The following is a 144179-nucleotide window of genomic DNA, read 5'->3' on the forward strand; positions in this document are numbered from 1 at the left end:
TGTGAGTGGCTCGAAGACTTCTTAAGTAATAAAACCCAGTACGTTGTCCTCGATGGTGAGTGTTCATCGGAGGTGAGGGTATCATCTGGAGTGCCCCAGGGAAGTGTGGTAGGTCCGCTGGTTGTTTTCTATCTACATAAATGATCTTTTGGATACGGTGCATAGCAATGCTGTGGTGTACGGGAAGGTGTCGTCGTTGAGTGACTGTAGGAGGATACAAGATGACTTGGACAGGATTTGTGATTGGTGTAAAGAATGGCAGCGAACTCTAAATATAGATACATGTAAATTAATGAAGATGAATTGGAAAAAGAATTCTGTAATGTTTGAATACTCCATTCGTAGTGTAGTGCTTGACACAGTCACATTGATTAAATATTTGGGCGTAACGTTGCAGAGCGATATGAAGTGGGACAAGCATGTAATGGCAGTTGTGGGGAAGGCGTATAGTCATCTTCGGTTCATTGGTAGAATTTTTGAAGATATGGTTCATCTGTAATGGAGACCGCTTATAAAACACTAATACGACCTATTCTTGAGTACTGCTTGAGCGTTTTGGATCCCTATCAGGTCAGATTGAGGGAGGACATAGAAGCAATTCAGAGGCGGGCTGCTAGATTTGTTACTGGTAGGTTTGATCATCACACGAGTGTTACGAAAATGCTTCAGGAACTCGGGTGGGAGTCTCTGGAGGAAAGGAGGCATTCTTTTCGTGAATCGCTACTGAGGAAATTTAGAGAACCAGCATTTGAGGCTGACTGCAGTACAATTTTACTGCCACCAACTTACATTTCGCGGAAAGACCACAAAGTTAAGATAAGAGAGATTAGGGCTCGTACAGAGGCATATCGACAGTCATTTTTCCCTCGTTTTGTTTGGGACTGGAACAGTGAGAGAAGATGATAGTTGTGGTGCGAGGTACCCTCCACCACGCACCATATGGTGCATTGCAGAGTATGTATGTAGATGTAGATGTGGAAAAGTTTCATTAAACACCCCAAGAAAACTGCTTAAATATTTGTCAAAGTTACTACTACTTGAAATACAGTTGTCATAAAGCCATTCAACCTCTCTTAACTTATTTCTAAATACAATTAATTTTTTTCATTGGAGTTACTTTTCATAGAGCTTCTGTTGCATGGAATTTCTTTGTTAATTTTTGGTAATTCAATGAATAATGCAGAGTGGTCAGAGTTCCTTAGATCTAAGCAAAATTTATGGACATCTTCAAATACGCAGTTGGTTAGGATATTATCAATACAAATGGCTGACTGTGCATTTACCCTAGTGGCTTGCTTAAAGTTTACTTTGAAGCCAAAAGTTTTTACTGTCAGTGAATTTGGACACATCATTGCTTTCACCTAGGATATTATTGTTGAAGTCAGCAGCTGTTACAACCTTTTTTCTTTTTATTTTTTTAGATTTTCAAGGAGGCACTGAAACTTGGACAGAAAAGTTTCAATTGCAACTTTCTCTGATACTCTGTAAATAGAAACTACTATGATATTTAGGTTCCTTAACTCGATACAGCAGCTCTCAAATATACTGTCTTCATTCAAATGATTAAAATTATTTCTTATTGCATATTTTATTTCAGAATGTGTAAGTATGCAAGAGCTTCCACATGATTTCTCACATCTACAAAAGCTGTTTGCTACTTCCAAATTTTCGATTTTGTTAAGAATTTTGATATTGTCACATGTAAGCCAATGTTCATTGAGGCAAATAACTTTGATATTTTTATACTGCAAAAGAATAATTTGTAATTCGTCCATTTAATGACTTTTGTTTTGAAAGTCAGCACTTAGACCATTTATATTCAAGTGCATTATGTAGGAACATTCTTTCTTATTTATGGTTTCAAGCAGTATTTTCTTTCTTGGGTATCATTTCGGTTTTGTCATTTTTGTTACCAAACACTGTTTCTCATCCCCATCATTCCTTATAAGTTTCCCCCTTTATTCAGAATTTTACAAGTATCAGTGAACAATTTACTGTGAATTTTTGATCCTAATCTGTTAAAATGAAGACCATCTTTTCCCAAGCATTTATTGCTTAAGAACTTATTAGGATTTTGTGGTGTCACCGCCAGACACCACACTTGCTAGGTGGTAGATTAAATCGGTCGCGGTCCATTTAGTACATGTCGGACCCGCGTGTCGCCACTGTGTGATCGCAGACCTAGCGCCACCACAAGGCAGGTCTCGTGAGACGAACAAGCACTCGCCCCAGTTGGACGGACGACCTAGCTAGCGACTAGATGTACGAAGCCTTTCACTCTCATTAGCCGAGAGACAGAATAGCCTTCAGCTAAGTTAATGGCTACGAACTAGCAAGGCGCCATTAGCCTTACAGTGATTGTAATTAAAGTCTCCTGTGTATAGTCAAGAGCGATGTACCACAATGATTGATTAAAGATAAGTATTAATCCAGCTACGTACTTTTCTTCATAGCATTAATTACGTAGCCTGTTCCAGTACTTGACGCCCGTCGGCGTGTGTGTGTACGCGTGCCTTTCTTTCGGCTACCCGTCACTGTGGACTGGCTGCCTTGTCAGTCCACTTCATTGGTGACGAGTTAAAGTATTCTTTCTGATTGCTTACATTTACTTGTGTCATGGCTTCGCCAGATGTACTGTCCGAATTTTATCGCTTTCAGAATCACCAGACGCAGGCGTTATTGGATGCCCTTGGACAGCTCGTCCAGGGTCAACGTGCACTGCAACACGATGCGGCCACCGCCGCTTCACCGCTACCGCAGCCACAACCTGCCGTTACACCGCCTTTTAGGCACTACGACCCGAACCAAGAGACCTGGCAAGAGTGGTCCCGCCAGTTTGCCTTCTACCTCGCCGCCTACAGAATTCAAGGTAATGAGCGGCAGCCGTTTTTGCTTTCTTGTGTCGGTGTGTCCACCTACCGTGTGATAGTGAAATTGTTTCCCCGACGTGACATAGCAACTCTGTCCTACGAGGAAATTTTGTCTGCTTTAGATGCCTATTTAAAAGAAACAGTTAATGTGGTTGCAAAACGGTATATGTTTTTTCGTACAAAACGTACGGCCGGTCAAACTAATAGGGAGTGGGTAGCAACATTGCAAGGACTTACTAGGGACTGTGCCTTTGACTGTGACTGTGGTCTTTCTTATTCAGATACAATGGTACGTGATGCTATTGCACAGAACGTTTCTGATGTTCGCATACGGGAGCAAATATTGAAACTAGTTAATCCCTCCCTTCAACAAGTGATCGACATATTAGATAGACAAGACACACTTGACTGTGCTCAGGAATCTTTTGAAACTTCGCCAGCAGTGTGTAACATTAACCGGCCCGCCGGGCGAGCTGCGCGGCCCGGTCAACTGCCCTCGCGCAAACAAACGCAGCTGCCGCCGCGTTATAAACCAGGTGTGCCGCGCCAGCCCACAAATGCAGTGCAATCATGCCCGCGGTGTGCTACTAGACTTTCGCGTGAACATTGCCCGTCACGCCAAGCTATTTGCTTTTTCTGCAATAGGAAAGGACATGTTCAAAGTGTTTGCCAGAAAAAGCTCCGATCAGACAATCACAATCATTCCAGGCCCTTTGCTTCGCGCCGGAATCGAACCAAGGACACTCAGGATCGTGGACCTTCGCCCATGGACATTCATGTAGTTCATTCCGATTCGTCCAGTGCCACTTTTTCTAACAGTGACTGTGTTCGTCCCACAAAAACTGTGCGTCGACGTCGCCGGAAATCACGTCAATTAGCAAGTGATTCTGCACCAGTGTCTGTTCAAATTGCACAAAACAGTCGCTCTTGTCATCAGCAGAACAATAAACTTTTTGTGGACTTAGACTTCGAAGGCAAAGTGATACCATTCCAGCTCGATACCGGAGCTGCAGTTTCATTGCTCAATCACGAGACGTACAAACAACTGGGCGCACCTCCGTTGCGTGCCGCAAATGTTAAGTTACATAGTTATTCAGGACAGACAATACCTGTGTTAGGACAGTGCACTCTTTTTGCAACATATAAAGGACAAACAAAACTTGTGTCATTTTACGTTCTTCGTTCTTCTACTGCAGTGAACTTGTTTGGCTTAGATTTATTTCAGTTGTTTAACATGTCTATTGTAAATCAGATCCTATCAGTCAATCAGACTGTGCCTTCAGACAGTGTTTCTCGCTTGTGTGACGAATTTGCAGACATTTTTGCACCGGGCTTAGGTTGCGCTAAAAACTATGAAGCACATTTGGAACTGAAGGTCAACGTGCAACCGCAATTTTTCAGAGCGCGCAATGTTCCTCACGCATTGCGTCAGGAGGTCGACCCTTCGGCCCCTCCTGTCTCATTACGGGCGCATACACCGCATGTTGACGTGCACCCTGGACTAGCTTTTCAGGCGTTTCCTAGCTCCCCTCGGACCGAATGGCCGGGTGCGGGTGGCACAGCCTCGCCTGTTGTTAGGCTCCCCACCTCATCGCATACGTCAACATGGGGTCCTCCCCACGGCGGGCGGAAGCCTTATCTCACGACCGTTCGCCGATTTGCGGGGGAGGAATGTGGTGTCACCGCCAGACACCACACTTGCTAGGTGGTAGATTAAATCGGCCGCGGTCCATTTAGTACATGTCGGACCCGCGTGTCGCCACTGTGTGATCGCAGACCTAGCGCCACCACAAGGCAGGTCTCGTGAGACGAACAAGCACTCGCCCCAGTTGGACGGACGACCTAGCTAGCGACTAGATGTACGAAGCCTTTCACTCTCATTAGCCGAGAGACAGAATAGCCTTCAGCTAAGTTAATGGCTACGAACTAGCAAGGCGCCATTAGCCTTACAGTGATTGTAATTAAAGTCTCCTGTGTATAGTCAAGAGCGATGTACCACAATGATTGATTAAAGATAAGTATTAATCCAGCTACGTACTTTTCTTCATAGCATTAATTACGTAGCCTGTTCCAGTACTTGACGCCCGTCGGCGTGTGTGTGTGTACGCGTGCCTTTCTTTCGGCTACCCGTCACTGTGGACTGGCTGCCTTGTCAGTCCACTTCAGATTTACATACACGGCTCCCATATCATTACAGCTTTCATTTATATCACTATTTATTCTCGCTATTTAACTATCACTCACAGATCTTCTGTAGACAATACCACTCACTACCATTCTAAACGTCTTGTAGACGTATCTGTCAGATCAAATTAAATTTTTTGTTTTGTTTACAATTTCCTCTTCAGTGTTGCTTGTAAGGGAATTTGTACCTACGTGGATGAATATCCCCTTGTAATTCTTCCGAGATGCCTCTGCTGAACCATCCTTCGAGTTATATATGTTGTTAAAACGTTTCTTCAGTTGATGGGTCTTGAAACCTGGGCGAATGTCTATTGTGGAATTTGGCACTGCCACATTTTTGAGCAGAGAATTGCCCATAACAAGGAAATCACTGTTTTCGTTCTGTTTTACATTACTGAGGTGCTTTGAGTTCTTTTTTCTGCATGTTACACTTGCCCATTTACATTAAATTGGAGTTTTTGTGATTTCTGTGCTAGTTTCTTCTGTAGGTGTTGCAGGTGCATTGTTTTGAACAGATGTAATAGTCCGCGTGTTTTTGATGTTATTTTCGTCAATTGCCACAGCTATTTCACAAAAACATTTTCTTCCCCTTTCAGGTCCCAATTTTTTTTGCTTCTGCACTGATAGTTCTGCTTTTAAAGTGTGAATGTTGCTCCGTAGGATTTTGATAATTTCTTCCTGTGAGCTCATGGGTTATTGGTAGAATAGTGGGGGAAGTGCAATCAGTCTAAAAAGGAGATCGCTTACAAGTCACTTGTGTGACTGATTCTAGAATATTCCTCAAGGGTGTGGGACCCATACCAAATAGGACTAACAGAGGATATTGAATGAATAGAGAGAAGAACAGCATGACTGGTCACAGGTTTGTTTGGTCAGTGGCAGAGTGTCACAGAGATACTGAAAAAACTTAACGGACTCTCTAAGACAGGCGTAAATTATCCCGAGAAAGTCTACTAACAAAGTTCAAGAACTGGCTTTAAATGATTACTCTAGCAAGAGACTACAACCCCTTATGTATCACTCATATAGGGATGGTGAAGATAAAATTAGACTAATTACTGCATGCACAGAGGCCCTCAAACAATCATTCTTCCCGCATTCCATATGTGAATGGAACAGGAAGAAACCCTAATAACTGGTACACTGGAATTTACCCTCTGCCATGAACCTCATGGTGTTTTGTGGAGTGTAGATGTAGGGGTAGAAGTCTCTTCACATTTATATAAACACAAAAACCTACATACGAGGGTAATCCCAAAAGTAAGGTCTCCTATTTTTTTTATAAGTACATAGACCTGTTTATTTCTACAATGGTTTACATCAGTTTACAGCTTGAACATTTAGCTATTTTTCAACATAATCACCATTTCTGACGATGCATTTTTGTAGATGCTGTGGCAGTTTTTGTATGCCCACATCATACCAGCTCACTGCCACGCTTTTCAGAAAATTATGAACCTCTTCTTACACCTCACCATTGGAGCTGAATCACTTTTCTGCCAAATGTTCTTTTAACCTAGGGAACAGTTGATAGTCACTGGCCGCCAAGTCAGGACCACAGGGTGGGTGGGTGATTATGTTCCACTGAAACTGTTGCAGGAGAGCAAAGGTTTGCCGAGCAACGTGTGGGCGAGCATTGTCACGGAGAATGTGTACGCCCTTGCTTGACATTGCTCTTCTCTGGTTCTGAATTGCCCATTCAAGTTTTTTCAGAGTCTAACAGTACCTGTCAGTGCTAACTGTGGTCCCAGCTCTGACCACGAGGTGAAAGGAGAGGTTCATAACTTTCTGAACAGCACGGTGGCGAGCTGGTATGATGTGGGCATACAAAAACTGCCACAGCGTCTACAAAAATGCATTGATAGAAATGGTGTTTATGTCGAAAAATAGCTAAATGTTCAAGCTGTAAACTGATGTAAACGATTGTAGAAATAAACAGGTCTATGTACTTACAAAAAAAAATAGGAGACCTTACTTTTGGGATTACCCTTGTACATTTGAATTTGCTCATTGTATTCAAGTTTGGTCTTCTGTATGACTTTTACCCATTCACCACACTTTCCTCCATTCCTTGATGCCTCAGAATGTCTTAACAACCTGTCCCTTCTTTTTGTCAGTTTGTCCCAATTAAATACAGTTAACTACTCTGACAAGGCTTTGACTTCCCTAAATTGTGCCCTGAAATGGGGTTCATTCTGTCTGACATTTTGCCTGCCACCCTCGCAATCTCTGCAATATACTTTCAGACCTCATTCTCCTTCTGCACCTCTCTCCCTATGCTATTTCTCCTACCCCTGTGGTTGTCTTCACTGTAAGACTTGCACCCTCCTACCACCACCTGTACTAGCCCTGTAACTGGCAGAACATGTACAGTCAAAGAGAGAGCCACCTGTGAAATGACACACATCATGCACCAGCTGTTATTTAAACACTGTTTGGCCTTTTACATTGGCACAACTACCACCAAGTTATCAGTTAAGGTGAATACGCATAGGCAGAGGGTGCACACCGGCAACACGCACTATCCTGTTCCAGAGAGTGCTCTACAGCGTCGAAGTGGTGACCTCGGTGTGATTATCAGAGTGTATTTTTTTGTTATATTTTCAAAAACTGATTATTTTTGTTTATTAGTTTAAGTGTATTATCTGATGTACCCATTCCATTTTCATCATTCACCTGTAGAACCAGATTTCAAAAACTATTATCTTTGCCTCATCTATACTATTTATTATCCATGGAAGACTACTCTCCAAATGAATGCATAACAAAATGCTAGCTAACACATATACTTAGATTAGATGATAACATACTCACTTTTTCAGAGACACATTTCCTTCTTTTGGCAGTACTAATTTTATACCCTCTTTATTTCTGATGACTTAAATTACTTTCCAGTCCAGATAGTAAATGTATCTACAACATATAGAAACTAATTTTTTTAATCCAATTCCCTCCAGCATCACCTGACTTGATCAGATTGCACTTCATTACCTTTGTTTTATGTTGTAAGGATCAGTCCATATGAAAAGATGTAATGAGAGTTGCTTGACCATTTTTAAATATTTTTTTAAATATTTTGTTGTTTTTTTTCATGTGATTAACCTTAATTTAAAAGTTCAAAACAGTTTTTTAAAAAGATTTACCTTGCACCCTTACTGAATGGCACCCATTTTTATTTGTGAGTGCACAACGGTTTTTCAATTTGGAGACACTAGCATTAATTTTAATATCTCTGCACTAGACTAAGTTACAACATTGCAACTGACATGACTGTTTTTAGAAAAATGTCCTCTGCAACATCGTTTATTACCCAAAACACCCTAAATTAAAAAATAACCAGTCAAAATTACTTCCAAAGTTTGGTATTGAAAACTTAGAAAATCCACTTTTTAGACCCAAAAATAACAACCAAGGAGTGATTATCAGAGTGTATTTTTTTTCTCTAGTTAGATATCATAAACTCCTAGCCTTAAATAGAGCAAGAACACTGACAAAGGTTTCCTTAAATTTTTATAAATTTTTGAAATTTGAATATCATTATTTTTTTGTAAGGTTTGGAACTATTTATCTCTGGTGAGACTGAATATAAAAATTTGTTTTGTTCACTTATTGTACACTTATATGATAGCAAAGTACTGTAAAAATTTCAACATTGATATTTGACTATGAACAAAGATATGAATTTTTGAATACGATGAAATAGTTGATATTGTGCCCGTTTAAATGGTTTATTGTTCCATTGTAATAAAATTTAGTTGCCACAGTGGTAACACCGGTTCCCATCAGATCACCGAAGTTAAGTGCTGTCGGACCGAGCTAGCACTCGGACGAGTGACCTTTCGGTCTGCCGACAGCATTCGGCAGACCGAAAGGTCACTCGTCCGAGTGCTGTCGGCAAGTGGGGTGCACTCGGCCCTCGCGAAGCAAACTGAGGAGCTACTCGATTGAGAAGTAGTAGCTCCGGTCTCGGAAACTGACATTCAGCCAGGAGAGCGGTGTGCCGACCGCGTGCCCCTCCGTATCCGCATCTGATGAGGTTGCCTGTGAGCTGAGGATGACACGGCTCACGGTCAGTACCCTCGGGCCTCCGTGGCCTGTTCGGGGTGGAGTTTAGTTTAATGTATTAAGTTAACACCGTCATCCTATATTTAGTTATTATTATTTATTTTAATAACAAAATATTCAACAATAGGAGCTTTTGCTTTGGTTCTATGTTAAAAAAAATTGCCCATTTACACCTAGGTTTATTCTAAAAAAAAGTAGCACATTATTACAAGTTCAAAATGATAAAAGTAAAATAATAAACATGAAAAATTTCCCTATTGTTGGTAAGTCTACAAATTTGTGCATGACAAGTGTGTACAGGGGCTTGGTAGCCAGAGTTACAAGTCTGTACTGCAGCCCAGTAGTCGGTGACATAAACTGTGTTCCCCCACTACATTTGCTGGGTATGGTATTGTTTTAGCCGGTCTGTCCAGAAACCTCTGTTAGTATGGATCTACATACTTCATTGAGAGCATAGAATATTTTATGTACTTTTGTTTTTAGTGTAATTTGAAATCAACTAAAATAATTTTAAAATTTAATAATAAATAAATTTGATAGCCTAATTGGAATGCAATAAAATGGATGAACAGTGCTCTAAGTTAAGTGTGTCACAAAACAGTGTATGGTTCAGTTTCAAAAAATGTAAAATATGTTAGTGACTTTGACGAAGATAGACAAACTTTGTCTAAAATAACAAGTAGGGTCTTCTGTATCACCAGTTTCTGAGTATCTTAATGGAAAATATGTTCTGACATACAATCACATTTCTGGAAAAAAAAAAATGCTCTGATCCATTCAAAGTTTATAAAAAGCCAGTTACTAAAGGTTCGAGGGAAATAAAATTTGAACATTTGTCCTTGCTAAGTGAGAGTAAAACAGCTACCCAAATGAAACTTAATGTAAATCCTGGAAATTCCCCATGCCCAAATTGTTATTCAAAAATATTTGTGATGAATCCAGGACCAAAACTGTGTAATCTTGTAAATGACATCTTGGTTCCTAATGAAAAAGCTATTAGCAAATTGGATTTTGTTTTTCCTGATGTAGAAATATCTTGTGCCTCAAAAATAAGAAAACTGAGTTGCAGAAAAATAAAAGCAGCTATTGAAAGCAAGGTACAATGAATTTCAGACAATATTAGAAAAGACTTAGAGCCATGTTTATGTCATCAAAACGTCAGACTGGTGACTATGGGTGCAAAACCCAATGATGTTATCTACAAAAAGTTACTAGATTTAACAGGCTGTGACACTAACAATGATGACTGCATGATGATTTTGTATGATAAATGCTACAATAATGAAACTGCTCTTGAATTGTTTAGCGAATCTGAGGAGGAAATGCCCGACAGTGCTACCTTGAGACAGTGGGTCACAACTGCAGTGCTGAAATGCTTAAGTGATTAAATCTCAGGAAGAGTACTTTGAATATTTAATTGATAACTTAGAGAATCACAAAGTCACCACTATGTTTCTAAATACCAAACTAAGTTTTTACTTTACGTTTGTGGTTCATGATGCAATACAAGGGTACCACTGGGTCAATGACCAGGTGACAGTGCATCCATTTGTTCTGTGCTTTAAAAATGAGGACGAAATTTGCAGTTCATCAATTTGCATTCTAAGTAACTGCTTGGAGCACAGCACTTTGGTTTTCCATGTGTATGTAACAAATTACATAAAAGAAAAGTTGTCCAAGGCTGAGAAGCTCATACACTTTTGAGATAGAAGTGGTAGTCAATACAAGAACAAAAACAATTTTCAAATCTTTGCAACCGCAAAGTAGATTTTGGGTTGGAGACCGAACATTGAAGTAGGAGGTACAACAAAATGTGAAGTGAGTAAATCCAGCATACAAAGAAAGACCACAGACAAATTTCTTACAGAAGAGGATATGTATGCCTTTTGCAAGCATAATATTAAAGATATCACCTATTTTCCCATCAAGAAAGAAGAGATAGTGCTTCATATAGAAACAACACTTCAAATCAGATCTGAAAACTGTATAGCAATTAAAGGAACAATGCAATTCCACTTTCACTAATGAAATATTAAATGGCTGGGTAACTGGAAGTCACCCGTTGGGATTTTTTGTGACCTATCAAAGGCTTTTGATTGTGTAAATCATGGAATACTTCTAGATAAGCTCAAGTACTGTGGTATGAATGGGACAGTGCTCAAATGGTTTAAATCATACCTAACTGGAAGAGTGCAGAAAGTTGAAATACACAGTTCACATAATATGCAAAAAACTGGCGATTTCTCAAACTGGGGAACAATCAAGAATGCGGTGCCGCAAGGTTCGGTCTTGGGTCCTCTGCTGTTCCTAATATATATTAATGACTTGCCATTCTATATTCACGAAGATGCAAAGCTGGTACGTTTTGCCGGTGATACAAGTATAGCTATCACACCCAACAGACAAGAATTAACTGGTGAAATTGTAAATGATGTTTTTTAGAAAATCATTAAGTGGTTCTCTGCAAATGGGCTCTCATTAAACTTTGACAAAACACAGTATATACAGTTCCACACAGTAAATGGACTGACACCATTAATAAATATAGACTTCAATCAAAAATCGGTAGCTAAGGTGGAATATTCAAAATTTCTAGGTATATGCATTGATGAGGGGTTGAACTGGAAAAAACACACTGAGGATCTGCTGAAACGTTTGAGTTCAGCTACTTATGCTATTAGGGTCATTGCAAATTTTGGTGATATACATCTCAGTAAATTAGCTTAACGCGCCTGTTTTCATTCTCTGCTTTTGTATGACATCATATTCTGGGGTAACTCATCATTGAGTAAAAGAGCGTTCATTGCACAAAAGCGTGTAATCAGAATAATTGCTGGAGCTGATCCAAGATCATCCTGCAGACACTTATTTAAAGAGCTAGGGATCTTCACTATAGCCTCACAATACATATATTCACTTATGAAATTTGTTATTAATAATCCGAATGAATTCAAAAGTAATAGCAGTGTACATGGCTACAACACTAGGAGGAAGGATGATCTTCACTACTCAAGGTTAAATCTAACTTTGGCTCAGAAGGGGGCAAATTATGCTGCCACAAAAGTCTTTGGTCGCTTACCTAATAGCATCAAAAGTCTGACAGATAGCCATATAGCATTTGAAAGGAAATTAAAAGAATTTCTTAATGGCAACTCCTTCTACTCATTAGATGAATTTTTGGATATAGTAAGTGGGTCATTCTCCCCCCGCCCCCTCCCCCCCCCCCCCCTTAAAAAAAATTAAAAATATTGAGTGTCATGTAATATTTTATGTAATGTCATATCTATGACACATTCCACATTATTACGAAGTGTCGTATTCACAATCTATGGAACAAGTACTAATCTAATCTAGGTTCCTTGGAATTGCAGAATACTAAGTTCGATGTTACATAACATCAGATACCAAAATTTACCAGGATCATTGTGTCAGTAAAAGTACTTCTCTGTCTTTAACACTGAATGACACAGGAGCATGTGTGTGTGATAGACAATGGTGACATGCAGAGGTTGAAAGTCATAAGTTTGGAAAATAATTATGTTTCTGTGCATTTTTACCACCCTGCTGGCCCAATAACACCATTCAAGAAATCGAATAGTGACAAAGTTTTTAAGGACTTCAGGAAGGCAGGAAGGCTGTGAGGGACACACGTGTATTCAGGGGATTCCTTGACAACACTGATCATTATTTAATCTGCGGTGAAATTGGGATTGCGAGGCCGAAAGTGCGGGAGTTCAGGTCCATATGTAGGAGGATAAGAGTGGAGAAACTTCAGGATAAGGAAATCAGGCACAAGTACATAACAGCGATCTCAGAAAGGTACCAGTTAGTTGAATGTAGTCAATTACAGTCATTGGAAAAGGAATGGACAAGGTACAGGGACACAGTACTAGAAGCGGCTAAAGAATGTCTTGGAACAGTAGTGTGTAAAGGTAGGATGAAGCAAACAGCTTGGTGGAACGACACAGTCAAGGCAGCCTGTAAAAGGAAAAAGAAGGCGTATCAAAAATGGCTACATACTAGAACTCAGGTAGACAGAGAAAGTTATGTTGAAGAAAGAAACAAAGGCAAACAGATAATTGCAGCATCCATGAAGAAATCTTGGGAAGACTTTGGAAACAGGTTGGAGACTTTGGGTCAAGCTGCTGGAAAACCATTCTGGAGTGTAATTAGCAGTCTTCGAAAGGGAGGTAAGAAGGAAATGACAAGTATTTTGGACAGGTCAGGAAAACTGCTTGTGAATCCTGTGGATTCCTTGGGCAGATGGAGGAAATATTTTGGAGAGTTGCTCAATGTAGGTGAAAATACAATCAGTAATGTTTCAGATTTTGATGTACAATGGGATAGGAATGATGATGGAAATAGGATCACATTTCAGGAAGTGGTGAAAATGGTCAATAGATTGCAGTGCAATAAAGCAGCTGGGGTGGATGAAATTAAGTCGGAACTCGTCAAATTCAGTGGAATGTCAGGTCTTAAATGGCTACACAGGATAATTGAAATGGCCTGGGAGTCGGGACAGGTTCCATTAGACTGGACAAAAGCAGTAATCACACCAATCTTTAAACATGGAAACAGAAAAGATTGTAACAACTACAGAGGTATCTCTTTAATCAGCATTGTGGGTAAAATCTTCTCAGGTATTGTTGAAAGGAAAGTGCGACTATTAGTTGAGGACCAATTGGATGGAAATCAGTGTGGGTTTAGGCCTCTTAGAGGTTGTCAGGACCAGATCTTTAGCTTACGGCAAATAATGGAAAAGTGTTATGAGTGGAACAGGGAATTGTATCTATGCTTTATAGATCTAGAAAAGGCATATGACCGGGTTCCTAGGAGGAAGTTATTGTCTGTTCTACGAGATTATGGAATAGGAGGCAAACTTTTGCAAGCAATTAAAGGTCTTTACATGGATAGTCAGGCAGCAGTTAGAGTTGACAGTAAATTGAGTTCACGGTTCAGAGTAGTTTCAGGGGTAAGACAAGGCTGCAACCTGTCTCCACTGTTGTTCGTATTATATATGGATCATATGTTGAAAACAATAGACTGGCTGGGTGAGATTAAGATGTGTGAACACAAAATAAGCAGTCTTGCATATGCGGATGACTTAGTTGTGATGGCAGATTCGATTGAAAGTTTGCAAAGTAATATTTCAGAGCTAGATCAGAAATGTAAGGACTATGGTATGAAGATTAGCATCTCCGAAACGAAAGTAATGTCAGTGGGAAAGAGATATAAACGGATTGAGTGCCAAATAGGAGGAACAAAGTTAGAACAGGTGGACAGTTTCAAGTACTTGGGATGCATATTCTCACAGGATGGCAACACAGTGAAAGAACTGGAAGTGAGGTGTAGCAAAGCTAATGCAGTGAGCGCTCAGCTTCGATCTACTCTCTTCTGCAAGAAGGAAGTCAGTAACGAGACTAAGTTATCTGTGCACCGTTCAATCTTTCGACCGACTTTGTTGTATGGGAGCGAAAGCTGGGTGGATTCAGGTTACCTTATCACAAGGTTGAGGTTACGAACAGGCTTAGATGGTGGGGTCATGTTACACGCATGGGAGAAGCAAGGTTACCCAAGAGACTCATGGGTTCAGCAGTAGAGGGTAGGAGGAGTCGGGGCAGACCGAGGAGAAGGTACCTGGATTCGGTTACGAATGATTTTGAAGTAATAGGCTTAACATCAGAAGAGGCACCAATGTTAGCACGGAATAGGGGATCATGGAGGAATTTTATAAAGGGGGCTATGCTCCAGACTGAACGCTGAAAGGCATAATCAGTCTTAAATGATGATGATGATGATCATGATGATTTCAGTTCTTGAACTTGCCACAACAACTGGGAGGTCTTATTCTATATCCCTCAAGCTGTCTGAAGAAATAAGTGGTCTTAACAGAAACTACTAGGATTCAGAAGCACCACATCTTGAAAAATTACTGAACTCAACATTTGTATTATGTTGAAAAATTTTAAATAAATATTTTCAGTTAACGTACTTTAGAGTTTATGCATATAATTCAGTACCTTAACTTCAATTTGATTACGTCCAGCCAATATCACACATGAATTAGGCAACAGCCATAAGATCAATTGTAATGTGATGGGAATTATTTCCTCATTTTCAAAAATTCGTATCTATGTTCACAGTCAAATGTCAATGTTGAGTTTTTTACAGTACTTTGCTACCATATAGGTGCACAAAATGTGCAAAACTCAATCAGTCCCACCAAGGATAACTAGTCCCACACTTTACAAAAAATTAAGATTTTCAAATTTCAAATATTTATAAAAATTAAGGAAACATTTGTCAGTGTTCTTGTTCTGTATAAGGCTCTATATAAGGCTAGTAGTTTATGATGTCTAACTAGAAAAAAAATTGTTTCTTGGTTGTCATTTATGGGCCTAAAAAGTGGCTTTTCTAAATTTTCAATACCAAACTTTGGAGGTTATTTTGACTGGTTATTTTTGAATTTAGGATATTTTGGGTAATAAACAATGTTGTAGAGGAGACTTTTCTAAAAACAATCATGTCAGTTGCAGTGTTGTAACTTAACACAGTGCAGTGATATTAAAATTAACCTAATGTCTCCAAATTGAAAAACCACCATGTGCTTACAAACAAAAATGGCTGCCATTCGGTAACGGTGCAAGTTAAAATTTGTTTTAAAAACTATTTTGAACTTTTCAATTACAGGGTAAGCACCCATAAAAAATCAAAATATTTAAAAATGGTCAAGCAACTGACTTAATTTTTATTGGATCACTTCATTAGGACTGGCCCTAAAGTAAGCTGCCAATTTGTGCAACAATTTGAAATCGTATATAGGTATCTGACTGGATTGTTTTTGGATAGCACTCAATTCGATGACTGCGTAATCTGCAAAAAGTCTGAGATTCTTGATGTAGCTGTTACTTCCTGGTCTCCAAATTGAAAAACCATCATGTGATTACAAATAAAAATGGCCACCATTCAGTATCAGTGCAAGGTAAAATTTTTTTAAAAACTATTATGAACTTCTCAATTACACCTGCATAGCATTAGTTCGTCCTTGTACTTCCCATGTTAATCTCCCAGACTTTGTCAGTGATATTGTAATAATTACTTTAATTGTAAAATGTGATGTAGAACAGAAAACATTTTTTAAATTTTAAACTTTTCACACAATTTGCAACTGAAGATGCGATATATATTCCTATACTTTATGTACATTGATAACTTGTACTATTCAAATGTTTTTATCGTTGCTCATAAAAGATTAATATCAAATTCAGAAATGCATCTCCCTTCCAGTTCACGATTTTTATTGTCGATGTAACAGTTCTTGAGAACATTGCACATCTCCAGGGCAGGATGGCGACCCACGAAATGCTTACTGCCATGTCCGAGCAGCTGTTTCCTCTCACTAAGTTGCTGCAACTGCAGTCCCATGCCGAAGATGCATGTCATCTCTCAGTATCCACTACACAATTTGCACCACACAAGGAAACAGCTACTAAGGTAGCAGAGTAATTCTGGAGTGCACATGGGATTTTTTTGGCTAGGCAGTAGTTTGAGGTGCTCTGACGGACACTCACCATTCAATAAGCATCGAGGGGAGTCAAACGGCGTTCAGAATAAAGACATTTTGCCTGTCAATTTTATGAGTAAACTGTCGAAGTCTTCGTAATAACGTACCTGAATGTACTGCCCTCCAGGAAAGTTCTCACTCTCAAATTATTCTTGGGCTGAGAGGTAGCTGAAACGTGAAGAGTAAAGTTAAGAGATATTTAGCTAGCTGTGGAGTGTATATTGGAAAGACAGATTAGAGGCCATAGGAGGGGAAGTATTCGTTGCAGTTGACAAAAATGTTGTCTCTGAGGTCGAAGTGGGTGTGACAAAGAAGTCACATATAACAGGTGTAGGTGAAACCAAGTTAATTGTTGGATGTTTTTACTGTCCACCCAATTCTGCTGTGACACTTCTAAGAGTCATTAGAAGAAAATGTACCTTCATGCATAAATACTCAGATCGTGTAGTACTAACTGAAGGTGATTTTAACCTACCGAGAATAGACTGGGATGTCTGTCGATTCATTGTGGGAATATACAGACATCCAGTCATGCGAAACACTTGTGAACATGTTTTCTGAAAATTGTCTCGAGCAGCTAGCTCGGCAGCCCGCATGCAGTGGAAATATCTTAGACCTTGTAGCAATAAACAGTCTTGACCTTATTGACAGAGACAGTACAGAAACAAGGATTAGCGATCGTGATGTCATTGTAGCAATTATGAGTACGAAAGTTATTAATTCAGTCAAGAAGACTAGGAGAGAGTTTCTGCTCGATAGAGCATATGGGCAGTTATTAACATCTCACTTAGACTGTTTATTGGCATCATTTACTTCCAGTACCATGGATGTTGAGGAATTATGGCCAAAGTATAAGCCTATTGTAAATCGTGGTCTGGAGAGTTACATGCCTCGTAAGCAGAAAACAATGGGAAAGACCCACCACGGTTTAATAACAAAATTCGTCGGATGCTGTGGAAGTAGAGGCTGTTGCACTCTCGGTTCAAAAGCGAGTGCATAATTGACGACAAGTGAAGGTCAGTAGAGATTCGTGTGTCTGTGAGATCTACACGCGAAGCATACAACAACTACCGACGTGATACTTTAGCGAGAGATCTGGCAGAGTACAGAGTAGAAAGATCGAACCCGTGGTGTTCGGATACAGTATTACTAGTGTCCTGGTCGACACAGTCGAGTCATTTAAATATCTGAGCGTGACATCGCATACCGGTACGAGCTGGAACGAGCGTGTGAGAACTGTGGTAAGGAACGTGAACGGCTAACTTTGATTCATTGGGAGAATTTTAGGAAAGAGTGGTTCGAACGTAAAGGAGACTGCATATAGGACACCGGTGCGACCTCATCTCGAGTGCTGCTCTAGTGGTCGAGATCCGTACTGGGTCGGACCGAAGGAAGACGTCGGAGCAATTCAGAGGTGGGCCGCTAGATTTGTTGCCAGTAGGTTCAGACAATGTGCGAGTGTTATGGAGATGCTTTGGGAACTCAAATGGGAATTCCTGGAGGAAAGCCAATGTCATTTTTGAGAAACACTATTGAGGAAATTTAGAGAACCTGCATTTGAAGCTGACTGCCAAACGATTGTACTGCCGCCAACATACATTGTGCGTAAGGGCCACGAAGATAAGATAGAAGAAATTAGAGCTCACAAGGAGGGGTATCGACAGTCGTTTTTCCCTCGCCCTATTTGTGAGTGGAGCAGGAAAGGAAATAACAAGTAGTGGTACACAGTGCCCTCCACCACATACTGTACAGTGGCTTGTGGAATATCTGTGTAGACGTAGATGTAGATATGGCCCACCAAATGTGCAATAAAAATAAAACCAGCACACAATATGTGCCTGTTTATATTAGACTTACACTGAGGTGACAAAACTCACGGAATAGCAATGTGCACGTATACAGGTGGGGTATAAAAGGGCAGTGCATTGGTGAGCTGTCATTAATACTCAGCCGATTCCTGCCAAAAGGTTTCCGACGTGATTATGGCCGTACGACAGAAGTTAACAGACTTTTAATGTGGAACAGTAGTCAGAGCTAGACGCGTCGGACATTCCGTTTCAGAAATCGTTAGGGAATTCAAAATTCTGAGATCGGTAGTGTCTGGAGTGTGGCGAGAATACCGGATTTAGGGCATTAACTCTCACCGTGGACAACACAGTGTCCAATAGCCTTCACTTAATGACTGAGAGCAGTGGCATTTGCTTAGAGTTGTCATTGCTTACTCACGAGCGACACTTCGTGAAATAACTGGAGAAACGAACTGGGGACGTACGACAGACGTGTCCGTTAGGGAAATTTGGCGTTAAGGGGCCACGGCAGCAGACGACCGATGCGGGTGCCTTTGCTAACAGTACGAGACTGTCTGCAGTGCCTCTCCTGGGCTCGTGAGCGTATCGGTCGAATGTTAGATTATTTGAAAACTGTGGCCCGGCCAGACGAGTCCCGATTTAAGTCGGTAAGAGCTGACGGTAGGGTCTGAGTGTGGCACGTAGCCCATGTAGTTGCGGACCCGAGTTGTCAACAGTGTGTTGTGCGAGCTGGTGGTGGCTCCACAATGGTGTGGGCTGTCTTCACACGGAACCAAACTGGTCCATTGGAGCAGTTCTGTTTGGCTACTAGGAGACAATTTACAGCCATTCATTGACTTCTTTTTTGCAAACAGTGATGGAATTTTTATGGATGGCAATGTACCATATCACTGGACCGCATTCCGGACAACTCGAGTGAACAATTCGGCCACCCGGAATGCCTGTAATGCAAATCTCGTTGAACATTTGTGGGACGTAATCGAGAGGTCGGGCTGTGCACAGTACTGTGCTGTGGCAACGCTTTTGCAACTACTGTGTAAACAGCTACAGAGGCAGCGCGGCTCAGTACTTCCGCAGAGGAAATGTACGTAAATGACCTTGTGGGTGACATCGGAAGTCCACTGAGGCTTTTTGCGGATGATGCTGTGGTGTATCGAGAGGTTGTAACAACGGAAAATTGTACTGAAATGCAGGAGGATCTGCAGCGAATTGACGCACGGTGCAGGGAATTGCAATTGAATCTCAATGTAGACAAGTGTAATGTGCTGCGAATACATAGAAAGATAGATCCCTTATCATTTAGCTACAAAATAGCAGGTCAGCAACTGGAAGCAGTTAATTCCATAAATTATCTGGGAGTACGCATTAGGAGTGATTTAAAATGGAATGATCATATAAAGTTGATCGTCGGTAAAGCAGATGCCAGACTGAGATTCATTGGAAGAATCCTAAGGAAATGCAATCCGAAAGCAAAGGAAGTAGGTTATAGTATGCTTGTTCGCCCATTGCTCGAATACTGCTCAGCAGTGTGGGATCCGTATCAGTTAGGGTTGATAGAAGAGATAGAGAAGATCCAACAGAGAGCAGCGCGCTTCGTTACAGGATCATTTAGTAATCGCGAAAGCATTACGGAGATGATAAATAAACTCGAGTGGAAGACTCTGCAGGTGAGACGCTCAGTAGCTCGGTAGGGGCTGTTGTTGAAGTTTCGAGTACATACCTTAACTGAGGAGTCAAGCAGTATATTGCTCCCTCCTACGTTTATCATGCAAAGAGCCCCTGAGAATAAAATTAGAGCCCACACAAAGGCATACTGACACTCCTTCTTTCCACGAACAATACGAGACTGGAATAGAAGGGAGAACCAATAGAGGTACTCAGGGTACCCTCCACCACACACCGTCAGGTGGCTTGCGGAGTATGGATGTAGATGTAGATGTAGATGTAGATGTAGATGTAGAGGACTCCAGTGACTTGTCGAGTGCATGTCAACTTGCTGCACTGTGCCGGGTAAAAGGAGGTCCGTCAGCAATTTAAAGGGTATCCTATGACTTTCGTGGCCTCAGTGTATTATTGTATGTTCTGTTATTATAAATTACTTTTATTTAGAGTATCATTTGTTGGTAAGAAGACGTAGGGATATGTCTCACTTCTGTGTAGTGTTAAGCCCATTACAGGCTACTGTTACTATTGTGTGCCAGTTCATTAACGCACTTCCCTCAGTCACACTTGAAGTTACTTCTACACCTGCCGACGGCACTCCATCTGAGATAAAATGCTTCATTCTCCTCACTGAGAAGTCCTCAGTGTGGTCACAAATTGTAGTTGCTCAGAAATCGAGCCTGCACTAAAGTTTGGGCCACAATTCTGATAGTATACAGTTATGAACTTCTGAATGTACAGCTTTTATACTTTGCATGCTTTGGTTGTTTCTCTCTCACACCGCCTAATGCCCGAGTGCAAAATACTGTGTAGCGAAGTAAGTAAGAAGTTCCTCTTCGTCATGCTTCTGAACCGACAAGTGATAGTCGTGTCGAGATGTACAGTTTTTAATCGGCAGCTGGTGCCAGAGCTCTCTTTGTTTTGCTGTGCTTTGCTGTGACAAGTTTTATGTTGTGATTCACAATTGCTGTGTAAATTAATGAAATGAGTGTGTCATTAAGTAGACAGCATAGTACTACTTTATTATCAACATAACTTATTTGCATTATTTTCTTTTAATTGGAAAGCTTGCTGTTAAAGTGAAACAGTTGAATTATTCTTCAACATGGTTGGCACAATTAAATTGTAAACTGAAATTCGTTTACTCCATTTCATAAGAATTCACTTGCTTAGGTTTTTCATTTTGATTTTGAATTGAACATACACTGTGATCAAAAGTATACAGACACCCCTAGAAACGTATGTCTTTCATATTAGGTGCAGTAGGTGCCACAGTATGATTTCATTTGTCTGAGATGCCAGATGTGAGTGCAAGTTGCATTTGTGTGTGTGTGTGTGTGTGTGTGTGTGTGTGTGTGTGTGTGTGTGTGTGTGTGTGTATGCGTATGCGTATGCGTACACATGTCTATTGCTGACAAAGGCCTTAATGGCCGAAAGCTATAATTGTGTGAATCTTTTTGTTGTGCCTATCACAACTCAGCATCTCTGCTATATAGTGAGTAGCAACTTTCCTTCCCTAATATTGTTAACTCTGAAAGCATACTCTGGTTGGGATTTGTGGGGAAGATGCAGATGACAAGATGCCCAAATGAATAATGAAAGACAGGTTGTGTTCCACCAGATGGAAGGGCTGACCGAGAGCTAGATGGCGGGATACTGTATCCACTGACCTTACTGAGATAGAGATCTGATGGAGGAGAAAAACAGAGAACAGATACGTATGGAGGAAGAGTATTGAGGAGCTCGAGGTCCACCGAGACCTGTAGTGCCAAAACGAAGAGGAAATATGTTTCATTTTATCAGCCTCAGTCCTTCTTCTCACTGCACACAATACACTCTCTTGCACAAGAGCCCAATTTGACTGTGTTTACATCCCAGTATCAGTATCTGTCCACCTTGCCTCTCAACTCCAGCATATTTGACAGATATTTTTATGAAAAATTTCAACACCAGTATTTATGAGTGGTATAACGCCATACTCGTCTTTTTGAGATATTTTGATTGCCATTTAAAAAAAAGAGGTTTTGATTGCCATTAAAATGAATGCTGTTCCATTAAAACAAATTATGATTGGGAAAAGGGTTAACTGTGTTCACTCCATAACAAATTTAGATGCCCCTGTGCTTACTACCAATTGCTGAAAACCTCGTGTCAGTATCTTGAAGCTGAAGGGGGTGTGCCTTGCATGAATCAAGCTGTTTATAATATTCTAGCAAAGTTTTGATAGAATTTAAACTCATTTTAGATTAAAGGAGACTAGTCACTGAAAGTGTATGTCTGTGTGTGTGTGTGTGTGTGTGTGTGTGTGTGTGTGTGTGTGTGTGTGTGTGTGTGTGTGTGTGTGTGTGTGTCAGAATCACAATTTTATTGTCTCATGACATACATAATTGATTTAAAGTAGAGGATGCTTGTAATTGTAAATAATGTACCAGAGGTACATACAATGTAGAAAGAAACCTAATCTATAAAAATCATTACAAATTTGTTTCATTATTCTACAAAAGGAATCTTCCCCGTCATTCAGAAATTCCATGCATGAACAATAACATTTTTGCACTAGGATGGTGCATAATTTTATCTTCAGTGAACCTAGTTCCATACTGAGAAAGTTTTTCATTTTTAATTTATCATAAATTTTTATAGCTGTTTATTGAGGAGCCTGGGAGTAGAGATTTAGCCTATGATATAGCAACAGAAAATTATCTTCGTTTCTTGTGCCATATATAAATTGAAAATGGTTTCCCATAAATAATTCTGGATTGATATGGGCAAAGACAAACAGTTCATAAATGTAAATACATGAAGTAGTTAAAATTTTTAGACCTTTGAATAAAGGTCGGCATGACGCTGTAGAATCAATAGTTCATATATTTATACTAATACTTTTCAAACTAATAATATTCTATTTACACTACTTCTTCCCCCCCCCCCCCCCTCCCAAAAGATTATACTATATCTTATAATAGATTCAAAAGAGTTGTGGTAAACAACATTCCTAGTGAAACTTCCTAGCAGATTAAAACTGTGTGCCAGACCGAGACTCAAACTTCACAGAAGCTTTTCTGTGAAGTTTAGAAGAGAGGAAATGAGGTACTGGCAGAATTGAAGCTGTGGGGATGGGACGTGAGTCGTGCTTGGGTAGCTCAGTTGGTAGAGCACTTGCCCGCAAAAGGCAAAGGTCCCAAGTTCGAGTCTCGGTTCAGCACACAGTTTTAATCTTCCAGGAAGTTTCATGTCAGCGCACACTCCGCTGCATAGTGAAAATGTCATTCGGAGAACTTTCCTAGTGTCCGTGTCACTTGCATAGAACAGTATTGTCATTGAAATAGGCTCTTATGAGAAGACCGGGATAATTTTTTTTTCTAAAAATACCCCAAGGAATTTGACAGATTCTGCTTCTCCAAGTTCCTCGTTTTTATGGATAATTTGGAAGTCCGTTGATTTTCGTTTTTTAAACTGTAGTATTTAGTTCTTTTCCTGTTCAGTTGTAATCCACTTGCACCAAACCAGTGTTATAAACTATTTAGGGTGACATTCACACAGTATCTAATAATAGAATTAAGTAATTTCAGTACACATCTTATTTTTGAGGTAAGAAAAAACCTTCAATGTTGTACCGACCGAAAGCAAGTAAAAAGTATGCAATATTCTAGCATTATCCTATATCCACATCTGCATCTACAGAGTGTCCCAGGATTTGGGAACGTGACAAACGATCATTGTAAACAAAAAATGTCACATAAGCATGGGCTCTAAAGTACATACCATAAGAGCTATGAATACACCCTGTATATTGTGTAACAAGTCCCTTGTACTGCAAGCTCTCTGCTTTCCGCATTTTGAGAGGTGGTGGTATGGATCAAAACAAAGAAAAAATTTCCAGTAAGCAGGGGCTCTTAAGTGCATAGCTTAAGAGCTACAAACATTTATTCAGTAGAAGAGATGTTTTTCAAAATAGCAAAGATGAACCAGTGGTCATAGCTTTTAAGGTATGACCACAGGCATATTTTACAGCCCATTCCTACAAAATTTTTTGCTTCAATCAATCATTCCTGTCGTACCTCCGAATATTGACTGTTCCTGTTGGGATATGCTGTACGAAGGAAGGATCGATATACTGGTGGACTTCCGGGAGGTTGACTTCTGGGAACGTACGCACTCGTAATTTTAAAAGTAAGCTATTCTGTGGTACACGACACTCCTCTCGCAGTGTTTACCATTTGAGTTGACAGGACATCTCCTCGATGCTTTCGCACTTACTAAATGAACCTTTACGAAGAAGAACCTACAAGATGTGAAACGTAGAGAAAATGTACATTGTTGCAACACAAGAAGCATCAAACACATATACACGCCTTACCACAGACTATCAAAATCAATAAATAGCTATGAAGTCACAGGGCACAAACTATTTAATAAGCTCCCACATGCTATACAGGATCTTCCTGAACATACATTCAAAGAAAGACTGCATGAATGGTTTATTGCCCACCCGTTCTATGATATCAATGAATTCTTCAACTGTAAAATGCAGTAATCCAACAGATGACCCACTGTACATTTATTGTAATATAAGCTAAAATATTTCAGTAGTCAATACCTTATCACACTGTATTATAAATTGTAACTTCATTTGACGTTGTCAATTGCTGTAATGGCCTAAAGACAATAAAATCTTTATTATTATATGACAAAATGTTCTGCTCTACTTTTGGGTATTGTCTGTTTCTTCTATCAGTCCTATTTGTTACAGATCCCAGACTCACGAGCAGTATTCAAATACAGTGAAACCTCGCACAGTGAGCACAATTCGTTCCGGAATCTTACTCTTAGTGCAAAACACTCTTTAAGGGAAATAATTTATCCTGTATAAAGTGATGTAAAATATGATAATGCGTTCCGTGCAGAAAAAGTACTAAAAGTTTTATCTTCCTTGTGCCATTTGTTCAAAGAAAATTATGCATACAGTATTACGTACGTGATAGGGTCAGGGAATGTGAAGTAGGTGGTGACCTGGTAAAGATAGCTACCCAAACATAACACTATGTGCATTTCGTGCAGCGTTTCAGCATCACAATTGGCCTCATCTTAATGCGGCTGTTAGGCACGTTAACATGGTGCTGGAGAAGGCACTGGTGGCAGAGGGGATGGGTCACATTGCAATTGTGCCAGTACAGTCTTATCAGTAGATCAGGTTTCACTAGGCATGGCCTGCACCTCAAAAGATATAGGGAGGGGAGGCTGGCAAAGCTTATAGGTGACAGTGTAGTGGGAGGGGGTGGTGGGATCACTCGTGGAAAAATTCCTGTAGTAGTTGGTGTTAGAGCTGCACCTTTTTTAGATTGAAGTCAGCTGATAGGTATACCTGCTTAAAGGAAGCCCCTCTAACTAAGGAATCACCATCAGAGGACGTCATGTTCCCGAGTAGAGAAGGAATTAGCGTATTTCATCAAAATGTAAGAGGTATTAGAGATAAAGTTAGTGAACTGCTTATAGATGTTGACTCTGAAATTATTGGTATATGAGAGCACCACATAAATAATTTGACAATTCAGAGGCTTCTTTTACCAGGATACAGATTAGCTGGCTGTTTTTCAAGCAGTTCCTTGCAGGATGGGGGAGTGGCTATGTATGTAAAAAATAGTATTCCATTCGAGTCCATAGACGTATCACGGCACTGCACTGAACAGATATTTGAATGTTGTGCAGGGGCAGTTGAATTTAATGAAACTAAACTTGTATTTTTTCTTGCTTATAGGTCCCCCAACTCCGACTTCAGAGCATTTCTGCTCAAGCTAGTGAGGTTTCACGATTCACTTTATAATAAGTACCAGAAATTAGTTATACATGGTGACTTCAGTGTTAATTTTGTATATGATTGTGCAAGAAAAATGGTGTTGGTAGATCTCCTAAATTCGTGTGATCTGATACAGACTGTGTTTTTTCCTACTAGGGTGCAGGGGAACAGTAGCACAGCCATAGACAATATTTTTATTCATTCTTCATTACCAGATGGGCATTCTGTTAGTAAAAGGGTGAATGTGCTTTCAGACCATGATGCACAAATTTTAGCTCTAAAAGGCTTGTGTACTCAAACGAATGTCACATATAATTACAAACTGTGTAGAAAAGTTAATACAAGGGCAATCGAGAGTTTTTTAAAACTCGTCAAGGAACGAGAGTGTCAGGATGTTTATAGTGCCGATAACATAGATGATGAATATAACGCTTTCCTTAACACATTGCTCCTGCTCTTTCAGAGCTGCTTTCCATTAGAACGTTCTACATGGAGTACTAGCAGTAAAAGGCAGCCTGGGTGGCTGACTACTGGGGTAAGGATATCATGTAGAACAAAGTGGGAATTATATCAAAATGTTAGAAGTAGTCACAAACAAGCTACAGTTGCCCATTGCAAGCTGTATTGTATGGTGCTTAAAAATATTACTAGGAAGGCAAGAGTATGTGGTGCGCAAATAGAATAGCTAATTCACAGGATAAAATTAAGACCATATGGTCAGTTGTGAAGGAAGTGTCTGAAGGTTGACAATATAAAGTCAGTTCGTAGTAAAAATATTTCTGTTACTATTAAATCAGATATATGTACAGTATTTAACAATCATTGTCTGAGCATTGCTGGTGAATTAAATAAAAATTTAATTTCTACAGGGAATCATATAATTCTCTTAGAAAATGCCTTTCCAATGCTGATGTCTGAAATACTCCTCTGTGATACTGACAAGGGGGAGATGTAGTCAATAATTAAATCACTGAAGACTAAGGATTCTCATGGATATGATGGAGTTCCTTGCAGAGTATTAAAGTACAGTGATGCACATGTAAGCCCTGTACTTAGCCATATTTGTAATTTTTCCTTTAGGTATGGTCAGTTTCCTGAACAATTAAAATACTCACAAGGGAACCTCCACATCGCACTCCCCTGAGATTTAGTTATAAGTTGGCGCAGTGGATAGGCCTTGAAAAACTGAACACAAAACAATTGAGAAAACAGGAAGAAGTTGTGTGGAACTATCAAAAAAATAAGCAAAATATACAAACTGGGTAGTCCATGTGGAAGATATGCAACATCAAGGCTAGTGTGAGCTCAGGAGCGCCGTGGTCCCATGGTTAGCGTGAGCAGCTGTGGAACGAGAGGTCCTTGGTTCAGTTCTTCCCTCGAGTGAAAAGTTTTTTTTCTTTATTTTCGCAAAGTTATGATCTGTCCATTCGTTCATTGACGTCTCTGTTCACTGTAATAAGTTTAGTGTCTGTGTTTTGCGACCGCACTGTAGACGAAAGGATGTGTCTCTCCAATGGGAACCGAAAACATTTGATCGCAAGGTCATAGGTCAACCAATTCCTCCACAGGAAAACACGTCCGATATATTCTATATGACACTGGTGACGCCATGTGCATCACATGGCAAGAGTATGTTGTCGATCCACCTAACTTGTGCACTTGGCGAATGGGTAAAAAGATTCTACCTTGCCCGATTTAGGTTTTCTTGTGGATGTGATAATCACTCCCAAAAAAGTGATGAAAACATAAGAGTTTGTCTCATAAACTGCAACAAATGAATGCAACGGTTTCACAGTCACACTGTTTTCCTGTGCTCTGTCAAAACATATGTTTTTAACATTTTCAAATTTTTCCGTGTGCAGACTGTCAAATCCTGCATATGTCCAAGCAAATCTGAACATGTTCTGGAATTTTGGAGAGCGAAGTTGGTTATGTGTAAGTGCCTGAACTTTGATAATTGTCTGAAAATAAAAAATTAAACTTTACACTGGAGGGAAGACTTGCACCAAGGACCTCTCGTTCTGCAGCTGCTCACGCTAACCACGGGACCACGGCGCTCCTGAGGTCACACTATCCTTGATGTTGCCTATCTTGCACGTGGACTACTCAGTTTGTATATTTTGCTTATTTTTTTCATAGTTTCACACAACTTCTTCCTCTTTTCTCGATTGATCTGTGTTCAGCTTTTCAAGGCCTATCCACTGTGCCAACTTTTAACTAAATCTGAGGGGGGTGCAATGGGGAGGTTCCCTTGTCAGAAGTAAAGCTGCTTTATAGAAAGGGATAATGTAGACAGTTTTAGACCTATTTCTATGCCATCAGTGTTTGCTAAAGTTATTGAAAAGGCTGCTTAAGTAAGGATAATTGATCATTTTATGTCACACGATTTGCTATCAAATGTACAGTTCGGCTTTAGAAATCATTTAACAGCTGAAAATGCTATATTCTCTTTTCTCTGTGAGGTACTGGATGGGTTAAACAAAAGGGTTTGAATGCTAGGCATATTTTTTGATTTAACTAAGATGTTTGATTGTTTTGATCACCGACTATAGCTCCATAAGTTGGTCCATTACAGAATAGGGAGAGTAGCTCAATTGGTTCATCTCTTACTTTAGAAACAGATAGCAAAAGGTCATTACTCACAATGTTGAGAATGTCTGTGATGTGAGATCTGAGTGGGGTACTGTCAAATGGGGGGTTGCCCCAGGGATCAGTGTTGGGGCCGCTCCTGTTCCTTATTTATGTAAATGATATGCCCTCTAGTATTATGGGTAATTCTAAAATATTTCTGTTTGCTGACGACACTAGCTTGGTAATAAGGGATGTTGTGTGCAACAATGGCTTGGTTTCAAATAGTGCAGTTCATGACCCAAGTTCATGGCTTCTGGGAAATAAACTAACACTAAATCACAGTAAGACTCATTTTTAGAGTTTCTACACGTAATTCAACAAAACCTGACATTTTAATTTCACAGAATGGGCTTATGATTAGTGAAACTGAACAGTTCAAATTTCTGGGTGTTCAGATAGATAGTAAACTGATGTGGAAAAGCCCACGTTCAGGATCTCGTTCAAAGACTTAATGCTGCCATTTGTACTATTCGAATGGTATCTGAAGTAACTGATGGTTCGACATGAAAATTAGTCTACTTTGCTGATTTCAATTCACTTATGTCATACGGTATTATATTTTGGGGTAACTCTTCTCATTCTAAAAGGATATTTTTGGCTCAGAAATGGGTGGTTTGGGCAATAAGTGGTGTAAGTTTGCGAACCTCTTGTCTGCCCCTGTTCACTAGTCTGGGTATTTTGACATTGGCTTCTCAATATATATATTCTTTACTGCTGTTTGTTGTTAGCAATGTCAGATTATTCGCAATATCAGCTTATTCGCAAGAATAAGCAGCTTTCACTCAGTTAATCCTCAGCATAAATCCAACCTGCCTTTGTATCGTACTTCCTTGACTCGTAGGCAAAAAGGTGTGCAGTATACTGCTGCATCCATTTTCAATAAGCTACCACAAGAATTCAAAAATCTTAGCAGTAATCCACGCACTTTCAAATCGAAACTGAAGAGTTTCCTCACGGGTCACTTCTTGTATTCTGTTGTGGAGTTCCTTGAAAAATTAAGCTGATTCTTATGTTGTATTGTTGACTGCGTTTACTTAAACTTATGGACTGACTTTTTTTGGGGTGACGATTTTCAGTGGACGATGCAACCAATTCCCACACTTTCAGCATTTCTCGTATTGGACCAGAAGATTGCTGCTTTGCTGTTACTGCCGCCTCCTCTTTCTCCTCTTCCTCTTCCTCCTCCTTTGAAGAACTCCTCTCCACAACTCCCTGCCGTGAAACACACTGCAACTCTATAAGCTCTTCGGTGCTCATTTCTTGGCTGTAATCTTCCACAAGCTGATTGATATCACTGTTGTCCACTTTTAGTCCCGTGCTCTTAACAAAGACACAATCTCATTGACTACAGGCTCCACAGGTACTGACTCTATTGCCTCCGAGTCACATTCGACAGTGCACTCTGGCCAAAGTTTCTTCTGAGTAGAAGTGAGAGTTCTCTCGGTAATCCCATCCCACACCTTTTTGGTGATCTTGACACAGGTAATCGTGTGTAAGTGATATTTCCAAAACTCTCCGAGAGTGAGATTGGTAACTTCGGTCGACTCAAAGAAATGCCTGAAGAGTGCCTTAGTGTAGGGCTTCTTAAAATTAGAAATAATTTACTGGTCCATAGGCTGGAGTAACGGATTTTGATGAATTGAAATTCTTCAAGGAAGTGGTCTTGTAGGCCTGGAGGATTGGAGAATAGGCAGGAGCCTTGTCCATAATGAGCAAGATACAGAGTGGTAGATTAATCTCGAGAGAATATTTTTTCATCGAAGGACCGAACACTTCGTCGATCTGATCACAAAAATGATCGTGTGTCACCCGAGCCTTGTTGTCGGATCTCCACATCACATTTAACCTGCTCTTGTGCCCTTTACACTTTTTGAAGGCTTGAAGAGTTTCTGAATGGTAAACAGGGAGAGGTTTAATTTTCAAATAATCTCTCGCATTGGCACAGAATAGCAGTGTGAGATCGCCTTTGGTTGTCTCACACCTGGGTAATGCATTCTCCCCTGCTCTTACAAAGGTATGCTTCAGTATATTTTTCCAGAACAGACCTGTCTCATCACAATTAAAAACCTGCTGTGGCAGATAACGCTCAGAATCTACGAGCATTTTGAAGTTTCTGATGAAAGCTCTCTGCTGCCTCTGTGTCCGCCATGCAGTGGACGCTAGTTCTTCTCTTAAACTTCTCGGACCACCCACCGCTTCCCTTAAACACTTCAGTGAATCATTCTCACCTTTTCACATATTACGTTCTCATTAATAGTGTTTTGCAATTGCTTTTCATTTATCCATTTTATCCGTATAAGGAACAACCTGTCAGTATCGTCCAGAATACGAAACCATTGTTTGGATGTTCATGTCACTCGCTTTGCAGCCTCTATCTCCTTAATCTTGTCCCGGTTCTTGAGGATAGTGCAAATAGGTGATGCTAAATCAGCAATGCTCACATCACGTCTGCATTTTTCAATTATTTTACGTTTCATTTCTAAGGTCATTTTCTTACTCTTACGGTCATATTCTTGCAGCTTTAGCTTCTGGGACATTTTTAAGAAGCTTATTAAAATTTGTACATAAAAAACACTGTGGGAACACTATTTTAGAAAAAATGTGTGATTGCAAGCTGCAGTAAGGTGGGTAGCAGAAAGAGCGCTAAGCCCGGACTGTGGTATGTACTAAAGACATTATTGATATGCTGCTGCTGACAATGAAAGTTGCTCATATTGGCAACCGTTTCCCCCACCGCGTGCATACGGCTGGTGATGTTGCACTAAATCGTCATGACTCGTGCTTGTTATGCGTGTCTGTTTTTAATAATTTGTTTAGCTCATTATGTGAATTGCACATTGTGGGAGCTGCTTATTAAGTGAGGTTCCACTGTATTGGCTGAACGAGGACTTTTGGACTAGCTCCTTTGTGGGTGGTCAGCTAATCTCAGTGTGGCATCAACGTTTTCCTACACTTAGTTTTACAAGGATATTCTATTTTAAAATGCTCTGTGCACATATTCCAACATAATAAATATGGCTGCTTCCAGGGATTGTTTGGCAATTGTGTAATTGTCCAGTAATGGGTCTTTCTGTTTATTTATGCACAATATGTTAATTTGTTTACTTTGGGGGTCAACTAACAGTCACTGCACCAAGTGTCAGTCCTCTGCAGTCATCATCTGCAAACTGACTGACGGGCCTCTTGATGTTCTCCACAAGGTCATTTATACACTCTGTGGATAGTTACGGTCCTACAGCACTCCTTTGGGGTATCAACTTCCTTTGTTATAATGCTATTGCAATTTTGGCTTACATGCCTTTGTCACACTTAAGATTCAGTGCCGTATTGTTGTTATTGTTCTGATTTTCATTCCAAAGATTCGTGTGATGCACTTCCCCCTGCCACTCTTTCCTGTGCAAGCCCCTACGTCTCCAAATAGCTGCTGCAACCAATGTGATCAATGTGATGTGCATTCCAGCCCAAGATGCTGGATTGGTGGTCATGTGTGCATGGTGTGTGTGTGTGTGTGTGTGTGTGTGTGTGTGTGTGTGTGTGTGTGTGTGTGTGTGTCTTTACTGACACAGGCTGTGGCCAAAAGCTATATGTGTGAGCGCCTTTTAATCTCATCTGACCGCAACCTGATGTGTCTTCTTTATGGTAACTAGCAGTCCGTCTCTTCCTACATTGTTGGTGTTCGTACCTCGAGTTTCGATTGTTTGATATATGAAAAGTAACAAGTCTTCGCTTCAGCTTACGACCTTAGTGCACATCGACAGCAGGAATTAGTACCCTGTCACAACTAAATTTTTCTGTACCTTAACTATGTGTCTGAACAATTTCTTTTATTTCATCATCTGTGGAGCTAGTTGGTATATAAACCTGTACTACTGTGGTGAATGTTGGCTTCATATCTGTTTTTGGCCTGCATGGACTCCTATTTTGTATGCATTATTAAACCTACTCTTGCACTACCCTATTTGATTTGTATTTATGGTCCTGTACTCACCTGACTGAAACTCCTTTTCCACTTGCCACAGAACTTCACTAATTCCCACAATATCCAACTTCAAATCATCCAGTTCCCTTTTTAAATTTTCTAACCTACCTGCCCAATTAAGGGATCTAGCAGTCTATGACCTCACCTGTAGATTGTATGTTTGGTTTTTCACGATGACGACATCCTCCTTATCGGACCCACGTGGAGGCCCGAATGGGGAACTATTTTACCTCCAGAATATTTTACCCAAGAGAATGCCATCATCGTTTAACTACACAGTAGAGGCAGCACGCCCCCAGGAAAACTAACAGCTGTATTTTCCTGCCGCATTTAACTGTTTGCAGTACTGGCACAGTGAAGTCGTGTCGGTTCTTGTTACAAGACAGTGGCTTATAATCCAAAATTGCAATAGCACAATAAAAACAGTTACAGCTAAAAGTGAAAATGACATCTTTTAAGAACTCCCTTGGGATATTTCAGAGGTTACTAATATGTCTGAAGGTTTGTCTTTACTAAGAATGGCATACTATGTTCCATTTGTTAGGAGCTCTTCTGTTCAGTCACAAAACTGGTCCAATATTCCGTACGCTCATCTTTTGTTTATTAGGCTACAGTGTGGAACCCTGTCAGACATCTTCCAAAAGTCGAGGAACGTCAACCTGGGCACCAGTATTTGCTGCTTTCAAGATCTTGTGGATTAATTCACTATAAATGGACTACACAGTTAACGAGAGTAGTTTTACACACGAAACTTACGTCAAAGTATAAGAATTCGATCATTATGTGTTTCTCATTGTGCGCCTCTCACACTGCAGGGCACAGAATGGGAGGAGCTGCTGCGGTGTCACCTGCTCCGAGTGCGCCCACTGCAGGTGTGAGAAGACGGACAGAGAGGTCTTACGGACAGCCGGTATGATGCCACAACTCCGGACACTTACGATGATGCGCGGTACCAGAGCTCGCATCTTACGTAAGATCTGCAGGAACTTTGCAGCTTCACGGCTGTCAGAAGATGAACTACTCGGTAAGTTGAACCTTCAGCTATAGTGTGAGATATAAATGAGGGCCCACTTGTGCGAGTACTGTTTTTAACCAGATGGACAATTCCTGTTTTCTGTACTTTATAGTGAGGGATTGGACGGGTTAAAAGATACGTGTGCTTCTGAGAAACAGAAAGTGCACGTGATTCAAAATGTAGCAATGTGGGACCTCTCATCTTGCTTTGAGATCACTCTTAGAGTTTATACATGGTATGTTTCTTTTTTTTCATTTTTTAATTTAGTTTTGGACTACAGTTACCTGTTAAAATTATATTGTAGGTTACATTTCTCGTATTATCGTTAACTAGCCTTTTCCCTGTGGCTTCGGTCACATACACTTTTGACACATATTTTACACACACGTCCTCCTCTCGCTCGCTGTGTCCACTTCTTCCTCTCCCTGTCTCCCTCATCCTCCCACCTCTTCCCTACTCCCACCTCTTCCCTACTCTCTCTCTATGCCCATCTCTTCCTCCCCTTTTCTCTCTCAGCTTCCTCCTCCTCCCTTTCTCACCGTCAGTCTCTCCTGTGCCCCCACCCCACCTTGCTCAGCTGTGCCACTGCAAGTCGTGCAGATACTACTCACATGACATGCCAGTCATGCAGGGCAGCCTACATGTCAGTGGTAGGAAACCCTTTTGTGCCCATATAACCACTCCTGTGGAAGCTAGGAAGTTCTAACTGCCATAGTGCTGAATGTGATACAGCAAGCAGCATGTCTTCCAAATTTGGGTGAAATTGATTAAGATGCAATTGACAATTTGCTTATTTCTGTAGTGTGAGAATTTTTGATGCAATGACCAAACTCGGCAATCACGGTTAATAGAATAATAAAAAGCAGCAACCGGGATCACAAATTTGTTTTATATCTGGTGTCAGTAATTGGTTTCAGTCATTAAACTGACTTCAGACTGAGACCCCAGATGATGGAGGAGCCTGTGCCAAGCTCTGTTGTGTGATGCCTGTTGCTGTCTGGGACAGATACTACTTGATACTGGCTTCTCTCCTCATCTGGAGTCTCACTCTGAAGACAGATGTCATGTTCTCAGCTGTAATTTTTTATCATTACGGTAGAGTGTAATTAGTCTTGTCGAGGAAGCAGCTTCTCGTACAGCTTAGCTGCAGCGTGCTACCTCGGATGACAGTGAGGGAAACCAGACACGGATCAGCTCTGTGCAGCAGATTAATGACCAGGTCTTCTGTTTTTGTTTCAGGGTGCAGGGTCGTACGCACCCGTGTCAGAAATGTAGAATGTCGGTGCCAATGACGAAGGCACCCCTGACATCACGGTCAGTTCGAGAGCTGTCAGTATATGCAAAGGTACTATTGTGAATTTCCGTGTGAAGGTCGTGAAACTGAAGGCGATAGAGCAAGGCTGGAGGTAGTGACTTTAGGAAGCGAATGGAGGCTGAGGCGAACACGGGCCGCTGCGTGAAGTCGAGCTGGTGAAGGGTTCACACGCGTCAGGAAAGTGGCAGGTATTGTGAAGTTAAGCTGTCGGAGGAAGAGCCGAAAGTGAACTCCGGGAGGTAACAGAGAAAAGGGACGTGCCCCATGCTGGCGATCAAAGGAGTCATTGAAGAAGGAGGCATAGGGTGGGTGGCCTGCACGGCAGACAAACGGTGTGCTTACCTGCTGAGGAGAAAGTAGGATAGCGGTAGTTTGGCAGCTTCAGCATACAGACTCTCAGCTGGTCCAGTGAATAGGTGCCAGTGACCAAACAGATACTACAGTGGTGAATAGTATTGAAATAGGATAAGAGGGACAGATGTGCAGATGCAAAAACGAAACACCCCTAGTCTAGTTTTGAATGGAAAAGGGACCGGTACAAACAGTGGAGGGTGGTTCGATCTGCTCCCCAGGAAGTACCACTGAGGACACGTACAACATTGAGGGACTGCATACAGTGGGCTGTTAGGTAAGACACGTGAGAGGACCGAGAAAGTTTCCTATCGAGCGTGAGACCCAAGAATTTCATAGTTTCAACAAACTGAAGAGGTACAGGTCTGAGGTGCAAAGATGGCGGAAGAAACCGGTTGCGCCACAAGAAATATGTACAAACAGTTTTGTCAACAGAAGAACAAAAGCCACTGTCCGTGCTCTACAAGTAGAGACGATCGAGACATCGCTGAAGATGCTGCTCGATGAGCCGAGTCAGTGGAGAACTGGAATAGATGCAAAATCGTCGAAAAAAAGGGAGCCAAAGATGTCCAGTGGGAGTCAGGCTATTATGGGACTAATGGCGATAGCGAAGAGGACGACACTTGGGATGGAACCTTGAGGCACACTGTTTTCCCGGATAAAGGTGTCTGACAAGGCAGAACCCTCACGTACTTTGAAAACTCGGTCTTTTAAAAATTCCTGAAGGAAATGGGATATGCGGCTACCGAAGCCCCACCTGTAGAGAGGACAGAGGATACCGGTCCTCCAGCAGTGGTCGTAGGCTTTCTCCAAATCGAAAAACATGGCCACAATCTGGGAGTTCCGCAGCAAACCGTTCGTGAGATGGGTGGACAAAATGAAGAGATGGTCGACAGCAACTAAATCCACAGTGTGCAATGTTTAGTAAATTGCGAGAATCATATGTTCCGTCACCTTGCAAACACAGCTGGTGAGAGAAATGGGGCAGTAGCTAGAAGGGAGGTGTTTGTCCTTACTGGCCTTAGATATGGGTATGACAGTGGCTTCATGCCAGAATCGGGGATGTGATGTCATCAGTCATACGACCACACCACCGCCTGAGACACCGATCCGCCGGATGTGATTCTCTCAATAAATGGAACAGAAGAATGGCTGTGTTAGCCAAAGAGTACACAGCCAGTCACAGTACTTACGCTTGCCACGAGGCACTGCTGGGCCATTTCGTGTGCAGCAGGACAGTAATGCAGTTGTGCCAGTCCACAGTTCGTAGCCGCGCTCAGTGGTCAGCCAGTGCCGACGTTAGTCATCATCTGCAGCTCAGTATTGCTGCCATCGAGTCTTTGTTGCTTCATTCCAAGTTAGTCTTCAAATTCACCGGATTCGACATTTGAGATTACAAGACATTAAGTCATCACTGCACGATTTTTGACATGTATATTATGTCATTCTACAGACGCTTAGTCTAGTCGCACCTTCTATAATTGATGACCAACTGATCGTGGACTGCAGCAAAGTTAAGTAATAACTTCTTTCTTATTTTGTACTCCTGCTAATTAATTGTGTTTTCCTGTTGTAGCTACCGAGCAGTCTTGGCATAGTTGAACCCACGTTTCCACCTCCTCGGCTACCTCATCTTCGCCACCTCGTGTTGACGGACTCGATTATGGTGGAAGATCGAGAGCCGTTGTGGGAAATGTGCCCTCTGCCCAGATGCGGTCGTACATGTTAAGCAGAAAGTGCTTGCCCTGCCCGAGCCTCCTCCACTCATTTCCGACGGATGAGAAGGCAGGAAAATGGCAGCCCAAGGTGTCGGAGATAGCAGTAGGGTCCACTGTGACATTGTCTGCTACTGTCAGGACCGAAAATCCCAGAGATCTGTCAGAGATTGGCCCACATGGTGGGCGAGGGATGGAATGTTAAAAGAGCTAATGAATGAAACCGAACTAGATTGTTTGCTGTCCTGAAGAAGGTGATGACACTGTGCACACAACTGTTTACAATGAATGCAGTTTGCCATTGTAGGATTATGGTTAAAAATGCAGAGAGCATGTGTCCACACACAAATTGCGTCGCGGCACGCCTCGGTCCACCGAGGGACCGGGGGCCGCAGCGTGGTGAAGAGAAAGTGTAAGGAATGGAATGTTGTGTCACAGTAATGATAACATCTGTAAGATACTCTACCTGGTCAGCACAATGTTTGTCGAAGGTCACCAGAGAGGAGTAGAGCCTCCAGTCAGACTTAGTAAGCTGCCATTTGGGTGTGCACGTAGATGGGATAGGAGTCAGCAAATGGATATTACACGGGAAAAACGGTCACTCGATTACGTGTCAGAGAACGTACACCTCAGACAGTGGGCGAGCTAGTCAGTGCAGAAGGATAGCTCCAAATGGGAATAGGTGTGCGTGAAGTCTGAAAGGAACATGGGTGCTCCTACATTAAGGCAGAGGAGGTTAATTTGATTGAGAAGGTCAGCCGAGAGGTCACCTCTCCGACACATTCTGGTAGAACCCCAAAGGGGCTGATGCACATTAAAGTCACTGAGCAGCAGAATGGGGTGAGGTAGCTGCCCAATAAACTCTAGAAAGTCTGCCCCGGCGATATCAAATGACGGAGGGACATAAATGGTACAGAAGGAAAAGGTCAAGTGAGGAAAGAAAAGGCAAACTGCAACAGCTCGGAGATGGGTAATCGGAGAGGTGGATCGACTGTAAACATCATCCCGTACGAGCTACAAGGCTCCTCCACGAGGGGGAGGAGGTCAAAACAGACTGGAAAGAAATGCGAGAGCTCAAAGTGGTCGTGAGGATGCAATATTGTTTTCCCGGAGGCAGAGGACGAGTGGACACTGTGATTCTAAGACCACCCATAAATTGTCGTCGTCGGATCGAAGAACGCAAACGTTCCACCGGAGGAGAGTCACGACGAGGAAAACACGGAGGGGTGTCACCTCGGCGGCTGCCAAGTGCCGGCCTACGTATACCTGTCACTACGGGACATGGAAGCGGGAACATCCCACTCCGTGAAGTCTACAGGAGTGTCGGCATTCTCCGTCTGTTGGCCTGCGTATTCCAGGGCAGAAAAACAGCCGAGAGTGCACACCGGCGACACAGACTTCGGCCAGGTGAGGGTATCACGTGGCGACAGCGTCACAGGGGAGACCGGCCGCCTCCGTTCCACTTCTCGGAGCCTTTCCGGTTGGCAGAGGAAGACTCTGATGTCGGCTGGCTGGAGGGATGTACAAAGTCTTTGTAGGAGTGTTCCTTCTGTCCTTTATGCCTGCCGGTTGTGTAGCAGGTGGCTTAACCCTGGGAGGCGAAAGTTTGTCGCACAGCTGGAGGAGGAGACGGGGACGCTACCGGGACACCGAGCAATTTCACAATCGCGGTGCTAAATATTAGGTTGGACGTCTGCACGGCCGGTTCCTCCGTAGAGCGAGAACGATACTGTAGGTGCCAGGCGGTAGGACGTGGGGTTTACGAGTAGCCGACAACTTACGAGCAGCCGGGTAATGCAGTTTTTCCTTCACTCATATCTCCCGGACAGCCGACTCATCGAGATACGCGGGATAATCGCGGGAGGATTTGGCACGGTCGTCAGCGCTGTCGTTGCAGCAGGGAGAAGGAGGTGGGCACTCGCCCTCGTGAGCGTCACTACCGCAGGTTACACATCTGGCCGAGAGTCGACAGGACTCTCAGGTGTGGTCGTAACGGTGACACCGGTAGCAGTGCGTCGGGTTTGGAATATACAGTCTGACTGTGATAACTTCATCACCTGCTTTGATCTTTGACGGAAGAACCACTCTGTCAAAAGTGAGAAACAGAGTGCGTGCGGGCACTGAGGAGGCATCTACCTTTTTCATCACACGATAGACTGCGATGGCACTCCGATCGGAGAGGTATGTTCGGATTTCTGCCTCAGTCAGACCGTCGAGCGGTGTAGTGTAAATAACACCGCAGGAAGAATTCCGCATTCGGCGGGCCTCGACACCGACGGGATAGCCGCGAAGGAGCGGAGCTGCGAATAGTGTCGCGCCTGCGAGTCAGAAGTAGCCTTTGAAAGCAAAGTGACATTGTGTAAATGAGAGCAGGAGTTCACAGGGCCAGCAGTTGCATCGACACCTTTCCAGGTAATATACGGATTTAGCGTAGTGACTGACCGTCTTCAATATGTGAAACCACGTGGAACCGTGGTGCAGCTGGGAGGGTCTTTTGAATCATTGGCCTCATTCCGTTTATGTTTTGTAGACGTTGAAGGTGAAGACGATTGGCTCGTTGCGAGAAAATCCCCAATGATTTTCGGCATCTCCGACGGCGTGCTCCTTACTACTGGGGGGCACACGTCAGAAGGGGACACACTTGCCTCAGACGATTGTTCACACTTCAGATTGCACCTCACGAACACCTAAAAGACGTTCCAATTGGCAATTTGAGAAGCTAGCAGCTCGGGCAATCATCTCTCCTCAGGCCCGGCCTCTACGAGGGGAGGAAGAAGAAAAAAGGAGGACCTCGAACGCCGAAACGGAGGAAGGATAGGAGAAGGGGAACAAGGAAAGAAAAAAGAAATGAAAAACAGTGCAGAGACTGTTCTGATATTGGCCACTGAAAATGCAAAACACCTTTCCAGAAACATTCCGGACACGTTCCCCGAGGGAGAAGAAATAGAACAGTGTGAGGATATACGTGCAGCACCGAAGGGAAACCGTGCTGCAAAGGCAGCGGCCTCACGGTAGCCGAGCACGGACCCGACGAAGAGTGGCGAGTCCCGTGAGGGGTTGGGAACCGGTGGTCTGGTACTTCGGTCAGCCCGAGTGTGGCTTTTAGGCGGTTTCCTGCACTCATGTAGGGAAATGCTGGGCTGGTCCCCAATCTCCACTCGGTACAAATATCTGTAATATACGGTTACACAAAGGACAAAGTTTACACGTTCCATAGTCGTGTGGCAGCCACAGCTCTCCTCCCTGACGTTAACTGGTGACTGTGGCACCAGGAAGGGTATCTGGCCTCAAATTTAAAATAAAAACAAAATCTGCCAAATCGTGTTAAATAGTAGTGCCTTATGATGGGGTAAATGCTAGGATAGACAGTCAGTGTTTGTGACGAAATTTTATTTTGCAGAACAACCTGATTTTTGATATTTCATAGTACCGTGCAGTCAATAAATTTCAGCATCAATAATAATACTTCCTAGGACAATGACCTGTACTGCTCTACAGTACTAAGTTCCTTAATTTAAAAAATTCTTAAATTTTTATCTAATTTTCAATAATTTAGAATGTACTTGTATTTAATTATTTAATTTTGCATGTGAACATGTAATCAGGAGTATACTGCATAAATTACACATAAAAAATAGGACATGTTTAATCAATTTACAAATGTATGTGAATTACTGAGAGACATAAGGAAATTTGTGTTAATTATATTACACTGCTTGATAAAATTATACAACCATAAATTATATGAGCCACTGAGAACCATAAGAGGCCAAAGCGTATCATCATTGATTGAGACTGTAGCATTTATTTATGCTTCTGACATCCATCAATCTTAGGCTGTGTCACGTTTGTCTGTGCTCTAGATCCACATTGTATGTATGAACAGTCACGAAAAGCTATCTCACTGGCTTCTCTGATATTCGGTTTGATGATGGTTTGCTTGAGGCCCTTGTGGTTCTTAGTGTGTGTGTGTGTGTGTGTGTGTGTGTGTGTGTGTGTGTGTGTGTGTGTCAGTTGTACAGAAAGTGCAAAATTGCTAAGCAGGAATGGCTAATGGATGAATGCAAGGCTACAGGAGCACGCATTACTGTGGGGAAAGATAGATGCCATGTAGAGGAGCATTAAAATGACTTTCGGAGAAAAGAGAAACAGCTGTACAAATATAAAGAGCTCAAGTGGCTCGCCAGTACTACGCAAAGAATAGAAAGCTGAACGGTGGAAGGAGTGTGTAGAAGGACTTTACAATGGAAATCAACTTGAAAGCAAAGGGATGATGACGTAAATGAAAATGAGACGGGGGATCTTATTGTGCGAGAAGCATTTGTTGGAGCACTGAAGGTTGAAATAAGGCCCCTAGAGAAAATGACATTCCCTCAGAATTATTGAGATCCTTGGGAGAGTCAGCCATGACAGAACTATTCCATTGTGTGTGTACAAGGTCTGTTCAAAATATTCCAGAACATTTGTAATTTAGAGTGAAATGTGGTTGGCATCTGCGTATGCTTATGTTTAATGTGTTTCATTGTTGTATTTCTGTTAGTTATTGTTGAGTGCTGCATTTAGTAGAATGTTGTGTTGCACAGTTTGTGAATTTCGAGATGGAAGAGCTAGAGGAGCAATGCATCTGCATTAAATTGTGCACGAAACTCAAGAAAATCTGCAGAGACACTCCAAACGATGCAGGAAGCCTACGGTGATGAGTGATTAAGTCGTACTCTGTGTTACAAATGGCTGACACAGTTTAAAAATGGCTGGACAGAAGTTAGAGATGACCCTCATTCGGGACACCCTCCGACGTCTACTACCGACACTCGTGTCGGTAACATCGACAAAATTGTGCGATCCAGTCACAGACTGACTGTCCGAGAGATTTCGGAAGAATGTAACATTTCAATTGGACCGTGTCATGAAATCTTGACACAGCATATTGGAGTGCTATGTGTTGCCAGCAAATTCGTCCCACAGCTCGTGAGTTGAGACCAGAAAGATCTTCGCCATGCAACCTGTGAAGGGCTCTCGCATCGCACAAATGAGAATGAGATGGTCCTTAAGAGTATCATAACGGGTGATGAGATGTGGGTCTACAGTTATGATGCTGAGACTCAGGTTCAATCTTCACAATGGATCAGGAAGGATTCTCCGACACCAAAACTAGCTCATCAGGTCAGATCAAATGTCAAAGCGACGCGGACAGTTTTCTTTGACTTTGAATGATTAGTTCATCTTCATCACGAATTTGTTCCACAGGGACAAACTGTTAACCGATGGTAGGATTGGGACGTGTTACGAAGCCCAATAAAATGTGAGAAGGAAACAGCCTGAAAAGTGGCGAGACAGTTCACGGCTCTCGCTTCGCGATAACGCGTCCACACATCTCTCCCTGTTGCTGCACGACTGTAGCACAAAAAATGAAATGACTGTGCTGCCTGATGCTCCGTACTCTCCACACCTGGCCTCTGTGGACTTTTTTTATTTTCGAAGTTGAAATCCCTTTTGAAAGGACGAAGATCTGCAATGATAGACGATGTAAAAGAAGATTTTAAAACAGCGTTTTGCGTAATCCATCTAGAGGCGTACCAGGACTGCTTCCACATGTAGAAACGACATTGCGAGCAGTGTTATCAATTGTGGTGGAGAGTATTTCGAAAGAGAGCGTGTAGAAATAGAAGGTAAGCATAGACAAATTTTTTGGACAAAGTTCTAGAATTATTTGAACAGACCTCGTAAGGTGTATGAAACAGGCAAAATACTCTCCGAGTTCAAGGAGGGTGTCACGATTCCAATTCCAGAGAAGGCAGTTGCTGTACTTACGGTTGTGTATTCTACTGGACCAACGGTTTACTAAACCATTGTTGCAAAATACTGACACCGTGAGGACAAGTCAACGAATAAGTCACAAATATCAGTTTACCTTATACTGTGTTTAAATCGCGCATACATACTTTGCCAGCAGATAGTGGCACGTGTACACATTTAGAGGCTGCAGGGAAGTGTACACGAGTAGAATAGTATGTGGTCGTGCATTTCTTGTGGGTGGAAGGGCTGTTCACAGGGGAAGTGTATCGTGAAATGGGTCCCGTGTATGTTGACAACTGTTTATCACAGAAATCTGCGTTCACTCGGATCAGGAGTTTATAAAGGGAAGGCAAAGCGTCAGAGATTGGGAGCGTGCTTGCTGTCCTGCAGTGGTTGCAACTGAAACCGAGAAGCAGTGTGTGGAGCAGATAATTCGTAACGAGTGGTATGTGGTGATCAGTGACGTAGCACGTGCTGTAGGCTGTTCGTGTCAAACAGCTTACACTATAATGGGTGAGCAGCTGAAGTTTCATAAAGTTTGTGCACAGTGGTTGCCTAGCATGGTGACTGAGGAGCACAAAATGAATATAATGGGCTTTTCTCAACAGCACCTCATTCGATGCTCTGGGGAAGGAAGGAGGGAAGGAGAGGATTTAGTGGCACAAATTGTTGCAGGGGTCAAGTTTTGGATTCACCACTTTCAACCAGAGACCAAACGACCATCCACGGAACGGAAGCATTCTACCTCCTCGACAATAAAAACACTGAAGGCCATTCCATCAGCCTGCAAGATTCTGCTCACCACGTTTTGGGACACGTGAGGGCTGTACTGGTGAAATTCCAGCCTCACGGTGAGGCACCGAATGCCGTGTCATACTGCACCAGTGTGTGGGAACTCTTGACACACCATTCACCACAAATGTAGTGATTCCTCTAGATGACAGTGCCTGCCCTCGTACAGAAAGACAAATACGGGACCTGTTACCGATATTTAATTGGGAATGCTTTGAACAGTTGCCCTACGGTCCCAACTTACCCTCGGAAGACTTCTTTGCTGCCAGTTATTGAAGGCTTGTAAAAAGGTGGGATAAGTGTCTGAATGTACAGTGTGAATATGTAGCAAAGTGAAACAAATTTCAGGAAGTTACTTCGATTTTTATTGTCTCTAGCCTGTTTTGCAACTTATTTATTGACACGCCATCATGCTTACAGAGGTACGGGAAAACTAGTAGAAGCTGGCCTGGAGGAAGGTCAGTTTGGGTTCCAGAGAAATGTAGAAACACACAGGGCAATACTGCCCCTGAAGTTAGCTGGCATAAAATACGGGGAGTGAAAGGATATTTATGGCACGTACAGAAAGTAGACTGCAGATGTAAGAGTTTAAGGGCACGAAAGTTGCAGTGCCGTACAGTATCGATACCGTGCCAGGCAGAACGCATCCGCTGCCGTCTTGAAGCCACATCTCTGGTCATACACGTATGTAGCACCACTGCTGAACTGGATAAGAAGACACTGCAATGAGCCAACTAGTAGTCTATGAGTGAAGGTTATAGTGGCATTTCTGTATTTTGATCATTTATAATGATTAGGCTCTGTCTAATGGAATCTCTTGGACATGCTGTACGAATTTACGTAAACAGCAGTGCCACTGTGATTGTGCATACTTCTAATCGTATCTGCTCTCTGTCTAAGCACCCGCTATTCCATGACACCCGCCACGTGCGGATCCGACGAAAGGGAAGCAGTGCTGCAAAGCGAGGAAGATGGGGTTGTAGCCTAAACCAGGTGTCGTTCAGTCTGTTCACTGAGCGAGCAGTAAAGGAAACTGGGAATAAATTTGAAAATGGAATTAAAGTTCAGGAAGAAGAAATTAAAAGCTTGAGGTTTCCTGATGACTCTGTAATTTCTGTTAGTGTCGGGAGAGGGCTCGGAAGAGTAGGTGAACAGAACGGATAATGTCTCGAAAGGAGGATATTAGACGAACGTCGACAAAAGCAAGACAGGGTAGCAGAATATAGTCGAATTAAAACGGGCTGTGGCGAGAGAATTAGATTGGGAAATTGGACACTAAAAGTAGTGGAGGAGTTATGTTATCTGAGTAGCAAAATAACATAATTGCTGAATTAGAGAGGATGTATAAAATGCAGGTTATCAATAACAAGAAAAGCATTTCTGAAAAAGAGGACTCTGTTAACATCAAATTCAAACTTAAGTGTCAGAAAGTCCACCTCTGCAACCAAACGATTAATGTTGCTGCCTTCAGTGTGGAGGTCGCAGGTTCAATTCCTGGTACCTCTTCAGATATCTTTTGAGATAGGGAGATATGGTACGGTATTCACTCAGCCCTTGTGAGGTCAAATTAAGAAGCAACAGCATCATCAGGATTCATCTGGTGGCTACAACGGCTGGAGCAATTGTCAGCATGCCGATCACACGTTCCACCGTCGTAGACCGCTCCTCGTAGTGCCTTTTAGGCAGCAGTTGGCCAGCCAGAACAGGCCTGAGGCCTAATCCGTGAGCGGTGTTTACGTTTATGTTAGGAGACCTTTCCTGAAGGCACTTGTGTGGAGTCTACACTTGTATGTAATTGGAACGTGATTGATAAGCAATTCAGACAACAGTAAAACAGATCCTTTTGAAATATGGTGCTACAGAAGAAAGCTGAAGGTTAGATGAGTAACTGACAAAGAGGTACTCTGTGAAATAGAGGTAACATAGATTTAGGATTGTCTGACGACAATGCTCTCACCATTGAAATCCCTTTAAGGTCAAACGACGGTAAAGGTATAAATAATATTTACAAAAGAAACTTCTCTGTGGACAGCTGTCATCTGTTCATAAGTATCTTAGAAAAGAAAAACTGGTTAGATGTTATGAAACAAACAAGTACAGATGAGGCATATAGTGTATTTTCATCGAATTATCTGATGAACTTTGATATGTGTTTCCCAAAGAAACTGACCAGAATCAAGTCTAATGGACACATAAAGTCAGGTTCTCGGATGACTCTTGGCATTAATAAATCGTGTGAAAAAATGAAAAAACTCAATTCAGAGTTGAGGGAGTGTGCAGATACTGATTTTATAGAATATGTCAAAACGTATAGGAAAATATACTGCAGAGTAATTGCAAATGCAAAGTTAATAAGTAATGACATGGAAATAAAACAGTCCAGAAATAAAACTAAAATAGCATGGGAAATTGTGAGAAAAGAAACTGGGGTACCTATCAAAGATAAGGAAATTATTCTAAAAGATGAGGAGAATAAAATGTTAGATAAATATGCCATGCCCAGTTATATAAATAATTACTTTTTAAATACACCCCAGACATTAAGCAGGAATTTTGGGGAGCAGATGAGGAGAGCAGCACCCAAGGCACCCAGCAGTATGATGGCAGTCCCAACATATGAAAAGGAAGTTTTAAAAATGATTAAAAGTCTCAAGTCCAAGATGTCAGCTGGAGTAGTTGAGGTGTCAATAATAATAGCAAAGAAAACAGCTAATCAAATAGTGAAACCATTGGTGCACGTAGCAAACGTGTCAATGGCTGAGGGAGTGTTTCCACAGAAACTGAAAATTTCTAAAGTCGTCCCCCTGTTGAAAAAGAGAATTAAGCTTAAAATAGAAAACTACAGACCTGTCTCACTTCTCCCAACTTTCTCAATGTGTGACTCTATATTTCATTTGTATCTGTAAAACCTTAATCTTAATATCCACAATCTGGTAAAAAGTAATCAGCACAGTTTTCAAGCTGGGAGAAGTACCAAAACAGCTGTACTGGAATACACAAAAGAAATAATCAGTAAATTGAGAGAGGGAAAAAGTGTAGTTGGATTAAATCTAGATCTGTCAAAAACCTTTGACACTGTTGACCACAGCATACTTTTGGAAAAACGTGAAGCTATAGGTATTAGAGGACCGGTAAAAAAGTGGTTTGAGTCGTATCTGGAAAAGAGGAGGCAGGTAGTTGAAATTACAGCACCAAATATTAACCAAAAAATTAAACTAAGGTCAGGTCCAAGGGAGGTCACTGTAGGAGTACCCCAAGGAAGTGTATTAGGCCCTTTGCTATTCCTCATTTACATTAGTGATATCCGGGTGTCAGAGAGAAAAGCTAGAATCGTGTTATTTGCTGATGATACGTTTAATAGTTAGTGATATGAAGCAGTCATTGCACAGTGCTGTGGACCATGTCTTACAAGATATACAAAAATGGTTTAGTGCAAACAAGCTAACAGTGAATGAAAAAAAAAAAACTAATTATGTGCAATATGGAAAAATAAGTGAACATGATGACCTAAATGCCACCATGGAGGACAAACAACTTGAGTACAGTGTGCAAAATTCCTCGGTATGCACAGTGATGAGAAGATAAACTGGAAGGACCATTTGGTGAGCTTAGCACTAAAACTAAATTCAGCATGTTTTGTACGTAGAATAATTTCAAGAGTTTGTAGTAATGACTGTACCAGATTAGTATATTTTGGCTATTTTCAGTCCATTGTGTCCTATGGGATAGTATTCTGGGAAAAAATAAATTGTCGTCTAAATGAGACTTTCAAATTGCAAAAATGCGCTATTCGGATAATGAGCCAGAGCCCACCTCAAACACATTGTAGGCCCCTTTTTAAAGCATTGAAAATTTTAACAATTCCATAATTATACATTCTGAAATTTCTGTTGATGATCAAAAGAAATCAGGACAAAATTAAAACCAATACAGACTATCATAATTACGATACACAGCAATGTAAAGATCTCCCCTTACAAGCTGTAACAAGGACCCGAAGTCAGAAACATGTTTGTAATCAAGGCATCAAACTTTTTTAATGCACTACCAAAACATATCAAAGAGCTGGAAAATGAAGATAAATTTAAAACTGTTATAAAGAGTCACATGCTTGACAAATGTTGATACAGTGTAAGTGAATTTCTAGGCTCAACTGTATTAGAATATAAAGAACCACATGCTTGACAAATGTCACTACAGGATAAGTGAATAGCTCTGCTCAACTGTATAAGAATATATGATATCATAAATGTGACAAATGAAATCACAACATCAAGGAATAGGTCTGTTAAGCACATAAGAAATTATGTTATAAAAACACTTATTAGTTGTATATTGTATTAAACATAAGATAGATTCATATGAATTCAGCATAGAAAAACATTTTGTTAAGATATTATATAGTTGTTGAAATGTATCCTGACAAATCCTATATCACAAGTGTGATCATTGGGATGATAATAAATAAATAAATAAATTGGGGGGAAAATAACTCCCTGGCACAATATGGCTAAAGGAAGGAGTAGCTCGATACAGCACAATCTGCGGCATTGAGGAGTAATTAATTTGGTGGTGAAGGGAAGTATATTTGATTATAATGCTTTACTTGGACTGAAGTTCAAAATACTTTTCAGTTACTGGTGCCTGCTATATGAAGCGGACTTTGAAGGAATATGAGGAAACTCTGTACACCATAATAAATCTCCATTTCATCGCAATAATATAATAGTTTTGTTGTAATACTTCCTTCTTTTGTTTACCCACCTCAGTGTAGAAAACTATTAGTAGATCAGTTTTCTTGGATTTAGTAAAATAATTTGTTCTTATTTTTAAGTCAAAGACAACTACCACTCATTGCTGTAATAAAAGGCTTATTACATTCTCTGAGTTTCTAATTGCAATCTTCCATTTGGGCTAAATGGGTCTTTAATGCTTCTTTTCCATATAACTTCCCAAACTCTGTGCAAAATAAATAAAAATACCCAGTTGCAAATTTTTTTAAATTGTGAATAACTCCTCTCACTACAGATAATGTGATATTGTGAATTGTGATAATTGTGATAATTCCTCTCACTACTCACTATGAATCTACATTATACATTCACAAATCATTTCCTATGATGAACAGGTGGAAAATAATTCTACTGGCAATAGGCAATAACTGAACATTTTCTTAATATAAATTACACGGTACAGTTACAGAGCCGTCACCTTTTTTTTATTGACTATACAGCTGCCGTGTTCTCACCTTTGCTGACTGTCAGCTAAAAAATCGTGGTGCCTGGTGTTGCATCAGATGAGAAAGATGATACCACACTGTCAGTATTGTAAACTCCACACGAAATGGAGAATGAGAAAACATTTGAGTAAATGTATCGAAAAGAAACTAAACTAAACTACGCCCGAACAGGCCGTGAAGGCACAACGGTACCGACCGGCTGCCGTGCCGTCCTCAGCCCACAGGTGTCACCGGATACAGAGGGGGACGTGGTCAGCACACTGCTCTCCCGGCCGTACGTACGTTTAAGAGACCGGAGCTGCCACTTCTCGATTGAGTAGCTCCTCAGTTTGCCTCGCGAGGGCCGAGGGCACCCCGTTTGCCGACAGCGGTCGGCAGATCGGATGGTGACCTGTCCGAGTGCTAGCCCGGCCCGACAGTGCTTAACTTCGGTAATCTGGTGGGAACAGATGTTACCACTATGGCAAGGCCACTGCCAAATGTATTGAGATGAAGCTAACGTAAATGCTGTGAAGTATAAAATTATGAATGTTTGCCTGATGTCATTTGGGCAGGGAATGTTAGTAAGACTACATATTTTAGAGGCAGACCAGAACTTAATTACAGGAAAGAAGGAAAGACATTCAAACAAGTGTAGGCTGAGTGGTTATTCAGAGATGAAGAGGCAGACAGCTGCATCAAACTAGGCAACTCATACAAATCTCTGGATGTAAGAATTTGTAGGGAAATTGAACTGAACTGTTTTGTAGCCTCTGCCATAGGTAAACAGGTGGCAGACTTTGGTTCATTGGTAGAACACTAAGAAAATAGAATGAGTGCACAAAAGAGATTGCTTGCAAAACACTTCTGCAATCCATTCTAGAATAATGCTCAGGTGTGTGAGACCCATACCAGACAAGACTGATAGGGAATATTCAGAGGATAGAAAGAAAGGCAGCCCAAATGATCACAGGCTTGTCTGACCCGTGAGAGAGTGTCACAGATATACTGCGGATACTGAATTGACAGACTCATCTACATCTACATCTGCATCTATACTCTGCAAACCACGGTGAGCTACACGGCGGAGAGTATGTCCTGTTTTACCAGTTACTGGGGTTTCTTCCTGTGACATTCGTGTATGGAGCATGGGAAGAATGATTGTTTAAATGCCTCTGTGTGTGCAGTAATTATTCTAATCGTACCATCGCGCCACCTCTGTGAGCAATACGTAGGGAGTTGTAGTACATTCCTAGAGTAATTATCTAAAGCCAGCTCTTGAGGGATCATTAACAGAGTTTGTTGGGATAGTTTACATTTATCTCCAAGAGTCTTCTGGTTCAGTTCCTTCAGTATCTTTGTGACAGTCTCCCACAGATTAAAAAAACCTGTGACCATTAGTGTTCCCCTTCTCTGTATACATTAATATCCCCTGTCAGTCCTATCTGGTACGGCTCCTACCCACTGGAGCAATATTTTAGGATAGGTCACACGAGTGATTTGTAAACAATCTCTGTTGTAAACTGATAGCACTTCCCTAGATTCTACCAATAAACTGAAGTCTACTACGTGCTTTATCCATGACTGAACCTATGTGATTATTCCATTTCATGTACCTACAAAGCATATACAAGCACCTGGTTGTAGAGATGGCTGATTCCAGCAGTGACTCATTGGTATTTTGGTCATAGGTTACTACATTTTTTTCATTTTGTGAAGTGCAAAATTTTACATTTCTGAACATTTAGAGCCAGTTGCCATACTCTGCATCATGTTGAAATCTTATCAAGATCTGACTGAATATTTATGCGGTTTCTCTCAATTAGTACTTCATTATAGATAGCTGAATCATCTGCAAAAAGACTGGTTTTACTATTCATATTGCCTACAAGTCATTAATATACAACATGAACAGCAATGGTCCCTGGTGCACAGCCAAAGTTACTTCTACATCTGATGATGGCTCTCCATCCGAGATAACAGGCTGCACTCTCCCTACCAAAAAGTCTTCAACCCAGTCACAAATTTCATTTGATACCCATATGATCAAACTTTTGACATTGCAGTACTAAGACAAATGCTTTTTGGAAATCGAGAAACACTGCGTCTACCTGGTTGCCTTGATCCAAAGCTTTCAGTATGACATGTGAGAAAAGTGCAAATTGGGATTTTCACATGATCAATTTTTTAAAAAACCGTGCATCACTTCTACAACGCTTCTTGTAGATGAGTGTGACCTGTGCCATTTTTTCAAAAATTCGGCACGGCTTTTTGTTCGAGGATCTACGATAGATTGTAGTGAGGAGAGGGGTTAACTTGGCTGCAAATTCAGCAGAGAATCTGACAGGAACTCCATTGGGCCCTGGAGCTTTGTTTAGTTTTAACAATTTCAGCTGTTTCTCAGTACCATTGACACTAACACTTATTTAATTCATCTTTCCAGTGGTTTGAGGATTAAATTGGAGCAATTCTCCTGGGTTTTCCTTTGTAAAGGAACATTTGAAAATTGAGTTAAGCATTTCACCCTTTCATCTACATCTACATCATACTCTGCAAGCCACCTAATGATGTGTGGTGGAGGGTACTTTCACTACCACTTTTTGACCCTGCAACCCTGTTCCACTCCTGAATAGTGTGTGGGAAGATTGATTGTCGGTAAGTCTCTGTATTGGCTCTAATTTCTTGAATTTTCTCCTCGTGGTTAATACACGGGATGTATGTCGGGGCGAAGTAATATGTTGTCGGACTCCTCCTGAAAAGTGCTGTCCTGAAATTTCAATAGGAAATCTCTCCGTGATGCACAATGCCTCTGTTGTAACATCTACCAGTGGAGTTTGTATAACATCTCTGTAATGCTCTCTCGCCAGCTAAAAGATCCCGTGATGAAATGTGCTGCTCTTTGTTGGATCTTCTTTATCTTCTCTACCAGTTCTACCTGATAGGGATCCCAGATAGATGAACAATACTCAAGAATCAGATGAACAAGTGCCTTGTAAGCCACTTCTTTTGTGAATGAGTTATATTTCCTTAAGATTCTTCCGATGAATCTGAGTCTTGTGTCTGCTTTTCCCAGTATCTGTTTTATATGGTCATTCCACTTAAGGTCACTCTGGATAGTTACACTTGGATATTTTATGGCAGACACTGTCTCAATATGTTTGTCATCAATAGTGTAGCTGTACAGTAGTGGATTTCTTTTTCTATGTATGCGCAATATGTTACATTTATTTATGTTCAGGGTCAACTGCCAGAGTCTGTTCCATTCATCAATTCTCTACAGGTTGTTCTGCAAATTCTTATTATCTTCTGATGTTGCTACTTTGGTATAGACAACTGTGTCATCTGCGAATAGCCTTAAAGAGCATCCGATGCTTTCTTCTAAATCATTTATGTATATTGTTAACAGCAACGGTCCTATCACACTTCCCTGTGGTACTCCGAATATTACCTTTACACCTGTCGATTTAGTTCCATTAAGAGCAACATGTTGAGTTCTGTCTGCAAGAATGTCTTGAATCCAATTGCAGGTCTGCTGTGATACTCCGTAACCACATATTTTTTTCATTAAATGGCAATGAGGGACGGTGTCAAATGCCTTACTGAAATCAAGGAACACGGCGTCAACCTGAGCACCATTGTCCACTGTGCTGTGGATCTCATGGAGGAATAGAGTGGGCTGAGTTTCACAGGATTCCTATTTGTGGAATCCATGTTGATTTTTATAAAGGAGATGTTCATTTTCCAAAAATGTCATAATTCTTGAGCATAAAACATGTTCCATAATTCTACAACAGATTGACATCAATGATATACGTCTGTAACTGTCTGGATCTGTCTTACGGCCTTTCTTAAAAACGGGAATGACCTGCCTTTTTTCCAGTTGTTAGGTATTTTTCATTGCTCAAGCGATCTGCAATAAATTACTGCTAGAAGGGGAGCAAGTTCTTTTGCATAATCTTTATAGAATCTTATAGGTATCTCATCTGGGTCTCAAACCTTTCCACTATTAAGCTATTGTAGCTGCTTTTCAGTTCCGTGATCAGTTATCTCAATATCTGCCACTTCGATGTTCGTACGATGGTTGAAAGTCCACGGTGAAGCAACTTCAGAAGACCGAATTCAGTATTTTGGCCTTCTCTTTGTTATCTTCCATTTTGGTGCCAGTGTGGTCACCAAGAGAATGAATAAATGATTTTGACCCACTTACTGATTTTACATACAACCAAAATCTCGTAGTCTTCGTTGATCCATTATGGACGCTGGCATGAACTTCCTGATGCGATAATTTACCAACAGCCGTATGTATTGTAGAAATTTATTTTATTTTATGAAATTCTATGTGCTATCAGTTTCGGCATTACATTGATGCCATCTTCAGGCCCCACACGTCATAGTCGTAAAATTGCTATACACGAAGGGAGCCATATAACTGGATCCGTGATTCAAATCATTGTGCAACAGCTCTTGGTGGCCAGGCGACACAGCCTCTCTTAGGGTTTTTTCTCAGATTTGTTGACAATGTCTTACTTTCAAAATCATTGAACGCTTCTCTCATTGCTCTCCTTACACTCATTTTTGCTTTGTTCAGCTTTTGTTTGTCACCTAGGTTTTTACTTCTCTTGAATCTGAGTTGAAGTGCTCTTTGTTTATGTAGTGCTTTTCTAACATGACTATTACACCATGGTGGATCTTTTCCATCTCTTAAAACATTACTCATAACATACTTGTGTAGGGCATATTGAACGATGCCTTTGAATTTTTTCCATTTGTTCTCCACATCTTTGTCCTCATCACCGAATATTTGATACTAACTGCTGAGATATTCTGAAATTTATATCCTGTCACCCTTGCTGAGCAAATATGTCTTCCTACCTTTCTTAACATTCCTTGTAGGACCCGTCATCATAGATTCTGTCACAGCCTTGTGATTACTGATACCTTTCTCTGCGTTAACTGATTTTATAAGTTCAGGTATGTTTGTTGCCAGGAGGTCTAAAACGTTATCCTCTCGAGTTGGTTCTCTAACTATCTACTCAAAGTAATTTTAGGGCAAGACATCCAGGACAATGGCTCATGATTCTCTGTCTCTGGCACCACTTTTGATGGCATAACACTTCCAATCTATACCTGGCAAGTTGAAGTCACCCCCTATTACAGCGGCACAATCAGAAAAATTACTAATGATATTGTGCAAGTTCTGTCCGAAGCATTCTACAACTACAGATCCTGACCCAGGTGGTCTATGAAAGCATTGGATAACCATTGTTGACCGTTATTTGATACTCAATTTCACCCAGATTAATTCACATTCGGAGTCCGTGGTAACCTCACTAGATATTATCGAATTTTTTACTGCAATATGCACGCTGCCACCATTGGCGACTAACCTATCCCTAGGATAAACATTCCAGTCTGAACTTAGGATTTCATTGTCACTGATGTCTGGTTTCAACCAGCTTTCTGTTCCCAATACTAACTGTGCAATGCCACCTTCAGTAAGCGATACTAATTCTTGGACCTTTCCTGGGATGCTCCTGCAGTTTACTAAAATCATATTAATCTTTCTATCTCTGATCTGCGAGGACCAAGAATCTCCGTGGTTGCTGTGGTTGATTTGACATGCAAATCATCTTTGCTCCCAAGGGAGGAGTTCTCTAACCTGAAACAGCTCCGTGTGCACACCACACGTACTCCACTACTGTAGTAGCCGCATCCTGCATTTATAGTTCAATTCTTTTATCTTGGCGGCTTGCGCATGCCCGCCCAGATGCGGGAGATTGCTGCGTTGCCAGTTGCAAACGACGTACACGCCAAGAGAAGCAGCGCCAACTTACGTTTAGGCGGGAGCGCGCAGTTTATGAAGTAAAGCCACCACGGCCGCACTAACCCTTTCGCTGCTAAGAGACGTGCTCCCCGCATTCCGTTTAACAAAAGTCCTGGAGTACTCTAAAATATCAAGCAAAATACCGACAAACACTGTTGGTATTACCGCTTTTCTTTATTGCAAAAAAGCGGTTCGTGAGAATGATAGAAACACCTTTCCTTGCTATCACCTGAATTAGGAGGCTTATTGCTTGTTTGGCTTAATTAATTAATATAATATGAAGCAGTTGGTATAAAGAATGCTTTTTCCAAACTTTCTATAAAAAAAAGTCTGCTATCAAGACTTTGCTTTTGTTCGATTACTTTATTTATGACTGAACGTTTCTAAAACTTAAGACACTCGTCCGTGCTCTGCACTGCAGTCGAGTTCTGGCAACGTCGTTCTCTGTTCATCGGCTGACTGTGTTTTGTGACGTCAGATGCGCAGAAAGAACCTAAACTTGCCCGCCGTCGTAAATGATGCGCACTTTAGTGCACGCCTGACCTATTAATGGGAACCTTAAAATTCTGCACCCGATAGTGGAGGTCGTGAAATTTGCATCCGATACTGCCACAGAGTCGTCTGAGCCTCTGGTTTAGATCTTCCACTCTGCTCCAAACCGGAGGACCACGATCGACCCTGGGTACGATGCTACAAATAGACAGCTCAGCCTGCAACCTGCGTGCAAATTCTGAGGCAGTGGCTACCTTCGCCTTACACGCTTAATTACGGTTATATCTGTTATTGGTTGCTGATTTTTAAGTACTTTGTCACACACAATGATGATGGTTAACATTCACAACAATCCTCACTGCAATCGATGGTCGTTACTGGCAGACGCGGTTCATGCGAAACACAAAATTCGGCACTTGTCACTTTCGGTTTTATATCACTCACAAATCGGTATTGATGAGGGTCAACCCCACAACGATAATGGGGACGCGCTCATTTGTTACACTTCCGTGAATTTACAATTTACTCCTCATTCGGCACATCCGCCATTGACACCATACTCGGCTCGACCACCCTTCTTGCCCGTCTTCTCAGTACTGCCGCTCACTCGACACTCCTCTCACTGCCTCCTGCAGTGCTCGACAATCGACTCCTGTCTACTATTGACCTGGGCGTCGGATACTAGTATCTGTGTTCGTGGGATCACAGATCCCTTACAACATTAATCTCATTTCCTTCTTTCAAGACATTGTCCATTCTGTTCAGCTGCTCTTCCAGGTCCTTTGCTGTCTTTGAGAGAATTACAAAGTCATCGGCAAACCTCAAAGGTTTTATTTCTTCTCCATAAATTTTAATTCTTTCTCCAAATTTTCTTTTGTTTCCTTTACTGCTTGCTCAATATACAGATTGAATAATATCAGGGATAGGCTACAACCCTGTCTCACTCCCTTCTCAACTGCTGCTTCCCTTTCATGCCCTTTGACTCTTATAATTGCAATCTGGTTTCTGTACAAGTTGTAAATAGTTTTTCGCTCCCTGTAAACAACACCTGCTACCTTCAGTATTTGAACAAGATTATTCCAGTCAACATTGTCAAAAGCTTTTTCTGAGTTTTCAAATGCTAGAAACATAGGTTTGCCTTTCCTTAACCCATCTTCCAAGTTGTAGGGCCAGCATTGCCTCACATTTTTCAACATTTCTACAGAATCCAAATTGATCTTCGGTGACTCAGCTTCTACCAGTTCTTCCATTCGTCTGCAAAAAATTCGTGTTAGTATTTTGCAACCGTGACGTATTAAACCAATAGTTTGGTAATTTTCACATCTATCAACACCTGCTTTCTTTGGGATTGAAATTATTGTATTCTTCTTGAAGTCTAAGGGTATTTCACCTGCCTCGTACATCTTTCTCACCAGATGGAAGAGTTTTGCCATGACAGGCTCTCACATGGCTGAGTGTTGTGGAGTGTTGTCTACTTCCCAGGCCTTGTTTTGACTTAGGTCTTTCAATGCTCTGTCAAATTCTTCAGCCGTATCATATCTCCCATTTCATTTTCATCTACGTCATCTTGCATTTCCATAATATTACCCTCAAGTACATTACCCTTGTATAGACCCTCAATATACTCCTTCCACCTTTCTGCATTTCCTTCTTTGCTTAGGGCTGGTTTTCCATCTGCGCTCATCTTTACAGTTGACCTCTAGCCATCCCTGCATAAGCATTTTGCCCTCCCTGTCGATCTCATTTTTGAGATGTTCGTATTTCTTTTTGCCTGCTTCATTTATGGCATTTTTATATTTTCTTCTTTCATCAGTTAAATTCAATAACTGCTGAGTTACCCATGGATTTCTGCTAGCCCTCATATTTTTACCTACTTGATCCTCTGCTGCCTCCACTATTTCATCTCTCAAAGCTGCCCATTCTTCTTGTATTGTACAGTTAACCATTAGGATTTCAATACTCTCACCTGTGGGAGACATTTCTTTCGATCTTACACTGATACTTCTGGGTTTCCTACATCTATTGTTATTTGGATTGGATGGAGAGTCGCCTAACCTGAGAAACCCTTGTGTGAATCCCACACACAGTGAGTTACCTCTGATGTGTAGTGCATGCCTGACCTACTTAGGGAGTCCCTACAGTTCTCAACCCTATGGTGCAAGTCCAGGAAGTTGTAGCCTAGTTTGTCACACAACTTTTGAATTCTCTGGTTCAGTCCTTCCACTCTACTCATAACCAAAGGGCCACCATCACTTCCGGGGACAATGCTGCAAATTGTGAGCTTCATTGAAACTCCACGCACAATGCTGGTCCTCTCAACCTTCTCTGCCAGTTGTCGGAATGACACAAGAATGATTTCAGAGCCCAGACGACAGACATCATTTGTTCCAATGTGTGCCACAGTCTGTAGTTGGCTGCAACTTATTCTTTCAATGACTCCTGGAACAGCCCGTTCAACATGTTGAATGAGCCCCCCCCCCCCCCCCCCCCAGGCACTGAGTGCACCTGATGTTCTTTCCCGTCCCTTGCTGCCATTTCCCTGAGGGGTACCACCATTCACCGTACATTCAAAGTGCTGACGATTAATTGACCCCTACCCTTTTGCGTTTGCTTCCTCCCGACACTGGACAAAACAGGTTTCCCCACAACAGGTGTAGTGGGTCCCACTGGCTCAGTTTCAGTGAAAGACGGCACTTCGAACTTGTCGGTTAGGGGGATCGGTACGACAGCCTGAGTCCTCCTTGGTCACCGTCCGCCCTGTACAAGCCACGCAAAGTCAGTTGGACAGGTAATGACAGATCCTGTACTTTCTGCAGAGGAGGCAGGATCCACAGGAGAAGAGGTACCTCTGGTAGAGGTACCTCTGGTAGAGGTATCACAGGTACACGACTCTCGGGAGTTCTTCCGACACACCAATTCGCAGCAGCTGTCAATCGTTTGTCAGTAGTCGTGGTAATTTCCGACTGCTTCTGAACGTTGACCAACTCGTATAGTTTACATATATCTTGAGAAAGCCTGTTAAAAGCTTCAAGAACATGCTTGTAATGATAATTCTATAAATATACTACATCCCCTTATATATATTGCTCACATAAGGATTGTGAGAACAAGAGTAGGTTATTTACAGCATGCAGAGGGGCATTCAAACAATCATTCTTCCTGTGCTCCGTACATGAATGGAGTGGAAAGAAACCCTAATAGATGACACAGTGGGTCATCCCCTCTTCCACTCACTTTGTAATGAAGCAGGGTTGCCCACTGATATCCTGTTTTGGTTTTACACTGCTTTAGTAACTTAGTTAAGCAATGAACTTGTTTTTTTTTTCATTTTCACTACTCAGATTCCGACTACAGATTCTGTGACGTTCAGCCTCATCGTACAGAATTCAGAAATAGTTTAAATAAAATTCCCCTTGTAAAATCTATTATTTCAGTACATTCTAATGTCCATTCTGAAAGTAATGAGCTAATTAGTTTTATTGGAAATGCATCATATTAACAGTTATGAACAATGACATATATTGTGCAATACATATTAAATAAAATTTGAGTGAGCTAATAGATCGAATTCAGCTAGAAGACTGCATCCAAAAGAAAGCCTAAATTTTACTGATTCCAGCAAAGTGTTTAAATTAACCTAAAGTCTATTAATTAAATAGATATTAAGACTTGAAATCTGCAGCCTGTATGACTTTAAGTGCCAATTGGGACCAAACTACTGTATAATTCCGAGATCTGTTTTGATACTTTTGCTACCTATATTTTCTTCGTAAAATGACTCCAGTCTCAACTTTGTAAGTGCATTAATTAAGAATTAAGTAAATTTGAATATGTAAAAATTATTGTTCAAGACGTGCCATGGTTATAAGTCGGGAATTCCCACGGCGGATGCATAAGTTAGTTCCCTGTATTTAAATTGATACAGCTCACTCATGTTATTTAAGTAATAAAACCCTATAGTTAACTTCAAAACCAATTAGAAAGGATCATTTTAACCCTGGGAAATTATAAAGTATGATATATTAACTTGACGATTAAGTGTAAGAGGCCTGGTCACATGAATATTGTGTTTGCGAGTGATAACAAATAAATCGCACTGTGGTTGACATAAATGTTCAACAGTGAATACGATCTTGACTTTTGATTTTGGAAAACTTAACCTAGGATCCTGGCTTCTTAATTTCAGTGTGATTTAGGTGAGACAGACGCAGCTACCGGGAAGACAATATTGAATAAGCAAAGCAAGGTAGGTCGAGAACACTGCGCACTATCTACTGGGTGAGGAAATGTTTCAAAACCGGTTCATCCAGTTGTGACATGAACTTTAAGTGGCACTAATACACGATACATGTCCCGGCGCGCTCCAACTTCACTGCGGTTTGCTGAGTGTGGATGTAGATGGTGTTCTTACACTCATTTTCATATTAACGAGAATGCAGCTGTATAAATCCGTAGAGAATATTAATAGCAATACTAGTATTGAGAAGGTTGGTTTCAGTGTATGAAATATGACAATAGTAAAGGAATAGTTACACCCCATAATGAGATGTAATCTATGGAAAATACTGATGTACTAACAAATACACTGCAATTTGTTCTCCCTGCAGCTCCTGAAGTACATATTTGAGAAGTGTCCGAAGATAGAGAAGCTGATAATCGCCAACAACTTACTGGCCGACCGACAGTACGCGGAGTTGGTGTCACGCCTGGAACACTTGCAGAGCCTGGAAGTGTTCGAGAATCGGAGAGGTGCGGGGCCCGTGCTGCTGCGCTTCCTGGCAGACACCTGCTCGAAGTTGCGGGAGATAAACCTCAGCTGTGACTACCACCCACTGGAGGACGTCGAGTACTTCGTGAAGGCCAAGAGGGACACACTCACTTCTGCCACCGTGCGCTGGACCATGGCGGGGAAGAGGTGAGCCTGTCGGCATCTTTCTCCGCGTTCTGGTACGTCACCTAAATTCACACAGACGTAAAATACTCCACGAGCCAGTGTACGGTGCGTGGCGGAGGATACCTTTTACCACCTCTAGTCACTATCTTTCCTGCTACACTTGTAAATGGAGCAAGCTGAAAAGTGGCTATCTGTTCTCCTCTGTACCAGTGCCGATTTCTCTTACCTTACCTTTGTGGTCATTACGTGATACGTATGTCGCTTGCTGTAGAATCATTCTGGAGTCTGTCACAAATGCCAGTTATCTAAATATTCTCAATAGTGCTTCACAAAAATGATATTTTCTTCCCTACAGGCATTCGGATTTCAGTTCTCAGAGTATTTCTGCAATACGCGTTGATCAAACCTGTAACAGATTTCAAATCTGAAATAATTGCATGTATTCCTTTAATCCAATCTGGTACGGATTCCAAACACTTGAGCAGCATTCAAAACACAAGTATTCTATTTGCAGACTTCTTTATAGCTAAGCTACATTTCCATAAAATTCTCCCAAAAAACTAAAGTCAACCACTTGCCTTCTCTTTACACACTCATTCCATTTCCTATCACTTTGCTACATTATGCCTAGATGTTCTGTCAGGTCACACACCACTAATACTGTATTCAGACATTACAGAATTGTTTTTCGTAGTCATTTTTATTAACTTACATTTCCCCACATTTAGAGCAAGCTGCCATCCATCTCATAAAATAGAAACTCTGTCTAAGACGTCCTGAATCTTCCTACAATCACTCAAAGATGACACTTTCCATAAACTACAGCATCAGAAAATTTTCAGTGTCAATGAACTTATTGTATGAAACTTCCTGGCAGATTAAAACTGTGTGCCAGACAGAGACACGAACTCGGGCAAGTGCTCTACCGTCTGAGCTACCCGAGCACGACTCATGAGCCATCCTCACAGCCTCAGTTCTGCCATTACCTCATCTCCTACCTTCCAGACTTCACAGAAACTCTTCTGTGAACCGTGCAGAACTTATTGTATAGTGTACGGGGCCTGAAGATGGCAACACGAACACAAATTGCCGAAACTGGTTGCTTTCAAAATAAAATAAAATATCTTAAAGTGTACAGCTGTCGGTAAGGTTTATTGACATTGAAAAGTACATACTAGCCGATGTCCCCTAATTGCAACGGACCGACTGAGATTGTCAGAAAATTGTTGCTGTTCACCCTATCTGTCTGGTAATTTGTGTATATAGATGTACAGAGGACAAGAGTGGTCCTAGCACACTTCCCTGGGGAAATCCTGATGGTTACTTTCTCTGTGAGGAACATTCACTGTCCTCATTGATGAGGATTTAAATTGGAAAAAACAAATTTTGGAATTCCTGAAACAACTTAGTTCACCCACATTTGCGCTTAGAAACATTGAAAATCCCACGGAAAGACAAAACAGTAAGCTGACATTTTGTATCTTTTAATTCTATAACGTCATATGAAATAATTTTCTGGGATAACTCATCTTTAAAAAATAAAGTCTTCATAACTCAAAAAGGGCTGTAAGAATAATATGTGTTGCTCACCTGTGATCAACTTGTAGACATCTGTTTAAGGAGTTCTGACTACTGCTTCCCAGTGTATTTATCCCCTCATGAAGTTTGTTGTAAATAATCCACTACAGTTCGAAAGGAGCAATGATGTACAAAATTACAATAGGAGAAGGAGAAATGACATTCATCACTCCACATTAAGGTTGTCTTTTGCACAAAAAGGCGTGCACAGTGCTGCAACTAACATTTTTGATCACTTACACAAGGACATAAAATGTCTGACAGGCAGCCAAGTAAAATTTGAAAAGAAATTAAAAAACTTTCTACTTGACAACTCCTGTTCTGTACAAGAATTTCCATTATTGTAACATGTAAAATGTTGTGGGTAAGAGTTACTAACTCACATCTGTATATTTAATACATAATAAAAAAAACTTATAAATGTTCAGCATATAGCCATATTTACAAATTAATTTGCAGTGCGAACATCAAATAAGACTCGTTTGACGATTACGATTTATCATGCAAAAATGATCCGTGGAACACGAAATGAACTAACTAACTTTTCTATTACGTAAACACTCTTAGAGATGCTTACTTATCTGAGAACCTATTCTACGAGCTCGAACCTTCATTAATGGTCTGCTGTTTGGCACCGTGTCGAATGCTTCCTGCAGATCTAGGAATTTGCAGTTTGCCTGTTGCCCTCGATTTACAGTTTGCAGGACATCGTGTGAGAAGAGGACGAGCCGAGTTTCACCGGAATGGTGATATCTAGATCCCTATCGATTTTTGGATACGAGCTTTTCTCTCTCGAGAAGATTTGTTGTAATGGAAACTCAGGGTAGGAATATCGACAATGTAGGAAAAGACAGATTGCTACTTACCGTAAAGAAGACATATTAAGTTACAGACGAGCACAATTTAAAGACATTTATATAAAGCTTTCAGCCACAGCCATCATCAGTAAAAGAGAGACACGTGCCATTCGTACGTACAAGAAAGCATACCTCACGCAGACACGACCACCGACTTCAGTTTCTCGGGCCGGAATGCGACTGCGATGTGGGATACGAGCGACAATCTGGAGGGGCAAGGAAGTGGAAGGGGCGGTAGTGTACGAGTGCAGAGAGAGACGAACGCTGCCTAGCGGAGTGAGTGGGGACTCGAATGCTGACGAGTGCGGCGTTAGGAGGTCGTGGGACAGGTAGGTAGGGAAAACAAGGAGCAAACGAGGAGAGGAGCGAGGAAACGTGGGCAGGTGTAATGGCAGAGAATAGCAAACAAGGAGGGTGGGAGATGGGAATGGAGAGGAGATAACAGAATGTAGGGGAGTGGAAACTGTCGGATACAGAGTGCAGGAACAGTATGTTACTGTAGGTTGAGTTTGGGATAGTTACAGGAGCACAGTTCGGAAAGGCTGGTAGTGAATGGGAGGACCCAGATGCCCCAGGTAATGATGCAGGCGTCGAAATCGAGCAAATTATGTTCAGCTGCACGCCGTGCCCCAGGGCGGTCCACTTCGCTCTCGGCCACAGTTTGGCAGTGGCCGTTCCTCCCGGTGGACAGCTGGCTGGTAGTCGTACTGATATGAAAAGCTGTGGAGTGGTTGCAACAGAGCTGGTAAATGGCGTGGCTGCTTTCACAGAAGGCCTGGCCCCTGATAGGGTGACAGCACTGGAATAGGGAGTGTTGGATGACTGACTGAGCCAATTTTTCACCTCCGTCTTCCTCAGAGATATCTCGTCAATGTGCTAACACGAGGATCAGTAGTGTGTCACACAATTATGAGGCTAAGTAAGCAACATCGTTAAACTTCAGAATCACCACTCTACCATTCCAGCATACCCCCATACTAAGGTATTTGGAATAAAACTGGTTGGACTGCATTGATTTGTACTATTTTTAGGTCGGGTCCTGCCTTCTATTGCACGATTCCTTCCACGTCGACTTACGAGGGTTGCCCAGAAAGTAATGCACCACATTTTTTTTTCTTCAACAACTCTTTATTGAACGTAATGAGAATTACACACACAAAATAATGGTGTTTCATCTGTTGCTGTTGTTGTGGTCTTCAGTCCTGAGACTGGTTTGATGCAGCTCTCCATGCTACTCTATCCTGTGCGAGCTTCTTCATCTCCCAGTACCTACTGCAGCCTACATCCTTCTGAATCTGCTTAGTGTATTCATCTCTTGGTCTCCCTCTACGATTTTTACCCTCCACGCTTCCCTCCAATACTAAATTGGTGATCCCTTGATGCCTCAGAACATGTCCTACCAACCGATCCCTTCTTCTGGTCAAGTTGTGCCACAAATTTCGCTTCTCCCCAATCCTATTCAATACCTCCTCATCAGTTATGTGATCTACCCATCCAATCTTCAGCATTCTTCTGTAGCACCACATTTCGAAAGCTTCTATTCTCTTCTTGTCCAAACTAGTTATCGTCCATGTTTCACTTCTATACATGGCTACACTCCATACGAATACTTTCAGAAACGACTTCCTGACACTTAAATCTATACTCGATGTTAACAAATTTCTCTTCTTGAGAAATGCTTTCCTTACCATTGCCAGTCTACATTTTATATCCCCTGTACTTCGACCATCATCAGTTATTTTGCTCCCCAAATACCAAAACTCCTTTACTACTTTAAGTGTCTCAGTTCCTAATCTAATTGCCTCAGCATCACACAACTTAATTCAACTACATTCCATTATCCTCGTTTTACTTTTGTTGATGTTCATCTTATATCCTCCTTTCAAGACACTGTCCATTCCGTTCAACTGCTCTTCCAAGTCCTTTGCTGTCTCTCACAGAATTACAATGTCATCGGCGAACCTCAAACGTTTTATTTCTTCTCCATGGATTTTAATTCCTACTCCGAATTTTTCTTTTGTTTCCTTCACTGCTTGCTCAATATACAGATTGAATAACATCAGGGAGAGGCTACAACCCTGTCTCACTCCCTTCCCAACCACTGCTTCCCTTTCATGCCCCTCAACTCTTATAACTGCCATTTGGTTTCTATACAAATTGTAAATAGCCTTTCACTCCTTATATTTTACCCCTGCCACCTTCAGAATTTGAAAGAGAGTATTCCAGTCAACATTGTCAAAAGCTTTCTGTAAGTCTACAAATGCTAGAAACGTAGGTTTGCCTTTCCTTAATCTACACACCCTATTTTTCTATGTAATCTCCATCCTGTTCTACAGCCTTCCTCCGGCACGAGACGAGGGCGTGTGTGCCCTGTCGGTACCGATCCTTGTTCTGGGGCCAGAGCCAGTGCTTCACTGTCTGAATCGTCTCCTCATTGCCCTCAAAATGTCTTCCACGAATTGCATCCTTTAATGGCCCAAACAAGTGGAAGTGCGAGGGGGCTAGGTCAGGTGCGAGAGCTGTCAACGGTCTCCCCGACCGCTGAAAATCGTGGAGCTCTGCCGAACTGCCTTCGTGTCACTTCACCCTCAGTGCCCAACAACTGACTGTACTTCTGTCAACAGCAGGTGCTCCTTAAACTCTGGACAAGCGTTTTTGAGTATTCCCCACAATTTCTTTTCCTGCAGCGAGTCATTCGATGATGGCACATCACTCGTAACGTCTGTCACCTACAGACGCCATTCTGAAACTGTCCCGAAGCTACGCTATCCGTCGGAAGTGACTGAAACTTGGCACACTCTCTCGGGAGACTTCAAATAATACGTATGTAATGTTTTGCATTTGTAGCATTGTTTCTGGCTGAAAAAATAAAATGCTTTGCATTATTTTCTGGGCAACCCTTGTATTAATGAGAGCATGTAGTTGTCTCAGAGATGAGGCAACAGAGCTTACCTCATCAGCTGTGTCATATCTACTAAGAAAGGTAAAGCTGTGCCAATAGACATTTTTGCTGGATCTGAGCTTTGCAGGTTTGTGTAGTCTGTACTTGAAGCAGCCCATTAGTTAGCTGGCTGGCACATACATTCCAGTGTCGACTACAAGCTCGACGAGAGGTGCTTGATAAGTTATGGATGGTGTTGCATAAAGTGTGAAACCTTTTATCTCTTCTATATCTGTCCCTCTCCTCTCTGTGGCAGTGTGGAAGCTAATTTCATCTCTGCAATCTAGCCATTGTCCAGACTCGAAATCAATGTAAGGCGGTCTTGCAGTAGTTTGCGCACGCACACACAACTGTTTTGAATTTAAATTCTCAGTTCAGAGGCAGTCAGAATCCAGATAGTGCCCAGCACTTTTAGCGTCACTAACGTACATCTACATCTAATCAAGATTTCACTAATCACTGTGAGGTGCTTGGCAGAGGGTACCTCCCACTGTACCTGTTATTAGGGTTTCTTCCTGTTCCACTCTTGTACAGAGTGCAGGAAGAATGATTGTTAATGCCTCTGTGCATGCTGTAATTATTCTGATCTTGCAACTTCCTGGCAGGTTAAAATGGTGTGCCAGACCGAGACTCAAACTCGGGACCTTTGCCTTTTGCAGCCGGCCGAAGTGGCCGTGCGGTTAAAGGCGCTGCAGTCTGGAACCGCAAGACCGCTACGGTCGCAGGTTCGAATCCTGCCTCCGGCATGGATGTTTGTGATGTCCTTAGGTTAGTTAGGTTTAACTAGTTCTAAGTTCTAGGGGACTAATGACCTCAGCAGTTGAGTCCCATAGTGCTCAGAGCCATTTGAACCATTTTTTTGCCTTTTGCAGGCAAGTGCTCTACCAACTGAGCTACCCAAGCACGACTCACGCCCCATCCTCACAGCTTTACTTCTGCCAGTACCTCATCTCCTACCTTCCAAACTTTACAGAAGCTCTCCTGCGAACCATGCAGAACTAGCACTCCTGAAAGAAAGGATATTACGGAGACATGGCTTAGCCACAGCCTGGGGGATGTTTCCAGAATGAGATTTTCACTCTGCAGCGGAGAGCTACTGTAAAGTTTGGAAGGTGGGAGACGAGGTATTGGCAGAAGTAAAGCTGTGAGGACAGGGCGTGAGTTGTGCTTGGGTAGCTCAGTTGGTAGAGCATTTGCCTGCGAAAGGCAAAGGTCCCGAGTTCGAGTCTCGGTCCAGCACACCATTGTAATCTGCCAGGAAGTCTCATATCAGCACACACTCCATGCTAGTTCTGCATGGTTTGCAGGAGAGCTTCTGTAAAGTTTGGAAGGTAGGAGACAAGGTACTGGCAGAAGTAAAGCTGTGAGGACGGGGCGTGAGTCGTGCTTGGGTAGCTCAGTTGGTAGAGCATTTGCCCGCAAAAGGCAAAGGTCCCGAGTTTGAGTCTCGGTCCGGCACACCGTTTTAATCTGCCAGGAAGCTTCATATCAGCGCACACTCCGCTGTACAGTGAAAATCTTCCTGTGTGAGTGATATGTAAGGCATTGTAGTATATTCTTAGAGTCAGCATTTAAAGCCAGTTCTTAGAACTTCAGTAGACTTTCCTGGTATGGTTTATGTCTCACTTCAAGAGCCTGCCAGTTCACTTCTTTCAACATCTCTGTGACAGTCTCTTGCTACGGCTCAAACAAACCTGTGACCATTCATTCTGCCCTTCTCCGTATACGTTCAGCATCTCGTGTTAATCCTACGTAGTACAGGTCCCACACACTTGAGCGATATTCTAGAATAGGTCGCACAAATGATTTGTAAGCAATCTCCTTTATAGACTGATTGCACTTCCCCAGTAATCTACCAATAAACTGAACTCTACTGCCTGCTTTCTTTACTCATTACTGAGCCTATGTGATCATTCAATTTCGTATCCCTATAAAGTGTTACACCCAGGTATTTGTATGATTTGGCCGATTCCAACAGTGACTCATTGATATTTTCGTCATAGGATACTACATTTTTTCTGTTTTTCGAAGTCCACTATTTTACATTTCTGAACATTTAGAGCAAGTTGCCAATCTTTGTACCACTTTGAAATTTTGTCAAGAGCTTACTGATTATTTATGCAGCTTCTTTCAGATAGTATTTCATTATAGATAACTGCATCACTTGCAAAAAGTCTGAGATTACAGTTAATATTGTCTTCAAGGTCATTAATATACAACATGAACAGAAGTGTCTGGACACACTTCTGTGGGGCACACCCTGAGTTACTGCAACACCTGACAGTGACTCTCCATCAAGATAGCACACTGTGTCCTCCCTCCCGAGAATTCCTCAGCCTGCTCACAACTTTCACTTCACAGCCCATACAATGATCCTTTCAGTAATAAGGATAGCTACGGTACTGAGTCAGACGCTTTTCGGAAATTGAGAAATGTTGCATCTCCGTGACTGCCTCGATCTGTGGCTTTTAAGATTTCCTGTGAGAAAAGTATGAGTTGGGATCCACACGATCAATGATTTCAAAATCCATGCTGGTTGGGATGGAGGAGGTCATTCTGTTCAACATACAGCATTACATTTGTACTCAGAATATATTCTAAGATTCTACAGCAGATGGATGCTAAATATATTGGATGGTAGTTTTGTAGATCACTTCTGCCATCCTTCTTGTGGAAGTGTGTGTCCTGTGCTTTCTCCCAACTAAGGGCACAGGTTTTTGTTTGAGTGATCTGCGATAGATTATTGTAAATTAGCCACAGGTCTGATATGGAATTTGATGGAGATTCCGTCAGGCCCTGTAGATTTGTTCAGTTCTAGTGATTTCAGTTATTTTTCAACACCACTGACACTGAAATCTATATTGCTTATCTTTGCAGTGGTGCAAGAATTAAATTGAGTCAGCACCCGTAGATTTTCCTTTGTAAAAGAACATTTGAAAATCAAGTTAAGCATTTCTGCTTTTGCTTTGCTACTCTCAGTCTCAGTCCCTGTCGTGCCCACGAGTGTCTGGAGACATACCAGCAACAGCCTTTACTCGCGATCTGAATTTCTTTTGGTTTCTCGACAGGCCTTCGATAAATTTCTGTGACGGTAGTCATTGCTCTCTTGGCAGCCAAATTTGTAGCGCCTCTCTGTCCGTAGCCCAATGTTTAAAGAAAATGAACTGCTCTACTAGGTACATATCTGTCAAATTTATGGGCAATTATTTTTTTAAACCTAAGCCACAGTTTGTCTGCAGTATTCTCACTAGAGCTCAATGTTTTGAGTTCCTTACTGAGATATGGCACTACGTCATCTCTATCTAGTTTACTGAATTTGTGAATGTTTCTACTCATTTTGGTGCTTTTTGTATTTTGCTAATCATTGTTACTACAGCTGCCTCAGTCACTGATACTGGCCTATGTGTAAATCCTCAAAGAGCTCAGGTTTATTTATTATTGTTATATCCAATATATTTCTATCGTGACTGGTCTTCCAGACAGTATGAAGTAGGTGGTTTAATAATGTTTTGCAGGGTACCCTGCCATGCCCACCACTTATAAAACTGTATTCTTCTCATCTACTATGAGAAATACACTACATCCATTTACATTAGCCTACTCTTTCAATACGCATTTAAAGTTTTCACAAAAATCTCACTGCCATCAGTTTCCGGTTTTAACCGGATTTCTGCACCTAGCATTATGTGAGTCACTCTCATCTGAATCCTGCTGCAATTAATCAGTAGGATTTTAAGACTCTCACCTGTACGAGGCATTTCTTTGAATCTTATACGGACACTTCTGCGTCCCCTACATCTGTCATTGTCTGGAGTGAATATTGGGTTACCTAATCTAAAAAGCCCTTGGGTGCACTCAATACACATTCAGCTACCTGGGTAGCAGCCTCTGATATGTAGTGCATTTCTTATCCATTTAGGGGGACCGTACAGTTCTCGATGTTATCTTGCTATTCCAGAAAGTTTCAGAACCTTTGAAGCCTGTCATTCGACCCTTCCACTCCATTCAGAACTGTGGTGCCACAGTAAGTTCTGGGGTCAGTGCTGTAAACCGTGACCTTTGAACAAGGATGGTCTCCTCAGCCTTTCCTGCCATCTGCTTGGGATAATTTGAGTATGACCTCGGAGCCAAGATGACAGGCATCATTTGTTCCAACACCCACCACAACCGGTTCTCGGTTGTACCTCATTTTGTCAACGGCTGCCAGACTAGCCTCTTCGGTATGCTGAATGAGACCCCCCAGGCAGGTGAATCTTATCTTCCTTTACATCCCTAGCTGACATTTCCCTAACAGGTACCATTATTTGCCATACATTTGAACTACAAATTAGTGATAGACTGTACACTTTCACATTTCCCTTCTCTTGACCTGAGACAGAACAGGTTTCTGACAGTGAAAGTGAGTCTCACTGGCTGAGTGTAGTTTCAGGGGAAGTCAGCATTTTGAACTTGTCTGTTATTGAGATGGGTCTAACACACGGAGTTCTTCCTGGTTCCTTTCTCCCCTGGAAATGTTGCCTAGCCCTCCCACTGACACGTCACCCACAGCCGAGTGGATGAATAGTCTTCTGTAGAGGAGACAGGAGAGGATAGTGCTGGAGGTAACTTTGTTACCTCTGGTACAAAACTCTGGGGAGCTCTCCCAACACACATATTCAAAGCAGTTTCCAATTGTTTGACAATAGTTAGGCAATTTCCATCTATCTCATCCCATGTTTGAGAACAGCCTTCACAGTGAGGCTCCGTTGTGGCGGGTGCAATGTTTTACTAAACAGCAACAAATAACTTTAAAATAAGTCTGCTGATTCTCTTTTAATTTCTGGATTTGTTAAGCTAAAAGTATTACTAATTACCTTTAAGTGCTGAAGCAATAAGCATACAAAACAGTATTTCCATAAAGCAACCTGGGACAAAAATTACTAATTTCATGAAACTTACTTTCAGAGTTATAGTCGTTAAAATTTACGAGAAATGTGGACAGTGGAAATGTCGAGACATTACTGGCTGTCACCTTTGATCCAAGAAGTCACGAATATAGCATACTTAGCCATATTACCTCTGTCCACCACATTGACAAACTCAGTAAATTAACAAAACAAAAACAAATACAAAATTTGATTATAGTAATTTAAAGAATAACATGAAAGTAACAGGAAACACGTAGGAATTAGGGGATTTTGGGTAGTGATAAACAAAACAAATGACTTTCTGTGTTAACTCACATACCCAAGCAAAATAATACACAGGAATCAATAACATCTACATTGCATGAAGGCCACAAAAACCCACACAATTTGGTATTGTCATTTTTTATTAACCTGTTTAGGTAAACCGAGCTTTATAATACCAATTAATGAGTAAATCTGTAAGAAAATGTATCAAAAAAGTCTAACCAAAAATCCAAACCTCACTACAAATTCTCGTATTGGAAACTTCAATTGACCACATAGCTAGAAAGAAGTCCACGATACTAAGGAAGCAAAACTTGCTACAAAAATTGGCACTGAAACCTCCACTTGACCTATATAACTAGAATTCTGTCCTCAGTACCAAGAAAGCAAAACATGCTGCAAAAACTGTTACTGAAAACATCACTTGATGTACATGCATAACTGACACATTGCCAACCTATGAGCATCAGACACACAGCATTCACTGGCCCTGACACTCATATATTTAGGTATACAACTGAATCACATTCTGCTATATCAAATAAATCCACGACATTCTTCTTAAAACGCAAAAAATTAAAAATATACTTACCAAGCAAAATCCCCCTTCACACGCGCACGTGCACACACACACACACACACACACACACACACACACACACACACACACACACACACACACACGCGCGCACGTGCACACACACACACACACACACACACACACACACACACACACACACACACGAACTTCATTAGCAGGGAAAGATGTGTGTGTGTGTGTGTGTGTGTGTGTGTGTGTGTGTGTGTGTGTGTGTGTGTGTCTGTCTATTTTTACAAAGGCCTTATTTTGTGACAGTCTTTTTGTTGTGCCTATCTGCAACTCAGCATCTCTGCTATATTGTAAGAAGTACGTCATTTTATATAAATCACCAAAATTGCTAAGCAGTGCACTGAAAAGTATCTTTTAAGAGAAATAGATCAAATATGGGAACCAGTGAGACAAAAGCGTATGATAAATGTAATCATGGTGAGTAACTGAAAATACAGGGCGGTATAATGAAATATAGGTGTGCAGAATGCTGACATATGAAATTTAATGCTGTGTAATATTTAAGCTGTTCTTTTAGGCTCCTGCGAAATCACGACCTTGGAAAATGGAGCATTCCAAAACAAAACAAAAACCACGCTACGTTTTTGAGATTATTATTTAAACTCCCACATTCAGATGTGACTTAGACTTTGGGCTACACTACAGATCAGTCTGCCGCGGCAGCCAGTTTTCTTCCATTCACATTTGATGGCTTCCCCAACTGACAATTAATTAAACATTCCACATTAACATAAACTTCAGGCTATGCTACATATGTGTTTGTCATCACAGTGAGTTTTCTTTGATTCACATTTGTTGGCTTCACCATCTTGCAACCAAACTGTGACATTCCAAAGTAGCCTAGGCTTATAGCTACACTACAGATCCTTGTGTACTGTGATCATTTTCTTCCATTCACATTCATTGACTTCACCAGTGCCCAACCACACTAACATTTCAACTGTACATTGATCATTCCATAATACTTTGCTCAAGAATGTGTTTATTTTAGGAATGTCTTTTAATTTTGTTTCTCCCTGCCCAAAAATCTATAATTCTCAAGCGTCATGTTAGTTTCATGTTCTGAAGTGAAATAAAATGGTCTCCGGTTGTCGGTAGTAACCGAGTCCTTGTTTATAGTTCTGTCTGTCATTCTGATGCTTCACGCGATCACCTTTGTCTCATTTGAGCCCGATGCTTGCCTTCTCGTAGCTCTCTCGACGCTGTGGAAATGCTGCACAGTGCCACTACTTCTGGCCGTGTGACTTCGACTCCTCCTGCAGAAGGTCGAGGTTGTAATACCTCTTTATATTCGATGAATTATTCTGATACAATTCTACCCTTGAATGATGTTTACTAACTTTCTATCTTCATACTTCCAGAATCCATGCGCAAAGTAGTTTCATACAATAGCTATGCCATGAGCACATAATTAATCTTTGTAGTACTCTCTCTGGTGGTTGTCAGAAAAAGCTTCCGAGATTGTCTTCGTGCCGATTAGCCTGAGCTTTGTTTGAAGAATTGTAATCTGAATATTGAAATTTATGACAAAAGATAACTGATACGAAATTGTACGATTAAAAGGGATATATATATATATATATATATATATTGCTCCTTTATACAAAAGGTGTGTATTTGACATTTGAGAATTAATGATATCCATCAATATATTGCGTAGTTGTTAATCAGAAGGGACCTTCCGAAAGACTGGATACGAACCTGCATTTAATAATCCAAGAGCTCCATTACTTCTTCAGAAGGTTAAACTTCATCAAAGCCAAATATCCGCATAATCTGCGGTTTCCCAACTGATTATACAACGCTCCCAAAATTACGAGGCATTTTATTTGTACAGATTAGCAGACTGCCACAAAGCACGAGCCTGCAGAGAAGAAGAATCATCGCCTGATTTCATTCTAACAAGTAAAATTTCTGAATCATTTGAGTGACTGAGATATGATTGTGTTTCCTATTATGAATGACTGATTGCTTGAACGAATTGAGAACTACATAACTACATAATTACATAGATAGGAGGAAAAATTACTCAGTCTGTAAGAGAGTGCAGATGTACGTCAACTATTTACACAAAGATGTAAACAGTGTATCGTTAAATCTTCTGTATTATATGTTCACTACTTCTCTGTGTACAACTTCAGTGACACTCTAGGTGAACAGATCTCAGGAAGTCTCAACATACATAAGTCTTGCTTTGATATTAGCCAATGACTGAGTGACAGTTCTAACAACTTTCATCATTTGATTTCTCTGTTGACTTTCTTGCACACTTCTTTTCACTCCTCGTCCTTCAAGCCACCACTGAGCTGCGACATCCCAAAGAAAAAGTGCTCTGCCACGGCAGGTGGAGTGTTTTATTCACCGTCGTGCCTTGCTGATGTCTGGAGCTGACATTATTTACAGTTCATCTGCACAGACGTAAAATTAGGGCACACACAGTGTAAGGTTGTCCACTTAATAAATACCTAAAATATGTTTTCCACTCTAATACAGCCGGTATTGGAAATTTTGGTATTTCTGTACATCCCGTATAATAAAAATTTTTAAAAAGCTTAAAGTGTGTCACTTGCTGACAGATGTGTGGTTCCCGTGCTGAAAGAGGCCGCCAGCTCTCTCGAGAAACTGCAGCTGCGCCTCTTTGACGTGGCACCCGAGGAGGAGGCCGCGACGTTTGCAGATCTCGGAGAGCTGCACAACCTGTGTGAACTGCACTGCAACCAGCTCTGCCCGCACCGGCCTCGCCTCATCTCTCTCGCCTTCCAGTAAGTCATTCCTCACTATTTATAGGTACAAGGCTGAGTCGATATAAATCAGATTTTATTTTTTAAAAATTCATTTATTGAAAAAAAGGCAGTTACAATTTATTTTTCCACATAATTCCCTGCTTTAGAAGTACATTTTTCCCAGGGAGAAGGAAGGTTTCTTTATTGCAGCATTATAGAATGCAGCTGGTCACGTCAGAAGCCAACTGCGCACGGATTCCTCCACACCCCCGTCATCTTCAAATTGGTGCTCTCCTAGAGCTTTTTTCAAGCTGTCTAAATAAATTGAAATCACATTGTGATAGGTGCGGGCTGTAAGGAGGACGACTAAGTTAAGTCCAGTGCATTTTCTGTAATTTGGAGATCACCAGAGCTGCAGTATCGGGTCCAGCACTGTCACAGAGGACGACGATCTGTCAAAGCGGTCGACCTCGTCTTTTGAAGCGATACGCAGCCCTCACCTTCTTCGGCAGCTCACAGTAGCGTGCAGCACCGATTGTGCATTGCTCGTGTAAAAATGCAGTGAGCAAAATGGCTTACCGGTAAAAATGAAAAATGGTGGAAAGAACCACGCCAGCTGACAGCTGAGCCCTGTCTTTCCCTGGGGCTTCCTCCCCCTTCCTCCAACACTCCTTACTGGCCCGTCTGGATGTGCGAGTGCAGTGGTGGAGCGACACACAGGTCACAGCTGACGATCCGACTCAAAAGTGCATCACTTTATTTCTCAAACCTTGCTGTAAGACTTTGACAGACCTCCGAATGTGTCAGCTTCTGATTTTTGATCAAAAGGCGAGGTACCCATGTGGAACAAACTTTCCGGAGCTGTAGGTAATTTGTGACGATCACTCGAAAGCTCCCGTAACTTATTTCTGATACTCTCACCTATCGGTCGCCTTCGAGAATGTATCGAACTGCACAAATGTCTCAGTTTGTAATACTGGTCCGAGGATGATGATCGTATTGCTGATTTTCCACACGTTCCCATTCTTCCTCAAAATCTTTATGCCAGCAAACACACGCATCCTTGACAGTATTTGATCACCGAACTGTGCAATCAGTCTCTGGAAGATTTCTATCACTCTAACTCTTTCACGAGCAAGAATTTTTGTAATAATTATGCATCGCGCAGTGGAGAGGTAGACCTGTCACTCAGATATCTTGCGCATTACGGACGGAGCTGTCGGAGGTATGCGATAGCCGGCTCTCCCTGCTCCTCACGGAACCACCCGACAATACTAGCAGCACAGGTCCGGTCCTACCAACTGTTGGTGCTCAGGAACAAAAATCCCATTTGTATTTGATTCACCCTCGTACCAACTCTGTTAAGTGTCAGGATGGTTTGAAGAAGACTGTAAAAAGAAAATGACAGAGGGAAATGAGGCAAGAAAGAAAATGATAAACAGGGCAACAAAATCTAATACGGAAGATTTCACAAAGGAAAGGGAGGAAGTAAACAGAATCAACAGAAGAAAGAAATGAAAATCAGAGAAGACACGAAGTATGGAGCTAGAATAAAAATGTAACGGCGAAGAAGTAAGAAAATTCTATGAAAGGGTTCGTGAACTAAATAAAGGCTTTTATTCGTGTACTGTATTCTGCAGTGCTAAAGGAGGAAATTTTATAGGAGGAGAAGAACAGATTCTAGAATGGTGGGCTGAATATTTTAGTAAACTGCTGATCAGAGATATACGGAAACCTCTTTATAACTTTCCCTCAGATAATGTTTCCCCCGTGTTCTGTCTTTCTTTTCCAGTCCCGACGAAAAGCCCGTTTGCCCACTGCTAAAGTTTCCTATTTAGTATGTTTACTCTGTACAACACTTTCCTCCATGTAACATTCATATTTTTGGAACCCTAACCAATTATTTCTCTCCTCATAGCATTTAAGCCTTTGGTGGAGGTGCTTCATTTCCCGTCCTGTGTACTTGCACAAGCTCTGAAAGGTCACACTGGGCGTGAGCCACACGTCAGCGTCAGTGCCCGCGTGATGTGAGATGTGACACACATTGTGCTTGTCGTTTGTCTCGTCGGCACTGTTTTTTTTGTTTTTCGTGTGAGCAAATGGTGAACAGCTGTACGGTGTGTTTAACACTCCACCTCAATTACACTATACACCTGAGGTGCACTGCAGGCATACGTGTTTGGAACTGCAGATTGGTTCACGTCAACCAATTACACAGTACACACAGGGTATCCCTGGCACGAATCTGCGTGTTTACACTAGATGGAATAAAATGTGAAAATGGAAGGAGAATTAGTGATTTTTCGTAACATAATTCATTTGAATTAAAAATTTCTGACAGGTGTGACCTTGAGGTTCCTATTTTTTAAAGTAATTGTTGTTCTGTTACGTAGCTAGCACAAAATTATTTTATTACTGTTCTGAATTATGACCCAACTGTTTTGTATTATAATGGTTGTTTGCTCAAGGACACTTTATCTAAATTTATAACAATAATGGAAATTCCAGGATGGAGCAATACGTAAAATAAGGGAAAGGCAATTACCTACGGTCTAACAGATTGGTATGTGGAACATAGAAACACTTAAAAGCAACAACATTCATCCTAGCTTTTGAGCATTTACTCTTCTTCCAGCAGTAGTACACACAACCACACAGGCCACAAATTTACACACGGTAGACGTAGCCGTTTTTCGAATATTTCCCTGGCAGTGCCTGTAACCATTAGGATGAGGGCAGGATGATGATGTCAATGACTGTGATGAAAAAAACAAACGTTTTTGGGTTCACCCTGGATGGGAAGAAGGAATCTGGGGCCTGAAGATCCATTTATACAAAGGTGGCTGAAGGATTTGAAACATTCAAAACATTCAGAAGATTTATGATGACCCCTCGGGTACAACAATAGCACAACTTTCTCATTTGGAGCAAGAAATGGTTCTAATACAGCCCAGAGGAAATAGGAAGCAAACATGTTTGCTTGATTACTTCAAAGAACCCTGGGTACAGGATGTTCAATTTGTGTCAGTTCATAGATTTTTGCGAAAGTCTGACAAGTTGTATTTTACAAGTTCATTATTAAAGTAATTATTTGTAGCTAATTCTTTTTTAATTTTTACTATTTACTGTCTTCTTATGTAGTATAACCTCAGTAAAATTTGACTCAACTTTTATAATCATCAATTAGAAGTCTTCACCTTTACAGTGTTTACCTCGATGCAGTGTTGAGAATTCGTGTTCCCTTGAAAAAAAATATCATAGAGAGATTTCACTGTAGTAATACTGGAAGAAAATGAAACAGGGCACAGTCGGCCATGCACAGTGGTAGCTAGGATGAAATATTTGCACCCACAACAATAGTAGAGAAAATTAGGTTGCCAGTTAAAAGCCTGAAGAATAATGGGGTCTCGGAGAACAATAACATTTCAGCAGAGATGACTGAAGGTGGTGGTGAACATCTGACACACCCTGTCCACCAGCTGATCTTTGAAATATGAGAAAAAGAAGTGATGTCAGACCAGTGGAACTTGGCCATTATTTGCCCGATTTATAAGAAGAAGGAGAAAGCAGATTGTGAAAATTACTGTGGTATCGCCTTATTTGATGTTGTGTACAAAGTCTTAGCCAAAGTCATTCCTGTGAGACTCATTCCATTTGCAGAAGAGATACTTGGAGACCATCAGTGTGATTTCTGACAGGGCAGATCAGTGACTGACTGTATATTTACTATAAGGCAAATAATGGAGAAGCACTATGAACATAATGTGGATGTACATCAGCTCATTGTAGGTTTCAAAAAGGCTTACAATAGCTTTAAAAGGAAGAAGCTATATCAGATTGTAATGGGTATGAAATTTCATTATAAACTAATGAGATTGGTACAATTGGTCCTCACCAGCATGAAATGCCAAGTGCAAATAGAAAGAAATTCTTCTAAAAATTTGAAGTTAACCAAGAGTTACGACAGGGGGATCTACTATCTGCACTACCTTTCAACATAGTGTTGGAGAAAGTGATGAGAAGGGGAAAGATCAATAACCCATGTGGTACTCTGTTTAACCATGTGAACCAAAACCGAGCATATCCCTATGATGATTGCATGTTGTCCAGAAAATTGAAAGAACTGGAACAAGTATTTGGCAGACTAGAAAAGAAAGCAGAAGAGTTGAGCATTTGAGTAGACGACATCAAAACTCAGTACTTCTTTGCTTCCAGGAGAAATGCTGCTGTTAAAGAGAAATACATCGAGTTGAACGGGACCAACTGTGAGAGATGAGAGAAAGTCTAGTGCTCAGAAGTGCCGATAATTGATAATAACAGCATAAGCGAAGAAATAAAAGGTGTGGATTGCTGTGTGAGATAGAGCTTACTGGCCCCCGATTAAGATTATTTAGTCACATAGACCGAGCAGAAAATTGAGGTGACTTTCTGTCAAGCAGTTATGAGGCAGGTTGTAAGACAGACTATGTGATCAAATGTATCTGGACACCTGACTAAAAATGACTTACAAGTTTGTGGAACCCTCCATCGGTAATTCTGGCATTCACTTTGTTGTTGGCCCACCCTTAGTCTTGATGACACCATCCACTCTTGCAGGCAAACGTCCAATCAGGTGCTGGAAGGTTTCTTGGGGAATGACAGCCCATTCTTCACCACAGAGCACTGCACTGAGAAGAGGTATCGATGGCAGTAGTAAGGCCTGGCATGAAGTCAGTGCTCCAAAACATCCCATAGGTGTTCTATAGGATTCAGGTCAGGACTCTGTGCAGGCCAGTCCATTACAGGGATGTTATTGTCATGTAACCACTTTGCCATAGGCGGTGCATTATGAACAGTTGCTCGATCATGTCGAAAGATAAAATCGCCATCCTTGAATTGCTCTTCAACAGTGGGCAGCAAGAAGGTGCTTAAAACGTCAATGTAGGCCTGTACTGTGATAGTGCCACTCAAAACAACAAGGGGTGCAAGTCCATTCCATGAAAAACACGTCCACACTATAACACCACGAGCTATAAATTTTACTGTTGCCACTACACACGCTGGTAGATGACGTTCACTGGGCATTCGCCATACCCACACCCTGCCATCGGATCGCCACATTGCATACTGTGATTTGTCACTCCACACAATGTTTTTCCACTGTTCAATCGTCCATTGTATGTTTATGCTCCTTACACCGAGCAAGGCGTTGTTTGCCATTTACCGGTGTGATGTGCGGCTTATCACCATGAATTCCAAGTTTTCTCACCTCCTGCCTAACTGTCATAGTACTTGCAGTGGATCATAATGCAGTTGGGAATTCCTGTGTGATGGTTTGGATAGATATCTGCCTATTACACATTACGACCCTCTTCAACTGTCAGCAGTCTTTGTCAGTCAACAGACGAGGTCAGCCTGTACGCTTTTGTGCTGTATGTGTCCCTTCACTTTTCCACTTTACTGTTGTTGTTGTGCTCTTCAGTCCAGAGACTGGTTTTATGCAGCTCTCCATGCTACTCTATCCTGTGCAACCTTCTTCATCTCCCAGTACTTACTGCAACCTACATCCTTCTGAATCTGCTTAGTATATTCATCTCTTGGTCTCCCTCTACAATTTTTACCCTCCACGCTGCCCTCCAGTACTAAATTGGTGATCCCTTGATGTCTCAGAATATGCCCTACCAACCGATCCCTTCTTCTAGTCAAGTTGTGCCACAGACTCCTCTTATCTCCAATTCTATTCAACACCTCCTCATTAGTTATGCGATCTACCCATCTAATCTTCAGCATACTTCTGTAGCACCACATTTCGAAAGCTTCTATTCTCTTCTTGTCGAAACTATTTATCGTCCACATTTCACTTCCATACAAGGCTACACTCCGTACAAATACTTGCAGAAACTACTTCCTGACGCTTAAATCTGTACTCGATGTTAACAAATTCCTCTTCTTCAGAAACGCTTTCCTTGCCATTGCCAGTCTACATTTTATATCCTCTCTACTTCAACCATCATCAGTAACTCATTTGCTACTTTAAGTGTCTCATTTCATAATCTCATTCCCACAGCATCACCCGATTTAATTCGACTACATTCCATTATCCTCGTTTTGCTTTTGTTGGTGTTCATCTTATATCCTGCTTTCAAGACACTGTCCATTCCGTTCAACTGCTCTTCCAGGTCCCTTGCTGTCTCTGGCAGAATTACAGTGTTATTGGCGAACCTCAAAGTTTTTATTTCTTCTCCATGGATTTTAATACCTACTCCGAATTTTTCTTTTGTTTCCTTCACTGCTTGCTCAATATACAGATTGAATAACATTGGGGAGAGGCTACAATCCTGTCTCACTCCCTTCCCAACCACTGCTCCCCTTTCATGCCCCTCAACTCTTATAACTGCCATTTGGTTTCTATACAAATTGTAAATAGCCTTTCGCTCCCTATATTTTACCCCTGCCACCTTCAGAACTTGAAAGAGAGTATTCCAGTCAACGTTGTCAAAAGCTCTCTCTTAGTCTACAAATGCTAGAAACGTAGGTTTGCCTTTTGTTAATCTGTTTTCTAAGATAAGTCACAGGGTCAGTATTGCCTCACGTGTTCCAACATTTCTATGGAATCCAAACTGATCTTCCCCAAGGTTGGCTTCTACCAGTTTTTCCATTCGTCTGTAAAGAATTCGTGTTAGTATTTTGCAGCCGGGGCTCATTAAGCGTATAGTTCAGTAATTTTCACATCTGTCAACACCTGCTTTCTATGGGATTGGAATTATTATATTCTTCTTGAAGTCTGAGGGTATTTCGCCTGTCTCATAGATCATGCTCACTAGATGGTAGAGTTTTATGTGGCCTGGCTCTCCCAAGGCTGTCAGTATTTCTAATGGAATGTTGTCTATTCCCGGGACCTTATTTCGACTGAGGTCTTTCAGTGCTCTGTCAAACTCTTCATGCATTATCGTATCTCCTATTTCATCTTCATCTACATTCTCTTCCATTTCTATAATATAGTCCTCAAGAACATTGCCCTTGTATATATCCTCTATATACTCTTTCCACCTTTATGCTTTCCCTTCTTTGCTTAGAACTGCGTTTCCATCTGAGCTCTTGATATTCATGCAAGTGCTTCCCTTTTCTCGAAAGGTGTCTTTAATTTTCGTGTAGACAGTATCTATCTTACCGCTAGTGATATGCACCTCTACATCCTTACATTTGTCCACTAGCCATCCCTGCTTAGCCATTTTGCACTTCCTGTTGATCTCATTTTTGAGACGTTTCTATTCCTTTTTGCCTGCATCATTTACTGCATATTTATATTTTCTCCTTTCATCAATTAAATTTAATATCTCTTCTGTTACCCAAGGATTTCTACTAGCCCTCGTCTTTTTACCTACTTGATCCTCTGCTACCTTCACTATTTCATCTCTCAAACCTACCCATTCTTATTCTACTGTATTTCTTTCCCCCATTCTTGTCAATTGTTCCCTTATACTTTCCCTGAAGCTCTCTACATCCTCTGGTTCTTTCAGTTTATCCAGGGAAATGGAGGGTCTTTCAAAAAAAAGTAAAGAATGTTTTGATCTGAGAGCTGCACAATTCTACCCCCAATCCCGCCACTGTGTCTTACACCTTCATTGTCTTCAGTGCCAGTATGACACAAACAGCATGTGTCATTTACTGTTTATTTGTATGATTTTTAAACGTGTGACAAAATTAATGATCCCACCAAGTGAGAGTGTAGAGTGTTTTTCTGTATGGCTGTGAAAGCTGGGAATTGAAGGCGAGAGAGACAGAATATAATAAATTTAAGAAGAATATAATTAACTTTCTTGAGAATGAGAAGCTTATGTACACGGATCAGCACAGTTTCGCTTGTGTGAGTCAGCTTGCCCTTTTCCCACGTGACATACTGAGAATTATGGATGGTGGGCAACATGCAGATTTCCAGAAAGAATTTGACACGCTACCCCCTTGCAGGCTGTTAACAAAAGTACGAGCATATGGAATGAGTTCACAGATATGTGAGTGGCTCGAAGACTTCTTAAATAATAGAACCTAGTATGTTGTCCTCGACGGTGAGTGTTTGTCAGAGACAAGTGTTTCTCCAGGAGTGCCCCAGTGAAGTGTGACAGTTGTTCTCTGTATACGTGAATGATTTCGTGGACAGGGTGGGTGGCAATCTGCAGTTGTCAAAGTTCAGTGACTGTATGAAGATGCAAGATGACTCAGACAAAATTTAGTTGGTGTGATGAATAGCAGCTAGCCCAAAATGTGGAAAAATGTAAGTTAATATGGATGAGTAGGAAGATCAAACCTGTAATGTTCAGATACAGTATTACTAGTGTCGTGTTTGACACAGTCAAGTCATTTAAATATCTGGGATTAACGTTGCAAAGTGATACGAGGTGGAACGAGTGTGTGATCACTGTGGCAGGGAAGCTGAATGGTCGACTTCAGTTTATTGGGAGAATTTTAGGAAAGAGTGGTTCACCTGTAAAGGAGACTGCATATAGGAAGCTAGTACTACTCGAGTGTTTGGGATCTGTATCAGGCCGGATTGAAGGAAGACGTCGAAGCAGTTTAGAGGTGGGCTGCTAGGTTGGTTACCAGTAGGTTCGAACTGTACGTGAATGTTATGGAGATGTTTCAGGAACTCAAAGGGGAATCTCTGGAGGAAAGGTGAAGTTATTTTCGAGAAACACTATTGAGAAGATGTAGAGAACCCACATTTGAAGCAGGGTGCCAAACGATTCTACTGTCAGTAATATACTCTGTGTGAAGGGCCGTGAAGATAAGATAGAGAAATTAGGGCTCATATGGAGGCACGTAGATAATCATTTTTCCCTTGCTCTATTTGCGAATAGAGCAGAAACAGAAATGACAAGTATTGGTACAGAACACCCCCTGCCACACACCATATGACGACTTGCAGAATATCTATGTGGATGTAGATCTAGATGTAGAGAGAGAGAGAGAGAGAGAGAGAGAGAGAGAGAGAGAGAGAGAGAGAGAGAGAGAGAGTGTGTGTGTGTGTGTGTGTGTGTGTGTGTGTGTGTGTGTGTGTGTGTGTGAGGGAGGGAGATTTAAAGAATTTGAGATGTGAGGTTGAAAGAAGAATGGAGAAAACAACATGAGTGGGTAAAGTGAGGAGTAATGGGGTAGTGAAAAGCATAAAGAAGCAAAGAAATCTCCTAAACTTCATTAAGAAAAGGGGAAGAGATTTAGCGGAACACATAAAATGAGTAAAAGGATTTCTGACAACAGCTCTTGAAGGTTCAGTGAGAGCACAGAAGAAAGTGGGAAGGAGTAGAATAAAAATGTAGGATGTAGTCAAAAGAGGAAAATTCCAGCGCAGGAAGCAGTTGACCTATGGAAAATGGTGTCAGCAAGTAGGCAATAGTCACAGCACCTTGTAATGATCATGAAGTGTGAGGTTCTTAGCATAATGTGGTTTCTGAATGCCAAAAAGTCTGCTCTATTGAAATTTATAAACACATAACAAAACATTATGGAAGTGTGTTGAATGAAGTTTTAGTTCAAAAATTGTGCATCACATTTAGTGGCAGACAGAGGAAAATTTATGATGAAGAACGATCAGCCAGACTGGCAGTTGCTACTGACAAACCCAGGAAAAAAATTCGATGCCATAAACGTTCCACTTTTGATGGACTGAACTTGTACTTTCCTGAAATTTCATGATCAGTTTTTTCAAATTGATTCTGGTGATTTGGGCTATAGAAAGTGTGTACCACATGGATTTTATCAAACTGATTCTGGTGATTTCGGCTATAGAAAGTGTGTACCAGGTGGTATTCTTGACATTTGGCAGCAACATTTCTCACACAGCATAACAAGTATGGTGGGGATTTTTGTAACCGCATTGTCACTGGTTGCAAGACGTGGGTTCCATGTAAAAGTACAGAAACAAAGTGCGTGTCATTCAAATGGCACCATTCGTGATTTACATCAAAACAAAAAAAAATCAACAAATTCTGATCACCAGAAAGGCTACAGCCACAGTGTTTAGGGATTGAATGGGCATCCTGCTCGTTGGCTGTAGGGTTAAAGGAGAGACCAAAAATGCTGCAGCCTGCCGTCAGACCCTTCGGAGACTGTGCCAGGCAAATCAAAACTGATGCATGGGTTGTTTTCCGGCAGCACTGTGGTTCTTCACGATAATGTTCAGCCGCATTCTGCTGCGTCGCCATGGCAGTTTACGTGGAAAGCTTTTGAACAGCGACGTCATAGCCCAGATCTGGTCATGAAATGATTATGATATTTTTCACAAAATGAAGAACTGAGAGCTGAGAGCACAATGGTAATGACAACAAACTGAAAGAGGTCAGTAGTGACTGGCTCAACAACTTGATGGCAAATGAGTCTGTGACAGGTATTTAAATTTGAGTGGCAGCTACATAGAAAAGTAGCTCAGCTACCAAAATATGTTGTAAAATAAGTTTTCTTCAATTATCTTCAATGAAAAGTGCTGGAGAACCAAAAACCAAATATTTTTTTCCTCGACTCTCGTATTTGGTACTATTCGAGAGTGTACTTGTTCAAATGTCTTATTAGAACACAGCTGGTGACGTGTTTGACAACCGCCAATATTTCGATAGGCACACACCCCACCGTTTGAGAGCCACATATGCAATGAGAGATGAGAGTGTGCTGTGCAAGGAAGTTTAAAACCTCGGTATGCTGGTCAAAAAGGACACACACACACACACACACACACACACACACACACACACAGAGAGAGAGAGAGAGAGAGAGAGAGAGAGAGAGTAAATACTAGCTCCACTGCACAACCAAAGATGATGAACACCGGAAGTTATTGATTGTGAATATTAATTATCAGCAGGAGAGGAAGTAACATTAACTCTGTCTCTCTGTTGTTTCAGGAGAGAGAGAGAGGGAGAGAGCTGGATTTTAAATGGAATTTAAGCAAAAACTTCCATTTCTAGAGACGTCACCATTTAGTATTTGCTATTGATAACTTTTGACATCTATCATCACAGTGTTTATCTGAATGTGACCTGCATATTGAGGTTTTAAACTTCCTCACACAATGCTGCCCTACTGCATTTGTGCTGCGAAAATGAAGGGCTGTTCACCTGGCTACGTGTCATTGGTTGCCTAAAACATCTCCTGACTGTGCTCCCTCAAGTTGTTTGAATATCTTATACATCAGCAGAAATTCAAGTTTCACAAGTTTGTGATTGGCTTTGATACGACCTAAGTGAACATTTGCGTGTGCCAGCAGAGAGTGCCATTCTAAGTGCACCGTACACAAAGTTACTCACCCCATAAAGACATCACATTAACACCTTCACAGTGGCTGAGAGTCCAGACGCTGTTTCAGGTATGCCAAACCCAGCCGGAGCCACTCGTCAATGCTCAGATCATCTAGAGCTACGCCGGCACGGTAGCTCAGCGTGTTCGGCCAGAGGGTTAGCTGCCCTCTGTAATAAAAAACTGAGTTAATCGATCAACAACGAACTTCAATGGACGTCTTACGACGTCCGCCCCGAGCAAATGCAACGAACAAAATGAGATTAAAAAAAAAAAAAAGAAAGAAAAGAAAAAAAAACAAAGAGCTACAAAAAATGTGGGGATATCGATTGCTACTTCCCACCACTATTTGAGATAGTCCTACATATTTTTCAGTTGAAACTTCTGGGCTGAGAGGCCGTGGTCGATGTATAAAATTTCCACCTGACGTTTCGTCTCCATCTGCGGGAGACGTCTTCTGAGGTCGACCGGCTACTGCCACTGAGGCACCATGTACTCTCGCATTTATAGAGCGCATAGAGGGCACCACCATTCGTCACGTGATGCCGACGGTATGCCTATCTTTGGGAGGCGTCATCATTCTCGATTAAGAGTAATTGATTGTCATTCTGCTGGCGCAACGTCGACATCCATATTTTGTCCAACTTTAAAACTTCCTCTTTTCTATTAAAGTTGTTATGGTGTTTGTGAATTTCTATTGCTTCTCTACACATGCGAGCATGATAATGGGATGTTCGTGCTAGAACGCTTGTCTCATTAAATTTAATTTCGTGATTCCCATCTCGAAAAACATGCTCAGCTACGGCCGATTTTTCGATGTGTCCTAAGCGGGTGTTTACACTTCTTTTCGTTGTTGAAATATATACTTGTCCACAACTGCATGGAATTTTGTATACCCCAGGTGTTGATAGGGGATGTCGGGCGTCTTTTGCATTTCTTAAATATTCCTTAAACTTCATGGTGGGTCACGGACCGTATCGAGAAAGTTCTGGCCAAGTATGGGTTCGAAACAATCTTCAGACCCACCAAGAAGATTAAGGAATATTTAAGAACTGCAAAAGACGCCCGACATCCCCTATCAACACCTGGGGTATACAAAATTCCATGCAGTTGTGGACAAGTATATATTTCAACAACGAAAAGAAGTGTAAACACCCGCTTAGGACACATCGAAAAATCGGCCGTAGCTGAGCATGTTTTTCGAGATGGGAATCACGAAATTAAATTTAATGAGACAAGCGTTCTAGCACGAACATCCCATTATCATGCTCACATGTGTAGAGAAGCAATAGAAATTCACAAACACCATAACAACTTTAATAGAAAAGAGGAAGTTTTAAAGTTGGACAAAATATGGATGTCGACGTTGCGCCAGCAGAATGACAATCAATTACTCTTAATCGAGAATGATGACGCCTCCCAAAGATAGGCATACCGTCGGCATCACGTGACGAATGGTGGTGCCCTCTATGCGCTCTATAAATGCGAGAGTACATGGTGCCTCAGTGGCAGTAGCCGGTCGACCTCAGAAGACGTCTCCCGCAGATGGAGACGAAACGTCAGGTGGAAATTTTATACATCGACCACGGCCTCTCAGCCAGGAAGTTTCAACTGAAGACAACACCGGCTGTGAAAGCCTACATTGTATTAGTCCCACATATTCTCCAATGGGATTTATACTGGCTGGTATAGAGGAGAAGTCAAGGTGTGGCAGGGCTATTGAATGTTCATGAAACTGGGTATGTATGCTTACAGCCCTGTGAACATGGCTGTTGTCATCTCAAATGACAGGAGGGTCCACAGCATACTGATCAGGAACATACACAGAAGGAAAACGTTTGGTTACTGAGAATGTGGAAATAAACACTGTTAATGTTCACAGTAACCTCAACAAAAGTGCTCAAGTCACGGTACATACTGCAGATTAAACACCTCATTGGGTCACCAGTACACTCGATACCTCGTGTCGTACAAAAATGAGCAGTATCACGACCCACTGGACCAAACCGTACAACTCCAACTGGGTACTGTCTAGTCCGTGTCATTTGGCTCGTCGAATGTGTGCAGCTCGCGGTTGCTCCACCTCTTCCTCACGGTCAGATGGAAGGTGTCAGTGTAAAACTATTGCTTAGGTGGTTGGGCTGCAGAGAATTTTCCACTGTGTTCGTGCCGGTTTCACGAGTGTGCAGAGTCGGAGCGAGCCAAGCTAGCACAGAATGTCACCAGGGTGCGATAGCGGTCAGGTGTCGCCACCTGTAGTGTAGGCGTCACTCGTGCTTTGCGTCGTGGCTCGGCTGTGTCTCAGAAGGCAGAGAATGAGACGGGCCACCCAGAATGACGACGTCCAGACGGACGGTTGAAAGGAGCTGAAGAAAGGTGTCATTCTCTTCTGATCTGTTCTGAGATTCCTTTTGGATATGTTTTTCTGATTAACAAGAGATGCAATTATAAGCTCCCGTCTCCTTGGAGATTATATGGCTTAACTAATGATTATTATGTTACATTCCTCTTGTTTTAGTTGACCGTGTATATCGAGATTTCGTTCATTGTTACATGCAGTGGTGTGGTACTAACTGATGGAGACGCATTAAGAAATGGTAAAATTAAATTTTTTTCCCTTCTCACACTGCACAAACATAAACACACTATTAATCAAACTGTGCCACTACTATTAAACACAGAGGTAAATCCTTCGCTACGTAACCGCCTTCGGCTCACGCAGCCTACACCGTCCACAGCCTCTCGACAACTGCCTCTACTTAGCGACTCTCTGCGCCACTGGGCATTGTCGCCCACCAAAGAACAACCACTTACAGATACTACACACCACTACCCTCACACTGTGTTGTAATTGTTAGAAAGAACAACCGAAAACATAATGGTTCTTCAAAGAGTTGTTACATCATTTAGTAGTGTAAATACTACAAAGCTCTCTTCCCGCCCTCGGTATTTTGTAGACGGAGAAGAAGTCAGACTGTAATATTTGGCATTGTGTAGCAGGTCCTGTGCACCGAGAAAATTTGAGAAAGGCAACTGTGTGAGAAGACAATCGAGGTAAAAGTCATCGAGAATAATACTCGAATGACAGACCGCTCGTGAAGTTGTCGACTCAATTACAGTGCGTAACTCGAGCTGCAACTTTGAGCTTTACGTGCAGCTCTGAATGACGGCCTTCTGTGAGGCACCAAACACCGTTCGTTCGTTACGTGCAGTTCTCTTTACAATGTTCATCTCGAAAATGCAGCAGTTCTTGTCAGGTACGAAATTATCGTCGAAAAGGCGCGACACTCGTCTCCCTGTCAGTTAGAATCTCGTTAGGACCTCTGTTCTATTATGCTGTGAGTTGTGCAGTAGCCTCTGAAGGCACAGCAGACGCTCTGTGTCGATACCCCAATAAATGCGGCAACTTCGCTGACGGTGTGGTCACGGGCACCTGCAGACGAGACACCTCCTCTGCGCCACTCTGCCACGTCTCCTGCTCAGCACGCCTTACTGCACCGCCTCGTGACCGCTCACTACCAGTTCCACACGTGTGCAGCGCTCCAGAGCGATCCGTGTACCGTTGTTGTTGTTGTGGTCTTCAGTCCTGAGACTGGTTTGATGCAGCTCTCCATGCTACTCTATCCCGTACAAGCTGCTCCATCTCCCAGTAACTACTGCAACCTACATCCTTCTGAATCTGCTTACTGTATTCATCTCTTGGTCTCCCTCTACGATTTTTACCCTCCACGCTGCCCTCCAATACTAAATTGGTGATCCCTTGATGCCTCAGAACATGTCCTACCAACCGATCCCTTCTTCTAGTCGAGTTGTGGCACAAATTTCTCTTCTCCCCAATCCTATTCAATACCTCCTCATTAGTTATGTGATCTACCCATCTAATCTTCACCATTCTTCTGTAGCACCACATTTCGAAAGCTTCTATTCTCTTCTTGGCCAAACTATTTATCGTCCATGTTTCACTTCCATACATGGCTACACTCCATACAAATACTTTCAGAAACGACTTCCTGACACTCAAATCTATACTCGATGTTAACAAATTTCTCTGCTTCAGACACGCTTTCCTTGCCATTGCCAGTTTACATTTTATATCTTCTCTACTGCGACCATCATCAGTTATTTTGCTTCCCAAATAGCAAAACTGCTTTACTACTTTACTGTCTCATTTCCTAATCTAAGTCCCTCAGCATCACCCGACTTAATTCGACTACATTCCACTATCCTCGTTTTGCTTTTGTTGATGTTCATCTTATATCCTCCTTTCAAGACACTATCCATTCCGTTCAACTGCTCTTCCAAGTCCTTTGCTGTCTCTGACAGAATTACAATGTCATCGGCGAACCTCAAAATTTTTATTTCTTCTCCATGGATTTTAATACCTACTCCGAATTTTTCTTTTGTTTCCTTCACTGCTCAATATACAGATTGAATAACATTGGGTAGAGGCTACAATCCTGTCTCACTCCCTTCCCAACCACTGCTTCCCTTTCGTGTCCCTCAACTCCTATAGCTGCCATCTGGTTTCTGTACAAATTGTAAATAGCCTTTCGATCCCTGTATTTTACCCCTGCCACCTTCAGAATTTGAAAGAGAGTATTCCAGTCAACATTGTCCAAAGCTTTCTGTAAGTCTACAAATGCTAGAAACGTAGGTTTGACGTTCCTTAATCTAGCTTCTAAGATAAGTCGTAGGGTCAGTATTGCCTCACGTGTTCCAATATTTCTACGGAATCCAAACTGATCCTCCCCGAGGTCGGCTTCTACTAGTTTTTCCATTCGTCTGTAAAGAATCCGCGTTAGTATTTTGCAGCCGTGACTTATTAAACTGATTGTTCGGTAATTTTCACATATGTCAACACCTGCTTTCTTTGGGATTGGAATTATTATATTCTTCTTGAAGTCTGAGGGTATTTCGCCTATCTCATATATCTTGCTCACCAGATAGTAGAGTTTTGTCAGGACTGGCTCTCCCAAGGCTGTCAGTAATTTTAATGGAATGTTGTCCACTCCCGGGGCCTTGTTTCGACACAGGTCTTTCAGTGCTCTGTCAAACTCTTCACGCAGTATCATATCTCCTATTTCATCTTCTTCTACACTCTCTTCCATTTCTATAATATTGTCCTCAAGAACATCGCCCTTGTATAGACCCTCTATATACTCCTTCCACCTTTCTGCTTTCCCTTCTTTGTTTAGAACTGGGTTTCCATCTGAGCTCTTGATATTCATACGTGGTTCTCTTTTCTCCAAAGGTCTCTTTAATTTTCCTGTAGGCAGTATCTATCTTACCCCTGGTGAGATAAGCCTCTACCTCCTTACATTTGTCCTCTAGCCATCCCTGTGTACCGTGTTTACTCGAATCTAAGCCACACTTTTTTTCCAGTTTTTGTAATCCAAAAATCCGCCTGCGGCTTAGAATTGAGTGCAAAGTAAGCGGAAGTTCTGAAAAATGTTGATAGGTGCCGCCACAACTAACTTCTGCATCGAATATATGTAGTGCTACACAGGCTTGCTTTGCAGGCACAAAGATAAATACTGGTGCCAAAACCTCTGCGTCAGTAAATAAATTAAAAAAAAAATGGAAGATGAGCTTTTTCCTCCGCCCCGAGTTTCGACCACTGCATTTTCATACATTATCCAACGAAGTAAATACAAATACCGTATTGTTCATCTTCGAATGTAGCAGCATTTCAATGTACTATGAAAATCCGACTGGCAAGACTGTTTGGGGTTTTTGTCAATATGGCCAACTCTACATTCTGAATTTTTACCTACCTGTGAGAAGAGATGGTTGCTAATAGGAAATTTTATGAATTGTGAATCACATGCGGTATTCTCTTCACCACAATATAATAATACTAATATATAAACATTTTGCCATGTATTCTTTCGTGTTTGCTGCTATCTCATTTAAATCCTGTCTGCGTAATAAACTACGAAACTAGAGTGAGACAACAGCAAACGCGGAAGAATGTACATATCATGTCATGTTTATATTCGTATTAAATGGTTCAAATGGCTGTGAGCACTATGGGACTTAACATCTGTGGTCATCAGTCCCCTAGAACTTAGAACTACTTAAACCTAACTAACCTAAGGACATCACACACATCCATGCCCGAGGCATGGCGACTGTAGCAGTTGCGCGGTTCCGGACTGAGCGCCTAGAACCGCTAGACCTATTCGTATTATTCTTATGCCTATTAGTGATACAGTCAGAAATGAAGCACGGCAATTGACTAGATTTTTAAATCTAAGATGACTCTAATTTCTGTGCAGAATGTAATGTACTAAAGAGGCGTCTGCAAAGATTTTCAAACGGAGAAAAGTTTTCGCTAAACTCTCGTTCAGAACATCTTCCCCCGCCCCCTCCCCCCCCCCACCCCCCACCCCCCGCTGCCATTGTAAGCGGCGGTAGCGCGCACATAAGCAAGCCATGCCGCGAGCGGCGACAGGCCGTAAACACTCACTATCATAATGCTACAAACAATGCGTGACACAGTACATTAATGCATTTTCCGCTCAGAGTGACGTAAACACCTATAACAAAGAGAACGGCACTTACGAGATCAAAGAAATATAAGCAATCAATGCAAACCAGACGAAGCACGTGAAAAAGGAAGGGTACCCGTATAAATACCGACGGAGCGCCTGACGCATAGCAATGGCTACCTGGTAAAGCTTAATTGCTAAGCTTACGACTCGAACCAAACTACTGTAGCTGTATCGTCATTCATTCGACCTAAATTGTGTCTCGTATTAAAATGAACCAACTTTGTTTCGATTTGGAGGTGCGGCCTAAAACTTTTCTCTCCCCTTGAATTTCGAGTCTCAAATTTCAGGTGCAGCTTAGATTCGGGAAAAATTTTTTTCCTTGCTTTCGAGTCTCATTTTTCAGGTGCGGCTTCGATTCAAGTGCGGCTTACAAGGGGAAGGCCTCAGACACGGCCAACCGATTCGGCTCAAATTTGGCAGGTCGCTTGTGTACAACCTAAAACGAAGGAATCTAAGTTATTTTGGGTCAACACCCCCGCATTTTTGAGAAAATCGCCCCTAAAAGTTGTGAAGAGCAATCGACTCGAAATTGGAGGGATCGATAGATAATTGTAAATAGAACATTTTTCATCATCGGGTATGGGGTCCGTAAACGCAAACTTTTCCGATCTATGCAAAAAATGGCAGTAGTATACGGCGCTCACAGTACAGCATTCTTGGACAAAACTGATGAGAACTTCCTTAATATAAAAAAAGACTGTCGCAATAACCTTCCCCACACAGAGACAATTTTAGGCACTCCGTGGGTGTAGAGTCGTCAGTGGGTGTAGATTGGTCTTTTTTGTGCCATTTTGGGCTGCTTTTTTCGATTCCCGTGCGTAACAGTGTACCCACGTTTCATCACAGATCAAAATCCGGTGCACAAAATGTTCCCCTTCAATTTGGTAGCGTACCAGTAGCTGTTTGTACGCCTCAAGGTGATGAAATTTGTCGTCTGTGGTGAGAAGATGGGGTACCCACTTTGTGGACTCTGTTTGAAATCCGACGTTGTCACTAATGATCACCGGAGCACTACCGTATGTAATGTCTCTTGCGGCGGTCTCTACGCGATATTTTCAGAAATATTATAAAAATATATAACTCAGTACATATCTCGAAATATCTCTTCTTATCTTTTATCAATGCAAAGTAGTTTCAAGCCCTATTATTCCTTGGAGCGTGCATTTACTCCATGGAATACCTTCTCTGCTATCTATGTTTTCTCTTATGAAAAGAATGAAGGAGATCTTGCCGATTAGCCGTGAAAGAACGAAGATGTATATGTATGTATTGTTGAGCTAGTAGCCATCTTGATGAGATTCTGTATAAGGAATTTAATACATGAACTAAACTAAAGTAAGTGTGTTCGCGTATTATTTGACTGATTATTATTGACAGTGTCTGCTTACTACGCTGTGTTGCACGGGATCAGTGGGGAACGTCTGATTTACACTGGACGAACCTGCCGTTTTGTACGCTCGAGATATCCAGTTTATTACTTCCAATAAATGGGCTAACACGGTCTTACCAGCACATCTCCGGTCTTCCCCGTGTGATCACTGAAAGTTAATAATTATTACAAATGTTTTCAGAAGATCGACTGACAATTTTCGTCGCACCGAGACTTCGAAATTGCTTCACTGCCTTATGGAATTTAAGTTAAGCTCAATTTAATCAGGATAGGACAGCATTGAACTGTGTGAATGTGATAAGCCTGCTTTGTGAATGAAAATTCCCTTAATATTCGCGTGTTTTTTACTATCCTGATCTGTGAAGCTCAATCGGGCCGGTGTGAGAGAGGTTTTTAAATTTCAGATCCCACAAAAAATATTAAACGTAGCTTATGCCAAACTTGTGGCAGGCATCCCAAAGAATCACGTGGGTAGCAGCACGTCAGTGTTTACCTGTGGGAGGAGATTTAATGGCCGGGCCAACCTGTGACGACGGTGGAGCACCCAGCGAAGCAAAAGCCAGTGCGAGCTAGACCTCCACGCCTCGTGGACAGTTACGCCTATTTCCGATTCTGTCAGCCACGGACCACGCGGATCGAGTACAATGCGTGGCGCCCCACTGACACCTTGACGGATTTGAACGAGTGCCGACTGTTTGCATCGTCCTGTCGTGTCCACGAATCAAACGGTGCCAGTGAGATGAGCCGGCCGCGGTGGTCTAGCGGTTCTAGGCGCGCAGTCCGGAACCGCGGGACTGCTACGGTCGCAGGTTCGAATCCTGCCTCGGGCATGGATGTGTGTGGTGTCCTTAGGTTAGTTAGGTTTAAGTAGTTCTAAGTTCTAGGGGACTGATGACCACAGTAGTTAAGTCCCATAGTGCTCAGAGCCATTTGAGCCAGTGAGATGAGACGTAGTTTGCACATTGGGCGGCACGCGACGGCAGTCCGACACAGTTCCGGGCTCGTCGTCGTGCACGTGACGTGTGCGTAGCCACCCGGAACGGCTCCACTGTATACCGGAAGCATCCCTGACGTGTCACGGCATCACCCGGACGGACGCACTTCGGCTCGTACTTCTCGGCCTGCGAATAATCCCAAGGACGACATCGGTATTCCACCTGTACACCTCGCCTGTGCTCACTCGCTCGCCATTCCCGGTGAATTAGTGGAGGAGGTACTACCGTCACACGCTGCCTCGGTGCCCGACACCGGCAGAACATCTGCGCAGTCGTACAGCCGACCTCCGACTGCACGCGCCGACACGGCACAGTACCGGTGGGTATTTGCTCGAGCCGATTTACACTGTTCCACATTATACAGGGTGAAAAGTATTTATACCGACAAACTCTGGGAGGTTGTAGGGGACATCAAAACAAATATTTTTCCCCAATGTCATTTTTTCCTATGAGGAGTATTTAAACCGGTAGAGGAAGATTTCTCTGGCGGCAAATTAATTAAACCAAGAAACACTTTTCCATTTTTTTATGACCAAGAGACAACACATTAACACAACCCAATTTCAATTACAGTAGATTTTCAGAAATGCCTCCATTGACCCACGTAAACAAATGTTACACCATCGGATCATGTTATGTCTGACACGGGCAAAACCCCAGGAGTATCCTGAACTGTTCCTGCTGCTGCTACTATCCGGGCAACCAGACCCTCTTCTGATGCAACAGGAGGTGCGTAAACAAGGTTGCGCATCTCTCCCCACACAAAAAAGTCCAGAGGGGACATATCTGGGGATCGAGCAGGCCACGGTACAGGACCACCTCTGCCAATCCACGTTTCTGGGAACCGTCGGTCCAGGAATCGACGCACGCGACCACTGAAATGTGCCGGCGCCACATGCGTTGTCTTGTAGGGAGCGGCACGTCTTCCAGCAATTCTGGCAATGCTCTGGCGAGAAAACTGTAATAGTGCCTGCCATTTAATGGCCTAGGTAGCAGATACGGCCCAATTCAACAGTCCCCAACAACACCGACCCACACATTAACGAAGAACCGCACTTGATGAGCGCTAGTAACTGTGGCATGTAGGTTATCCTCACTCCAAACATGCGAATTGTGCATGTTGAAGACTCCATCGCGCCCGAACGTTGCTTCATCGCTAAACAACACAGAGGATGGAAATGTAGGATGCATTTCACACTGTTCCAGGTACCACTGCGAAAACTGTGCTCTGGGTGGATAATCAACTGATTCCAGGTTGTGGACACGCTATAAGTGAAATGGACGTAACAATTGCTCTCGAAGGACTGTTCTTACATTCGTCTGATTAGTCCCAATGTCACGTGCAATTGCACGAGTGCTGACTGAAGCACCCGGCTCCACATGCTACAAGACAGCTTCCTCAAACTGCAGTGTTCTTACCGTGCGACGGCGTCCCTGTCCAGGTAATGTGCTAAATGACCCGGTCTCACGCAGACGTTGGTACACAGCAGCAAAGGTCGTATGATGCGGGATACGGCGATTAGGATATTGCTGTTGCTAAACCCGCTGTGCAGCTCGTCCGTTGTGGTGCGCTACGTAGTACGCACCAACCGTGTCAGTGTACTCACTCCAGGTGTATCGCTCTACTAGTAAACAGAGACAATGCACTACTACACTGGTGGACAGCAGTTGCCCACAACTGAAGAGCGTAATAAACCCTCTAACATCTCAAGATCGCAATACGGCGTCTAACAACTGACGAGCATAATACAGCCTCCACCAGTTTAAATAATCCTCATAGGTAAAAATGACATTAGGGGAAAATATTTGTTTTGACGTCCCCTACAACCTCCAGGAATTTGTCGCATTAAATACTTTTGACCCGGTATTGTGCGTAGACGTGGCACGGCCACCACTTACGCTGCCATAGAGTGCACCGCACGATCACCGTGACGAGAACATTTTGCAGATCAAATGTAATGGCGAGCCGACTAAAGTCTCCGTGGACAGAATTGAGACAGCTTTCACCTCAACTACTCCGATTATCGTTCAGTTCTTCAAACCAGTGGAGGACTTGAATGCGATTTTCACTCTGCAGCGGAGTGTGCGCTGATATGAAACTTCCTAGCAGATTAAAACTGTGTGCCGCACCGAGATTCGAACTCGGGACCTTTGCCTTTCTTGGGCAAGTGCTCTACCCCTGAGCTACCCAAGCACGACTCACGCCCCGTCCTCACAGCTTTACTTCTACCAGTATCTCGTCTCCTACCTTCCAAACTTTACAGAAGCTCTCCTGCGAAACTTGTAGAACTAGCACTCCTGAAAGAAAGGATATTGCGGAGACATGGCTTAGCCACAGCCAGGAGGATGTTCCCAGAAAGAGATTTTCACTCTGCAGCGGAGTGTGCGCTGATATGAAACTTCCTAGCAGATTAAAACTGTGTGCCGCACCGAGATTCGAACTCGGGACCTTTGCCTTTCGTGGGCAAGTGCTCTACCCCTGAGCTACCCAAGCACAATTCACGCCCCGTCCTCACAGCTTTACTTCTGCCAGTATCTCGTCTCCTACCTTCCAAACTTTACAGAAGCTCTCCTGCGAAACTTGCAGAACTAGCACTCCTGAAAGAAAGGATATTGCGGAGACATGGCTCAGCCACAGCCTGGAGGATGTTCCCAGAATGAGATTTTCACTCTGCAGCGGAGTGTGCGCTGATATGAAACTTCCTAGCACTTCGAGTCTCGGTCCGGCACACAGTTTTAATCTGCTAGGAAGTTTCAGTGGAGGACTTGTCCACGGACGACACTCCCCGTGCGACCTGTTAGGCAGAGCCCACTCCCCTAGCCGTCAGCGGTGCACGGGTACCGCCAGCTGCCAGTGCGCAGCCACACCCACCTCGTCCCGTCCCCGACCTGGCCGGGCAGCCCCCGAGACCGTGCTCCAAACGGGCACTCCGGCAGCCGGCAGACTGCGTCACGCGAGCTGGCCGCCGCGTCCATTTCGAATGCCCGTGCCGCACCGTAATGACGTCACACCACACGACACGGCCAGCTTGCACCCTGCCTGCCATCTGCTCTTAACACACTGTCCCCGGCAGGCCACTTCACTGGCTGTGATCTCGTCTTCAGTTCTCCAGACGTCTCCTCCCGTCTCGTCGGCCGACTGCCCGTCACAGCTCCCGGGCCCACCGTCGTCGCATCGGGCATTGGGGCCACTGTCGGTGTGCGTGTCACGTTCCCGCTGAGCTCCAGATACTACCCCGACCGCGTCCGGGCTCGTCCGTCGCAGTTCCCGGACCCGTGTTCCGGTCCCAACGACACAGCGAGCCTGTGCTCTCCGTAGTCACGTAGTGATGTAAAATTATGATGTAAAATGTGCCCGTATAAATCAATAAATGTATGAAAATGCACCACTCATTAATGAAGACCCTGTACTTTTTCCCCTTAGCTGCAAAGGCCCAGAAGATTGTGCCACGGGACAGAGCTGAGTGAAAGTCTGTTCCCGTGCATGTACTTGCAACAGCTGCTGCACTTAGTGTGCACAGGAAATTACTCACGTGTAAATGCCGCTCTAAGTCAAGAAAACGTCACACCACGAAGGAATTGTCCAGAGGGATGGAAACTGGCAGATGTGATGTACGTGCACAGACAAACAAATCATTAAAATTTCAGAAAAGTTGGATGATTTATTCGAGAGAAAGAGCTTCAGAAATTGAGCAATTCGACTACGCGTCGGTCTACCTCTGGCCTGTACGCAAGCAGTTATTCGGCTCGGCTTCGATCGACAGAGTTGTCGGATGTCGTCCTGACGGATATTGGGTGCCCAATTCTGTCATCGAAATCCTGACATCATTAAAGCCCTGCCTGTAATGCTCCAAATGCTCTCAGTTGGGGAGAGATCCGGCAACCTCGCTGGCCGAGGTAGAGTTTGGCGAGCGTGAAGACGAGCAATAGCAACTCTCGCAGTGTGCGGGCGGGCATTATCTTGCTGAAATGTAAGAGCAGGAAGGGCAATCAAAAGGGGCGTAGAATATCGTTGACGTATCACTGTGCTGTAAGGGTGCTGTGGATGGCAACCAAATAGTGTCGACTTACTGCTATGCCACAAGTTTTCCGAGGATAACAACCGAAAGTGACCTGCTACGAAAACAAGTGGCACTCCAGACTATCAGTTCCGGTTGTTTTGCTGTCGGTTGGTACCCCACTACATTCCGGGGTGTCCCCAGGCAGGTCTTTGCTGGTCACTGTGGCTCAATTTCAAGCAGAGCTCATCACTGAAGACAATTTTATTCCAGACTGAAGACGCGTCTGGAGGTACCCCGGATAGCAGAGGGATATCAACGTGTCTGTCACCCGCCATACGGTGCGACAACCGGAAGTGACGGTTTGAGGTGCCATTTGTTTTCAGCACTCCTTCGGTTGTCGTCCTCGGAACACTTGCGGCACGACAGTAAGTCGGTGCTACTCAACGCCCCGTTTTGTCGCCGTTCGTGGCGAGCTGTCCTTGGCTTACGTTTCGGCAAGATAATGCCTGCCTCCACAGGGCGAGAGTTTCTACTGCTTTTCTTGGTGCTTCGCAAACCCTACCTCGGTCAACAAGTTTGCCGGATGTCTTCCCAATTGAGAGCATTTGGAGCGTTATGGGTAGGGTCCTCCAACAGTCTCAGAATTATGACGATCTGATGGATCAATAGGACAGAATTTGGCCCGATATTCCTCAGGAGGACACTCGACAACTCTGTCATCAGTGCCAAGCTTGCACAGGTGCCAGAGATGGACCAATGCGCTATTGATTTGCTCAATTTGTGGAGCTCTCTCTCCTGAATGAATCATCCAGTTTTTTCTGAAATTGTAATGTGGTGTGCGTACTGTAAGACATTCGGTACACACACCATCAGATTATTTGACTTGTCGATCTAACGAAGTAGGCGAGTGTCAGCAATACGTCTCGTGGTCTTATTGTGGCGTGTTTATCTTCTGCCGTTAGGTCGGACGGTAGATATGCCACTTGCACGCTTAGAGTAGCAGGTTGACGGTGACCGACTTCAAACAGAACTTGATTAATTTTCTCACACATTTATTGAAATGATAACAAGCATAAACATTACGTAACTTGATTCTGGATGCTATTTACAATTGACAATCTGAAGTTCCTTTGGTCTTGGTACGTTAATCTTATTCTCACATATCTCTGATACTTGACAAAGTGTCTATACATTTATCTTCATGGCTATGTACAGGAATATGATAATCTTATTAGGCGCACACTGAAACTTGACTATAGACTGGTACAGACTAATGCAGACTGACTAATTGGAGGTCTGTACACTCGTTATAATACCTCGCTCGTTCAGGTATCACTGCGCGAGTGTGATCCGAGAGGAGAAAAGGTTCTACGTTAGCAGCAATCTCATTGGCTGCGTTACATATTAATACGCAGATCGACGGAAGCAGAATTTGGTCCGTCTCTAAGGCAGCGCCATCTCGTAGTGCGGAGACGGACGAGCGCTGCGCCTGCGCTGCTGTGCTTAGCGGGGTGCGCTCTAGTGGGACAGTTGTGTACGCGCCGACTACACGGAACTATGTATACAACATGTAACCATTTGTTTGTCTGTACATGTACTGATTTCTGTCCCATTTGGATAATTCATTGCCTTTCTTTTTTGTCGTACTGTGTATTACACAGCAAATTTCATGTTGTCAGCAACATCTTAAAGTGTTACATTATTTTTCTGTTTGTTCTTCTAGACTGGATCTTTCCGGATGCAGTGGGCTGGGCGGATCTGCCGTGGCGCACGTGGCGCAGCTGCCGGCCCTCCGCACGCTGCTCCTCCAGTACATTGACGACCTGACAGATCTGCAGCCAAGCCTACGGCACGTCCTGGACTTGAAGCAACTGCGCTGCCTCGATATCCTGTACAGCGGCCACATCAGAGCTGTGCCATTTGAAGAATTTTCTGTGAGGCTCGTGAACCTCAGGTAGGTTGCTCCTGCTGCTTCTGTTCACCGTCCGAGCCCGGTTCTGATGACTTTGCGTTTCTACCGCGCGACCTCGATGACTTCCACGAGACTGGGAACGGAGTGCTAGTATTAGAGAGAGCGTAAGGCAGGGATATAAACTTTCAATCCCAACTTTCCAGTTTATATATCAAAGAAGCAGTGAAAGAAACAAAAGAAAGATGGAAGAGTGGATTAAAATTCAGGGAGAATGGATATTAATAATATCATTCACTGATGATACTCCTATTGGCTTGTGAAAGGGAGGAAGAATTTCAGAACCTGTTGAATGGAAAGAACAGTCTAATGAGAACACACTACAGATTGAGAAAGAAACCAGGAAAGATTAAATTAATGAGCATTAGCTATATCAGATTAGTTATGGATTTAACATCAAAACTGGTGTCCATGAAGAAGTGATGCAGTTCTGATACATTGGAAATAAAGTAACACACGATGCATGAAGCAATGATGACATACCAAATGGCTGTAATTAAAGTGCAGATACTCGCAGATGTCCAGTAATTATCATATGGAAGCGAAACTCGATTTGTATTCTAATGCGTTAACGCAGAACAGTTTTACGCTGGAGAAAAATTAGTTTCAATTTTGGCGACCAGGTGCGAATCTGGTGCTGCGAATGCAAATAGTTCCCACTTATTTGTTTTCTCTTTAAGTTCAGTGGTAATCCGTGTTCCCACTTCTAACTTATGCTACCATCTCTGTTAGCGTGTGCTAACTATGTATAGATTGTCAACAGTTAGGCTAAAGCTGTTGTTTTTCTACCTTGTGAGTCAATCATTGCAGAAGCGCAGTTCCCGTGTGAAAACGAGCCACTGTTTCGACCGCTACAGCGTTTTTTGGATAGTGTGCTTTCCTTTTGCGTGTGAAGTGACTTGTGTTGTATTCATCTATTTTTGTATTTATGAGGGAGATAGTATTCGTGGATATTTGCTGCATTTGACTGAAAATTACATAAATATTACAAGGTAAGTTAGTGGAAGCAGAACTGAAGTATTCTGCCCATTGGCTGTGGCAGAGTATAATAAAATAATGGGAGGAGTCGATAGATTTGATCAGCTGCGTCAACGGTATGCTGTAGGCCGTCGTTCGTGGAAGTGGTGGCACAAACTGTTTTCCTTTCTTGTGCATTTGGCAGTTGTCAGTTCCTACGTTATGTGGAAGCTACAGAAGACAAAAGCAGACCAGCTAACATTTAGACTGCACTTGGCAAGGCAGCTTATCTCTGGCTTCTCAAGTCGTAAGAGAAGAGGAAGGTCAAACACCAATAAGAGGTGTGTCTGGAGTACCAGATGAAGTTCGTCTGGAGAAAGTTGGAACTCATTTCCCTACAAAAGGTACAACAAACAGAAGATGCCGCCAATGTAGCACCAAGAACAAAGAAAAGCGAACAAAAGTAATGAGTAGCAACTGTCGTGTACCTTTGTATGTAGCACCATGCTTCTCTAAGTTCCATAGTACATCACCTTAGTGAACTCAAAGGACAGTATGAACTAATACAAATATAAATGTAATGTTTAACATGTTTTTGTACTAAAAAATAAAGGAAATACATTTGTTTTAAATTAGCAAGTGAAGTTACTCCACAGTTCCAATAGTTCCCACTAATTTTTTTACACTCATAGGCTAAACTCTCATTTCAAGATTTAAACTATGATTTTATGAACGGTTTCTTAGCCCAATAAAGTGTTCATAAAAAATCTACAACTTCCAGAAATAATTTGGTCACTAAAGGGTTAATTCATTCTGTACGAGCACTGGAGATGTCGAATGAGATGCTACTTCTGTAAAACGATGTGATCAACACTTGCTCACAGTAGTTCCGGTGGAATTTAAGCTATGTGTTCCTGCGTACTGGCCTTCAGATCAGGTAGAGACCTAATGTGCCTCTGGTAAAGGTATTCTTTTAGGTATTCCCAGAGTCGAGAGTCATATGGATTCAGATCAGGTCATCTTGCAGGCAATGCATCTGAAAACCTCTCGATATAATATGTTTTAAGGAAGGTTGCACTAAGCAGCTCTTTCGCTGGGTGAGTGACATGCAATGTTGGCCCATCTCACATGAAAAGAATGGTTTCCACACAGTTGTGCTCTTCCAAAGCAGGAATCACGTGCTGTACAAGGAGGTCTCCATAACGTAAAGGCATCACAGAGGGCCCCCCCCCCCCCCACCACCCCCGACAGGCGCTATGGATGTATCCTCTTCACAGAACGGACGAAGAATAAAGATGCTTGTGACTCCACACCAAGCAGTCATATACAGCAACTGCAGTGGTTCTTGGTGCACAACATGCAGTTTAACAGTACCCTTAAATTTGGCAGTTCTGTGTATTTACTGTACCCTGTAGTGTAGAATGTGCCTCTTCACTCCATAGAAAATTGCCTGGTCGCATGTCATCGACTTCTATCTGTCCGAAAACTGAAGAGCTAATTCAGTACGTTGCTGCAGATATGATGATTTGGTTGCTGCACCGTCCGGATCTTGTAGGGGCACCAGTCTAAATGCACGCGTTTTAGCTCACGCAGGCTGGCGTGAGGAGGGAAGGACTATGCTGACGTGAGGTCTGGAACATGACAGGGAATGAGAATTCAGAAAGCGGACGTAATTACTTTCATACTTAACTTTAATCCATTGATTAAAGTTGACGGTACATGATTCACAATATTATTTGTTCAGAATACAGTCTTGAAGTAATTAGTTACAGTAACTGAATATGGCGCCTTGCTAGGTCGTAGCAAATGACGTAGCTGAAGGCTATGCTAAACTGTTGTCTCTGCAGATGAGAGTGTCTGTAGTAAGTGAACCATCGCTAGCAGAGTCGGCTGTACAACTGCGGCGAGTGCTAGGGAGTCTCTCTAGACTAGACCTGCCGTGTGGCGGCGCTCGGTCTGCAATCACTGACAGTGGCGACACGCGGGTCCAACGTATACTAACGGACCGTGGCCGATTTAAAGGCTACCACCTAGCAAGTGTGGTGTCTGGCGGTGACACCACACAAAAATTGTCCACACCATTGACCACAGGATGGACAATTCTCGTGGAAGGGCACAAACACTAGCATTAGCCGGGACACGTGCTGCATACTGAGTTGCAGCAACAATAACTGTGTCAATAACTTCCACTGCGGTAGGATGCATTCCTCTTCCAGGTGCCACACCTAGCCCACCCACGTTTTTAAATTTCATCGTCATTTTCTTTAAAGCATTTAATTACATCTGGCCCCTCTGTCAGTGCAGCACTGGAATTGCTGCCGTTCACATGAAACTGTTTCACTAACAGCACACAGTCTTTCTCCTCAATTATCACTACTGTTCACTCACGTTACAGCTTGTCAAACGATAGTGTGGATGTCGTACAAACGGTGTACTGTGCCAGATTTGCTCGTAGTGGCCGTAGTTGGAAGTAATTGTTTTTCCAGCATAAATTGGTCCTGCATTAACACATTAGCATACCTACCAAGATTCACTGCCATATGATAATTCAGCCCACACTGGACCTGTGTAAGTGGCTGAACTTTAATTATAACCAAACAATACGTATAAAGCAAATTAGCACAGGCATAGAGGGCATTTCTGGCCAGGAGAAGTCTGCTGGTATCAAACATCAACCTTAATTAGAAGAAGAAATTTCTGATAATGTACGTTTGGAGTACAGCATTGTATGAAAGCGAGGCACAGACTATGAGAAAACTGGAAGAGAAGAGAAGAAAATTGATAGAAGAGTGTTGAAAGTTAGGTGGGCTGTTATAAGAAATGAGAGATGGGTTATGTGCAGAATCAGTGTGGAGAACACTGACAAGAAGAGGGATAGGATGATAGGAGAGAAACAGGATGATAGGATATGTGTTAGGACATTGAGCAATGACTTCCGTGGTACTAGGAGGAGTTGTGAGGAGTAAAAAGTGTAGAAGGAGAGTGTAATACATCCAACAAATAATTGAGGACACAAGATGCAACTGAAATCAAGAGATTGGCTCACGGGAGGACTTTGTGGTGGGTTGTATTGAACCAATCAGAAGACTGACTGGAAAAAAGGGAAAATTTTGAAAATATCTTGTAGGATGGTCCTCAGGTATTTAAGGCACAGAGGAAAAAAACACTTTCTTTAAAATCATCAGTCGCAAAATAGTGCATTATTCCAAATTTCATTGGATTTGATGTATTCGAGAAATAATTAGAATGAAAAACACAATAGAAATCATTTAGTACTTACCTCAGCTGCATGTTGAGACCAGTTTTCACTGTTTTTGTAGGTTCTTCATTTCTCCAAGTCCTTTATTGAGATATCAGTCAAAACACCATATGCTACCCACATATTTCCACAGTTAAAACCTGTTTAATATGAAGATAGGTATTAACTAGAATTTGTATCTCCTAAGTTTAAAAATTCTGATAAATTTCCTTTGCACTTCATTTATGACACAGTTCATCAATGTTTATGGTTTGTAGTATTACAAGAAATAGGGTGTAATAAAATACAGAAATACAAATTTTGCAGTTACTTTTTCTCTTTCTTTTTCCAGAGAACTACATGTGACGTATGAGGAAGAGGATGAGGTTTTCTACAAAAATGTTTTTGCTGAGATGCAGAGTCAAATGCCTCGGCTCAGGATAATTAATACTTTCCGATGGACAGATAATGACTTCCTAACAGATTACGAAACGGATGATGATGATGACACTGACATAGGGTACTGAGAAATAATTTTGGTTTTCAGACTGCAGAATGTAACATTGGAGCCCCTGGATGAGTGAACTGTTTGAAAAGCAAGTAAAAGACAAAATATGGATTTATGAAATTATTGTATAAGAGCCAAGAAAGTGTTGGCCGAAATAAAAATGCAATTTTTCGTGTTTAAAAAAATTTTATTTCACAAAAGAATTCATTATGTCAGACACTGAAACTGATTTTATTTCCCTCCATATTGAAACTCATTGTCACAATTATCATTACACAAATGGGAATTTTTGGCACCATAGTGAATGTCATATTCATACCTTTTATTGCCATATCCTTGTGTTGATGAAATTGTCCTTTAAATCTGAATGGGCAGGCAATCCTACCTCCATGTGTCCTGAATGTCTTTCAGATGCCTGTTTCACACTTTTCAGTCATTTCATATGTGCACTATTTTGATGTCACCTGCAGATAGTAATACACTAACGAAAGGACACAGCGATTTTTATTTGGGACGAAATGGAAATAAATTAATAAAGTGTCAAACAATGGAAAATCCAGGACGAACTCGGCATTTCCGCTATATGTTGAGTAGCAACTTTCCTTCTCATAATGTTGTTAATAAAGTGTCAGTCATACATACATTACATGCTTTCCATGTTGCACTGATCCAGAGCTCAACTGTCAGATCTGACCAGTTTTCATATTCTAGAGGTTCTGAAACACATTGCTGCACAGTCAGTGTCACCAGAAGTCACACTTCACTGCCATTCCATTGTTCAGTATTTCTAATCTATATTTCACGATTTACATATAATTAGAAGTTATAAAACATAAACATTAACAACATCACAATTGGAGGGCTCATTAGGAAAACAATTTTTGTCATTTTATTTCATTTGTCGTGGTTTCAGCACACATTGTGGATTGGCACAAGTGTGGGTTTGGTGATCCACTCCATGAATGATCTGTCACCCTGCTGATGTGTGTGCCAACTTACACATTATAAATATCTTGTGGTCACCATTCTCGATTTTGCTTGCTGACAGACCTGCAAAGCTGTGAGTCTAAAGCCTAAGCGACCCTCCACAGCAGGTGGAAACACGCACTCACCGTCGCGCCTTGTCGTCATTCTTATTTGTCTCGTAATACACAATTTGTGGGAGACGTGTCAGGATTTAAAATAAGTAACATTTTTAAAGAGAAATGCAATAGTTTACATTATTTTATGTATACTACTGAGATACTGCTACACAAATGCATACTGCAGTTTCCAGTATACAAAAATAAAATGCATAATTACCATCTTAAAACTCTGAAACTGTCCCCATTGAATTCGTCAATAGACTAATAACACTTTTCCACTAGAGTGGTAAAAACTAATCTTTTAAATGAACCAAACTCCATGTTAAATATATTACTGCCTTTTATTTTATTGTAAATTTTAAGTCCCTTCTACCCTGGTGTTTGGGTAAAAAGTTTTCAGTAGTGTTTCAAGAGTTTAAAATTCTCTCTGTGGTGAGTATTTTAGTTGTGGACGAAACAGAGTTTACTGTATGCTGACTTTTATATAAGAATAACATCACCTCATATATGTAAAGGGAGGGTATAGATAGTGTATTGAAATCTTTTAACAATAGTTGACAGGACACCTGTTGTTTGGTAACACTTATGTTCCTAAGTATTTTCTTCTGTAATACTAGGAGTCTCATTTGTTGAATTTCCCCATAAGATTATGCCATAATGAATAACTGACTCAAAGTAGAAGTTATAGACTACCTTTCTAGTCTGTGTTTCTCGCACCTGCCAAAATACAAATTGAAAATACTAAGCTGTTAAGTAGTCAATGTGTGCCTTCCAGTTTAGATATTTTTGGAGATTTAAGGTGTAAAAACGTCATACGTTTTGCTTCTATGACATCCTAATCATCGTATGTTACCTTTTAACGATTTAGCTTCAAATAGCATCATTTCGGTTTCTCCATTCCCGTCAACCTACAGTCCCCACACCCTCCGTCCGACAGTTTTCGCACCCTCTGTCCCGTCACCTCCTTCCCGTTCTCGCCCGCTCACCCTCTTTGTGTGCCACACTCTGCCAATGCGTCCCCCCGTCTTCCCCCTTCCCCACTCCTGTCCTTTTCCCCTCACCTCCCAACCCCACAACCTGCTGACACTGCGCCTTTCGGCAGTCTGGTCCTACACAGTCCGCCAGTCAGCGTTCCTCTCTCTCTCCCCCCCCCCCACCCATTTGCTGCTGTCCCCCCCCCTCCTCTAGAGATTGCTGTTTCCATCCCACATTACAGCCACATCCCTGTCCCACCTGTCAGAGATGGTGGTCGTGTGTGTGTGTGTGTGTGTGTGTGTGGTGTGGTTGCTCGTGTGAGTGAATGTGTGTGTGTTTCACTTTCTGAAGGCTTTGACTGGAAGCTAAATGTGTAAGCATCTTTTCATTGTGCCTGTCAGCAAGCCAATGTGTCATCTTTACAGTTAGTAGATCTATCTTTTCCTTATACTGTTGAAATTCAAACCTGGAGTTTCCATTGTTTGATTTTTGCCTAACGGGTTTTCTACAATCGCACAACTCTGCAATGTTTTCCTTTGTTACTATTCTCTATAGTATTATTCTTCTCTCTGTACATTTCCTCTCTTCTTTCCAGTGTTTATTCACCGCCTTTCAAACTGCACACACTTCCGAGCAACTCTGTACGAACGATTTCTTCCACTAAAAATGTGGCTTCGTGACTGCACGGGGTGTCGGTGCAGCATCTGATGCTCCAAGTTCTTCCCACTGCAAATAATAATTATTCCTATTGATCCCATTTTATCCCTCATCCTCACTTATTTTTACATTTTATTCTCCACACCTACCTGTGCCACACGAACTTTGATCCTCAGTCTAACCGATCCCCCGTCCCCCACTTTTCCCTTACGCACGCATATCCCGTTCCTCATCGGTTCCTTTTTTCGCGTGTTTCTGTACATTTTTAACGTATCTGTGCATGTTTTTGCGTGTCGTATTTTTTTACTCCTCTTTTCTGTTATTGAGCTCCCCTCACGACAATCTAACTCCTTCATTTGCCCATTTCCGTGTCCTTCCCGTTTTACCTACAGTGTCCCTACCACAATGTACCCGCTCCATCTTTCTGCACCAGTTGAGAAGAGTATCCCTTTCCCTGGCTAAAACCCAGTCCCACATCCTGTTTCTTAAACGCTGCCTAAACCACAGTACACCCCCCACCCGTACAATGGTCTAACTGCAAAAATTCCTTTCTCTGGATCCCACCCCTGCTTTCATAATGAGCATCTTCTCAGGTTGTGCTGGTCCCTGGTCCTCACTAAACTGGTACTGCAAATACACATCTGTACGGCACAGGCATGCCAGAACTACCTCAGCAACCCTCCAAGACAAGCTGTATACGTCGTGTCTCTGAAACTGAATCCCACACTGTCCAGCACCTGGAACGGCATTATGAGCACCGCTTTCATAAGTCATCCAACCTGCTGACATGCTACTGCCACCTCAGTGAACCAGTATCCAGTCCCTATCCTCCCCACAGCGCTCCAAACCCTGCCTAGCTGATCTTTTCAACTTGCCACATCCCAAAAACTTCCTGGTAACACTGCACCAAATCCAGAGCCAGAACATTCCCCTAACACTGTTGTTAACCTTTCCTCCAAAACCCTCAGCCCCACAGAAGTTTCGGTCGTAGGTAGAGGGCTCACCTTCCGCCCGACACCTGAGCTTGACCTTGATGATGTGTCAAAGACCTACTCTCCTTCTCCTGATTCATGAAATGGAAACACGTCTTTTGCCACCAGTCTCTCCAACCAGACCCAACCTAATCCCAACACTGATCCCTGTCTCTCCTAGTTCATAGCACTGTCCAACCATGATCCTCACCCCCCCTCCACCCTCCACCTAACCAGCCGCTGGTCACGATCCAGGAATTCCTTACCTCCAGCTTGACCTGTCCCTTCCTCAGAACACCAGCCTTTCAGCAGAAGCAATGTAATACACTACGGGCCATTAAAATTGCTACAGCAAGAAGAAATGCAGATGATAAACGGGTACTGATTGGACAAATATATTATACTACAACTGACATGTGATTACATTTTCACGCAAGTTGGGTGCATAGATCCTGAGAAATCAGTACCCAGAACAACCACATCTAGCCTTAGTAACGGCCTCGATACGCCTTGGCATTGAGTCAAATAGAGCTTGGATGGCGTGTACAGGTACAGCTACCTATGCAGCTTCAACACAATACCACAGTTCATCGAGAGTAGTGACTAGCGTATTGTGACGAGCCAGTTGCTCGGCCACCATTGACCAGACGTTTTCAATTGGTGAGAGATCTGGAGAATGTGCTGGCCAGGGCAGAAGTCGAACATTTTCTGTATCCAGAAAGTCTCGTACAGGTCCTGCAACATGCGGTAGTGCATTATCCTGCTGAAATGTAGGGTTTCGCAGGGATCGAATGAAGGGTAGAGCCACGGGTCGTAACACATTTGAACTGTAACGTCCACTGTTCAAAGTGGCGTCAATGCGAACAAGAGGTGACCGAGACGTGTAACCAATGGCACCTCGTACCATCACGCCGGGTGATACGCCAGTATGGCGATGACGAATACACGTTTCCAATGTGCTTTCTCCGCTATGTCGCCAAACACGGATGCGACCATCATCATGATGCTGTAAACAGAACCCGGATTCATCCGAAAAAATGACGTTTTGCCATTCGTGCACCCACGTTCGTCGTTGAGTACAGCATCGCAGGCGCTTCTATATTGAGCTAACAGTCATTAGATCTGGACCAACGCGAGCAGCAATGTCGCGATACGATAAACCGCAATCGCGATAGGCTACAATCCGACGTTTATCAAAGTCGGAAACGTGATGATACGCATTCCTCCTCCTTACACGAGGCATCACAACAACGTTTCACCAGGCAACGCCGGCCAACTGCTGTTTGTGTATGAGAAATCGGTCGGAAACTTTCCTCATGTCAGCACGTTGTAGGTGTCGCCACCGGCGCCAACCTTGTCTGAATGCTCTGAAAAGCTAATCATTTGCATATAACAGCATCTTCTTCCTATCGGTTAAATTTCGCGTCTGTAGCACGTCATCTTCGTGGTGCAGCAATTTTAATGGCCAGTAGTGTATATAGATTTTTCCTTGCTACTGCAGTGTTATCTTGAAGCTGTGAGAAAGGAGGACAGGCCCACCAAGGTGCGGAAGCAGAGGGGAGTGTTTTGGGACCATTGCTTTCACAACATATATATATATATATATATATATATATATATATATATGACCTAGTAGATAGTGTCGGAAGTTCCATGCGGCTTTTCGCGGATGATGCTGTAGTATACAGAGAAGTTGCAGCATTAGAAAATTCCTGCGAAATGCAGGAAGATCTGCAGCGGATAGGCACTTGGTGCAGGGAGTGGCAACTGACCCTTAACATAGACAAATGTAATGTATTGCGAATACATAGAAAGAAGGATCCTTTATTGTATGATTATGTGATAGCGGAACAAACACTGGTAGCAGTTACTTCTGTAAAATATCTGGGAGTATGCGTGCGGAACGATTTGAAGTGGAATGATCATATGAAATTAATTGTTGGAAGCCGGGTGCCAGGTTGAGATTCATTGGGAGAGTCCTTAGAAAATGTAGTCTATCAACAAAGGAGGTGGCTTACGAAACACTCGTTCGACCTATGCTTGAGTATTGCTCATCAGTGTGGGATCCGTACCAGGTCGGGTTGACAGAGGAGATAGAGAAGATCCGAAGAAGAGCGGCGCGTTTCGTCACGGGGTTATTTGGTAAGCGTGATAGCGTTACGGAGACGTTTAGCAAACTCGAGTGGCAGACACTGCAAGAGAGGCGCTCTGCATCGTGGTGTAGCTTGCTGTCCAGGTTTCGAGAGGGTGCGTTTCTGGATGAGGTATCGAATATATTGCTTCCCCCTACTTATACCTCCCGAGGAGATCACGAATGTAAAATTAGAGAGATTCGAGCGTGCACGGAGGCTTTCCGGCAGTCGTTCTTCCCGCGAACCATACGCGACGGGAACAGGAAAGGGAGGTAATGACAGTGGCACGTAAAGTGCCCTCCGCCACACACCGTTGGGTGGCTTGCGGTGTATAAATGTAGATGTAGATGTAGACCTGCAGACAAAGGTTCTTCCACCACTGTTGTTATGAATCACAGTTAATAGAAGGCGGAAGGTCTCTGCCAGTTACCTGACTCCTCCACCTGTAAACTCTGCCAGAATAATCCCATCCCTGAAGTCCAACGTAACCTTCAATCTGCTTAAAGTGGTAGGCCCTTCCGGCAACCACTGCCCTAAATCCGTATCACGGTCCTGGGAGGACCGCCTGGGCGTCAGCAGGCGCCTCCAGCGGCTCCAGCGGCTGCGGGCTACACGACACCACGCCCGGCCCGAGATAGCGCAGCTCTGGACAGGTGGTAGCAACTCGGCTCCAAGGGCAGCATCTGCACGTACCACAATGGAGCAGCGCCAGCTTGCCTCTACTCAGCACTTCGCATCACAAACACAGCGAGTCATGACGACCCCTAACTCTGCCGATACTGAGAGCAGTATTTCAATAAGCGATGCGTTACAGTTGATCCCTCAGGCCTTTGATGGCACTAAGTCAACATTAAATGAATTTATAAAGAATGTACCTACCACCTTTTGACTATGATGTGAAGGAGATCATCCTATCCTTTTAAAATTTGTCAAAACAAGAATCCAGGGTCCTGCACAAAGCAAATTTCTCGTGCGCGAACTACACTACTGGCCATTAAAATTGCTACACCACGAAGATGACGTGCTACAGACGCGAAATTTAAGCGACAGGAAGAAGATGCTGTGATATGCAAATGATTAGCTTTTCAGAGCATTCACACAAGTTGGCGCCGGTGGCGACAACTACACTGTGCTGACATGAGGAAAGTTTCCAACCGATTTCTCATACACAAACAGCAGCTGGCCGGCGTTGCCTGGTGAAACGTTGTTGTGATGCCTCGTGTAAGGAGAAGAATCGCGTTTCATTACTACAGAAACAATGTTGACTTCTCTCCAAGCAACTAAGGCAGCTACGTTCACCGCTTGAAACCTCTCTTCGGAGTCCAGTAGCTTGTTTCCGACAGACCACAGATCATGCACATTAACCCATCACACCGGCACACTGACGATGCGTCACAGAAATTGCGTCTCGTTTGAATACTACGGGCTCCATGTCGACTGCTCTCCAAGCTACTAACGTGGATACCTTCAGCACTTGGAATCTCTCATGGGAGGCCAGCAGCCTTTTTCCGATGCTCAACTTCCCATTTGTTGTTACCCTCGCACCTTCACATCGATGATGCAACACAGAATTTCTGTCACAAATGAATGCTACAGGCTCCATGCCGACTTCTGTCCAAGTGACTAATACGGCTACGGTCACCGCATGGAATCTCTCTTCCGAGTCAGTAGCTTGTCTCCGGTGCACCACTGCCCATTTACTGTTACCCTCGCACCCTCATATTGATGATGCGACGCAGAAACTGCAATGCGATTGAGTACTGCAGGTTCCATCCTGACTTCTCTTCAAGTGAAGCGAGTAGTCTGTTTCTGATGCACCACTGCCCGTTTATTGTAACCCTCGCACCCTCATATTGACAATGTGATGCAGATATGCCATCACGATTGAATACTACAGACTCCACGCTGACTTCTCTCCGAGCGTCTGACACGGCCACAGTCACTGCATGGGACCTTTCCTGGGAGACCAGTAGGTTGTTTCAAATGCCCTACTGTCTGTTTACTGTGACCCTCACATTGACGATGCGACACAGAAATTGCGTCGCGTTGAATACTACAGGCTTGATGACGACTTATCTGCATGTGACTTACGTTACTACGGTCACCAAATGGAACCTCTCCTGGGAGGCCAGCGGTTTGTTTCTGGTGCACCACTGTCCATTTACTGTAACCCTCGGAGTATCACATTGACGATGCAACACAGAAATAGCGTCGCGATTGAATACTACAGGCTCCATGCCGGCTTCTCTCTGAGCGACTAATGCCACCACGGTCACCACAAGGAACTTATTCTGGGAGGCCAGTAGCTTGTTTCCGATGCACCACTGCCCATTTACTGTAAAACCTCTCACCATCACATTGACAATGCGACACCGAATTTCTGTCTCGATTGAAAACTACAGGCACCATGCCGACTTCTCTCCGAGCGACTAACGCGGCTACAGTCACCGCATGGAACCTCTCCTGGGGTGCCAGTTGCTTGTTTCTGTTTTGCCACTCCCGTTTACTGTATCCTTCACACCCTCACATTGACGGACGACACAGAAATTGTATCGATTTTCAAAACTGCAGGCTTCATCCCGAATTCTTATCAAATGACTTACGTGGCTACATTCATCAAATGGAACCTCTCCTGGGAGGTTAGTAGCTTGTTTCCGGTGCACCAATGCCCATTAACTGTAACCCTCACACCATCACATTGACAATGCGACACAGAATTTCTGTCGTGATTGATACTACAGGCTCCATGCTGATTTCACTCCAAGCGACTAACGCGGCTACAGTCATTACATGGAACTTCTACTGGGAGTCCAGTTTCTTGTTTCCGATGAACCACTGCCCATTTTCTTTAACCTTCGCACACGTACGTTAATGATACTACACAGAAATTACGTCGAGCTTGAATGCTACAGTTTCTATGGTGATTTCTCTCCAAGCGAGTGACGGTGCTACGGTGACCGCACGAATGCTCTCCTGGGAAAGCGGTAGGTTGTTTCTAATGAACCACTCCCCGCTTACTGTAACCCTCGCTCCACCACAGTGACAATGTAACACAGAGATTCCGTCGCAATTGACTACTACATGCTCCATGCCGACTTCTATACGGATTAGCCGCGACAGCAGCTAAAACACCTACTCGGGCATCATTATTTGTTGCAGGTGGTGGTTGACGTTTCACATGTGGCTGAACACTTCCTGTTTCCTTAAATAACGCAACTATCCGGCGAACGGTCCGAACTCTTGGATGATGTCGTCCAGGATACCGAGCAGCATACATAGCAGACGCACGTTGGGCATTTTGATCACAATAGCCATACATCAACACGATATCGACCTTTTCCGCAATTGGTAAACGGTCCATTTTAACAAGGGTAATGTATCACGAAGCAAATACCGTACGCACTGGCGGAATGTTACGTGATACCACGTACTTATACGTTTGTGACTATTACAGCGCCATCTATCACAAAGCGAAAAAAAGTGGTCTAACTACAACATTAATATTTCTTTACGTACTACACGAATATGTAATAAAAAATGAGGGTTCCTATTTTAAAAAAAACGCAGTTGATATCCATTTGACCTATCTAGCGGGCCAACCATAGCGCCATCTGGTTTCCCCCTTCAAGCTAGACGAGTTTCGTTCTTTAGTTTTTTCGTTTGATGCTTATTTCGTGAGATATTTGGCCCGGTCACTGTCAGTGGACCACCCTGTATCCTAAGTGGTGTTCGGAAAGTATGTGGCAACTCAGTGACGGACTGGAGCTGCATTAACCTACTCTTTTCACTGGATATAATTGTAATTTTCTGAACAATTCGTGTTTAATAAGTGACAGCGGTTTTGGAAAACTTTCGTTTGCGGGTCGGTTACTTTATGCGATAATTAGGGTGTCTCTCATCGTTTACTTTGTGGGAAAGCTGCTTCTTTCCGCCTCGGCCTATACTACAGCAATGAGTGAATGCTCACATTCATGATACCTCACTGGATGTACTACTGCAACTGCAGCTAAAGATTCAAATCCCGCTGGAAAAGTATATTTCAAGTCAGATGGTTTTGTTCCTCCTCTACTGTCATTGAAAACGATCACAACGCAATAAAGTGTAGTAATCCTACGAAACTCTTAAGTTCATACTGCGGTGCTGAGCAGATGAAAAAAGTAGTTTTTCACAGTTACCAGTTGGCCACATTCCACTAATTATGACCGCTTTATTAATTGTTGGTTCACAGGCGCTTTTCTGCCGCTTATTGTAACTGTCTTTTGAAAGTTAGAAGAATAGAAACATCATATTTTCGCCGTATGGGATGTTCGAATTCAAATTAAAGTCTTCACGTTTCGAGCAACGGCAGAATATCCGTCAGAAAAGCTAACAACAAGAAGCTAGGTCACGTCTGTGTTCTGGAGGGTGTGCCAATGTCAGGTATCTCAATAACAATAATGTATAGCAAAGATACGTTGTCAAGTCAACCACTGGAGAAGATCCGAAATTGTGAATCGCTTCTGGTGAATACGCTTCCAAGGTTTTGTTCCGATTAAGACAGTAAAACATAAATAATTTCGGAGCTATTAATTTATGACGTATCGTTTGCACTTAGTGCATCGTTGTGTTACAAGTAATTACACTCTAGCCCCTAAACCTAGACAGAGAAGTGCGAATAAGACTCACTGACTTATAATGAGGGTACTCCGGCCCTTGCCACCCACAGCTTTGACGCGATCCTGTGGTCACTTTCGAGGTCACCCACAGAACACATCAGGTGGTATCCTTCCTGGAAGTATAACTGAATATGTACGGCAACTCTGTGACCGACGAGTTACCTCCTTGATGGTACAGAACTATCCTGCTACATTCACTTGATATTATCATGACATTTCAATTGAATAATGTGAATGATTTTCTCTTGAGATGTGATAAAAGGACATCAGTTGATGCTTTGTAGTCCACGTCGTTCCACACGAGAAATACAGCTACTCTCGTCTCTTGTGTTGCGGTTTATCTATTTTAGAGACTGTTGTTGTTGTTGTTGTTGTGGTCTTCAGTCCTGAGACTGGTTTGCTGCAGCTCTCCATGCTACTCTATCCTGTGCAAGTCTCCCAGTACCTACTGCAACCTACATCCTTCTGAATCTGCTTAGTGTATTCATCTCTTGGTCTCTACGATTTTTACCCTCCACGCTGCCCTCCAATGCTAAATTTGTGATCCCTTGATGCCTCATAACATGTCCTACCAACCGATCCCTTCTTCTTCTCCATGGATTTTAATACCTACTTCGAATTTTTCATTTGTTTCCTTTACTGCTTGCTCAATATACAGATTGAATAGCTTCGGGGAGAGACTACAACCCTGTCTCACTCCCTTCCCAACCACTGCTTCCCTTTCATGCCCCTCAACTCTTAAACTGCCATCTGGTTTCTGTACAAATTGTAAATAGCCTTTCGCTCCCTGTATTTTACCCCTGCCACCTTCAGAATTTGAAAGAGAGTATTCCAGTCAACTACAGTTCACAACCAATAGTTGTGGTCAGAGTCAACATCTGCCCCTGGAAATGTCTTACAATTTAAAACCTGGTTCCTAAATCTCTGTCTTACCATTATGTAATATATCTGATGCTTTCTATTATCTCCAGGATTCTTCGATGTATACAACTTTCTTTCATGGTTCTTGAACCAAGTGTTAGCTATGATTAAATTATGCTATGTGCAAAATTCTACGAGACGGCTTCCTCTTTCATTTCTTACCCCCAATCCATATTCACCTACTATGTTTGCTTCGCTCCCTTTTCCTACTCTCGAATTCCAGTCACCCATCACTATTAAATTTTCGTCTCCCTTTACTACCTGTATAATTTCTTTTATCTCATCATACATTTCATCAATTTCTTCATCATCCGCAGAGGTAGTTGGCATATAAACTTGTACTACTGTAGTAGGCATGGGCTTCATGTCTATCTTGGCCACAATACTGCGTTCACTATGCTGTTTGTAGTAGCTTACCCGCACTCCTACTTTTTGTTCATTATTAAACCTACTCCTGCATTACCCATATTTGTTTTTGTATTTTTAGCCCTGTTCTCATCTGACTAAAATTCTTGTTCCTCCTGCCACCGAACGTCACTAATTCCCGCTATATCTAACTTTAACCTATCCATTTCCCTTTTTAAATTTTCTAACCTACCTGCCCGATTAAGGGATCTGACATTGCACGCTCCAATCCGTAGAACGCCAGTTTTCTTTCTCCTGATAACGACGTCCTCTTGAGTAGCCCCCGCCCGGAGGTCCGAATGGGGGACTGTTTTACCTCCGGAATATTTTACCCAAGAGGACGCCATCATCATTTAATCATACAGTAAAGCTGCATGCCCTCGGGAAAAATTACGGCTGTAGTTTCCCCTTGCTTTCAGCCGTTTGCAGTACCAGAACAGCAATGACGTTTTGGTTATTGTTACAAGGCCAGATCAGTCAATCATCCAGACTGTTGCCCCTGCAACTACTGAAAAGGCTGCTGCCTCTCTTCAGGAACCACACGTTTGTCTGGCCTCTCAACAGATACCCCTCCGTTGTGGTTGCACCTACGGTACGGCCATCTGTATTGCTGAGGCACGCAAGCCTCCCCACCAGCGGCAAGGTCCACGGATCATGAGGGGGGGGGGGGGGGGGCTACTGGGCCTATAAGTAAGGCACATCTGCCGCACATTTTCGCTCGCTGCGAGGTAATGTTCTTGCCTACCAGGTGCAAGTTGCTTTCGTTCGCCTTTCGAGATTCGCTGAAAGCCATGTTTTCAATTCCGTTCGTAGCAGAGCTAGAAGCAGGTAGGTAGAAACTCAATAAGGCAATCGTAAGACAACTCTCGAGCAAAAGTCGTCTTCCTACATTCAGTACCCCCTTAGCGTCAGAGCGAAAACCTTATGGTACTACGAATATTCATAATTCCACTTTTGACTTCTGCCGACATATATTCTGTTGTTGTGGATACGTAATTTGAATTATGAACTGCCACATTTTCATAAGACTTGAGTATGATACAGGACATGAAGTAAATACATACCTTTTCGGCGTCAAAAGTCGGTAATATCCTACTAATTCGTATTAAAATAGGCACAATCGTGTTACAAGTGCTTAATGCTTTATTAAGGTAGACTGGCGTCGAGATGTTTCTGTAGTAAGTTGAATTCAATTTGCTTTTAGTAAAGTGAATATTTAATTGCGTTTTACGTTAGTTTATTGAACATAACAGTAATCATCAAAGAGAAATTAATCAGCAACAGTATATTCGTCCACAATATGTAAAACAATCTGACAATGCTAAAGTAGTTTACCAATTCTACTCCTGTAGAAACCTACTGGATCTAACGATGTCATTAAGCCAGTGTAGTCTGAAGAGCATTTTCGTCTAGAAATGAATTGCCTTCACGGTTGATTGATCAAAAGCGGGAAAGGTAAAAGGTTATGAGTAAACGATCAGAGGGACAAGTGCCTAAAATATGACTTCCCTATCAAGCTTATGGCTAGTTTTGTTTCTCAAATCAACAGAGTGCATTATCATGTAGTATCAGACGTGATGTAGTTTTGTCGGCCGATTTTCTTACACTGCGAACAAAAGTTGTCTCAATTCTTAACACCAAATTCCAGCTGTGATGGACAAACCCTTGATGAAGAATTCGTTGTGCAAAACACACATTTGGAGCTAGCAGATGCAAAACATTCTGTGCACACTACTCTTTGCTCGAGTTTACGTCTTTTGGTGGGGCTCAGCCTTTCATTTCTTCTTAGGCAGTTAACGATAAAGGCACCATAACGCGTCACCAGTAACAGTACTGCGTAGGAATGCTCAATGAGCGACCTGACGACGGTCAAGCAGAACTGCAATAAAAGGCACTTCGTTGATTTTTGTTGTTTCGAATTAGTGCATGCGGTACACCTACATCAGACTTCTGGACTTTGTCTGCTGAACGTAAATGTCGCATGATGGTTAAATGGTAATCCATCACTTATATCAGTAGTCGAGACTTCCTTAATGTGGAAAATCATTCAAGCCACAACGATCTTTGTTGAAGCAAGAACTTCTTTATCTGGCATATTTTTTTCCAAAAGCAGTCACTCCACACACAGTTCAAATCTTACGAGCTGCCTCCTCTGCATTCACCCCTTTATTATACCAAAAGTAAATATTGTGTGGCAGATGTTACACCTTTTTCCACTTGCGACCCAATTTTACAACGCTTAACAGTAGTTCATGATTTTCAAGTATGCAAAATCCAATGCTTAACTGCAAGATGATAACTAGAACTTCAGATTCGAAAATGGCAGTTGATACATACACTGGCACCCAACTTCAGGCGGCGGGTGGCGTCTGGCCGGAGGCCGGTAGCCGCTGCAGCGCGGGGAAACACTCGAGCGTAAGCTGTTGTGATCGCGACGCAGCCACGAGCTGTTCTGCGGAATTGTTTCTGGAAGTATTAGTTATTGCTTGTGGGTAGAATGTGAAGCCAATTATCTCCGATGCTCAATCAGCCTCAAAACTTAAGACGACGGCCGAAAAGAGACAAAAAGGAAATTATAGAACTGGACGCGAACACGCGACTGTAAGATTAGAATTCGTGACGGTTACCACTAGACCACGGGCTCACCCAACACAACCATCTCTCGCAAGTAGACAACAGTTTCTGCTGACACTTCCGCATGTAACAGTGTTGCCACATTGTGTGGATGGCCGGACTTAGCGTTGTCAGGGGCGGTCGGTTTTATTCTCCACCTTAAGTGAACGACTCGGACTCAGTCTCTGTGGCGGCCGGCCTGCGGTCACTTTTTATGTCTAAGACTGTACATTCAAAAAATATTGTGACTTGAATGACTAGTGGCAGTTGAAAAATCTAAAAGCTATTCTATTCACGACACGCACATGCTGAGTAAATATACCGGGTGATCAAAAAGTCAGTATAAATTTGAAAACTTCATAAATCACGGAATAATGTAGATAGAGAGGTACAAATTGACACACGTGCTTGGAATGACGTGGGGTTTTATTAAAACCAAAAAAAATACAAAGTTCAAAAAATGTCCCACAGATGGCGCTTCATCTGATCAGAATAGCAATAATTAGCATAACAAAGTAAGACAAAGCAAAGATGATGTTCTTTACAGAAAATGCTCAATATGTCCGCCATCATTTCTCAACAATAGCTGTAGTCGAGGAATAATGTTGTGAACAGCACTGCAAAGCATGTCCGGAGTTATGGTGAGGCATTGGCGTCGGATGTTGTCTTTCAGCATCCCTAGGGATGTCGGTCGATCACGATACACTTGCGACTTCAGGTAACCCCAAAGCCAATAATCGCACGGACTGAGGTCTGGGGACCTGGCAGGCCAAGAGTGACGAAAGTGACGGCTGAGCACACGATCATCACCAAACGACGCGCGCAAGAGATCTTCCACGCGTCTAGCAATACTTTGTTTTTTTTGTTGCTTTTTTGTTCTTGTTGTAATAAAACCCCATGTCATTCTAAGCATGTGTGTCAATTTTTACCTCTCTATCTACATTATGCCGTGGTTTATTAAGTTTTCAAATTTGTACTGACTTTTTGATCACCCGGTATATTTTGAGGCTAGACATAACATTGCGTATGAACAACTATATAAATATATTTTTCTACTTTTTTAATATTTTTTCTGTTTATGGTTATTCTTTCTTTCGCACACATGGTGTGCATATATATAAATTTTTCACTTTTTCTTATTTTACCCTTTATTTTCCCACACACACACACACACACACACACACACACACACACACACACACACACACAAAAATAACTTACAATATGATAAAAGTGTCATACTACTACTCTGCGGACTCTCTCTCTCTCTCTCTCTCTCTCTCTCTCTCTCTCTCTCTCTCTCTCTGTCGCTCGCTCCCCCTCACTCCCCCCAGCCCTTTTCTCGTTACAAGTGAGTAGTGTAAGTATGGGAGACTTTAAATCCCGTCATCACAAACATCCCTATTATCGTCATGAGGCAAGAGGCCGATTTTAGGCTGCGGTACAAAGTACCTCGTGTCCTCTCGATCGAATACTGGTCTGCCATACCATATGCGGTGCTTGGAAACAAGTCAGGATGGAGCCTATAGTATTCAATCTCGACGCAATTTCTTTGTCGCATCGTCAATCACAGGGTGCGAAGGTTACATTAATTGGCAGTGGTGCATCGGAAACGGGCTAATAGCTTACCAAGAGAGGTTCCATTCAAGAGACCGTAGCCCCGTTAATCGATGGAGAGAAGTCGGCATGGAGCCTGTAGTATTCAATCGCAAATGAATTTCTGTGTCGCATCATCAACGTGAGCGTCCGAAGGTTGCAGTAAATGGGCAGTGGTGCATCGGAAACAAGCTACTGGAAATCCAGGAGAGATTGCATGCGGTAACGGTAGCCGCATTAGTTGCTTGGAGAAAACATCGGCATGGAAACCGTAGCATTCAACCTCGACGCAATTTCTGTGTAGCACCGTTAACGTGAGAGTGCGAGGGTTAAAGCAGTGGTCCACCGGAAACAAGCAACTGGACACCCAGAAGAGGTTCCATGCAGTGACTGTAGCCGCATTAGTCACTTGCAGGGAAGTCGGCGTGGAGCCTGAGTACTCAACCGCGTCGCAATTTGTGTGTCACATCGTCAATGTGAGGGACCAAGGCTTGCAGTAAACGGGCAGTGGTGCATCGGAAACAAGCTACTGAACTCTGAGGAGAGGTTGCATGTGGTGACTGTAGCCGTATTAGTCGCTGGGAGAGAAGCCTGCATGTCGCGTCGTCAATGTGAGTGTGCGGGAGTTAGAGTAAATGGGCAGTAGTGCATTGGAAACAAGCTACTCACTTCCCAGGAAAGGTTCCATTTGGTGAATGTAGCCACGTAAGTCACTTGATAATAAATCGGCTTGAAGCATGTAGTATTCAAAAGCAACACAATTTCTGTATTGTCCGTCAATGTGAGAGTAACCGCGCGACTGCTACGGTCGCAGGTTCGAATCCTGCCTCGGGCATGGATATGTGTGATGTCCTTAGGTTAGTTAGGTTTAAATAGTTCTAAGTTCTAGGGGACTGATGACCACAGCTGTTAAGTCCCATAGTGCTCAGAGCCATTTGAACCATTTTTCAACCAATGTGAGAGTGCGAAGGATACAGTAAACAGGCCTGGCAAATCACAAACAAGCCATCACAGGAGAGGTTCCATGCAGTGATTATAGAAGTCTGGAGTTCTGGATGACACTCGGTCGGAAGTAAGGAAGACTTTGAACCAGGCAAAGAAAAGGGCACGAAAGGGAGAGACTTCTATTTCCAAAATATATTGAGAGGAGCTGGGTTGCCTGCATAATCGAGGATATGAGCAGCAACCAACTAAGAGAACTTTATATTAGCAGGGGCAAAATCGCAGGAAAATCAGAGAGATGCACTATAGATGGGCAAACTCGTTCATTCTTGGGAACTAGTTCACTGCTGATCGTTCTTTTTTGCGAACCGTTCATTTTTACTCGTTCACCGTTCATTTGTGCTTGGTATACGGTCCTTACGAAAAGCTGAAAACTAGGAGTGTAGGTGACTGAAGGATGGAGGGCACCAAGAGGGGGCACTTGCCTCCCCCTGGGGGTATAGAGTTTTTATTCATTACAGAACTCTTACACACTTTTAGAAGTAATTTCTATGATTGTGCAGAACCTCTCGTTCAGCCAACTGTAGCGTTGTGTGGCTGATCGCAGGGAAATAATATAGGGTGGCGTACGGAAAACCGGCCCCGAGTACAGACTGCTCGCCAATTACGGGCGATGTGTTACCCGTTACGAGCAGATACAACAGATACAACAAACAGACAAACATATAATAATTAGGCAGTGAAGAAATAACAAGCTAATGCAAGCAACAACTGCAAAACAACCGATGTCGATGTGTAGAGAGCTGGAGAAGAGAACATGAAAATCTCACGCGACGCGCATGGGCTATATAGCACATGTAGTCTTGTAAACCTGTTTGTGGCTGTTTCCCAACTTAATAGACCACAAGTGTCTTGTATAAAATTCTTCGTTTCGGCTTCCGCTACATAGCTATGCTACGTTCTAAACAATAATCGTTTACACGCTGTGTATACTTCACGTTGTCTCTGAGTTCGTAGGCGAAGGACAGACTCTTTGGAAGCATAAAATAAAATGTGGTTTTCTCATCATACTTGCGTCACACGCTTAGTAAAAATTAGGTTTCTATGTCGCATTATTAAAGTTAATGCAGCAATAATAATAATAATAATAATAATAATAATAATAATAATAAAGTTCGCAGTAATAAAGTTTTTGGTTTGAAAGCTCCTTCTGAACAATTGTTTTTGAGATAATAAGTAAATACGATTTTATGGTAATCTGAGTCTTTTCAAATGGAGAGGCACCGCTTTTCCTACTGAGCCAGAATGACCCACAACCCACTTTTTTTTTTCACAGAAACCAAACTAGCAGGTAATGCAAATTGGAAACAACTAAACTTAAAAATAATTAGAGCCTTCCTAAATGTAATGTTTTGTATATGAAAGATACACGAAAATCGTTTTATATGAATTTCTTACACTACAAATTAAGCAAATTATTGAAAGTTAGTTGCCAAATCAAGTCGATGAAACCAAAAAATATATGAATAACAAAAAAAACTTGCCTTGTTATAAGTATGTCTTCTGCTGTTCATCGATATAATGAAGTGAGCTGAAATGCCCTTTTGTTACCTGAAAAGACGTACCTATTACATACAACGTAACTTTTATGTAATTTACGTAACTATAAAATACTCTCTGATTACCGGTCGTGGACGCTGAATAGCCAGAGCCAAGTGCAAGAAAAGTTTGGAACACATGTAAAATAGGCGAGCGCAGTGAACGAAACGAGCAACTGGATACTGAACTAACTAGGAGCAGTCGGCAGTGGAACTGAGACAGGTGGTCATGCGAAGAACGACGAGTGCGGCCGAGGGAGACCGAGACTGAGGCGAGCACGCGACCGAGGCTGGAACGAGAACTGCCGAAGTGACCGCTGCGACCGAAGTGAACTAGTGAACTATGAACCGATCGTTCCTCGTTCCCGGGAACTGTAAGTAGACCGCCGCGACCGAAGTGAACTATGAACCGATCGTTCCTTGGAATTCGTTCCTCGGTCCTTTCGTTCATCTTGGTGAACCGTTCCTTTGCACCCGTTCGTTCGCGAACTACCCATCTCTAAGATGCACAGACAAGAGAAAATTTTTGGAAATTTGTTTTAAGCTTCTATGGGACCAAACTGCAGAGATCATCGGTCCCTAGACTTATACACTACTTAAACTGACTTCGCTAAGGACAACAGACACACTCATGGCCGAGGGAGGACTCGAACCTCCGACGGGGGCAGCCGCGCGGATCGTGAAAGGTGCCTCAGACCGCGCGGCTACCCCGGAAGAGCAGGGAGAGAGGCTGTAAGAAGTAAATAAGACTTGTCAACAGATGATACGTCCAAGTGTTGTAGCAAACAGTTTTCGCAAGTATACACCATTCTCGCCGACTTTGGGCTTTCAAATAACGAGACAAACATCTATAAAGCTGCCTTGGCATTATTGCCCAACGAAAGAAGAGAGACATTTGGTGAAAAATATTCCAGAATGAAATGAGCGCAGATTTCTGCGATTCAAGTTGTACTACCGAAAGTGGAAGTGCATGGAGTCTTTGTATGTTCATCTTTCCAGAGATGGTTGCGGGACTCGGCTGTTCGGTTCAGGATGTCAAATCAAACACCTTTCAGTCGCCTAATTTCCAAACATTTTATTTGGCTACCAGTTTCAGCGATTTACTACGCTATCTTCGGGCTCCTGACGTGTAGGGCGATTCCACCTCGGTTCTGGTCAAACCAGGTGCCAGCACTGAATTTCTGGTATCTGTAGATTTCTGCTTGCTACAGCGATCACTTCAAGCACCATCTTCTACATCTACATGGATACTCTGCAAATCACAATTAAGTGCCTGGCAGAGGGTTCATGGAACCACCTTCACAATTCTCTATTATTCCAATCCTGTACAGTGCGCAGAAAGAATGAACACCTATATCTTTCCGTACGAGCTCTGATTTCCCTTATTTTATCGTGGTGATCGTTCCTCCGTATGTAAGTCGGTGTCAATAACATATTTTCACATTCGGCGGAGAAAGTTGGTGATTGGAATTTCGTGAGAAGATTCCGCCGCAACGAAAAACGCCTTTCTTTTAATGATGTCCATCCCAAATCCTGTATCATTTCTGTGACACTCTCTCCCATATTTCGCGATCATACAAGACGTGCTGACTTTCTCTGAACTTTTTCGATGTTTTCCACCAGTCCCATCTGGTAAGGATCCCACACCGCACAGCAGTATTCTAAAAGAGTACGGACAAGCATAGTGTAGGCAGTCTCCATAGTAGGTCTGTTACATTTTCTAAGTTTACTGCCAATAAAACACAGTCTTTGGTTAGCCTTCCCCACAACATTTTCTATGTGTTCCTTCCAATTTAAGTTGTTAATAATTGTAATACCTAGGTATTTAGTTGAATTTACGGCTTTTAGATTAGACTGATGTATCGTGTAACCGAACTTTAACGACTTTCTTTTAGAACTCATGTGGATGACCTCACACTTTTCCTTATTTAGGGTCCACTGCCACTTTTCGCACCACTCCGTTATTTCTTCTAAATCATTTTTCAGTTTGTTCTGATCTTCTGATGACTTTATTAGTCGATAAACGACAGCGTCTGCAAACAATCGAAGACGGCTGCTCAGATTGTCTCCAAAATCGTTTATAAAGATAAGGAACAGCAAAGGGCCTATAACACTACTCGATGACTTTCCGTCAATTACTATGAACTGTGACCTCTCTGACAGGAAATCACAAATCCAATCACATAACTGAGACGATATTCCATAAGCACGCAATTTCACAACCAGCCGCTTGTGTGGTACAGTGTTAAAAGATTTCCGGAAATCCAGGAATACGGAATCGATATGAAATCCCTCCCCCCCCCCCCCCTCCCCTCCCCCTCCCCCATGAACCATGGACCTTGCCGTTGGTGGGGAGGCTTGCGTGCCTCAGCGATACAGATAGCCGTACCGTAGGTGCAACTACAATGGAAGGGTATCTGTTGAGAGGCCAGACAAACGTGTGGTTCCTGAAGAGGGGCAGCAGCCTTTTCAGTAGTTGCAGGGGCAACAGCCCAGATGATTGACTGATCTGGCCTTGCAACCAAAATGGCCTTGCTGTGCTGGTACTGCAAACGGCTGAAAGCAAGGGGAAACTACAGCCGTATTTTTTCCCGAGGGCATGCAGCTTTACTGTATGATTAAATGATGATGGCGTCCTCTTGGGTAAAATATTCCGGAGGTAAAATAGTCCCCCATTCTGATCTCCGGGCGGGGACTACTCAAGAGGATGTCATTATCAGGAGAAAGAAAACTGGCGTTCTACGGATCGGAGAGTGGAATGTCAGATCCCTTAATCGGGCAGGTAGGTTAGAAAAATTTAAAAATGGAAATGGATAGGATAAAGTTAGATATAGTGAGAATTAGTGAAGTTCGGTGGCAGGAGGAACAAGACTTCTGGTAAGGTGACTACAGGGTTATAAACACAAAATCAAATAGGGGTAATGGAGGAGTAGGTTTAATAATGAATAGGAAAATAGGAATGCGGGTAAGCCACTACAAACAGCATAGTGAACGCATTATTGTGGCCAAGATAGATACAAAGCCCACACCTACTACAGTAGTACAAGTTCATATGCCAACTAGCTCTGCAGATGACGAAGAAACAGGACAGTGCATGACACCGAAGAAAATCGCAGGAAAATAGGTCACTTGGACCACCTCCACTAAACTAAGTCAAAAAATGGTTCAAATGGGTCTGAGCATTGTGGGACTTAACTTCTGAGGTCTTCAGTCCCCTAGAACTTAGAACTACTTAAACCTAACTAACGTAATGACATCACACACATCCATGCCTGAGGCAGGATTCGAATCTGCGACCGTAGCGGTCGCGCGGTTCCAAACTGTAGCGCCTAGAACCGCTCGGCCACTCCCGACTGTCAATTCTTCCTATGAAATGCCGCCAAGTTTGAATTTTGGCGGTAAACAAAGGTCAATTCGTGTCTCTACTAAGCTAAGGAAATGACGTGACAGAAAGGACACTTGTACTAACCTCAGTCACCCGATTGCCACCTCCTCTTAAAGATACTTGGGAAAATGACATGGTCATAAGTCTTTATTTAATCATTTTCATACAGTACGGCCATCCAGTGCGTTTACCAAGAGCTCCGGACTTAGTACACAGCGCCACCACCAGAGGGCGCCCTCATCTGTGACATAATCCAAGATGGCGGCAAATAGTGTGTTCGCCAAGAGATCTGGACTCAAACTGACATAGTACACAGCACCAGCACCAGAGGGCGCTACTGTGACTTCAGGTGATGATGCAAGTACTATTATCCAAGATGGCCGCATACAATGTGTTCACCAAGAGCTCCAGACTCCAACTGACTTGGTACACAGCGCCCCCACCAGAGGGCTCTGTCAGCTGTGACATAATCCAAGATGGCGCCATACATTGTGTTCACCAAGAGCTGCAGACCCTAACTGACTTAGTACACAGTATTTGCACCAGAGGTTGCTGTCGTCCATGACGTCATCTTATGATGCGACTACCGTTATTAAAGATGGCGGCATAGATTATGAGGCCTAGTACATATTGACACCACCAGAAAGAACTACCGTGCACTTGTAATGAACATTCGTGAGTGGCTTGCCCACCTTGACTTGGAAGGAAATAGTTAAACTCTCCACCAGGATCCTCAACCGACTGACATCTCAGTGCAACATGCACTAACGTGTGATAATGTGCACAGCACATGGCGCCATCCAAGATGGTGGGGGAATTGGCAGGAAAACGCCTCTGCCTATGATGGACATAAGTTTTTATTTTGCAAGCAATGTCTCCACCACTAGATCTAGACTCCAACTGACCTAGTACACATTACTGCCACCAGAGGGCACTGTCATCCCTCCTGCGACCTTATCTCAGTTTGTGATCTGTAGGGGGAAAATGGCACAAAAATGATTCAGGCTGTGCTGGGCTGCTGGGGAGAGTAAGCAAGGAGTGCGCTCTGTTTATTTTGGAACATTTTATTTATGGATGGAGTATATTTATCACACTGACACAAAACACTCCCCCTGATGTGCTTGGGGTCACAATACACAGTCTGCAGACACACAAACAACTCCTAATTTACCGAAATAATTTCAGTACAGACCTGAAAACTGCAGCACAGTGATGTGTAGACATGCTCAGTACTCATAAACTGTCCAAATAACGCATAGCACAGCCTACAGCCCTACGCGCAAAATAATGCAATCAACACTTAGAAGCACCACCGCCACCCCCTATGCACTAGAGCCCACGGGAGGTTAGCGACAACCCCTGCCAAGTGACGCAGCTATCAGCTGTCAAACCACACACAGACGCCCAATAAGGGCCCGCACACATGAGGTGGTGGTGCCCCTTTCATACTTGACAGCAGGGAAATTGCTATCCAAATACGTGTTCACCTAGACACTGGTGCTGGTGCGACCAGCCAGGGACCCACGATCTGTAACACACGCGAGCCACCGCCGAATGCAGTTGGAAGTTGCATCTATTTTCAGGTATACAGCCGCTGTTATACTGAAGTCACAGAACTCCAAGGCGCAGCCCCTGTTTGCGGGGCACTTCACGGCAGCGCCTGTCTTCACTGTTGATGGCAGAGTAGCCACAAACTTTCGCAAACGCATCTAATAATGTTCTCAGTCTTATAGTCATATCACGTGACTGTGTAAAAAACAATAACTGGGTTGACCTCACACAAATTGTATACTGCCCCAGAAATAGTTAACGCTCGCTTTCTTGATGTCTCAGCCTGTATGCACAAAAATTCCTGCCCTAACGGAACCTGTTTACGAAAATAACGCAGAATAATGTCGAATGCAGTCTTCCTCGTGGATGTAACGTGCTACCCACTCCATCACATGTTACGCTCCCTGCTCTCAACATACGCAAATGTTCTCACTGCTATGTAGAGGCTCCTATATCCCAGCACAAAGGACGTGAATGAATCGAGCACTATGATTGCCTCTAACCGAATGTACCCACCAAATTACTGTTGTCGGTATCGAAGCACCATCCACCTTTTCTTTCTGCAGGCGAGACTTTCAGTGGTAAAATTATTTTGCACAGATCGCTAAAGTGCATTCACAGTTAAACCCCTAAAGTTGTCTATAGATCATCAAATACATACTAGACTCACAAGGATAATGGAAGCCAGGAACTAAATTATTACCAGTGTAACTACAATTAAATATTACCATTGCTGCTACAGTCTGACACAGATCCATGCATAGGTAATGTCTGCAATTCACAGCTGTGCTTCTGGAACCAATCTCAGCATCTATAGCGCACATAATTTTCCATGTAAAAAAATCTCTCACGGTTATCGATGTGCTGAATCCATACGTACCTCACAATAGGACACACAGTCATCCTCTCTAGTCATGCCACAACATTGACCACAGGAACTTTACAATGCAATATATAAGTAGTAGGGCAACCTATGCGTCAATACACGCTGCTTTGTTGCCAAATTTATTCAAGGTGGCGGCGATGGCGTAATCCAAGATGGCGGCAGCCTCTGGTTACCCATCCTTTTTAAGTGTCCATAAAATGTAATCTTCCTTTTTCTCGTTGTATCTGTTATACAAGGTGACTCAGGAGGAAAGGTACACGCTTTGACTGGTGTCAGTACTGGTGACGTGAACAAAAAAACTTCAAATGAACATTTGCCCTTTACCTTCACCATATCTGATACAGCTGTTTGAAAATCACGGGTGTAAGTACCACGCGCATCATCGCAAGCACTCACACGCGAAACAACCAAAGTGACATTAGGCTACGTAGTGTCGCGGTGCGTGACAGTTTCAAGGCGTAGCTCACTTGCGTGTGCTCAGGCGAGGAACACAGCCGCTGCCTGCAACAGACGCTACAGACGCTATGTGCGTTGCAGTTGACGGCGAGCGTTTTGAACATCATTTGTGAGGAAATGTACGCAATTAAACAAAACGTTTGTCCTGTTCCCCATCGTCTTCATTAGTTTCGCAGAAACAGTCAAGAACAGTATAATTATCTGTTCATACGAAGTTTTGGAGCTTTCAGAGCTATGGTCTGTGTGGATAGAAGTAAGAAAATATCCTGCTGCTCAGCCCGTGTGCACAGCTCGGACACCCCTGTGTTGCAGGGCCGTTGCTAGACAAGTCGTGCAGAAGCGGCAAGACGCCAAACACAGGATGTACCAAAGAGAATCATCCGATTTCGCACGTCTATATTTCTAAAACCAATAAACATATACAATGAATTTGGTTTCTGATGAACGGGAAACTCGAAAAGTTTTTCGCATACCTTTTCATAGGTGTCCAATATGACCCCCTCGAGATGCGGTGTTCAAACTGTTCCCACACTGCAGCGAGCATGCCTCGAGTTACAGCTTCCAAAGCAGCTGTTACGTGATGTCTCGGTTCATTCCTTGTTGTCGGTAACGGAGGCACATAAACACTTTTTTATAAGCCCCCACAAGACATACTCAGATAGGGTCGGGTCCCGTGACATTTGAGGCCACTAATGTAAGGCTGAATCATTTGGTCCAGTGTGGCCGATCCATCGTTCAGTAATCCTTTGATCTAAAGACTCCCGCACTTCCGCGCGACAGCGTCGCGGTGCCCCATCCTGTTGCTAGATGAAGTTATTCGAATCGGACTCCAACTGTGGGAAAAGAAAGTTCTTAAGCATATCGAGATATGTGCTTCGAGTAACAGTGTTGTCAGCGGTGAAAGATGGACCGTACGCCTTTTCCCGTGAAACTGCTCAACATACATTACATTTTGCAGAGTCCCTCTTGTGTTGTACAACTTCATAGGGTTGTTCTGTACCTCATATTCTCACATTATGACGGTTCACCTTTCTATTTAAATGTAATGCTGCGTCGTCACTAAACACTAAGCGTGGAAGAAAACTGTCATCCTCCATCTTGCCAAGAACGAAATTACAGAACTCCACAAGTTGTTCTTGTTTGTCACCTTCACCAAGAGCTTGCAGTAGCTGGATTTTGTGCGGTTCCACGTCTAAACGTAGACGCAACACGCGCCAGACGGACATCGGGTACATGCTGAGCCGTCGAGCTGCACGCGAAAGGGTTTCTGAGGACTCCTTGTGAAACTGTGGCGGACGCGTTCGACGTCGTGTCAGACACTCGGGGACGGCCCGGCGATTTGCTTTATCATCCTGTTTCTCGGAACTGTTTGTGCCATCGCCTAATGCTCTGTGCTGTACGAGGATCCACACCATACCTAGTACCAAAGACACGCTGAACAGTTATTACTGACCCATACTGCGCAAAACGTGGAACACAAAACGCTTTCTGTTGCCCCGACGCCATTTTTAGTATCTGTTTCGATAGCTTAAATAAACTAACATTCGATAATCTAACCATGCAGGTTCGTAAAACCCATCTGTGTAAAGGTTTCTTAGATCGTCGCTGAGCAGCGACCACCTGATATTTCAAAGAATACCTTACGCGCCACGGCGCGGAACACGAATTGTTCATAATTTGTATCGCTAGAGATATTTTGTGTTTCTTATCTTTTGACAGCTGAAGAATTGTAATCCTCTTCTTTTAACACAGTCGTGATATTATTTAAAGACGGCGGACGGTGGTCCGCAATCACTAACTAGTTATAATAAAATATTACTATTGTGCTGTGCTATGTAAGAATTTATGTGTGCAGCTAAGATGAAATGTCGTAAATATTAAAGGACTTTATTTAAAGAAACAGCCAGCAAGATATAAAATTGAAATGTACGGAGCCTATTGTTAGAAATACTGACTAAGGTAATTAAATTGGTTTATTGTGGTCTCAAATGCTGTAGTGCCTGCTTATTACTTAAAGTACTTCTATACTATCCATCTCCTATTAATGGCAACAGAAATAACGGTGCGTTTATAGTTTTCATACAGCTACCAGGGACCCACTGCATCTCGGCAAACGTCATAGTTAAGGCAGAATGCGCACTGCTATTTACCTTGTTTGCGATTTAAATCCAACTACTTTTAACGTGTGGTGTAGTATAGCAAAGAAAATTAACAGCTCTGTCTGGTCCCTTAGGTTTCTCTGTTCGTAGTTGCTATGTCTCATATCCGAACATGATCACGAATAAATTAAGTGGCAATGCGAACTGTGTTCTTAATCTTGAGAACGCTACGCCTTCTGCAAACGATGTCAGGTGATATATAGATAAACTACACTCCTGGAAAATGAAATAAGAACACCGCGAATTCATTGTCCCAGGAAGGGGAAACTTTATTGACACATTCCTGGGGTCAGATACATCACATGATCACACTGACAGAACCACAGGCACATAGACACAGGCAACAGAGCATGCACAATGTCGGCACTAGTACAGTGTATATCCACCTTTCGCAGCAATGCAGGCTGCTATTCTCCCATGGAGACGATCGTAGAGATGCTGGATGTAGTCCTGTGGAACGGCTTGCCATGCCATTTCCACCTGGCGCCTCAGTTGGACCAGCGTTCGTGTTGGACGTGCAGACCGCGTGAGACGACGCTTCATCCAGTCCCAAACATGCTCAATGGGGGACAGATCCGGAGATCTTGCTGGCCAGGGTAGTTGACTTACACCTTCTAGAGCACGTTGGGTGGCACGGGATACATGCGGACGTGCATTGTCCTGTTGGAACAGCAAGTTCCCTTGCCGGTCTAGGAATGGTAGAACGATGGGTTCGATGACGGTTTGGATGTACCGTGCACTATTCAGTGTCCTCTCGACGATCACCAGTGGTGTACGGCCAGTGTAGGAGATCGCTCCCCACACCATGATGCCGGGTGTTGGCCCTGTGTGCCTCGGTCGTATGCAGTCCTGATTGTGGCGCTCACCTGCACGGCGCCAAACACGCATACGACCATCATTGGCACCAAGGCAGAAGCGACTCTCATCGCTGAAGACGACACGTCTCCATTCGTCCCTCCATTCACGCCTGTCGCGACACCACTGGAGGCGGGCTGCACGATGTTGTGGCGTGAGCGGAAGACGGCCTAACGGTGTGCGGGACCGTAGCCCAGCTTCATGGAGACGGTTGCGAATGGTCCTCGCCGATACCCCAGGAGCAACAGTGTCCCTAGTTTGCTGGGAAGTGGCGGTGCGGTCCCCTACGGCACTGCGTAGGATCCTACGGTCTTGGCGTGCATCCGTGCGTCGCTGCGGTCCGGTCCCAGGTCGACGGGCACGTGCACCTTCCGCCGACCACTGGCGACAACATCGATGTACTGTGGAGACCTCACGCCCCACGTGTTGAGCAATTCGGCGGTACGTCCACCCGGCCTCCCGCATGCCCACTATACGCCCTCGCTCAAAGTCCGTCAACTGCACATACGCCGCTGTCGCGGCATGCTACCAGTGTTAAAGACTGCGATGGAGCTCCGTATGCCACGGCAAACTGGCTGACACTGATGGCGGCGGTGCACAAATGCTGCGCAGCTAGCGCCATTCGACGGCCAACACCGCGGTTCCTGGTGTGTCCGCTGTGCCGTGCGTGTGATCATTGCTTGTACAGCCCTCTCGCAGTGTCCGGAGCAAGTATGGTGGGTCTGATACACCGGTGTCAATGTGTTCTTTTTTCCATTTCCAGGAGTGTATAACTAACAGTACTTAAGTTTTTTCAAAAGTCTTTGCTCTTCCCGCCAATAAGTGATGCAAAACTCACATTTCTGAATCTTCACAAGAGAATAATAATTTGATCAAAATATAATATTTTTAAAAGAAAAAAATACCACCACACTTGGCGCCCGAACAGGGACTTGACTGAAATCACGAAAATCTGTCCTCTTTGCTGTTAATAAAGATGTATCTAACAATACATTTATTTTTCATGCGGACGCTACGCGCTTAAAAAATTGTGGATGTAAATTTCAAGGAGGAAAGGCGAGCCGACGGCGGAAAAAGGAGAAATTTTATACCCAGTTGCCGACTTCCAAGACATCAAACGTAAATTAAGAAAAAATTTCATATGCAGTTGTGACGCTTCAGTAGTACAGTTGTCTTTCGACCTACATTACCATTCTTCCTTTTATTTCCATCAGCACATTTATAAAATCAGCTTAAACTTATTTTTTTAGTCAGAGTTTAGTAGGTTTTGCAACGTAGTGTCGGAATTCCATTGTTGAGCTTGATGTCAATGTTTAAATATGGCGTCGTGTTACATGTAAAATGCTAGCGCTGTGTGCTAATTCAGTTGTTTAGTGTACCCGTCTTCCATCTTGTCTTGTCCGCTTCAGTTCACAGTCGCTTGTTAGGTGAGTGCAACTCCCATACTTGACAGACAGCACGTGACCTGACGTCACAAGCAAAGGACAGACGACCCGCGTAGCAGACCGCGTGTAGCTGACGTAATACTGTTGACGAACAGACACCGCGAGATGGAGGAGGGTAAACAGAAATTAATCCCGACAGCAGGTGACAATGACAATATGAACAGCACTCAATATTCGTTGCGCTCACGTGCAATTAGCATGCGAGTGGAGGCGGGGGCTAACGCCGGTGATACGATTAACAAAGACCAAACAATTCAAACGATTCCTGCGGGTAGCAACCCAACTGTAGATACGAATGCTACGCGTCTTCAAATCCAAAATTGGATGGAAAATAATGATAGGTAAAAGGGACAATTGCGGTTAGAAAAAGAACGAAAAGCAAGAGAGAGAGCTGAACGAGAGGAGGAAAACAAAAAGAACTAATGCGAGCTTTTACCGATTTAAATAAACAATTTGAAGTGGTAAAAACTGAAATAACTACCGACTTGAAAACTGATCTGAATACCCGATTGGGCAAGGTCAAGTCGGAAATAAGTGGGCAAATCGAAGCAGTAAAAACTGAGATCTGTAAACAGGTTGAGGCTGAGATCTCTAATAAATAATCTGTCTCTAATAAATTTGATGCAGCACTAGGAGCTGCCAAGGGTGAAATTAACCCTTTCGTGATCCGTGGGAAACATGCTTCCCACTACAATGAACTAGCTCCTAGTCCCGTGGGATTCACAGTTCCCACTGTTTTTTTGCTGTACCTTCGCGCAGAGGCTTAGTATAGCTGAGTGTTGCTCTGTAGAGGATCCTTTCAGTGCTGTTTGCGTGACATTTTGTGATACTTTTGATTTTTGCTATGGTGTCTTATTATCTGCTGTTCCCTGTTTGTTGTAAAATGTGTTTTACTTACATTACTTGTGGACTTTACTTGTAATATTTGATTTTGTTGGTGGGAAGTGTCCGTCCCACCGCCTCTTTGGTAGCCCATTGTTTTACGTCTCTAGAACGAATATTTCTATATTTAGCCACATTTATTTGACACTTTTGACTTAGTGGGTTTCAGAAATAATGCACTGATCATTATGTTACTAAAGAATGTCAAGTTTACCATACCAAACCAAGTGCTTGCTTCCGTTGAATCTGTCATAGTATTTTTTACACTCTCCAGTTCTCTATTTATTTGCATTGCCTTCCTTTCAGATGCCTCATTCCCTAGACCTCAGCAATCCTAAACATGTTAACGAAATTTACAATATATTATTTTCATTACCTGATGACAGAACCTGAAGGAGATGAAGGTGCAGCAGATGAACTGAATGTTCTAGGTAATACAGTCACCAGTGATTCAAGACATTTTTCTGTGGAACAAGACATTTATGGTGATAAACATGACAGTGAATCATTCGTGCTTCCGTCTGTTACCAGTAGTGATACGTTGGACAGTGAAAGTGAAGAAGAATGCAACGGCGACTGTTATTACTTCAACAATGGAAAGAACAACTTTGAAACACGAATGGAAGGAAAACCAAAATTTCTCTGTAGTGCCAATGATCGGGAGCTCACTTATTTTTCTAAGTTCTTTGATGACGATGCTTTCACTCTTATTGTAAATGAAACAAACTTGTATGCAAAAACAAAATCGTGGTAGTATATGTCAATCAAACACCTGGGTGGACACAACTACTCAAGAAATGAGCGCTTGGATGTCTTATTCTAATGGGAATTCACCAACTTCTTGCTCTCTAACTTCTGGAGTTCAGACCCTATACTAAAAGTAGAGCCAATTGCTAATGAAATGACAAGTAAAAGATTTAAAAAGATTGTAGAGAATGTCCACTGTAATAACAACGAAACTGCAAAGCCAAGAAATCGTCCAGAATATGATAAATGCATAAATTGCCATTGATTGAAAAGCTTTTGCAGAGCTGTAAGAATAATTATGAGCCCTCATCATTTATGTGAGTGGATGAATCGATGATTCCTTTCAAAGGACGATCATCTGTGAAACAGTATATGCCAATGAAGCCGGTGAAACGAGGCTACAAAGTGTGGTGCTTGTCAGATTCACTCACTGGATATATAATGAACTTTAATGTTTACACAGGGAAGTATAGGCAGATAGTGACTTTTCATTGGGCGAAAGGGCTGTAGTAGATCTAACAAAGGAAATAAATAATAAAAATAATGTAGTTGCATTTGACAGATTCTTCACCACCGTGAAATTGATGTCAACACTTTTGAAGAAGGGTGTGTATGGATGAATGACAGTGAAGACCAAAAGGAAAGATTTACCCAAATTTATGAAGGAAAACGTAAAATTGGAACGAGGAGAATTCCAGTTTGAAACAAAAGGAGCCATTTCTGCAGTAAAATGGATGGATAGCCGCCCAGTTACTTTTTTGTCCTCAATTCATGACCCAAGATCAACAGCCACAGTGAAAAGGGAAAACAAGGATGGTACTAGTACAGAGATTTCTTGTCCTGAAGTTGTGGCTGTAAACAACAAAATAATGGGTGGTGTCGATAAGTTTTATCGATTACGAGAAAGGTATGCTACTGGCAAACGTTCTGTAAAATGGTGGCACAGAATATTTTGTTTCCTGGTGGGCGTTGCCGTAGTGAACAGTTTTATCCTGTAGAAAATAAGTAACAGCGAAAGTCGACAGCATGATCAGCTCACATACAGGATCCATGTAGCCAGACAATTGATCGCTGGCTTTTCATCCCGAAAAAGGCGTGGACAAAAATCTTTCTGGCAGAAAGGGGTAAAGTACCTGAAAATGTTCGTCATGTGGCTGTAGGGGAGCATCAAGCCATTTTAGGAGAGACCTACAGGAGGTGGCATGATTGTAGTACCAAAGCTGCGGAAAAGCGCACTTGCTGTGTTTGTACATATTGTCAAATACTACTTTGTATAGACCCAAGTTTCAGAAAATTTCATGGCATGTAATTGTGAATAAGCATTGTAACAAGAGAAGTAAATTTATCAAATAAATATGACATATATTGAAAAAGTTGTTTTTGTCATTTAACTCCAAGGAAGGGCAGTGCGAAGAATACTTCCCACCTTGTTGTGTGACCTCACTTTCACAGTTGGAGCAAATTTGATATTCTCTATGATAAATATACCTATCTGTTAACTACTATCTGCTCTCCATTCATTATAAACAATTGCTCAATAATTTCGCCCACGAAAGGGTTAATGCCACGGTAGAAGCATACCATAACGAAACTATAGCATTAAAGGGTAATTGTGATACGAAGTCAAAGAAGGTCAGCGCCGTGAAACTGGTTGTCATTAATATGGGAAAGGAGACAGATGATTTGACGAAACAAGTAGAATCCCTTGGCATAGAGGAGCAGGTAAAAATTACGGTACAGGCTCACGCCGAAGCGTTATCCGACCACTACACAGAGTGGATAAAAACCAAAGACCATCTGACAGAAAAAAAGATAAAGACAGAACTGTAGGAAGTAGTGAGGGAAGTTACTTACGATCTTTTGGCGGAACCAGGAAAATTGTGAAACACCCCGTTATCTGAGCTAGGACAGATAAGGCGAACTTTGGCACAAGACCTTCCTCAATGGAAGCAGCAGGTCACTGAAGAGGTGCAGACACTAAAGAACAAAGTGGAAAGTCCCTCACATCCGATGGGTAGCGCATGGAATCACTCCCCATACCGAAATGACAATAGGCAAATCATTACCGCTCTCCACTTGGCGACACGTCATACCACAGTCCGACAGACGCAGTGCAGAACCACACTGAAGTGAACAGCCCACCAACACTCATAACCCAAATGCAGGAAGAAAGTGTATTGAAACAAAACATTTCCAACCTTTCACCCGCAAAACCGTCTCATACACCCGATCTGGAGTATTTCCGAACAGTTGGACAGACAAGCAAAGAATACAGTTCGTAACGAGGTATATAACAGGAGATGCCGCCTTATGGGGAACAGAAATGACAGACAAGTGCAGAGCCTATAATGAATTCGAGAGGATGTTTCTGAACAAATTTTGGAGTGATGGTGTTCAGCAGCGCTTAAGAAAAGAAGTGTTCAATGCCGAAATGTTCGGTTCGAAACACGGCAGCCTCAGAAGATATTTAGAAAAATATTTAGCAAAAATTAAATTCTGGGACTCGCCAATTACAAATAAAGACGCGATCATGATTTTGAAAACTAAATTGCCCATCTCTATAAGGGAGAGGACGATACTGAAGCATTTCTTTCCATATTGGACTCACTGCATTTGATTCGCAAAGACACGGTAGCAAATGTTGGTAGCGCTCCGAATGAAGTGAGCAGCCGAAACAGTGGAGTTTAATAGACCGGTATTACACTGTCAAATTTCTTTGTCAAAGATTTGATCAAAGATGTGATCAAATATTCCGTCAAATATATTTGACAAAGATCTTTGACGTAGCGCTAGAAGGGGTATTACACTGTCATCAAATTTTTCGTCAAAGTTCAAGATGGCCGACAACAACTTGTTATTAACTGCAGCAGTTGCACGTACCGCAATTGCATTGTGTGCACATGCGGAAAAGAAGGGGGGGGGGGGGGGACCATACATACGAGGTTGACAGTTTTAAATTCCTGGGATTACAACTTGATAATAAATTCAGTTGGGAGGAGCACACCACAGAACTGCAGAAACGCCTTAACAAATCTGTATTTTCAATTCGAGTGTTAGCACACAAAGGCAACATAAAAATGAAAAAGCTTGCATACTTTGCCTACTTTCATACCATTATGCCATATGGTATAATATTTTGGGGTAACTCTCCAAGTCAAACAAAAGTTTTCATAGTCCAAAAGCGTGTAATACGTATTATTTGTGGAGTAAACTCACGGACGTCCTGCTGAAACCTCTTCAAAGAACTGGGTATTCTAACTACTGCCTCTCAGTATATTTACTCCTTAATGAAATTTGTCCTAAATAATATATTTCTTTTTCCAACAAACAACTCAGTTCATACATACAATACCAGGAACAAAAATGATCTGCACAAGGACTTAAAAGCACTTACTTCAGTTCAAAAAGGGGTCCACTGCTCAGGAACACTAATCTTCAATAGTTTGCCAGCAAACACAAAAAATTTAGTTACAAATAAAGATCAGTTTAAAAGGAGCCTGAAAGACTTACTAGTGGCCCACTCCTACTCCATTGACGAAATTTTTAATAGAAACAAATGATGTATTGTATTTATTCATACTATTAGTATTGTTATTTCAGCTTAAAAAATTGACATGTTCCACATCCACGAGGATCTCCTCAGCACGGATCTATGGAACGAAAATCTGGGCGAAGCCGTGGGTTTTACGACGACACGATAAAAGCATTCAACAAAACTTGTTACGTGAGCTTACAGTGGAAGACGTCAAGTCGTACATCAATTACTTAAGAATGGATGAGCATACATTTCTGGATGTGCTCAGTGAAGTGTATCCTCATATCACAAAACACAATACTCACTTAAGAACTGCCACATCTGCAGAAGACAGGCTCACTGTAACACTCCGATTCCTTGCTACAGGAGAGGGTTATGTTATGTTATGTTATGTTATGTTAGGTCAGGTCAGGTCAGGTCAGGTCAGGTCTCCAATCTTCTTAATCTATTTTTGTATTCAGGGTGCCTCACGTTGTAAAGCGCCTCATCAGCTTCATACATCACTATTAATTTTGCAGTTGTCGGCACACACCAACTGTATTTACCGGCAATGTTTATGAAAACACTACAGACGGCAGAACGCTGCAGCGATGCTAGCGCTCCATTTGGTAACATGTCACACTGCAGTGAACAGAAGACAAGCGACTTCTTTGATCAAATCTACAGCGAGATCCTATATTTGATCAAATATTGGACGACATTTGACAAAGTTCCTATTACACCATCAAATATCTTTGACAAAGTTTTTTGACAAAGATATTTGACAAAGAAATTTGATAGTGTAATACCGGCCTTACGCGGCCAACAATGGCAATGAGGGAAGAGCGCGCGGAAGCGACGCTTACTGCCAACTGTCCGGCGGCTGCAGAAATCAACAGGTGTCGCACGGAAGTGGACAGTCTCGACCGAAGGGTAATAATAAACAACGGTACAATCCAGTGGATAGTACACAACGGCCACAGTACGGAAACTCAACACACAATTATCCACAGAATCAGTACGGAAACAAACCACCAAAGGAAATTATCAGTGCGGACCAGTCTTTAACAGGACGCGTGAGTGGAAATCACATAAATGGCATGGGACAAGTGGAAGACAACAACATTTTGCTAATAATAACAACACAATACACTACATGGCCCAGAATACATTTCGACCTCCGACAAACATGAATTTTTCCGGTCCCTCAAATGATTATGCAGGAAATCCGAAGCCTAAACGGCAAAGGACTACAGAAATCTATTATGCGCAAAGTGGATCGAACACGGGACAAGATCCTTGTCCAGCACCCTTCGTGCCACAGTCACAACACCAACACGAAAGAGAGGAGACGTTAAGGGCGATATCCGCTAGGGATAACCACTACAATTAAGAAAACTAGAAACAGCATTTTTTAGCCTCCACAGGAAGCTGACACCAAAATCAGGCAGGCGTTGATTTCACCGACAACGTATACAAACCTCCGTAAGAAAGCATTTGACAAAAAGGTAAATAAGGTTATTGAATATGGAGAAGGTGAGAGAATCTTACTAAGGACTCATTTTAAACCATCGAAGCTACGAAATAAAAATCGTAAGTGGCAGCGCGTTTATGAAGGCCCATCTGTTATTGTCGGGAAGCCGCACACAGGAAGCTACTTGCTAGCCGACCCCGTCACTGGAACCGTTAAAGGTCTGTTCCACCATAGTGACTTCAGAAAATTCCACAATGGTAACACAAGAAATTTACAAGTATTTCTAGTACGAGGCGATTACAAAGCATCATCAGAGAACAAGGTAAGTCGTCGACGTCGAATGATCACTCAAGAAAAATGACAAGCCAGCAGTTAATAAAGAGAGAACTTAGTACATAAGTATATGATGCATGCTCGTGTTTTTTTTTTTTTTGAGAAACTAAAGTCTCTCGGAGGACAAGTTGTAGTCCTGTGTAAAATAAAGGGTCATAACTCAAAAATGGTTCAAATGGCTCTGAGCACTATGGGACTCAACTGCTGAAGTCATTAGTCCCCTAGAACTTAGAACTAGTTAAACCTAACTAACCTAAGGACATCACAAACATCCATGCCCGAGGCAGGATTCGAACCTGCGACCGTAGCGGTCTTGCGGTTCCAGACTGCAGCGCCTTTAACCGCACGGCCACTTCGGCCGGCCGGGGTCATAACTTTTCGTGACTAGAATCAAAGAATAACAGAGGATATCGTAATGAGAGCGACACATTACGTAAATGAGAAAGGGAGTAAATTATAATATGCTAAAGATCATGTGTCAGATCGGATGCTTAGAAGAAGTAATGTATGTGGGAAAACTTAATTAGGAACAGAGTTTTAAATTCTATGGCAGATAAGTTATGCTGACGCAAATTCGAAGGTGTAGCAAGTAAAAGAAGGGGTAGAGATAACACTATAAGTTCCACGGAAATGTTATACTTGAGAAATGCCAGCCGCAAGACTAAATGTAGCGATTAATAACAGCAGTCCGCAATGCTTTAAAAAGTGATGCGTAAAAAAAAAAAAAAAAGTAAATGAAAAATAAAATGAATGGATGACAGCTTCTTGTAGAAGACTACAGAGTCAAGTAACCAAGTAAACAATTGGTCAAACAAGCACATCCATAGAGGCATGTAAATGAATCAGTTATATTTTCTAAGTGAATGACACGCAAAAAGCAACTGCAGCAGCATAAGCGATCGCATACAAATGTTTCTTGTTTAGTATGATAATTTTTATAATGTCCAGATTATTTAAAGGCTGAATTTTGTGTTCCTTTATAAAATCTTATCCAAAATACCGACCCCTGATAATCCTTCAAACATCCTATTCCAAGGATCAGCTCGTAGAGGTTTACTTGTACTAGGCGAAGCAAACTCGTATGAAAAGCGTGTAGGTTCGCGACGAGATCAGTTAAATTTTGCTTGTTGAAGCAAATTAGAGTGAAGCCACTTGTTTGGCATGCAGTTGAGTTTGTTGTCTTTGTAACAAGCGATTAGTCCGTCAGCGCCGGTATATTTTGAAGCGAATAGTATTCAGCATGGAAAAGGAGGCAGTCTCTCTGTATGGAGGCTGCCCTCAATTTAAACAACACAGTAAACACAAATTAATGGACACATAAATGAAAAGAGTAATAAAAAGAGGCGTGTTCTCAAAGAGAAAGTCTATTACTTTGTCTTTGAGACAATCAAAAATTTTTATAAGAATTGGACGGTAAAGAATAAATGAAACTGGTAGCTGAGTTAATTTTAACTGGTAGACGAGAGAGAGAGCCATAAAGAGAATTATCGACAGCAGTTCTGTACCGGACGTGAGAATTAGATTAAGAATATATATGTATATATAAACAAACTATGTAAATATTGTTAGGCAAGGTATCTTGTTATCCTTCTGTGAAAGTGTTATTTTTGCAAAGAGAAAGTGAGATGAAGGACGACGTTTAGTTCACGAACGCCTGTCAAAGTGAAAGTGAAAATTTGTGCACCCAAAAGCGAGTCTGTGTCACGACTCTTTAAACCACACCTTGTGTGCATCAGTTTATTTTTAACGTGTGCAACGGTCAGTGAATAAGTATCGTTCGCCATGCAGCCCACGCAAGCCAGCAGAATAACTTGTATTCACTTACCTGTGAGTCCTTAACAGACAGCTGGCGAGTGGTGCGACGAGATGACTTCGTGCAGGCTCCCTCGGTGACGCAACAGCAGCAGCAGCAGCCCTCAAACAACGTGCTTTAAACGCAGCACGTTGTCGGCGGACAACACGACACACACACAGTCTGCGATAGCGCGCGCCATACTGGCCGGTGTTGGTCTGTCAACATCGCCGCGCAGCGGCGTCTGACGAAATAATGGATATTGGAAACTTTAATGGCCAGGTCCGCGTGGCTCGCTCCGGCAATAATCATACTACTTTGAAGGACACTGTTCTATATGTACATAGAAAACATCATATTTTAGAGACTGATAGAGAACGATTTGTACTAAGCAAATAATAATACGGTCACTACTAGAAGAAATTTCGGTCACGGTCAGAACGAGATTTATAGTTGCCTTAACCGCTGTCGTAAACAAGAGCAGAAATCAGTGCGAAATGAAAGAAAGAAAGAAATGATCCTTAGCCATCCTGAACCTATTGTAATTAAACCGATAATTTTAAGTAATACTAATGCAGAGTATTCTCTATTTATGTTCCATATTCCATGAGTTGACGGAGAATGGAAAACTCCATTCAGTGAAGTGGTGGAAAAGGGACTCTCATCGTGAGAGATTCTTGACAAATAACTCGACGGCACAGTGTGATCCACGAACCAATGTACAATGTGTGTAAAATAAGAAAGAATATTACGATGGAATAAACACGAGCCTATCGAGCTTGTAGACACATTGAAAATTTGGAAACCGTGTGAAAGAATAATGAAAATGTCATGCCAAATTCATAGTTTGTTGCATTTTAGGATTATATAGGTACTTCTATGTGTATGTATTTTTTTTCTGCGACAATGCCTGTCATGTCCACTTAATGTATATAGCTCTGTATTGTGAATAGTAATACTTCCCATGTTGCTGTAGATGTTAAGAAACCATGTGACCAAAACACAGATGCAGAATAAGTGCACAAAGACAATTTTTACTGATGATCTTAATAATGACTGTTTTCTCTAGTATCGTAACTTTATGAAACGTCAAGTGTATAGTACTATATGACCACACAATTTCAGCAATAGACATGTATTAAAAGCCACTAATATTACGAGTGACATGAGGACGATATTCCTCCCCTCCTCATGGGAGGCACTGTAATATTAGTATCTGTTTCGATAACTTAAATAAATTTACATTCGATAATCTAACCATGCAGGTTCGTAAAACCCATCTGTGTAAAGGTTTCTTAGATCGTCGCTGAGCAGCGACCACCTGATATTTCAAAGAATACCTTACGCGCCACGGCGTAGAATACGAATTGTTCATAATTTGTATCGCTAGAGATATTTTGTGTTTCTTATCTTTTGACAGCTGA

The 144179-nt window shown here is 42.5% G+C and overlaps 1 protein-coding gene and 1 non-coding gene across 2 annotated transcripts; both read left to right on the forward strand.

The window, feature by feature from the left end:
• Positions 1–33560: 33560 nt before the first annotated feature.
• Positions 33561–104905, forward strand: LOC126484255 (uncharacterized). Its single transcript, XM_050107676.1, has 5 exons — positions 33561–33584; positions 59686–59993; positions 73706–73891; positions 99778–100008; positions 104571–104905. Exons 1-5 carry the CDS (start codon positions 33573–33575, stop codon positions 104743–104745), a joined length of 912 nt encoding a protein of 303 aa, XP_049963633.1. The 5' UTR covers positions 33561–33572; the 3' UTR covers positions 104746–104905.
• On the forward strand, positions 66514–66588 carry Trnar-gcg (transfer RNA arginine (anticodon GCG)). The gene has a single exon. It is a non-coding gene; the product is annotated as a tRNA-Arg (tRNA).
• Positions 104906–144179: the final 39274 nt, after the last annotated feature.

This window comes from Schistocerca serialis, chromosome 6 (assembly GCF_023864345.2).
Source record: "Schistocerca serialis cubense isolate TAMUIC-IGC-003099 chromosome 6, iqSchSeri2.2, whole genome shotgun sequence".
In the NCBI taxonomy this organism is placed as follows: domain Eukaryota; kingdom Metazoa; phylum Arthropoda; class Insecta; order Orthoptera; family Acrididae; genus Schistocerca; species Schistocerca serialis.

What these genes read in the sequence shown, in the direction of transcription:
- LOC126484255 (XM_050107676.1), top strand. An exon ending in TGGACCATGGCGGGGAAGAG is followed by an intron (nt 59,994 to 73,705) that starts GTGAGCCTGTCG and finishes ACTTGCTGACAG; the next exon opens with ATGTGTGGTTCCCGTGCTGA. An exon ending in CTCATCTCTCTCGCCTTCCA is followed by an intron (nt 73,892 to 99,777) that starts GTAAGTCATTCC and finishes TTGTTCTTCTAG; the next exon opens with ACTGGATCTTTCCGGATGCA.